The sequence below is a fragment of the Chelon labrosus genome, assembly GCF_963514085.1.
Source record: "Chelon labrosus genome assembly, chromosome: 23".
Taxonomy (NCBI): domain Eukaryota; kingdom Metazoa; phylum Chordata; class Actinopteri; order Mugiliformes; family Mugilidae; genus Chelon; species Chelon labrosus.
In genome coordinates, this window is record NC_140356.1 from 19088428 (window position 1) to 19214026 (window position 125599).

The following is a 125599-nucleotide window of genomic DNA, read 5'->3' on the forward strand; positions in this document are numbered from 1 at the left end:
GAGAAACTGAAGACCGAAAAAAGATACAAAAATTTTTTAAAGGTTGTTGCAGGAGCTCAGAAAGACGTGTCCTACTCCATTAGTCGCTACACCGGAAGCTCCGTGCTCTGCTGTTTGATCACAGTCTCCCTTCACTTGATGAATGAGACTCAGTTTAGTTTTTAAAGGTTTTAAGGAATCCTTAAGTTCTTTCATGCGTTCCTCAGCTGCTTCTTCAGTAGATTTGACTCTGTGGCTTCATCCTTAAAAAAGGCCCCGTATGGGCTCTGCTCAAAGGTAGTACTAGGTATTTCCATTGAGGATCTTCTCTTACAGATTGGACACTCATGCGTTTCTCTTTCTGTCCAGTGTTTCTTCAGACATTCTTTACAGAAGCTGTGACTGCACGAGAGGAGGTCTGGATCTTCAGAAATGTTTTCACAGAGAGTACAGCAGAGATCTTCCTCTTGTACGGTCGCCATGTTTACGTCCTCTCTAAACTCAGATACTTTCACTTTAGTTCTTTCTTCTTAAGCTCTTATTTCTATCATCAACAGCAGCTACAGTACTTTACCACCAGCAGCATTCCCACCAGTATTCCCTGCGGTAACGTTTGAGTCCTTCTTCAAAGGAAAGTCTGAGAATTTGGTCTGAAAGTTGAGACTGTCCTCTCCCACTTGAGTGTTTGCTTTCACTGAAACACGTTTGCTTCCTGACTCACTACGGTGGTGGAGCTTAGGCCCGGTGTTCTTATTGCGCACTTCATAAAAGACTTCCTGTCACCAGGCAGCTGTGTCTTACTCAGAGATTTCCTCCACAATTCAAAGTCTTATGTGGCCCTGTGGTAGTGTCGATGAAAAATTGTGGCCCCCTCCATTATTTAGGTTGCCCATCCCTGGTGTAGGCCAACCAGGTTCGCTCTCAAAATGGCAGGGAAAAAAAATGCAAACAGCGAAATGACAGTGGTCTTACTTCTGTGGAAGTCAGTGTTTGTCGTCATTATGTTGATGTGTGACATTTACAGTAAATCTGGCTCTTTGCAGCAACACAGTAAAAATTGTGGCTCTTAGCCTCTGACTGGTTGGCCACCCCTGAACTAAACTCTCGTATGATGTTTAACAGTGCATGACAGCTAAAACATAACTTTAATGTTATCACAGATTAGAAAGATGTCTTTCATCTTATTGTTTTAGTTTTACAGGCCACAACTTTCCTGTTTTATCTCAGTAATTTTATCATTTTTACAGCAGAACATTTAGCAGCTAACTCACATTCAACAGTAAACAGTACAAGCTAAAGCCTTTCACCTTAAAACATTAAATTTGTAAGCCTTATTTTGATTTGATTCACAATTATATAAAAAAAAATATTATTTGTGTTTGTGCTTTGAAGCTGATGATAAATTAAGTGGATATTTGTCTATAGTACACAGTATATATATATATATACATATAATTTTAGGTATGATGCAAATTGGACAACAGCCCCCCCCCCCCTTAACAAGAGGAGATTTACAGACCCCTGCACTAACTATTCTAACCATGGAGTCAGACCTTAAAAGAGGCCTTTTAATTTTTTTTTTTTTCAAAAAATGTAACAATACAAATATAACACAAATAGAACAATAACATAATAATAAAAATAAAAGTAAAAAATAAATAAATAAATGCCCTTGTGACGGATCACAGCTATCTGTGAGATGCAGCTCCAGACTACAGACGACGACCAGGTGGATTATGGGGTGTTTTATTACAGCTCTTTTCCTGCAACACAGCATACAGCACCACAGTGGTTAGGGAAATCACATCACAGTCTCGGGATAACACCACAGTGGAGTCCTCTTTTCTCTGTGCAGTATTTAACAGTAAAATAAAATACCGAAACCTACTCATATAAAATAAAAATAAAAATTACATCCTAGCGTGATCGTATAGTGTATATTGTTATTCCACAAATCATAAATGAAAAATCCCCACATATCCATTATATGACATGAAATGTCTTTCAAGAACACATTTAACATTTACCTTGAGGTAAGTATAAAAATCACAAGTAGCTCATTAACATTAAATTCAGAGATAGATAACAAATGCGAGCCATCTATCCGAACGATGAAAAAGGCTGCCCACAGACTTGTATACAAAAAAAACATCATGAAAAGTTACATAAAAAGTGCACAACGTATTACCTGCAACACAGCATACAGCACCACAGTGGTGAGGGAAATCACATCTCAGTCTCGGGATAACACCTAACACGAGGGAAACATTTAAGCTAGTTTAGCAACATTAACAAGTCTCTAACATCATTTTACGGTCTAGTAAGTCACAGTTATTACTCAAAAGTGTCAGCATAAGTCACAGTGAGTACTTGACATGGTAAAATGTGGAGTATAACTTCTGGAACATTAAAGGAAATAATTAATAATCCCGGACCATGCAAGAGGACGTCTTACCACAGTGGAGTCCTCTTTTCTCTATGCAGTACCCACACCAACCACTGCGCCAGTAGATGGCGGTGTTGCACCTTTTTCTGCCATAATTTAACAGGCATAGATCTACTCCATTACACTTATGCCTTCAGTTGCCCGATTATGAAACAGGATGACTCCATCTGCACAAGTAGAAAAAGACAAATGATTAGCGATCAAAACGGCAGTTAACACCGCCAGCTTTTTTAGAATGCGTCTGTATTGCCGGAAAAAAAACAACAAGAACAGTTATCCCAACAATGGCGGCCAGCCAAAGTCTCACACAGGAATAACTATCGCTCTGATAATGATAGCGACCGAACAACTGTTGCTTGCAGTGTTGTTCACGTTAAAGCAGGGGTGTAGATCCGATGTCAGGATTGGGGGGGGACACAAAAGTGATCTTTGTTTTTTGTCGGTATGCAACTCATACCATGGCACCATACCAATCATTTCTTTTTAGATGTGAATGTAAAATGTGAAGAATGTGAAGTCTGAAAATACATTTGTTCAATTTCAAATAATTTTTATTGGGGGGGACAATTCATGTTTTTCACAAATTGGGGGGGACATGTCCCCCCCATCCCCCCCGGGATCTGCACCCATGCGTTAAAGCGTATGTAAACGTTAGCATGGTGGTTGTGTTTAAAAGCTAACGAGCTGATGGGAAAAGATGCAATGCTAATTGTAGCAACAACTGTTTAGATTAATACGACAAAAATAAAACTGCAAACACTATAAATGAACATAAAGTTAACTAGGCAGTATGGGTTGACCGAACTTACCTGCAATTTAGTGAACGATAGCCTACGGTGCAGACTCGGCCGTTGCTTCCACATAAGAGGAACACCTGGGCCAATCGGAGTGGCTCTTATGGTCTATTTCGCCCGATGACTGTGGCACAGAACTCCCTTAAATAAACCGGTAGGAAAAATACAAAAATGTAAAATAACAAAATATCATGTACAATAAATAAATAATAAGTTTTTTTTAATTCTCAAATCAACAATCAACAATGAATATGAATATAAATTATTAATCATTCATATTGATTAATCATGTTGATAACAACAAGTTTGATATTTATCTTAAATTTAAAAAAAAAAAAATACATTTATCAATTTCCTGCACCTGTCTTAGACGTCCATATAACCTCCAGAAAAGTTATCTAGTCTGACGATCAAATGTTGAACGGCATATTGACGTCTATTAGCCTAGCCTAGCTCTTTCTTTCATAGGATAACATTAACTTCGTGGTCATCACCATGGCTCTCAAGTCTCACGCATTGGGCGTGAGACACACGCATTTCAACCCGTTCACACGTCACACCTTGTATTTCTCACGCAGAGAAATATTTTTTAAAACAGTGGAACAGGTCTGAATCAAGCGCGTTCCCGTAGAGTTCAGAGGCGCCTTTCACGCACCAGCCAATCAAATAAAAAGAACATAGCAACTGAACAGCCAATCAAAAAATAGCATTGCTGTATCCGGGCAAGATTTACATTTTCCCGGTTCAGACGCTCGCTGAGAAAACGACCGTCACGTCGAGTCACCTCACGCATTACAAAACTTCCGGGTCACGTAAACCCGACCAATTAAATATTAAAATCAGTCCTGTGTCCCGTTTTTCCATTTCTTATTTTTGACCTGAGCCTAAAATTGAAATATTCATTTTCGTTTTGTGTAAGATTAAAAAACAAATAACAAATTACCAGTCACTTTTTCATTTTTTGATTTTTGAATGCCCTTTGAAAATGGAAAGAACGACTGATACTGCCCCGTCCCCACCCCAACCAAATTCCTGCCGTTGCCGCCAAAATCTCACTTTGAACTCTTTGAAAACTTGAGATCCCTGTGAACAGTAACAGACATGAATACTTGTCGAGCAAAATTACTTTACAAACTACAATGACACAACTGTGTGGACAAATTTCCAACATCTTACCATCATATTACATTGATATAAATACATTCTGTTCATTGTTGGTTTTCATAACTGGCAAAAACAACTTGCACTAGCATGGGTAACTAACTAACTAACTAACGTTAGCATGGATTAACTACATGCGGTCGTCGACAAAGGACTAAACATGACACTGAAACAATATAATTTCGTAACCAGAAATATACCTTAATAAACATTCAATGTCATAAAACACATTCTCACCTGTGAAATGTTATCCCTTGCTGTTTGGTTTTTTCATTTCTTTCATTCGAACATCCATATGCAGCACAAAAGTCCGGCATCTTTAGAGTTGATCTGAATGCGGGAAAACTAATTTGGCGCTTCAGATCCCCGCTTCAAGATGGCGGCGGTGTTACCATATGCTTCGATGCCCAAGGCCCCCTTATGAGCTCTGCTCAAAGGTAGGCCTACTTATATCCAATGAGGATCTTCTCTTACAGAGTGGACACTCACGCGTTTCTCTTTCTGTCCAGCGCTTCTTCAGACATTCTTTACAGAAGCTGTGTTTGCACGACAGAATAACTGGATCTTTAAAAATGTCTTCACAGAGAATACAGTTGAGATCTTCCTCTTTTTCGGCCGCCATGTTTACTTCCTCTCTACACTCAGATACTTTGACTTCAGTTTTTTCTTCTTAATCTCTTATTTCTACCATCAACAGCAGGTACAGTACTTTACCACCAGCAGCATTCCCACCAGTATTCCCTGCGGTAACGTTTGAGTCCTTCTTCAAAGGAAAGTCAGAGAATTTGGTCTGAAAGTTGAGACTGTCCTCTCCCTCTTGAGTGTTCGCTTTCACTGAAACACGTTTGCTTCCTGACTCACTACGATGGTGGGGTGGAGCTTCTTATTGCACACTTCATAAAAGACTTCCTGTCACCAGGCAGCTGTGTCTCACTCAGAGATTTCCTCCACAATTCAAAGTATAAGGGACACACATCTTTTGTAAATTAAGATTAAAATAATTCAGATTTGCCTTCAGCTTTTTCTCTTGGTAGCAACGTGACGTTTACAGATATTAACTGAATCTTTTGCTGCAGAGACTTTGCAGAATAATAATGTTATCCTCTGATATTTTGCTCCATTTCTAATCTGTTAATTCCTCTTTATATCACGCATCATAGACAAATGTAGGAAACCTTTGTGAAATTACTGGGAAACACTTAATCTCTGAGATCATCTATTATAATCTCAGAGATTCAACAGAACATGAATCATGAAAAAAATATAATAATCCTTGATTCTTTAATCGCAATAGTTCACAAATATTTAAATACTTGGATCAATTACTATTTTAGTTCCTTCACTGTAATTTTTGTTCATATTATTTGATCCCCCATAAAACAGGTAAGTTAAATACAGTATAAGAAGTCTTAATACTTAAAGTGCTAAACATGTAAATACATGAAAACATGCATAAATCTCGGGTCTCTTTGGTCAAAACAGCTGTGCCTTTACATCCTACACCCGGACATGAGCTTTTGGACATCGGATTACGTTTCTCGGACACTTTTATCACCGATCTCCCATCTGTCCCTGAGATCGCCAGAACACCGGTGGCTTCGCACTCTACCCGGCTGGGAGGAAGTGCTCGCAGGCGGCGCAGAGATCGTAAACAAAGGCGAGGGAAACGCGGAGGGCTAAAAGCGAAGCTAAGACTAACACCACACCGACTCCCCTTGCCCAGCATCTTCCTCGCTAATGTTCGGTCTTTGGCTAACAAGATGGACGAGATACGACTACGCCTCGCCCACAGTAAGAGACTTTTGGACTGTAATGTCATGATTCTCACCGAAACATGGCTACACGGCGGTGTACCGGACAGTGCTATCGAGCTAGCCGGACGCTACACACACCGGGCGGATAGATCAGCTGATGACTCCGGCAAGACCAGAGGCGGAGGTTTGTGCATTTATGTCAACAAAGCTTGGTGTACGGACTCTGTTGCTCTTGGAAGCCACTGCTCAGCTAACCTGGAGTTTCTCATGGTTAAGTGTAGACCTTCCTATCTGCCACGGGAATTCACATCCACCATCATCACTGCTGCTTATATTCCACCGGATGCTAATGCTAAGCTCGCAATGAACGAACTTTATGCGGCCATTAGTAAACAACAGACTGATCACCCGGAGGCTGCTTTTATTGTTGCGGGTGATTTTAATCACTCAAACTTAAAGACTGTACTCCCCAAATTCCACCAGCATGTTTCCTGCCACACCAGAGGAAACAAGACTTTGGACCATGTTTACACAAACATGGCTGCCGCTTACACCGCGACCCCCCCTCCCCCACATCGGACAGTCAGATCACCTTTCTTTGTTCCTCACCCCCAAATATTCACCCCTCATCAACCGTGTCAGGCCATCAGTGAGGACCATCAAGGTGTGGCCAGCAGAGACAGACTCTGTACTCCAGGACAGGTTTCAACACACGGACTGGAGTACTTTTGCTTCTCAAGCCACCTGTGGCTCACACTTGGACATTGACAATTATGCCTCCTCTGTTATGGACTACATCACCACCATCATCGTTGACGTCACGACAGAGAAGCAGATCACCACGTACCCCAACCAGAAGCCATGGATGAACAAGGAGGTGCGGCTCCTGCTGAAGGCCTGTAACACTGCCTTCAGATCAGGGGATGCACAGGCCTACAGCACATCCAGGGCTAACCTGAGGAGGGGCATCAAGAAGGCCAAGCACTGCTACAAGCGGAAGATAGAGGGTCACTTTTCCAACTCTGACCCCCGACGCATGTGGCAAGGCATCCAGGCCATCACCGACTACAAGCCCAGCAACCCCACCCCCACAGCCACGGACGTCTCCTTCCTGAACGAGCTAAACTACTTCTACGCTCGCTTTGAGAGGGACAACGGAGACACCGCCACCAAGACAACACTCCCTGCAGACCACCAGCCCCTCTCACTCTCCCCCACTGATGTCCACACGGCACTGAGCAGAATCAACGCACGCAAGGCTGCTGGACCAGACGGCATCCCAGGACGTGTGCTCAGAGCATGTGCGGAGCAGCTCACCAGGATCTTCACGGACATTTTCAACCTGTCCCTCGCCCAAGCAGCTGTGCCAACATGTTTTAAAGCGACATCCATCGTGCCAGTGCCAAAACACTCCAAGCCGACGTGCCTCAACGACTACCGCCCTGTAGCACTCACACCCATCATTATGAAGTGCTTTGAGCGACTGGTCCTGGCGCACCTGAAGGACTCCCACCCTCCCACACTGGACCCACACCAGTTCGCCTACCGCAGCAACAGGAGCATAGATGATGCAGTCTCCACAGCTCTGCACTCTGTGCTCTCACACCTGGACAATAACCACACCTATGCACGATTGCTGTTTGTTGACTTCAGCTCAGCATTCAACACTGTCATCCCCTCCAAGTTAATCACCAAACTTGGAGCACTGGGCACCAACACCGCCCTCTGCAACTGGATCATGGACTTTCTTACCAACAGACCACAACACGTGAGGTCAGGCCACATCTCCTCCACCACTGTCACACTCAACACCGGTGTGCCACAAGGCTGTGTGCTGAGCCCCTTTCTGTACTCCCTCTTCACCCACGACTGCAGACCTGTGCATGGATCCAACTCCATCATCAAGTTCGCAGACGACACCACCGTGATTGGTCTCATCACCAACAACGACGAGACAGCCTACAGAGAAGAGGTACAGCACCTGGCCACATGGTGCGCCGACAATAACCTGTTCCTTAACACCAGCAAGACCAAGGAGCTCATTGTGGACTTCAGGAAGGAGAGAAGAACCACGCATGACCCCATTCACATGAACGGAATGGAGGTCGAACGTGTCTCCAGCTTCAAGTTCCTGGGGACCCACATCTCGGAGGACCTGTCCTGGACCACCAACACCTCCAGCCTGGTCAAGAAAGCTCACCAGCGCCTCTTCTTCCTGAGGACACTGAAGAAGAACCATCTGTCTTCAGCCATCCTGGTGAACTTCTACCACTGCGTGATTGAGAGCATCCTAACCAACTGTGTCACAGTCTGGTATGGAAGCTGCTCTGCTGCGGAGCGCAAACACCTGCAGCGCGTAGTGAAAACTGCCCAGCGCATCACAGGAACTCCACTCCCTGCCATTGAGGACGTCCAGAAGAGGCGCTGTCTGCGTCGTGCCCGCAGCATTCTGAAGGACTCCTCCCACCCGGCACATGGACTATTTTCCCTCCTGCCCTCAGGCAGGCGTTTCAGAAGCCTCCGGACAAGGACCAGCAGACTGAGGAATAGCTTTTTCCCCAGAGCTGTGATCTTACTGAACTCGAACCCCCGCTGACCCCTACACACCAATTCACACCCCTTAACTCATCATTCAATCACTGACCAAAGACTTTTACACCACCACCACTGCACTGTTGGACTGCTCTGCACATGCTCACTTTATACAATCTGTTTGCACAGTACTATGTAACGAATATTGCACTAGTCTAGTAACTTAGATAGCCACTGCTATTATTTATTTTTGCACTGCAAGTTGCTCACGTCATCTGTTTTTGTATCGCCTAATTTATCATCTGCCATCTCCTCTATTGTAAATTATGTTATGCTAGTTCCTGTTTATAGTCTACTCACAATTAATGAACAAATCCATCTGTATAATATGTTCATAGTACCTCACTCAATCGTTATGTACATCTTGCTCATTAACCTGTATATATGGTCTCATCTGTACATAGGTTCTAATCTGTAAATATTGTCCATATGCTGTACCATACTTATATACCATAATATTTATGCCACGTGCACTTACTGCCTATTGCACTTCTGGTTAGATGCTAAACTGCATTTCGTTGCTCTGTACATGTACATGTGTAATGACAATAAAGTTGAATCTAATCTAATCTAATAAAGTGAATGTGCAGTTATTACAACATATTTAAAAGTGTACAGTATTTACATTGTAGAACTTGTCACCAAATACATGTTCAATAGTGCAGCTTTAAAGTGGTCCAGTTTAAACATATATTGTTCGCTTATGTTACGTAAAACATTCAAAGTTAGTTTTAGAATAGTTTTAATTATTAAAAAAAAAAAAAAAAAAAAAATCCACCAGGACTTCATATGTGTTAAAGTGTTAATGCTCAAACAATACATGATTAATTCAACTCATTATTATAGTAATAATAATAAAAAAAATAGAGATTTTAAAAAGTTAAAGTAACATGAAAAAAAGTTATCACTTGATTAACTAAACTCCCATATGTTGTTTTACAGTGTATGACAGCTAAAACATAACTTTAATGTTATCACAGATTAGAAAGATGTCTTTCATCTTATTCTTTTAGTTTTACAGGCCACAACTTTCCTGTTTTATCTCAGTAATTTTATCATTTTTACAGCAGAACATTTAGCAGCTAACTCACATTCAACAGTAACAGTACAAGCTAAAGCCTTTCACCTTAAAACATTAAAGTGTTCAGAGTCTCCACTGAGCATCTCTTTATACATCAGCTCATCATCTAATGTGGCACTACTGTTACAGAGACCTGCAGAGGTACGATCTTTATCGGGTCGTCATCCCAGGTGCTGATGTATGGAAACAGTCTGTCGGTGAAGGTGTGTGTGAAGGTGTGTATGTGTTCGTCTGTGTCAGAATCAGAGAACGTCAGTCGTCCTCCGTCCTGTTCCAGCTTCACTCTGATCTTCTTTGGGTTCATCGCCACCATCACGTCAGATCCTGTGTCAAACGGTGAAAGGGATTTGTATTCACTGTTGCTGAACATCAGCCTCCACAGACCGGGCCATATGACTCCTTTCCTTGGGTCTTTTTCGAAGGAAAGTCCGAGAATTCGTTCTAAAAGTTGAGACTGTCGTCTTCATCTTGTTGAGTCTCTGCTCTCAATGGAAGAACAGGTTTGCATCTTTCCAGGGGTGGAGCTTGTCTCAGGCGTTCTTATTGCGCACTTCATAGAAGACTTCCTGTCACCAGGCAACTGTGTCTGACTCTGAGATTTCATCCACTATTCAAAGTATAAGCGACACACATGTTGTGTAAATTAAGATTAAAATAATTCAGATTTGTCTTTAGCTTTTTCTCTTGGGAGCAATTTGTATAACTTTTATACAAATATTTTATAGTAAACACTTGAGTAGTTTTATTTTGGAACACTGCATTCTTGTCAGTCTTTGTTACAGTACATACCATTTCTCATTTTCAATTAACAAATAAACTCATAAATACTCCAAGAATCTTTAAATAAGTAAAAACTGCAATACCACAATGTAAAAATGCTCCATGGAAGTAAAACCTTGAATATGAACATGTAAAAGTACTTAATATGCAGGAACAAAAATATTAATTCATATTATTAACTTCCAGAGTAGGGTTTATTTGAAAAACTGCATTTGATAATTTAATTCACCTACTGTAAATGAATCAAACACTCACCGGTGGCTTCTGTGACATGTAATTGTTTTTAATGACTTTTTTGATATCATATAAAGCGGAATGAAATGGAAATGATACAGTACTCGAGTAACTTGTTCAGTTTAACATATTTCATACAGATTAATATGCGACTAGTTTTTTCATACTGACCCGAGAAAAGTTCATTTTATTCCCAACACGTGCTTTTCACAGGGTTAATATGTATGCCGAATTAAACATAAGACGCTACCATACACATTAAATGACTATAATTATCACTGTTACCTGCTCCTGTCGTAAAAGTCTTTATTTTCTCTATAAATGTGCCTTTTCTACACGAGGCTTCGTGCGAATGTCAGTTACTGAGAAGGCGGACGTGTTTGAACTCTGCACCTTATTCCGTTGTTTTGTTGTTTCACTGTCAGCGGCTCCGCTTCGGTCTGAGAGTAAAAACGAGTCCCGGACAGAAGAGTTGTTCTCCTGCTGAGCTGAAATACACCTGTAACACCTCTGCAGAGGAAACTACGAGCCATGTTGTGGTTTGCTTATCCTCAGCGCTTCACCTTTCAACTGTCACTTCGTCTACGACACGTAGCGTAACGTAAGGTAAACATAAGAGACGTAAGAAAAATACAACAAAAAACCTTTAACTTGAAATATGAGAAAAATACGTTGTACCAAAGGTAATAAAAATAAGTAGAATAAAATTAAATCATTTATAAGGAATAGAAATTATTATTTTACACTATTATTATTATTATTATTATTATTATTATATTTCAAACAAGGAGTGGAGGTTAAAAATGGTCTTATTGTGAAATATGTGCAAAATACTTTATACTAATAAAATTAAGTTTAATAAAAAGTTTAATTAATAAAATTTGGGGGATTGAGTACCGACCTTATAAAGTGGTTTATTTCAAATATGTCTTCTGTGTAAAAATTTGTGAAATCACTGGGAAACTTTCAAACACAAGAAATATGATTTTTATTTTTCACCTGCTGCAAGAAAATATTTTTACACAAACCCAACTCTACTTTTTCCACTGTTACACGTAAAGCACATTACATTAGATAATTACATAAATCATGAAAAAACATTAATAATGAACAAATAACTGTTAATTAATTAATTACACTCACAGAATACTACTACAACTTACTTCCATTTCTAATTTTATAATCAATTTTATTTCCCTCACCATGATTTGGTTCAAATTATTTAATCTCTATAAAATAATTCACACCGTAATAACAACAGAAAGAAGAATTATATAAGTCTTAAAAATACTCTGACACTAAAAGCTGTTAATGTTGATAAATGACTTGATAAAAACCAGACTCTTAATCCGTAAAAAGCAAAACACATGAAAACATGTATGACGTTAATATACAGTTATTACACATTTTAAAAAAGTGAAACACCAGAATTTTTGAAGTAACAAAAAGACTTTAAAGTTAAAGTAACATGAAAAAAGAAAAGTTATCACTTTATTCAACTAAAGTCCCATATGATGTTTTACAGCGTATGACAGCTAAAACATAACTTTAATATTATCACAGATTATAAAGATGTCTCTCATCTTATTGTTTTAGTTTTACAGGCCACAACTTTCCTGTTTTATCTCAATAACTTTATAATTTTTACAGGAGAACATTTAGCAGCTAACTCACATTCAACAGTAACAGTACAAGCTAAAGCCTTTCACCTTAAAACATTAAAGTGTTCAGAGTCTCCACTGAGCATCTCTTTCTACATCAGCTCATCATCTGATGTGGCACTACTGTTACAGAGACCTTCAGAGGTACGACCTTTATCGGGACGTCACCCCAAGTGCTGATGAATGGAAACAGTCTGTCAGTGAAGGTGTGTGTGAAGGTGTGTATGTGTTCGTCTGTGTCAGAATCAGAGAACGTCAGTCGTCCTCTGTCCTGGTCCAGCTTCACTCTGATCTTCTTTGGGTTCTTCACCACCGTCACGTCAGATCCTTTATCAAACGGTGAAAGTGATTTGTATTCACCTTTTTCGAACCTCAACCTCCACAGACTGTCCGATATGACTCCTTTCCTTGGGTCTGACTCTGTTGCCACGCCCAGGCCGAAGGCCTTGTTGTCTCCAACCTCCACCTCCCAGCTGTGGCAGCCTGAGTCAAAACCCTCAGAGCCCACGACTCCAAAGAAGCGGTCCATCCTCTCTGGGTTGTCAGGAAGCTGCTGCTTCATCTCTACCTTCACCTTCCTCAGACTGGTCAGATCGTCAGACAGGACGACTTGTGGATTAGCAGTGTTTGGATCCAGAATCACAGGACTGTAAGACACCATCTCCTTCATCTTGGTCCAGATGTTGAAGCTCAGGTTGCCCAGATGTTTGGCCACGTCTATCAGAGCTCCTGAGGACAGCTCTGGATCTTCAGGCAGAGGTTGCTGCTGGACTCTTTCCTCTGCAGCCTTGTAGTTCTGCAGGAACGAGGCGTCTCCAGCTCTCAGCTCCTTCTCTGTGGCTTTGATTGTGCTGGAAAGAGCAGTAATCTCTCTGCTCAGAGCCTTAATCTTCTCCTTCATCACCTGACTCTTCTGCTCCTCCTCCTCCTTCAGTGCAGCCATCCTGGCCTCCTCTTCCTCATCTAGAAACTGATGAAGCTTCCTGAACTCCTCCTTGATCTTCGACATGGTGATTTCTGCCTGATCTTTAATGTGCTCTGCTGTTTGATCACAGTCTCCCTTCACTTGATGAATGAGCCTCAGTTTAGTTTTTAAAGGTTTTAAGGAATCCTCAAGTTCTTTCTTACGTTCCTCAGCTGCTGCTTCAGTAGCTTTGACTCTGTGGTTGCTGTGGGTTTCTGAATCTCTGCAGACGCTGCACACCAGCTGCTGGTCGTCCATACAGAAGAAGCTGAGTTTCTCAGAGTGCACACTGCAGACTGGAACAGACTCTGAGGCTTCCTCCTTAAAAAAGGCCTTGTATGGGCTCTTCTGCTCAAAGTGAGGAGGGCTATCCATTGAGGATCTTCTCTTACAGAGTGGACAATCACGTGTTTCTCTTTCTGTCCAGTGTTTCTTCAGACATTCTTTACAGAAGCTGTGGCTGCACGACAGAATGACTGGATCTTTAAAAATGTTTTCACAGAGAGTACAGCAGAGATCTTCCTCTAATCTGGTCGCCATGTTTACTTCCTCTCTAAACTCAGATACTTTCACTTTAGTTCTTTCTTTTTAATCTCTTATTTCTACCATCAACAGCAGCTACAGTACTTTACCACCAGCAGCATTCCCACCAGTATTCCCTGCGGTAACGTTTGAGTCCTTCTTCAAAGGAAAGTCCGAGAATTTGGTTTAAAAGTTGAGACTGTCATCTCCCACTTGCAGAGTGTTTGCTTTCACTGCAACACGCTTGTTTCCTGATTCATTACAGGGGTGGAGCTTAGGTCCAGTGCTGTTATTGCGCACTTCATAAAGACTTCCTGTCACCAGGCAGCTGTGTCTGACTCAGAGATTTCATCCACTATTCAAAGTATAAGCGACACACATCTTTTGTAAATTAAGATTAAAATAATTCAGATTTGTCTGCAGCTTTTTGTCTCAGGAGCAACGTGCCGTTTGCAGATATGAACTGAATCGTCTGCTGCAGAATAATAATGTTTTTTCCTCTGAGTTTTTGCTCCATTTCTAATCTGTTAATTCCTCTTCATATCATGCACCATAGAGAAATGCAGGCAACCTTTGTGAAATTACTGGGAAACTTTCAAACATCAGAAATATGATTTTTTATTTTTCCACCTGCAGAAACAAAATAGTTTTACACCAACCCAACTCTACCTTTTCCACTGTTACACATACAGCACATGATGACAGTGTTTAATCAGAACAACATTATCAATAAAATATCAGTGAATCAAAGATTTTAGAGTTGGCCACAACAGGTTTTCATTCCTTTAAATTACATCATTAGACAGAATGGAGGATGAGCAGCAGCTGTATTTATGATCTCAGAAATTCAACAAAACATGAGTCTTACAAAAAATATAATAATCCTTGATTCTTAAATTACAATATTTCACATGTTTAAATGCTTGGATTAATAACTATTTTAGTTCCTTCACTATTATTTTGTTCATATTATTTGATCCCCGTAAAAAGGTAAGTTAAACACAATATAAGAAGTCTTAATACTTAAAGTGCTAAACATATAAATACATGAATACATGCATAAAGTGAATGTGCAGTTATTACATTTTTAAAAGTGTACAGTATTTAAACTGTAGAACTTGTCGCCAAATACATGTTCAATAGTGTAGCTTTAAAGTGGTCCAGTTTAAACATATATTGCATTAAAACGTTCACTTATGTTAAGTAAAACATTCAAAGTTAGTTTTTGAATAGTTTTCATTATTAAAAACAATCCACCAGGACTTCATATGTGTTAAAGTGTTAATGCTCAAACAATACATGATTAATTCAACTCATTATTATAGTAATAATAATAAAAAAAATAGAGATTTTAAAGTTAAAGTAACATGAAAAAAAGAAAAGTTATGACTTGATTCAACTAAACTCCCATATGTTTTACAGTGTACGACAGCTAAAACATAACTTTAATGTTATCGCAGATTAGAAAGATGTCTTTCATCTTAGAACATTTAGCAGCTAACTCACATTCAACAGTAACACTACAAGCTAAAGCCTTTCAAGGTTCAAGGTTCTTTATTAGGCCATTTGTGCATAAACCAGTCCAGGCACATTGGAATTCTTGTGCAGGGCTCTCACAGAGTCAACAGTTTAGTTAAAAAGAGAAGTATAAATATAGAAATCACTATACGACAAAAAATATAAATACAAAATGTAGAAGCACTATGCAACTGTAATATTACAATAAAAAAGCATGAAGGTGAGAGGGCAATGTTGGTGACAGAGTAATAAATAATAGTAAATAGATAAACTGGTTAGACTGGTTCTAGGAATGTGAGGTGGGGGTGAGGGGGAGAGAGGGGGAGAGAGAAAGCATTGGGAATATTGCACTGATGGACTATTGCACATTTATCAGGGAACTACAGAACAGATTGCACACTGTACAGAGATAACATCAAGTCAACTATTGCACATATGTACAGTTGCAATCACAATTATTCAACCCCCACTGCAAATAAGGTTTATTGGCAAAATGTACAAATTAGCAAAGGTTTGCAATAAACAAATCAAGCAAGAGCAACTTAGATAGCTCAACACAACTAATATTACAAGTGGTTTCTCCAAATTCAACACAAAATGCCACTTTTAATGACCACTGCAGTGTCAGAATTATTCAACCCCCTGAATAGAATTCCTCATGAGAGTACATATTTGGAAATCAGGTGTGATTTGAAGCTCCCCTGATGCAACCAATCAAGGTCTTTATTATTTGCATCAGGTGTGCTTGAGCTAGAACACCTCAAATACCTAGACTGTTGATGGTGATGTTGTATTGCATGTTGGAAATATGGCTAAGTCAAGAGAATTGTCCAAAAAATTCAGAGAAGAGATTATTGACTTACATAAACAAGGAAAAGGTTATAAAAAGATAGCAAGGGCACTGAATGTCCCTAGAGATACAGTTGGAAGCATAGTTCGCAAGTTTAAAGTGAAAGGAACAGTGGCTACACTACCTGGACGTGGCAGAAAGAAGAAGTTATCAATGGCTGCTACCAGAGTCCTGAGGAGGCAGGTGGTTAAAAATCCTCGACTGACTGCGAAAGACCTGCAGCAAGACTTGGTGGCAGCAGGGACTGAGGTTTCAGTGTCCACAGTAAGGCGCACACTAAATGTTGAAGGGCTCCATGCCCGAATTCCAAGACGTACACCACTACTGACCCAAAGGCACAAGAAAAGTCGGCTCCAATTTGCTCAACACTATATTGAAAAGCCAAAAAGGTTTTGGGATTCTGTTCTGTGGAGCGATGAAACAAAACTGGAACTTTTCGGGCCTATGGATCAGCGGTATGTCTGGAGGAGGAAGAATGAAGCATATGCAGAAAAGAACACCCTGCCTACAGTGAAGCATGGTGGTGGCTCAGTGATGCTCTGGGGCTGTTTTGCTTACTCTGGCACTGGAAACCTGCAGCGTGTAGAGGGCAAGATGGATTCAATCAAGTATCAGGAAATCCTGGGAGAAAATGTCATGCTGTCTGTGAGGAAGCTGAAGCTTGGACGTCATTGGACCTTCCAACAGGACAATGATCCCAAGCATACCTCAAAGTCCACCAAGGCTTGGTTTCAGAAGAAGTCCTGGAAGATATTAGAGTGGCCATCACAGTCGCCTGACTTGAACCCCATTGAAAATCTGTGGTGGGATTTGAAAAAGGCGGTTGCAGCACGCAAACCCAAGAACATTAGTGAACTGGAGGCCTTTGCCCATGAGGAATGGGCTAAGATTCCCCAGGAACGCTGCCAGAAGCTGGTGTCTGGCTATGCATCACGTTTGCAGCAGGTCATAACAGCAAAAGGGTGCTCTACTAAGTATTAAAGTTGCTTATCATTAAGGGGTTGAATAATTTTGACAATGCAGTGGTCATTAAAAATGATATTTTTGTGTTGAATTTGGAGAAACCACTTGTAATATTAGTTGTGTTGAGCTATCTAAGTTGCTCTTGCTTGATTTGTTTATTGCAAACAGGTACTAATTTGTACATTTTGCCAATAAACCTTATTTGCAGTGGGGGTTGAATAATTTTGATTGCACATGTAATTAAAGTGAGGTAGTGTTTGGTTATTTTTTGCACAAGTTCGGTAGTTATTGTTTTTTTTTGTTTTTCCATCAGTCTGACTGTGGCACTGATGATACTGTCTGCTCTGCTGTGTCTCAGGTTGTACGTTCAGTGTTTGTGTCTGAGCAGAGAGTGAGCTGGGTGGAGTGAGTCTCTGATGATTCCCTCTGCTTGTTTCCTACAGCGCTGCACGTACATACAGTCCTTGGAAGGAAGTTCTGTCCCTAAAATCTTCTCCGCTGTCTTTAAGACTCTTTGCAGAGCCTTCCTCTCTGCCTGTGTGGTGTTGCCGTACCAGACAGTGATGCCTGCGGTGAGGATGCTCTCTATCAGCCCTCTGTAGGCCTGGGTGAGGGGGCGGTGGTTCAGACCAGCTTTCCTGAGCAGCCTGATGAAATAGAGCCTTTGCTGGGCTTTTTTCACTGTGGCTGTGGTGTTGAGAGTCCAGCTCAGGTCAGATGTGACCTGCAGGGGGAGGATTCCTCCTGAAGTCCAGAATTATTTCCTTGGTCTTGTCTGTGTTGAGGACGAGGTCGTTCTCCTCTCCGTAGACCAGGATGTTGTTGACCAGGGTCCTGTATCCTGACTCGTCTCCCCCCTTGATGAGCCCCAGGATGGTGGTGTCATCAGCATATTTGATGATAATGGTGCCGTCCTGGGTGGAGACGCAGTCGTGTGTGTACAGGGTGAAGAGTTTGGGGCTGATGCAGCAGCCCTGTGGTGATCCTGTGCTGACCCTGAGCTCAGCAGGCACCCGTCCTCCCATCTTCACCACCTGTGGTCTTTCGGTCAGGAAATCCAAGATCCAGTTGCAGGTTGGAGTGGGGACTCCGAGGTCTGTCAGCTTCATGATCAGTCTGCCTGGGCGGATGGTGTTGAATGCAGAACTGTAGTCCAGGAGGAGCATCCTGGACTACGTTCTGCTGCTCTCCAGGTGTTGCAGGGTGTGGTGAAGGGCTTGCTACAGCGTCGTCCACTGATCGATTGGGACGGTATGCAAACTGGAGGGGGTCGACCGTGTCCGGGACCGTCTCATTGATGTGGGTGAGGACTATTTTTTCGAGGCACTTCATGGCGACTGGTGTGAGTGCCACTGACCTGAAGTCGTTTAGGGTGGGTGTGTCTGGTCTTTTGGGGACTGGTATGATGGTGGAGGTTTTGAAGATGCGGGGGACTACAGCCTGGGATAATGACATGTTGAAGATGTCAGCATACACACCGGCTAGCTGATCCCCACAGGCCTTCAGGACTCTGGGCGGCACTCCATCGGGTCCCACCACCTTGTGGGGGTTCACCTTCTTCAGAGCCTTCAGGAACTGTGCGTGTGTAACCTGGGAGGCAGTGTCCGTGGGGTCACAGGGGGCTTTTCATAAAAGGCTTCCTGTCACCAGGCAGCTGTGTCTGACTCTGAGATTTCATCCACTATTCAAAGTATAAGCGACACACATGTTGTGTAAATTAAGACTAAAATAATTCAGATTTGTCTTTAGCTTTTTCTCTTGGGAGCAACGTGTAGAACTTTTATACAAGTATTTTATAGTAAACACTTGAGTAGTTTTATTTTGGAACACTGCATTCTTGTCAGTTTTTGTTACAGTACATAACATTTCTCATTTTCAATTAACAAATAAACTCATAAATAATCCAAGAATCTTTAAATAAGTAAAAACTGCAATACCACAATGTAAAGATGCTCCATTGAAGTAAAACCTTAATTCATTATCTTGAGTATGAACATGTAAAAGTACTTAATATGCAGGAACAAAAATATTAATTCATATTATTAACTTCCAGACTAGGGTTTATTTGAAAGATGTTATATCATATGAAGCGGAATGAAATGGAAATAATACAGTACTTGAGTAACTTGTTCAGTTTAACATATTTCATACAGATTTATTGTCATGCAGTTAATATGCGACTCCATACGGACCCGAGAAAAGTTCATTTTATTCCCAACACGTGCTTTTCACAGGGTTAATATGTATGCCGAATTAACCATTAGACGCTACCATATACATTAAATGACTATATTTATCACTGTTACCTGCTGCTGTCGTAAAAGTCTTTATTTTCTCTATAAATGTGCCTTTTCTACACGAGGCTTTGTACGAATGTCAGTTAGTGAGAAGGCGGACGTGTTTGAACTCTGCACCTTATTCTGTTGTTTTGTTGTTTCACTGTCAGCGGCTCCGCTTCGGTCTGAGAGTAAAAACGAGTCCCGGACAGAAGAGTTGTTCTCCTGCTGAGCTGAAATACACCTGTAACACCTCTGCAGAGGAAACGACGAGCCATGTTGTGGTTTGTTTATCCTCAGCGCTTCACCTTTCAACTGACACTTCCGGGTATGGTGACGTCTACGACATGTGGCGTAACGTAAGGTAAACGTAAGAGACGTAAGAAAAATACAACAAAAAACCTTTAACTTGAAATATGAGAAAAATACGTTGTAGCAAAGGTAATAAAAATAAGTAGAATAAAATTAAATCATTTAAAAGGAATAGAAATTATTCTTTTACACTATTATTATTATTATTATTATATTTCAAACAAGGAGTGGAGGTTAAAAATGGTCTTATTGAGAAATATGTGCAAAATACTTTATACTAATAAAATTAAGTTTAATAAAAAGTTTAATTAATAATATTTTGGGGATTGAGTACCGACCTTATAAAGTGGTTTAATTCAAATATGTCTTCTGTGGGAAAATTTGTGAAATTACTGAGAAACTTTCAAACACAAGAAATATGATTTTATTTTTCACCTGCAGCAACAAAATATTTTTACACAAACCCAACTCTACTTTTTCCACTGTTACACATAAAGCACATTATTAATCAAATCTCAGTGAACCAATATATGTAGGTCAGAGTCTAGTTTTCATTAGTTTACATTAAATAATTACATAAATCATGAAAAAACATTAATAATTAACAAATAACTGTTGTTTTAATTACACTCACAGAATACTACTACAACTTACTTCCATTTATAAATTTATAATCAATTTTATTTCCCTCATCATGATTTGGTTCAAATTATTTAATCTCTATAAAATAATTCACACCGTAATAACAACAGAAAGAAGAATTGTATGAGTCTTAAAACTACTCTGACACTAAAAGCTGTTAATGTTGATAAATGACTTGATAAAAACCAGACTCTTAATCCGTAAAAAGCAAAACACATGAAAACATGTATGACGTTAATACTGTTATTACACATTTTAAAAAAGTGAAACACCAGAATTTTTGAAGTAACAAAAAGACTTTAAAGTTAAAGTAACATGAAAAAAGAAAAGTTATCACTTTATTCAACTAAAGTCCCATATGATGTTTTACAGTGTATGACAGCTAAAACATAACTTTAATATTATCACAGATTATAAAGATGTCTTTCATCTTATTGTTTTAGTTTTACAGGCCACAACTTTCCTGTTTTATCTCAGTAACTTTATCATTTTTACAGCAGAACATTTAGCAGCTAACTCACATTCAACAGTAACAGTACAAGCTAAAGCCTTTCACCTTAAAACATTAAAGTGTTCAGAGTCTCCACTGAGCATCTCTTTATACATCAGCTCATCATCTAATGTGGCTCTACTATTACAGAGACCTTCAGAGGTACGACCTTTATCGGGACGTCACCCCAGGTGCTGATGTATGGAAACAGTCTGTCAGTGAAGGTGTGTGTGAAGGTGTGTATGTGTTCATCTGTGTCAGAATCAGAGAACGTCAGTAGTCCTCCGTCCTGGTCCAGCTTCACTCTGATCTTTGTCGGGTTCTTCACCACCGTCACGTCAGATCCTGTGTCAAATGGTGAAAGGGTTTTGTATTCACCGTTGCTGAACATCAGCCTCCACAGACCGGGCCATATGACTCCTTTCCTTGGATTCCACTCTGTAACCACGCCCAGGACGAAGGCCTTGCTGTCTCCAACCTCCACCTCCCAGCTGTGGCAGCCTGAGTCAAAACCCTCAGAGCCCACGACTGAGAAGAAGTGGTCCATCCTCTCTGGGTTGTCAGGAAGCTGCTGCTTCATCTCTACCTTCCTCAGACTGGTCAGATCGTCAGACAGGACGACTTGTGGATGAGCAGTGTTTGGATCCAGAATGACAGGACTGTAAGACACCATCTCCTTCATCTTGGTCCAGATGTTGAAGCTCAGGTTGCCCAGATGTTTGGCCACGTCTATCAGCGCTCCTGAGGGCAGCTCTGGATCTTCAGGCAGAGGTTGCTGCTGGACTCTTTCCTCTGCAGCCTTGTAGTTCAGCAGGAACCAGACGTCTCCAGCTCTCAGCTCCTTCTCTGTGGCTTTGATCGTGCTGGAAAGAGCAGTAATCTCTCTGCTCAGAGTCTTAATCTTCTCCTTCATCATCTGACTCTTCTGCTCCTCCTCCTCCTTCAGTGCAGCCATCCTGGCCTCCTCTTCCTCGTCTAGAAACTGATGAAGCTTCCTGAACTCCTCCCTGATCTTTGACATGGTGCTTTCTGCCTGATCTTTAATGTGCTCTGCTGTTTGATCACAGTCTCCCTTCACTTGATGAATGAGCCTCAGTTTAGTTTTTAAAGGTTTTAAGGAATCCTCAAGTTCTTTCTTACGTTCCTCAGCTGCTTCTTCAGTAGCTTTGACTCTGTGGTTGCTGTGGGTTTCTGAATCTCTGCAGACGCTGCACACCAGCTGCTGGTCGTCCAGACAGAAGAAGCTGAGTTTCTCAGAGTGCACACTGCAGACTGGAACAGACTCTGAGGCTTCATCCTTAAAAAAGGCCTCGTATGGGCTCTTCAGCTCAAAGTTAGGAGAAAGGAATTCCTTTGAGGATCTTCTCTTACAGGTTGGACACTCGCGCGTTTCTCTTTCTGTCCAGTGTTTCTTCAGACATTCGTTACAGAAGCTGTGGCTGCACGAGAGGAGGACTGGATCTTTAAAAATGTTTTTACATAGAGTACAGCAGAGATCTTTATCTTGTTCGGTAGCCATGTTTACGTTCTCTCTAAACTCAGATACTTTGACTTCAGTTTTTTCTTCTTAATCTCTTATTTCTACCATCAACAGCAGCTACAGTACTTTACCACCAGCAGCATTCCCACCAGTATTCCCTGCAGTAACGTTTGAGTCCTTCTTCAAAGGAAAGTCCGAGAATTTGTTCTGAAAGTTGAGACTGTCGTCTTCGTCTTGTCGAGTCTCTGCTCTCACTGGAAGAACAGGTTTGCATCTTTCCGGGGTGGAGCTTGTCTCAGGTGTTCTTACTGCACACTTCATGTAAGACTTCCTGTCACCAGCTGTGTCTGACTCAGAGATTTCATCCACTATTCAAAGTATAAGCGACACATTTTTTTTGTAAATTAAGACTAAAATAATTTGGATTTGTCTTCAGCTGTTTCTCTTGGGAGCAACGTGTATACAAATATTTTATACTAATTACTTGAGTATTTTTATGTTGGGACACTGTATTTGTGTCAGTTTTGTTACAGAACATACCATTTACCATTTTCAATTAAAAAATAAACTCATAAATAATCCAAGAATTCTTAAATAAGTAACAACTGCAATACCACAATGTAAAAATGTTCCACTGAAGTAAAACCTTAATTCATTATCTTGATTATGAACATGTAAAAGTACTTAATATACAGAAAAAAAATGTTAATGCATTTTAATAACACCCAGACTGGGGCTTATTTGAAAAACAGCATTTGATAATTTAATTCACGTACTGTAAATGCATCAAACACTCACTGGTGGCTTCTATGTAATTATTTTTAATAATAACTTTTTGATATCGCATGAAGCGAAATGAAATTAAAATAATAGTTCTTAAAAATTGTAGCTGAGTAGCTGTTCAACATATTTCTCACAGATTTATTGTCATGTAGTTAATATGCGACTAGTTTTACAGAACTACCTTAAAAAAGTTCATTTTATTCCCAACACGTGCTTTTCACAGGGTTAATATGTATGCCGAATTAACCATATGAGGCTACCATATACATTAAATGACTATATTTATCACTGTTACCTGCTCCTGTCGTAAAAGTCTTTATTATCTCTATAAATATGCCTTTTCTACACGAGGCTTCGTGCGAAAGTCAGTTACTGAGAAGGCGGACGTGTTTGAACTCTGCACCTTATTCCGTTGTTTTGTTGTTTCACTGTCAGCGGCTCCGCTTCGGTCTGAGAGTAAAAACGAGTCCCGGACAGAAGAGTTGTTCTCCTGCTGAGCTGAAATACACCTGGAACACCTCTGCAGAGGAAACTACGAGCCATGTTGTGGTTTGTTTATCCTCAACGCTTCACCTTTCAACTGTCACTTCCGGGTATGGTGACGTAAACGGCACGTAGCGTAACGTAAGGTAAACGTAAGAGACGTAAGAAAAATACAACAAAAAACCTTTAACTTGAAATATGAGCAAAATACGTTGTACTAAAGGTAATAAAAATAAGTAGAATAAAATTAAATCATTTATAAGGAATAGAAATTATTCTTTTACACTATTATTATTATTATTATTATTATTATATTTCAAACAAGGAGTGGAGGTTAAAAATGATCTTATTGTGAAATATGTGCAAAATACTTTATACTAATAAAATTAAGTTTAATAAAAAGTTTAATTAATAATATTTGGGGGATTGAGTACTGACCATAAAAAGTGGTTTATTTCAAATATGTTTTCTGTGGAAAATTTTGTGAAATTACTGAGAAACTTTCAAACACAAGAAATATGATTTTTATTTTTCACCTGCAGCAAGAAAATATTTTTACACAAACCCAACTCTACTTTTTCCACTGTTACACGTAAAGCACATTGCATTAGATAATTACATAAATCATGAAAAAACATTAATAATTAACAAATAACTGTTAATTAATTAATTACACTCACAGAATACTACTACAACTTACTTCCATTTCTAATTTCATAATCAATTTTATTTCCCTCACCATGATTTGGTTCAAATTATTTAATCTCTATAAAATAAGTAAATAAATTCATCTTAATTCACACAGTAATAACAACAGAAAGAAGAATTATATGAGTCTTAAAAATACTCTGACAATAAAAGCTGTTAATGTTGATAAATGACTTGATAAAAACCCGACTCTTAATCCGTAAAAAGCAAAACACATGAAAACATGTATGACGTTAATATACAGTTATTACACATTTTAAAAAAGTGAAACACCAGAATTTTTGAAGTAACAAAAAAGACTTTAAAGTTAAAGTAACATGAAAAAAGAAAAGTTATCACTTTATTCAACTAAAGTCCCATATGATGTTTTACAGTGTATGACAGCTAAAACATAACTTTAATGTTATGTTGGGCCTGGTACTAAGGCACTCAGTATTGGGGTTTGGCTATCATGAATAATTAATAATTATCAAAAATAATTATTTATTATTAAATAATTGGATCTGAATTACTAGATCACCTCGGGGCACCACCCTTCTAGGAAGGGAAAATATAGCCAATTAATCAAAACAGTCTCATAAATTATACTAAATTGTCAATTTGGAGTTCGGATTAATAATTAACTTAATAACTATAACCAAAATTACCACGTTAACAACTAGTTACAGTTGAAGGAATTTGGAGTTCATGGCAGTGTAGAGGTTGGCAATATTCACTCTTGTGCAACATTAAACAGACAGGTATGTTTAAAAGACATTTATTAACAAGAATAAAATTAAACATACAAGTTAACTACAGTGTACTCAATACAGGTGTGTGTGTGTGTGTGCGTGTGTGTGTGTGTGTGTGTGTGTGTGTGAGCCAAAATGGCCGCTGGTTGTGGGTGTGCCAAGATGGCCGCCGGTTGTGGGCGTGCCAAGATGGCCGCCGGTTGTGGGCGTGTCAAGATGGCCGCCGGGCCTTGAGGTCTTGAACACAAAGGAAACAATGGCTGCTGAGTGGGGACACTCAGACCATGTGCTGGCCAGTAGATATGTGGAATGTGATAAGGGTTTTATGAGGTGCCAGGTTAGAGGAAGAGTGGTTAGTTAAGCATGCAAGACCCTGAGTCTATGTGTAGCATAATTTAAACTAACATCAAACCACTATACTATAAACAACTCAATATAAACAAATATCACATCAAATCAACATTTCTAACTCTAGCTTAGCTTAGCTTGACTAGGCCCAGGTCATACTACCAGATTTGGTGGAAAGTCAATTTCTGGTGTGTTGCTCCTTTAGCTGGCAGTTCCTGATAGAAGGCCAAACCGGGAAAAGTTGTAGTCCTTGCTGTGTGTTCCTGATGGCAGACGTTGGAGGGAAACCGGCCGCTCCTTGAGTCCTTTGAAGTGGCTTGTTAGCAGCTCGGTGCTAACTAGCCGTGTGGCTCCTGTTGTTTGGGAGTTTAGCCTGCAAACCTTCTGTTTGTTGGCTAAAAGACCTGGTGTAGATTCCTCAGCAGGATCTCGCTTCGCTGCTGTAAGGAGAACAGGCCTGGCACCCAGCTGCAGCCGAGCAGGAGGAGTTCCTATTTAAACCTCAGATTTCCCACCAGTCCACCAGAACTGAAGAAGCTACTCGGATGAGTGGTGAAACGTCTTCTGAACAACTCTACAAGTCCAGTTGCCTTTTTTTAAACCTTTTTTGGATATACCATGACCTGGATGACTGAGAACCTTCACAGACAGCTGGGGGGGTCTCCACGTGGAGGTGTGGAGTTGTAGAGGGTAAGATGATAAGAGAATAAGAGAGAGAGAGAGAGAGAGAGAGAACACTTCTTCTTCTTCTTTGTTTATTGGCAGATTACATCTCTTTGGTGCATACCGCCACCAACTGTACAGGAGTGTGCAAAGGGACTTGGCATACTATCATGGTACTCTATGGTTGAAGAGGAAACGTTATATTTATAAAAAAAATAAAAATAAAAAAAAAAAACATAGAAAATAAAAAAAATTAATGAGAGAGAACACTGGCAAAACAGCGCATTTTATATGACCTGATGACCTCAGAGGTCACATGCCACTGTCAGCCAGTGAACTGCTTGGTCAGTTTTTCACACCTGGAGGATTGTGGGAATCTGGTGCTTCCCTTTGTTTCCAAGACATGTGGTCAACTTGGTTAGGCATGGTGAGCTTCCATAGCTCACCACCAGGTTCAGATCCCAACAGTTATCACAGATTAGAAAAATGTCTTTCATCTTATTGTTTTAGTTTTACAGGCCACAACTTTCCTGTTTTATCTCAGTAACTTTATAATTTTACAGCAGAACATTTAGCAGCTAACTCACATTCAACAGTAACAGTACAAGCTAAAGCCTTTCACCTTAAAACATTAAAGAGTTCAGAGTCTCCACTGAGCATCTCTTTATACATCAGCTCATCATCTAATGTGGCTCTACTGTTACAGAGACCTGCAGAGGTACGATCTTCATCGGGACGTCATCCCAGGTGCTGATGTATGGAAACAGTCTGTCAGTGAAGGTGTGTGTGAAGGTGTGTATGTGTTCATCTGTGTCAGAATCAGAGAACGTCAGTCGTCCTCCGTCCTGGTCCAGCTTCACTCTGATCTTCTTTGGGTTCTTCACCACCGTCACGTCAGATCCTGTGTCAGACCGTGAAAGGGATTTGTATTCACCATTGCTGAACATCAGCCGCCACATATCAGCCCATATGACTCCTTTCCTCTGGTCTGACTCTGTTATCACGGCCAGGACGAAGGCCTTGTTGTCTCCAACCTCCACCTCCCAGCTGTGGCAGCCTGAGTCAAAACCCTCAGAGCCCACGACTGAGAAGAAGTGGTCCACCCTCTCTGGGTTGTCAGGAAGCTGCTGCTTCATCTCTACCTTCCTCAGACTGGTCAGATCGTCAGACAGGACGACTTGTGGATGAGCAGTGTTTGGATCCAGAATGACAGGACTGTAAGACACCATCTCCTTCATCTTGGTCCAGATGTTGAAGCTCAGGTTGCCCAGGTGTTTGGCCACGTCTATCAGCGCTCCTGAGGGCAGCTCTGGATCTTCAGGCAGAGGTTGCTGCTGGACTCTTTCCTCTGCAGCCTTGTAGTTCTGCAGGAACGTGGCATCTCCAGCTCTCAGCTCCTCCTCTGTGGCTTTAATTGTGCTGGAAAGAGCAGTAATCTCTCTGCTCAGAGCCTCAATCTTCTCCTTCATCATCTGACTCTTCTGCTCCTCCTCCTCCTTCAGTGCAGCCATCCTGGCCTCCTCTTCCTCATCTAGAAACTGACGAAGCTTCCTGAACTCCTCCCTGATCTTCCACACGGTGCTTTCTGCCTGATCTTTAATGTTCTCTGCTGTTTGATCACAGGCTCCCTTCACTTGATGAATGAGCCTCAGTTTAGTTTTTAAAGGTTTTAAGGAATCCTTAAGTTCTTTCTTACGTTCCTCAGCTGCTTCTTCAGTAGCTTTGACTCTGTGGTTGCTGTGGGTTTCTGAATCTCTGCAGACGCTGCACACCAGCTGCTGGTCGTCCAGACAGAAGAAGCTGAGTTTCTCAGAGTGCACACTGCAGACTGGAACAGACTCTGAGGCTTCCTCCTTAAAAAAGGTCTTGCATGGGCTCTTAAGCTCAAAGTTAGGAAATAGTTCCTTTGAGGATCTTCTCTTACAGAGTGGACACTCACGCGTTTCTCTTTCTGTCCAGTGTTTCTTCAGACATTCCTTACAGAAGCTGTGGCTGCACGAGAGGAGGACTGGATCTTTAAAAATGTTTTCACAGAGAGTACAGCAGAGACCTTCCTCTAATCTGGTCGCCATGTTTACGTCCTCTCTAAACTCTGATACTTTCACTTTAGTTTTTTCTTCTTAATCTCTTATTTCTACCATCAACAGCAGCTACAGTACTTTACCACCAGCAGCATTCCCACCAGTATTCCCGGTAACGTTTGAGTCCTTCTTCAAAGGAATGTCAGATAATTTGGTCTGAAAGTTGAAACTTCGTCTTCGTGTTGTCGAGTGTTTGTTTTCACTGCAACATGTTTCCTTCCTGATTCATTCCAGGGGGTGGAGCTTAGGTCCAGTTATTGCGCACTTCATAAAAGACTTCCTGTCACCAGGCAGCTGCGTCTGACTCAGAGATTTCATCCACTATTCAAAGTATAAGCGACACACATCTTTTGTAAATTAAGACTAAAATAATTCAGATTTGTCTTCAGCTTTTTGTCTCAGGAGCAACGTGCTGTTTGCAGATATGAACTGAACCGTTTGCTGCAGAGAATTTGCAGAATAATAATGTTTTCCTCTGAGTTTTTGCTGCATTTCTAATCTGTTAATTCTTCTTCATATCATGTATCACAGACAAATGTAGGAACCCTCCACACCATGGGCGTAGCAGACGCGGGGTACACAGGGGACATGTCCCCCGCACTTTCTGTATCTGTGCCCTCCGTCCCCGCACTTTTTACAGCCATTACAACCACTTAATTCATTTTTAACATGTTGAAACGCGTTTTTCCGAGTCGCCTCTAAACGCATCATGAGTATCGCGTAGCTAAAGTGGCAAACAAACGCCGCTGACGTGTGTCAGCAGAGAGGGACGTTGTGCTTCAAACATGTTCAGCAAACCAGCCAAGAGGCAAAAAAGTTTTTTCCAAACAAACCGAGTAAGTTGAGTAATGCTTTTACATGTAGACAATGTTTAACTAAAACAGAGACATTCTATATTGTATATTATTGCCTTTGGCTAAAAGATGTTTGTTCGTGACTCTTTGCAGTGGGCTCATGAATTGGGAGTTCTGTTTGGCCAGTCAATGAAGATTTTTCAGGATACTGCAAAAGCAGAGAGCGGGCCAGCCCAGTCTATCAGGCTATTGTGTTCCACGAGGTGGACTGTACTGAACCAGTATCAGCCTGTATTGCTTGCTTTAGAGCAGCGGTTCCCAAACTTTTTTGGCCGCGCACCTATATGTCCGAACTGGGTTGACGCACCCCCAATCTAATCTAATAAAGTAATCACGATCACAAAAACGCACTCTCGCATTTGAAAAACTGAAAAACTGGAACATTTTCAATATAATGAAACAAAGTTACGCACAAGCTTCTACTTTTAAGAGCAAAGAGGATGGATGACAGGCTCAGGCTCAGAAGCAGAAAGCAGATAAGATGAGCGACATGTTTTAATATTTTCATCCGCGTTAAACAAAAATTGCTTTAAATGACCGTGGAGCTAACACGACCCCATCATCCTAACACAGCGGTTAAGGAAATAAAATTAGAACGCCAGTAATTTGAATTAAATTGCAATAAAGTTAGACACGACCCACAACAGCGATAACAAAGAGCATAGGCCCAGGAACAGATACAAAAAAGAGGATCCATCTGAGGATTTTAAAGAGCAGCGCAGGTGGCTCATCTAGGTGCGCACCAGTGACGTGCGGTGAGGTTCGTGGCACAGATTTACAATTATGAACACAATGAAATAGCTTAAATTCGCCATTCAATTGGCTGCTTTCACATTAACTGGTTACGTTTCATTTCTCAAATGAGTATTCTTTACACAGGTATAAGGTACATTTGGCCAAAGGACCAGTGTCAATCTATAGCGGTTCGAGAGATAATAAGAAAGAGAGCGCGTTTGCCGTCGCAGTTGCACAGTTCATTCATACTCATTCAACATGAGAGTAGCCAGTGAGAAAAAATAAACACAAATGGAAATATGGATTTGAATATAATACCAAATCGTCACCTTAATCAAATTATAATATTTAGTTGTTAAATCTTCTGATGATCTGATCCATTTTTAATACTGTAAAACAGAATATCACATGTAGGCCTACCACTTCCTGTTTTGACTGAAGGTTTAGATTTAGAATCTTCTATTTTTATCTTTCACACAGAGAAAAAATCCCAATAAACGGACCGCAACAGTACAGTTGACTCAGCGTAGAAGAACAGCATGAACCAGTAGCTCACTATCGCCCACTTCCATGAAGCAGAAGTAGGCTACTGGCTGCCCCATCTCGTTTTTCAGTGCGGTTTAATGTCAGATAAACAAGACTGAATATGTTACACTCATATATGAAATACAGGCTATGGAAGATTAGGACACATGATAAAAATGTGCACAACCAATATATTGATGCCATACAGAGAGTTGGCCACAGGCACGCGCCAAGGACACGAGCCTAGTTTGTGCGAGAGGTGAGGCTCGGCTCGCTGCTGCCTCAACTCGCGTCGCTCCATATATGGAAATACGTAAATTCAGTGATTCTGACAATAAAAATGATCGAAATGATGGGAATCATACAGAAATTGCATTTATATCACAGACCAATGGAAAAATAGTATATGTTATTTTACTGTCATTACTTTTCACGATGCTGGAAGATAACTTCTCCGCCATTACGTTTTTCATCTCGCGCACCCCCTAGAGGCAGCTTGCGCACCCCTGGGGGTGCGCGCACCACACTTTAGGAATCTCTGCTTTAGAGGAAATGGCATCTGGTAAGTCAGATTCAGCCAGCAGGGCAAATGGCTTGCTTGAAAGATTGCAAAAGGGCAATGTAGTTGTTGGTCTTCTGCTTGCCTTGGAGGTTACAGAGGAATTGGAGTGCCTCAATAAGTCTCTTCAGAGTCGTTCACAGACAGTTGATGGTATGCTTGCTGCTGTCACTTGCGTCAAAGAGAGCATAGCTGAAAAAAGAACACCTGAGAGATTTCAAAGTATCTACAACAAAGCATCACAAATGTGTGAAAACCCTCCCAAACGCCTGGCTGGTGAGGCTGTTGCCCATGTACCTCCTTCCTCAGCTGACTACTTCAGAACAGAATTTTTCAAGGTTCTGGACACTGTGAGGTTGCAATTCACAGAACGTTTTGAAAATGAAGGGCTGCTGATGATCAGGAAACTTGAAAAAGTACTCCTAACAGGAGTGACAGATGATGATGTTTTGCTGCAATACCCAGAAGTGTACACACCTTCTCTTTAAGTGCAATTAGCAATGTTTAAGTCCAAGTATGACTTTCAGTCAAGCAGTGAGGCTGCTGACATTCTGCGAGGAATGTTGCCAGAGGTCAGGGGTCTCTTTGAACAAGTAGAAATACTTGTGCGGTTGCTTCTTACTGTGCCTGCCTCCTCCGCTGAGGCTGAAAGAAGCTTCAGTGGTCTTCGGAGGTTAAAAACCTGGCTCCGAAGCACAATGACACAATCTCGGCTCATCAGTGTAGCTGTGTGTCATATCCACAAAGATAAATTGGACAAACTAAATAAGAGACAAATTGCTCAGCAATTCATTGCGGCTAATGAGAGGCGCAGAATCACGTTTGGCTGCTTCCCTTAGGTGAGAGGCACAGTTATGTAGGGCTGGGTATCGACTTCAATACTTTTTTTTGGCATCGACCGAATTGCCTCAATACCATCGAGTATCGAAAAATGTCTTGTCGTTCAGTGTTACATTTCAATACCTATGGGGTTAACCTCGCCAACGTCAGTGAGCCAATAAGCATGTAGAAGTGAGCCACATATACTGACTTGCAACTGTTAATTTTGCACTGAAAACTATTTGCACTGATTCATTGTGTTGGTTACATTTGTTCCTTTGTACTTTTTTTTATTCATTGGAGAGGCAGTGGCTGAGGAGATAGGGCAGTTCTGGTAATCTGATGGCAGCCAATTTGATTATTTTTTTTTTTCATCTGTTAGAAAATGTGTGGAAAAAGTGAAGGAACTGAAAAATAAAACCAGTTTTTCAAGGCTATGTGCAATCTCTAGAACTGATTTTTTTAAAATGGTATCTGGAAGAAAAAATCCCGCACACTGGCAAACTTGCAGAAAGATAGAGATAATTTATTGTGACGTTTCGGTGCAAGACCTTTATCAAGCAAATGTTTGTGTCAGAAGAGAAAGCCATCTGAAACAGGAGTGGCTATGTGACTCCAACCAATCGCTTTGTTGCATATCTAATACCAAACATCAATGTGCAATCAATCAATACCTTTTCAATCCCATTTAATTTTGGTGCTGATGATTTTAAACAGGAATGGTGTTTTACAGAACTTTTGGTGCTCAGTGTTTTCATTTGCCGCTTAATTATCTGGCTACTCACCCTGTACTGTAGATGCCCCAGGGTCATTCTATGTCAACTCAACCAGAGTTAGGCAGCTTTAGAGTTTAGATTTTGACTTTGATAGTATATCATTTTTAAAGAGCTATAGTCGGTTTCCTGGTGCTGTGCTGTTTGTGTTTGTGTGGTTCTTTAGCTGCTAAGGAGAGGTGCAATTGAATGCGAGAGGATGATAAATCACTCAATAGACCTCTGAACAATTTGTCCCCCTCACTTCTAAAATGATGGCTACGCCCCTGCTCCACACTAAACTGGAGTGGGATGATACTGTACTGTTAGGAAAATGTACCTACAGTTCATATTATATGGTTTGGGTACTTTGTTTATGTAAAGTGTGTTTTGCACATTCAAATCAATTAAGAAATAAAGCTAAAAAAAAAAAGAAAAAAAAGAAGGCAAAGCCTGGTTAACATAAAATATAACAAAATTAAATTATAAAATAAAATAAAATAAATAAATAAATAAATTGAAATAAAATAAAATACTAACTTTACTTCCTTTAGTATTATTCGAAATATTATATAATATAATTAATGAAAAAACAGTATTATATTACCTTTTTATTATATTACCCTATATTATTTAATGTATAATAATAATAATAATGAATTATATTATACATTTACAAAGGGGTTGATATGAAACTACCATAATTAGAATTATGTGCAAGAATATTTTATACTAATAGTCATGAAGAAATAGGTAGAATAAAATAAAATAAAATAGTATTTATGCATATTATAAATGATTAATACTTTGATATTAAGTACAGACAAATGCCCTTTTATTAAAATTTGTGAAATTATTGGGAAACTTTCATACACAAGAAATATGATTTTTATTTTTCACCTGCAGCAACAAAATATTTTTTTACATAACCCAACTCTACTTTTACACATAAAGCACATTATTAATTAAATCTCAGTGAATCAATATATGTAGGTCAGAGTCTAGGGTTTTCATTCCTTCACATTATATAATTACATAAATCATTAAAAAACATTAATAATGAACAAATAACTGTTTCTTTAATTACACTCACAGAATACTACTACAACTTACTTCCATATATAATTTTATAAGCAATTGTATATCTCTCATCATGATCTGGCTCATATTATTTAATCTCTATAAAATAAATTAATTAATTCAACTTTATTCACAGGGTGATGAAACAGTGGTTCAGTTTAAACATATTTTCCTTTAAAAAAAAAATGTATTCAACTTAATTCAACTCATCATTACTCGTCAAAATGAGAAAAAAATAGAGATTTTAATGTTAAAGTAACATGAAAAAAATGAAATGTTATCATAGCGTAACGTAAGGCAAACGTAAGAGGCACAAAAGAAATAACTAAATAACATAAAATAGCTCAGAATGTTAAAACAGAAATAACATTTTAAAAAACGTAAAATTACTTCTAATTGGTCCCTTATGTACGAACAGTATTAGATCAGAATCAGAATCAGAATTATCTTTAATATCACATAAGTTCACACATACAAGGGATTTGTTGTGGAGATTTATCCATCAAATATAAACATGTCAGGAAGATCCAGTCTGTAAATATACATCTCTCATCTTATCTTTTTTCGTTGAAATGATTAATGTCAGTGCATGCTGTCCTTAAACTGAATAAAATAAATAAATGAATGAATACAAAGTATAAATTTGAGGATGAAATGTACATATTGTTGATTAAGAAAGTTAATGTATGTTTTTATTTACAAGTTCAGTTCCAGATGGAAAGAAACTGTTCTTGTGACGTGTGGTTCAGGTCCTGATAGACCCCAGTTTCCTGCCAGAGGGGAGCGGCTCAAAAAGTTTGTGTCCAGGCTGAGAGGGGTCAGCTGCAATCTCTCCTGCCCGCCTTAGTGTCCCGGTGGCGTAGAGGTCCTGAAGACAGCGTAGATTACAGCCAATCGCCCTCTCAGCAGAGTGAAAAATACACAACTTCAGGTCCTAGGTTAGAGTGGCTCCAGAAAGAGGAAGGACTCCACAGTGTCAACCTGGGACTCACCCAGGATGTTATACTTTCATTATTACACATACAGTACATGATTACAGTGTTTAGGCAGAACAGCATTAATACAGACTTAGATGTAGGTTTTCATTTTAGTTACATGTTCAAATATCTCAGCAATTAAAATGATGCAACAATAAACAATCTTTTTTTACACATCATCTAATGTGGCTCTACTGTTACAGAGACCTGCAGAGGTACGCTCTTTATCGGGACGTCATCCCAGGTGCTGATGTATGGAAACAGTCTGTCAGTGAAGGTGTCTGTGAAGGTGTGTATGTGTTCATCTGTGTCAGAATCAGAGAACGTCAGTCGTCCTCCGTCCTGGTCCAGCTTCACTCTGATCTTTTTTGGGTTTGTTACCACCGCCATGTCAGATCCTTCGTCTGATGGTGAAAGGGTTTTGTATTCACCGTTGCTGAACATCAGCCTCCACAGACCGGGCCATATGACTCCTTTCCTTGGATTCCACTCTGCAACCACACCCAGGACGAAGGCCTTGTTGTCTCCAACCTCCACCTCCCAGCTGTGACAGCCTGAGTCAAAACCCTCAGAGCCCACGACTGAGAAGAAGTGGTCCACCCTCTCTGGGTTGTCAGGAAGCTGCTGCTTCATCTCTACCTTCCTCAGACTGGTCAGATCGTCAGACAGGACGACTTGTGGATTAGCAGTGTTTGGATCCAGAATGACAGGACTGTAAGACACCATCTCCTTCATCTTGGTCCAGATGTTGAAGCTCAGGTTGCCCAGATGTTTGGCCACGTCTATCAGCGCTCCTGAGGGCAGCTCTGGATCTTCAGGCAGAGGTTGCTGCTGGACTCTTTCCTCTGCAGCCTTGTAGTTCTGCAGGAACGAGGCGTCTCCAGCTCTCAGCTCCTTCTCTGTGGCTTTGATTGTGCTGGAAAGAGCAGTAATCTCTCTGCTCAGAGCCTCAATCTTCTCCTTCATCATCTGACTCTTCTGCTCCTCCTCCTCCTTCAGTGCAGCCATCCTGGCCTCCTCTTCCTCATCTAGAAACTGACGAAGCTTCCTGAACTCCTCCTTGATCTTGCACACGGTGAATTCTGCCTGATCTTTAATGTGCTCTGCTGTTTGATCACAGTCTCCCTTCACTTGATGAATGAGCCTCAGTTTAGTTTTTAAAGGTTTTAAGGAATCCTTAAGTTCTTTCTTAAGTTCCTCAGCTGCTTCTTCAGTAGCTTTGACTCTGTGGTTGCTGTGGGTTTCTGAATCTCTACAGACGCTGCACACCAGCTGCTGGTCGTCCAGACAGAAGAAGCTGAGTTTCTCAGAGTGCACACTGCAGACTGGAACAGAGGCTTCCTCCTTTAAAAAGGCATCGCATCGGATTTTCAGCTCAAAGTGAAAAGGAGGTATTTCCTTTGAGGATCTTCTGCTACAGAGTGGACACTCACGCGTTTCTCTTTCTGTCCAGTGTTTCTTCAGACATTCGTTACAGAAGTTGTGGTTGCACGACAGAATAACTGGATCTTTAAAAATGTTTTCACAGAGAGTACAGCAGAGATCTTCCTCTAATCTGGTCGCCATGTTTACTTCCTCTCTAAACTCTGATACTTTCACTTTAGTTTTTTCTTCTTAAGCCCTTTCATTTACCATCAACAGCAGCTACAGTACTTTACCACCAGCAGCATTCCCACCAATATTCCCGGTAATGTTTGAGTCCTTCTTCAAAGGAAAGTCTGAGAATTTGTTCTTAAAGTTGAGACTGTCGTCTCCCTCTTGCAGAGTGTTTGTTTCCACTGCAACACGTTTCCTTCCTGACTCATTACAGGGGTGGAGCTTAGGTCCAGTGCTGTTATTGCGCACTTCATAAAAGACTTGCTGTCACTAGGCAGCTGTGTCTGAATCAGACATTTCATCCACTATTCAAAGTACAAGTGGCACAGATCTTTTGTAAATTAAGACTAAAATAATTCAGATTTGTCTTCAGCTTTTTCTCTCTGGAGCAACGTGCCGTTTGCAGATATTAACTGAACCGTTTGCTGCAGAAACTTTGCAGAATAATAATGTTTTCCTCTGAGTTTTTGCTGCATTTCTAATCTGTTAATTCCTCTTCATATCATGCATCATAGACAATTGTAGGAAACCTTTGTGAAATTACTTGGAAACTTTCAAACATCAGAAACATGATTTTTATTTTTCCACCTGCAGAAACAAAATAGTTTTACACCAACCCAACTCTACCTTTTCCACTGTTACACATACAGCACATGATGACAGAGTTTAATCAGAACAACATTATCAATAAAATCTCAGTGAATCAAAGATTTTAGAGTTGGCCACAACAGGTTTTCATTCCTTTAAATTACATCATTACACACGATAGAGGATGTGCAGCAGCTGTATTTATGATCTCAGAAATTCAACAAAATATAAATCATGAAAAAAATATAATAATCCTTGATACTTTAATGACAGTAGTTCAAATATTACATACAATACTTAGATGAATAACCAACTATTTTAGTTCCTTCACTGTTATTTTGTTCATATTATTTGATCCCCCATAAAACAGGTAAGTTAAATACAATATAAGAAGTCTTAATACTTAAAGTGCTAAACATATAAATACATGAAAACATGCATAAAGTGAACATGCAGTTATTACAACATTTTTAAAAGTGTACAGTATTTACACTGTAGAACTTGTCACCAAATACATGTTCAATAGTGCCGCTTTAAAATGGTCCAGTTTAAACATATATTGTTCGCTTATGTTAAAACATTCAAAGTTAGTTTTTGAATAGTTTTCATTATTAAAAACAATCCACCAGGACTTCATATATGTTAAAGTGTTAATGCTCAAACAATACATGATTAATTCAACTCATTATTATAGTAACAATAATAAAAAAATAGAGATTTTAAAGTTAAAGTAACATGAAAAAAAAGAAAAGTTATCACTTGATTCAACTAAACTCCCATATGATGTTTTACAGTGTATAACAGCTAAAACATAACTTTAATATTATCACAGATTAGAAAGATGTCTTTCATCTTATTGTTTTAGTTTTACAGGCCACAACTTTCCTGTTTTATCGCAGTAACTCTATAATTTTTACAGGAGAACATTTAGCAGCTAACTCACATTCAACAGTAACAGTACAAGCTAAAGCCTTTCACCTTAAAACATTAAAGTGTTCAGAGTCTCCACTGAGCATCTCTTTGTACATCAGCTCATCATCTAATGTGGCTCTACTGTTACAGAGACCTGCAGAGGTACGATCTTTATTGGGACGTCACCCCAAGTGCTGATGTACGGAAACAGTCTGTCGGTGAAGGTGTGTGTGAAGGTGTGTATGTGTTCGTCTGTGTCAGAATCAGAGAACATCAGTCGTCCTACGTCCTGGTCCAGTTTCACTCTGATCTTCTTTGGGTTCTTCACCACCGTCACGTCAGATCCTGTATCAGACGGTGAAAGAGTTTTGTATTCACCATTACTTAACATCAGCCTCCACAGACCGGGCCATATGACTCCTTTCCTTGGATTCCACTCTGTAACCACGCCCAGGACGAAGGCCTTGTTGTCTCCAACCTCCACCTCCCAGCTGTGGCAGCCTGAGTCAAAACCCTCAGAGCCCACGACTGAGAAGAAGTGGTCGATCCTCTCTGGGTTGTCAGGAAGCTGCTGCTTCATCTCTACCTTGATCAGACTGGTCAGATCGTCAGACAGGACGACTTGTGGATTAGCAGTGTTTGGATCCAGAATCACAGGACTGTAAGACACCATCTCCTTCATCTTGGTCCAGATGTTGAAGATCAGGTTGCCCAGATGTTTGGCCACGTCTATCAGAGCTCCTGAGGGCAGCTCTGGATCTTCAGGCAGAGGTTGCTGCTGGACTCTTTCCTCTGCAGACTTGTAGTTCTGCAGGAACCAGACGTCTCCAGCTCTCAGCTCCTTCTCTGTGGCTTTGATTGTGCTGGAAAGAGCAGTAATCTCTCTGCTCAGAGCCTCAATCTTCTCCTTCATTATCTGACTCTTCTCCTCCTCCTCCTTCTTCAGTGCAGCCATCCTTGCCTCCTCTTCCTCATCTAGAAACTGATGAAGCTTCCTGAACTCCTCCCTGATCTTATACACCGTACTTTCTGCCTGAACTTTAATGTGCTCTGCTGTTTCATCACAGTCTCCCTTCACTTGATGAATGAGCCTCAGTTTAGTTTTTAAAGGTTTTAAGGAATCCTTAAGTTCTTTCTTAAGTTCCTCAGCTGCTTCTTCAGTAGCTTTGACTCTGTGGTTGCTGTGGGTTTCTGAATCTCTACAGACGCTGCACACCAGCTGCTGGTCGTCCAGACAGAAGAAGCTGAGTTTCTCAGAGTGCACACTGCAGAGTGGAACAGAGGCTTCCTCCTTAAAAAAGACCCTGTGTGGGCTCTTCTGCTCAAAGGTCGGAGAAAAGATTTCCATTGAGGATCTTCTCTTACAGATTGGACACTCACGCGTTTCTCTTTCTGTCCAGTGTTTCTTCAGACATTCTTTACAGAAGCTGTGGCTGCACGACAGAATGACTGGATCTTTAAAAATGTCTTCACAGAGAGTACAGCAGAGATCTTTATCTACTTCAGTAGCCATGTTTACGTCCTCTCTAAACTCAGATACTTTCACTTTAGTTTTTTCTTCTTAATCTCTTATTTCTACCATCAACAGCAGCTACAGTACTTTACCACCAGCAGCATTCCCACCAGTATTCTCTGCGGTTCACGTTTGAGTCCTTCTTCAAAGGAAAGTCCGAGAATTTGGTCTAAAATTTGAGACCGTCGTCTTTGTCTTGCCGAGTCTCTGCTCTCAATGGAAGAACAGGTTTGCATCCTGATTCATTACAGGGGTGGAGCTTGTCTCAGGTGTTCTTATTGCTTACTTCATAAAAGGCTTCCTGTCACCAGGCAGCTGTGTCTGACTCAGACATTTCATCTACTATTCAAAGTATAAGCGACACACATATTTAGACAAAAATAATTCAGATTTGTCTTTAGCTTTTTCTCTGTGGTGCAACGTGGCATTTGCAGATATTAACTGAACCGTTTACTGTAGAGAATTGGCAGAATAATAATGTTTTCCTCTGAGTTTTTGCCGCATTTTCAATCTTTGAATTCCTCTTCATATCATGCATCATAAACAAATGTAGGAAACCTCCACGATAAACTGGAGTGGGATAATATTGTTATGAAAATGTACCTTGAGTATATATTATATGGTTTGGGTATTTATTTTGGTTGTGTAAAGTGGGTTTTGCACGTTCAAATAATTTAATAAATAAAGCTAAAAAATCAGGCAAAGGCTGGATAAAATAAAATAAAATAAAATAAAATACGTAAAATGAAATAGTAACTTTTAACATTAGTTCCTTAAGTATATATAGTATTATTCAGTATATTATACTATATTATATAATTAATGTAAAAACAGTATTATATTATCTTTCTATTCTACTCTATTCTATTGTAAATTTACAAAGGGTTCAATATAAAAGGACCGTAATTTTATTTATGTGCAATAACAATTTAATCAAATAGTATTTATGTATAATATAAATTATCAATACTTTGGTATTAAGTACAGACAAATGTCCTTTTATCAAAGTTTTTGAAATTACTTGGAAACTTTCAAACATGAGTAATATGATTTTTATTATTCCACCTGCAGAAACAAAATAGTTTTACACCAACCCAACTCTACCTTTTCCACTGTTACACATACAGCACATGATGACAGTGTTTAATCAGAACATGAGCAATAAAATCTCAGTGAATCAAAGATTTTAGAGTTGGCCACAACAGGTTTTCATTCCTTTAAATGACATCATTACACATGATAGAGGATGTGCAGCAGCTGTATTTATAATCTCAGAAATTCAACAAAATATGAATCATGTAAAAAAATATAATAATCCTTGATACTTTAATTACAGTAGTTCAAATATTACATACAATACTTAGATGAATAACCAACTATTTTAGTTCCTTCACTGTTACTTTCTTCATATTATTTGATCCCCCATAAAACAGGCAAGTTAAATACAATATAAGAAGTATTAATACTTAAAGTGCTAAACATGCAAATACATGAAAACATGCATAAAGTGAATGTACAGTTAATACAACATTTTTAAAAGTGTACTTTAAACTGTAGAACTTGTCACCAAATACATGTTCAATAGTGCAGCTTTAAAGTGGTCCAGTTTAAACATATATTGTTCGCTTATGTTATGTAAAACATTCAAAGTTAGTTTTTGAATAGTTTTCAGTGTTAAAAACAATTCACCAGGACTTCATATGTGTTAAAGTGTTAATGCTCAAACAATACATGATTAATTCAACTCATTATTATAGTGATAATAATAAAAAACTTGAGATTTTAAAGTTAAACTAACATGAAAAAAAGAAAAGTTATCACTTGATTCAACTAAACTCCCATATGATGTTTTACAGTGTATGACAGCTAAATCATAACTTGATGTACAGTACAGTAACAGTACAAGCTAAAGCCTTTCACCTTAAAACATTAAAGTGTTCAGAGTCTCCACTGAGCATCTCTTTATACATCAGCTCATCATCTAATGTGGCTCTACTGTTACAGAGACTTGCAGAGGTACGATCTTTATCGGGACGTCATCCCAGGTGCTGATGTATGGAAACAGTCTGTCAGTGAAGGTGTGTGTGAAGGTGTGTATGTGTTCATCTGTGTCACAATCAGAGAACGTCAGTCGTCCTCCGTCCTGGTCCAGCTTCACTCTGATCTTCTTCGGGTTCTTCGGCACCGTCACGTGAGATCCTGTGTCAAATGGTGAAAGGGTTTTGTATTCACCGTTGCTGAACATCAGCCTCCACAGACCGGGCCATATGACTCCCTTCCTTGGATTCCACTCTGTAACCACGCCCAGGACGAAGGCCTTGTTGTCTCCAACTTCCACCTCCCAGCTATGACAGCCTGAGTCAAAACCCTCAGAGCCCACGACTGAGAAGAAGTGGTCCACCCTCTCTGGGTTGTCAGGAAGCTGCTGCTTCATCTCTACCTTCCTCAGACTGGTCAGATCGTCAGACAGGACGACTTGTGGATGAGCAGTGTTTGGATCCAGAATCACAGGACTGTAAGACACCATCTCCTTCATCTTGGTCCAGATGTTGAAGCTCAGGTTGCCCAGATGTTTGGCCACGTCTATCAGTGCTCCTGAGGGCAGCTCTGGATCTTTAGGCAGAGGTTGCTGCTGGACTCTTTCCTCTGCAGCCTTGTAGTTCTGCAGGAACGAGGCGTCTCCAGCTCTCAGCTCCTTCTCTGTGACTTTGATTGTGCTGGAAAGAGTAGTAATCTCTCTGCTCAGAGCCTCAATCTTCTCCTTCATCATCTGACTCTTATGCTCCTCCTCCTCCTTCAGTGCAGCCATCCTGGCTTCCTCTTCCTCGTCTAGAAACTGACGAAGCTTCCTGAACTCCTCCTTGATCTTCCACACGGTGCTTTCTGCTTGATCTTTAATGTGCTCTGCTGTTTGATCACAGTCTCCCTTCACTTGATGAATGAGCCTCAGTTTAGTTTTTAAAGGTTTTAAGGAATCCTTAAGTTCTTTCTTGCGTTTTTCAGCTGCTTCTTCAGTAGCTTTGACTCTGTGGTTGCTGTGGGTTTCTGAATCTCTGCAGATGGTGCACACCAGCTGTTGGTCGTCCAGACAGAAGAAGCTGAGTTTCTCAGAGTGCACACTGCAGACTGGAACAGAGGCTTCCTCCTTTAAAAAGGCTTTGCATCGGCTCTTCAGCTCAAAGTTAGGAGGAAGTAGTTCTATTGAGGATCTTCTTTTACAGAGTGGACACTCATGTGTTTCTCTTTCTGTCCAGTGTTTCTTCAGACATTCGTTACAGAAGCTGTGGCTGCACGAGAGGAGGACTGGATCTTTAAAAGTGTTTTTACATAGAGTACAGCAGAGATCTTTATCTTGTTCGGTAGCCATGTTTACTTCCTCTCTAAACTCAGATACTTTGACTTCAGTTTTTTCTTCCTAATCTCTTATTTCTACCATCAACAGCAGCTACAGTACTTTACCACCAGCAGCATTCCCACCAGTATTCCCGGTAACGTTTGAGTCCTTCTTCAAAGGAAAGTCCGAGAATTTGGTCTGAAAGTTGAGACTGTCATCTCCCACTTGCCGAGTGTCTGTCGTCTCACGAGACTAATAACTTTGCTTCCTGATTCATTCCAAGGGCAAAGCTTAGTCAGGCTTTTTATGTGGAAGAAGGGGAAGTGAAAAAAAAAAAATGCAATCACTTTTTAAACTCAGTGCTAAACAGCAGACTCTGTTTAACCTTCACCAGACGAATATTCGTTTCACATTTGACACAATAAACTTCTTTAACCCGTTCTGGATCGATCATGTTCCACTTCTTTGTGTCTTTTCAATCCAATGTTTATCTGATGCTTCTTTAGTTATTAATAGAAAGAAAGGTACTAAAGGTGATAAAAATAAGTAGAATAACATGAAATGAAATCATTTTATAAATAATATAAATAAAAAAATTAGGATAAAATAAAATAAATGTACATCTAAAATCACATAATTTTGTACATACAGTATTATTCATTATATTTTGTTATTACCTTATTTTGAAATATGTGCAAAATACTTTATACTGATGAAATGACTAATTAAACTGAATAAAAATTATTTTTATATATAATATAAAGTAATAATATTTTGGGGATTAAGTATGGACCATATTCATTAATACACAGGATTCGATGTTAGAATCCCTTGTGCCAAAATCCCAGACAAAACACATTTAGAGGCCCTGTCCAAGTGAGAAACTCTAATAAACCTACAGTCATGTGATATGAAGCTTAACCTACAATCTAAATAAACTAAGTAAATGCTGCTGGCTTGTATGGCCCGCTCAGCAGCAGACGCCAACTCAAACCTTGTGAAATATGAGCTAATCTAACGCTGCTGGCTTGAATGGCCCGCTCAGCAGCTAACCATAGCTACCAAGCAGCATGAAGACATCAGGAACCTGGCCTAAACAACAGCAGTATGCAGCATGTCATTGGGGTTTTCAAGTGGGCACCTCCCTTCACCGATGTTTCGTTAAGTTAGGCCCACGACACCTCGAGAAGGCTTAACAGTGAATTCCAGCGTCCTGGAGTCACCCTCCTCAACACTGCCACTGCACAACCCTGTTTTCCTCACCATTCATATTAGACAACTGACAACAGTGGACCAAACCGCAGACTGAACCACGCAACCAACAAACAATCGCGTTTCGCCCCGTTAATGCGGGCTGGAACACGAACCAAACAAACAACTCAACCATGGTTCGCCCCGATAATGCGGACTGAACCACGACCCAATCGACATCTATAATGATTTGTAAACATCTATAATAATTTGTAAACACACTAAAGTCACGCAGCCACCCTTACCTTTAGCTAGCTCCCCAGCTAGCATGCTTCCTACGTGTCCAGAGCCACTCACTCGCTCTCTCTGCTGCCCGAGACATGCTCGATACCGTAGTCCTCTGGCTTTTTCCCCGTATGCCAAGCTCGCTCAGAAGAGCAATCGCCGATTTTGCCACAAATCCACGGCAGCCGACTTCTACCGGGCGGAGAAAAGCCCTCCAGCCGTTTTGCTCCGCGTCTGCTGCTAACTCTGCATACTTAGCTCTCTTACGTTCATTAGCCTCCTAATGGTTTAATCCAAATATGTCTTCTGTGAAATCACTGGGAAACTTTTAAACACAATAAGTATGATTTTTATTTTTCAACTGCAGCAACAAAATATTTATACACAAACCCAACTCTACATTTTCACTGTTACACATAAAGCACATTATTGATTAAATCTCAGTGAATCAATATATGTAGGTCAGAGTCTAGTTTTCATTAGTTTACATTATATAATTACATACATCATGAAAAAACATTAATAATGAACAAATAACTGTTTCTTTAATTACACTCACAGAATACTACTGCAACTTACTTCCATTTCTAATTTTATAATCAATTTTATTTCCCTCACCATGATTTGGTTCAAATTATTTAATCTCTATAAAATAAGTTAATAAATTCATCTTAATTCACACCGTAATAACAACAGGGAGAAGAATTATATAAGTCTTAAAAATACTCTGACACTTAAAGCTTTTAACGTTGATAACCTGATAAAAACCCTACGTAGAGTCTTAATCCTATTAAACACATAAAAAACATGTATAAAGTTATTTGCTGTTATTTCACATTTTAAAAGTGTACCAATATTTGCACAGCAGAAGTTCTGCATGGTTAATTCAACTTTTGGTGTTCAACACCAGAATATCTGAAGTAATAAAAAATAGAGATTTTAAAGTTGAAGAAGCATATTATTAACGTCCAGACTGGGGCTTATTTGAAAAACTGCATTTGATAATTTAATTCACCTACTGTATTTTTTTTTCATATCATATAAAGCGGTATGAAATGAAATGAAATGTAATTAAAATAATAAAGTTCTTAAAAACTGTAGCTGAGTGCAGTACTTAAGTAACTTGTTCAGTTTAACATATTTCTCATACAGATTTATTGCCATGCAGTTAATATGCGACTAGTTTTCCATACTGACCCGAGAAAAGTTCATTTTATTCCCAACACGTGCTTTTCACAGGGTTAATATTTATGCCGAATTAACCATAAGACGCTAGCATATACATTAAATGACTATATTTATCACTGTTACCTGCTGCTGTCGTAAAAGTCTTTATTTTCTCTATAAATATGTCTTTTCTATACGAGGCTTCGTCCGAATGTCAGTTACTGAGAAGGAGGACGTGTTTGAACTCTGCACCTTATTCCGTTGTTTTGTTGTTTCACTGTCAGCGGCTCCGCTTCGGTCTGAGAGTAAAAACGAGTCCCGGACAGAAGAGTTGTTCTCCTGCTGAGCTGAAATACACCTGGAACACCTCTGCAGAGGAAACGACGAGCCATGTTTTGGTTTGTTTATCCTAGGCGCTTCACCTTCCGGACAGTCACTTCCGGGTATGGTGACGTAAACGACACGTTGCGTAACGTAAGATAAACGTAGGAGACGTAAGAAAACTACAACAGAAAACCTTTGACTTAAAATATGAGCAAAATACGTTATACTAAAGGTAATAAAAATTAGTAGAATGAAATAAAATAAAATAATTTTATAAATAATATAAATTCAACATTCATTTTGTAAATATAGTATTATTCATTATATTTCATTATTATTATTACCTTCTTTTGAAATACGTGCAAAATACTTTCTTCTGATAAAATGACTAATTAAATTTAATAAAATTATTTGTATATGTAATATAAATTAATAATATTTGGGGGATTGAGTACCGACCATATAGAGTGGTTTAATCCAAATATGTCTTCTGTGGAGAAATTTGTGAAATTACTGGGGAAACTTTCAAACACGAGAAATATAATTTTTATTTTTCACCTCCAGCAAAAAAAAATAAATAAATAAAAATATTTTTACACAAACCCAACTCTACTTTTTTCCACTGTTACACATAAAGCACATTATTAACTAAATCTCAGTGAATCAATATATGTAGGTCAGACTCTAAGGTTTTCATTCCTTCATATTATATAATTACATAAAAAATTAGAAAAACATTAAAAATGAACAAATCTCAGTTTCTTTAATTACATTCACAGCATACGACTATAACTTACTTCCATTTATAATTTTATAATCAATTATATTTCCCTCACCATGATTTGGTTCATTTTATTTAATCTCTATAAAATAAGTAAATGAATTCATTTTAATTCACACCATAATAAGAACAGAAAGAAGAACTATATAAGTCTTAAAAATACTCTAATACTAAAAGCTGTTAATGTTGATAAATGACCTGATAAAAACCCTACATAGAGTCTTAATCCTTAAAAAGCTAAACACATAAAAACATGTATGGCGTTAATATAGTTATTACACATTTTAAAGAAGTAAAACACCAGAATTTTTGAAGTAACAAAAAGATTTTAAAGTTAAAGTAACATGAAAAAAGAAAAGTTATCACTTTATTCAACTAAAGTCCCATATGATGTTTTACAGTGTATCACAGCTAAAACATAACTTTAAAGTTATCACAGATTAGAAAGATGTCTTTCATCTTATTGTTTTAGTTTTACAGGCCACAACTTTCCTGTTTTATCTCAGTAATTTTATCATTTTTACAGCAGAACATTTAGCAGCTAACTCACATTCAACAGTAACAGTACAAGCTAAAGCCTTTCACCTTAAAACATTAAAATGTCCAGAGTCTCCACTGAGCATCTCTTTATACATCAGCTCATCATCTAATGTGGCTCTACTGTTACAGAGACCTGCAGAGGTACGATCTTTATCGGGTCGTCACCCCAGGTGCCGATGTATGGAAACAGTCTGTCGGTGAAGGTGTGTGTGAAGGTGTGTATGTGTTCGCCTGTGTCAGAATCAGAGAACGTCAGTCGTCCTCCGTCCTGGTCCAGCTTCACTCTGATCTTCTTTAGGTTTGTCGCCACCTTCACGTCAGATCCTGTGTCAGACGGTGAAAGGGATTTACATATATCTTTTTCGAACATCAGCCTCCACGGACTGTCAGATATAACTCCTTTCCTCGACTTTGACTCAGTTATCACGCCAACATCAAAGGCCTTCTTGTCTCCAACCTCCACCTCCCAGCTGTGGCAGCCTGAGTCAAAACCCTCAGAGCCCACGACTCCAAAGAAGCGGTCCATCCTCTCTGGGTTGTCAGGAAGCTGCTGCTTCATCTCTACCTTCACCTTCCTCAGACTGGTCAGATCGTCAGACAGCAAGATTTGTGGATTAGCAGTGTTTGGATCCAGAATCACAGGACTGTAAGACACCATCTCCTTCATCTTGGTCCAGATGTTGAAGCTCAGGTTGCCCAGATGTTGGGCCACGTCTATCAGAGCTCCTGAGGGCAGCTCTGGATCTTCAGGCAGAGGTTGCTGCTGGACTCTTTCCTCTGCAGCCTTGTAGTTCTGCAGGAACGTGGCGTCTCCAGCTCTCAGCTCCTTCTCTGTGGCTTTGATTGTGCTGGAAAGAGCAGTAATCTCTCTGCTCAGAGCCTTAATCTTCTCCTTCATCATCTGACTCTTCTGCTCCTCCTCCTCCTTCAGTGCAGCCATCCTGGCCTCCTCTTCCTCATCTAGAAACTGACGAATCTTCCTGAACTCCTCCTTGATTTTATACTCTGTGATTTCTGCCTGATCTTTAATGTTCTCTGCTGTTTGATCACAGTCTCCCTTCACTTGATGAATGAGCCTCAGTTTAGTTTTTAAAGGTTTTAAGGAATCCTTAAGTTCTTTCTTACGTTCCTCAGCTGCTTCTTCAGTAGCTTTGACTCTGTGGTTGCTGTGAGTTTCTGAATCTCTGCAGACGCTGCACACCAGCTGCTGGTCGTCCAGACAGAAGAAGCTGAGTTTCTCAGAGTGCACACTGCAGACTGGAACAGAGGCTTCCTCCTTTAAAAAGGCCTCGCATCTGCTTTTAAGTGCAAAGTCACGACGAGGTATTTCCTTTGAGGATCTTCTCTTACAGAGTGGACACTCACGCGTTTCTCTTTCCGTCCAGTGTTTCTTCAGACATTCGTTACAGAAGCTGTGGCTGCACGAGAGGAGGACTGGATCTTTAAAAATGTTTTCACAGAGAATACAGCAGAGATCTTTATCTAGTTTGGTAGCCATGTTTACGTCCTCTCTAAACTCAGATACTTTCACTTTAGTTTTTTCTTCTTAGTCTCTTATTTCTACCATCAACAGCAGCTACAGTACTTTACCACCATCAGCATTCCCACCAGTATTCCCGGTAACGTTTGAGTCCTTCTTCAAAGGAAAGTCCGAGAATTTGGTCTGAAAGTTGAGACTGTCGTCTTTGTCCCGTCAAGTCTCTGCTCTCACTGGAAGAACAGGTTTGTATCCTGTTTCATTCCAGGGGGTGGAGCTTGTCTCAGGTGCTGTTATTGCGCACTTCATAAAAGACTTCCTGTCACCAGGCAGCTGTGTCTGACTCAGAGATTTCATCCACTATTCAAAGTATAAGCGACACACATCTTTTATAAATTAAGACTAAAATAATTCAGATTTGTCTTCAGCTTTTTCTCTCAGGAGGAACATTTGGAGATATTAACTGAACCGTTGCTGCAGAGAATTTGCAGAATAATGCTTTCCTCAGACTTTTTGCTCCATTTCTAATCTGTTAATTCCTCTTTATATCATGTATCACACACAAATGTAGGACCTCCACACTAAACTGGAGTAGGATGATACTGTTAAGAAAATGTACCTACAGTTTATATTATATGGTTTGGGTACTTTGTTTATGTAAAGTGTGTTTTGCACAGTCAACTCAATTAAGAAATAAAGCTAAAAAAAAGAAAAAATAAAGAAGGCCAAGCCTGGTTAACATAAAATAAAACAAAATTAAATTATAAAATAAATAAATTGAAATAAAACAAAATACTAACTTTACTTCCTTTAGTATTATTCAAAATATTATATTATATAATTAATGAAAAAACAGTATTATATTACCTTTTTATTATATTACCATACATTGTTTAATGTATAATAATAATAAAAATAATAATAATAATAATAAATTATATTATACATTTACAAAGGGGTCGATATGAAATGACCATAATTAGAATTATGTGCAAGAACATTTTTTACTAATAGTCATGAAGAAATAGCTTGAATACAATTAAATAAAATAGTATTTATGCATATAGTATAAATTATGAATACTTTGGTATTAAGTACAGACAAATGCCCTTTTATTAAAATTTGTGAAATTACTGGGAAACTTTCAAACACAAGAAGTATGATTTTTATTTTTCACCTGCAGCAACAAAATATTTTTACATAACCCAACTCTACTTTTCCACTTTTACACATAAAGCACATTATTAATTAAATCTCAGTGAATCAATATATGTAGGTCAGAGTCTAGGGTTTTCATTCCTTCACATTATATAATTACATAAATCATAAAAAAACATTTATAACGAACAAATAACTGCTTCTTTAATTACACTCACAGAATAATACCACAACTTACTTCCACTTCTAATTTTATAAGCAATTTTATTTCCCTCACCATTCTTTGGTTCATATTTCATGCAGATGACTGTTAACATTCTGCATTGACAAGACTTGAAGCTCAAAGTGTCCTGAAGCTGAGGTGACCTGGATGCTATAATCTCTACAAAATAAATGAATAAATTCATGTTAATTCACACCATAATAAGAACAGGAAGAAGAATTATATAAGTCTTACAAATACTCTGACACTAAAAGCTGTTAATGCTGATAAAAACCCTACATAGAGTCTTGATCCTTAAAAAGCAAAACACATAAAAACATGTATAAGTTATTTGCAGTTATTACACGTTTTAAAAGTGTACAATATTTGCAATGTATAATTTGTACTTGCTTGACTCAACCTTTGGTGTTCAACACCAGAATATTTGAAGTAATAAAAAAATAGTGTTAAAGATATATGAAAAAAAAAGAAGAGTTATCAGTTGATTCAACTAAACTCCCATATAATGTTTTAGAGTGTATGACAGCTAAAATATAACTTTAATGTAATCACAGATTAGAAAGATGTCTTTCATCTTATTGTTTTAGTTTTACAGGCCACAACTTTCCTGTTTTATCTCAGTAACTTTATCATTTTTACAGCAGAACATTTAGCAGCTAACTCACATTCAACAGTAACAGTACAAGCTAAAGCCTTTCACCTTAAAACATTAAAGTGTTCAGAGTCTCCACTGAGCATCTCTTTATACATCAGCTCATCATCTAATGTGGCTCTACTGTTACAGAGACCTGCAGAGGTACGATCTTTATCGGGACGTCATCCCAGGTGTCGATGTATGGAAACAGTCTGTCGGTGAAGGTGTGTGTGAAGGTGCGTATGTGTTCGTCTGTGTCAGAATCAGAGAACGTCAGTCGTCCTCCGTCCTGGTCCAGCTTCACTCTGATCTTCTTTGGGTTCGTCGCCACCGTCACGTCAGATCCTTTATCAGACGGAGAAAAGGATTTGTATTCACTGTTGCTGAACATCAGCCTCCACAGATTGTCCAATATGGCTCCTTTCCTCGGATGTGACTCTGTCATCACGCCAACGTCAAACCCCTTGTTGTCTCCAACCTCCACCTCCCAGCTGTGGCAGCCTGAGTCAAAACCCTCAGAGCCCATGACTGAGAAGAAGTGGTCCACCCTCTCTGGGTTGTCAGGAAGCTGCTGCTTCATCTCTACCTTCCTCAGACTGGTCAGATCGTCAGACAGGACGAGTACTGCATGAGCAGTGTTTGGATCCAGAATCACAGGACTGTAAGACACCATCTCCTTCATCTTGTTCCAGATGTTGAAGCTCAGGTTGCCCAGATGTTGGGCCACGTCTATCAGCGCTCCTGAGGGCCGCTCTGGATCTTCAGGCAGAGGTTGCTGCTGGACTCTTTCCTCTGCAGCCTTGTAGTTCTGCAGGAACCAGACGTCTCCAGCTCTCAGCTCCTTCTCTGTGGCTTTGATTGTGCTGGAAAGAGCAGTAATCTCTCTGCTCAGAGCCTTAATCTTCTCCTTCATCATCTGACTCTTCTGCTCCTCCTCCTCCTTCAGTGCAGCCATCCTGGCCTCCTCTTCCTCATCTAGAAACTGACGAAGCTTCCTGAACTCCTCCTTGATTTTATACTCTGTGATTTCTGCCTGATCTTTAATGTTCTCTGCTGTTTGATCACAGTCTCCCTTCACTTGATGAATGAGCCTCCGTTTAGTTTTTAAAGGTTTTAAGGAATCCTTAAGTTCTTTCTTACGTTCCTCAGCTGCTTCTTCAGTAGCTTTGACTCTGTGGTTGCTGTGGGTTTCTGAATCTCTGCAGACGCTGCACACCAGCTGCTGGTCGTCCAGACAGAAGAAGCTGAGTTTCTCAGAGTGCACACTGCAGACTGGAACAGACTCTGAGGCTTCCTCCTTAAAAAAGGCCTCGTATGGGCTCTTCAGCTCAAAGTCAGGAGGAGGCCATTCCTTTGAGGATCTTCTCTTACAGGTTGGACACTCATGCGTTTCTCTTTCTGTCCAGTGTTTCTTCAGACATTCTTTACAGAAGCTGTGGCTGCACGAGAGAAGGACTGGATCTTTAAAAATGTTTTCACAGAGAGTACAGCAGAGATTTTCCTCTTGTTTGGTAGCCATGTTTACATCCTCTCTAAACTCAAATATTTTCACTTTAGTTTTTTCTTCTTAAGCTCTTATTTCTACCATCAACAGCAGCTACAGTACTTTACCACCAGCAGCATTCCCACCAGTATTCCCTGCGGTAACGTTTGAGTCCTTCTTCAAAGGAAAGTCCAAGAATTTGGTCTAAAAGTTGAGACTGTCCTCTCCCACTTGCCGAGTGTCTGTTCTCACTGGAACACTTTCTCTTCCTGAGTCACTACGGGGGTGGAGCTGAGGTCCAGTGCTCTTATTGCACACTTCATAAAAGGCTTCATAGCACCAGGCAGCTGTGCCTGACCATCATCAATGATTTAAAACGTAGGTTGCACACATCTTTTGTAAATTAAGATTTGTCTTCAGCCTTTTTTTTCTCTCAGGCGCAGATTTGCAGATGTTAACTGAACCGTTTGCTGCAGAGACTTTGCAGAATAATAATGTTTTCCTCTAATTTCTAATCTGTTAATTCCTCTTCGTATCATACATGAATTTGTTATATAAAAATGTACCCGTATATTATTTGGCTAAACAAATGTCGATATACAGGAAGGACATTAAAACATCCACCATCTCCATCCCTGCTGCTCGCTCCTTTGAACACCTCACATTCAAACTCTCTGGTCCCACTCCTCTGGTCACTGCCATCATCTACCGCCCTCCCAAACCAAACCCCTCCTTCCTCTCTGACTTTTCTGACTTCCTCACCCAGTTATCGGCCATCTCACCTTCCGTTCTTCTTCTGGGGGACTTCAACATCCACATTGACACTGACTGCAAATCTGCCACTGAATTCCTGGAACTGCTACACTGCTTCGACTTCACTCAACACGTCAACTTTGCCACCCACAGCCGTGGTCACATCCTGGACCTGGTCTGCTCCACTGGTCTCACCTTACATCACCTCTCCAGCGTCAACCTCAACATCTCTGACCACTTGGCAATTATCATGGACATCAACATCCCCATTCCCACCGCTAAGGACAAACGGACAATATCTTTCAGAAACCTCAAATCCATCTCCCCTTCAGCCCTTTCTGCCTCTCTTGCTAGTAAAATATCTGCTTCCCCCCCTCCGTTAACTGACAATCCCTCTGACCTCACCAAATTCTACAACGTAACACTCTCCTCCTGTCTCAACCAGCTAGCCCCCATCAAAACTAAAACTGTCTCCTTCACCCACTCTGCCCCCTGGTACACTCCTGAACTACACAAAATGAAATCACAAAAACGACAGCTTGAAAGACTTCACAAGAAAACCGGTTTAACTGTCCATCTACAAGCCTATACAGATTACCTTCAGCAGTACAAGGATGCTCTCAGTACTGCCCGATCCACCTACTACTCTCACCTCATTCACTCTGGCTCCACCAACCCCAAGGCTCTGTTTTCTACAGTAAATAAACTCCTCAAGCCCAGCGACAATACCTCCAACTCATTCACCACTGACAAATGCAACTCCTTTCTCTCATTCTTCCAAACAAAAATCGACACCATTTACAACAACTTGTCCTCCTCTCCTGCCCCCACGGCCTGCACTCCCACTCCCTCACCTGCTCCTCCCCTCCTCACCTCTCAGCCTCTGTCTCAGTTCTCCCCCGTGTCACCAGGGGAGCTGCCCAAAATTATGATAGGCATGAAAACCTCTACATGTGTTCTGGATCCCATCCCATCTCACCTCATTAAGGACTCTTTACCAGCCATCTCCACACTCATCACAGAAATCATCAACTCCTCCCTCAGGTCTGGCTCAGTCCCCCGTTCACTCAAACTGGCTGCTATCACCCCCATCCTCAAAAAACCTGGACTCAACCCTGACATCTTGTCGAACTTCCGGCCCATCTCCAATCTCCCCTTTCTGTCCAAAATACTGGAGCGTATTGTCGCCACACAACTCAAAGCCCACCTCTGCTCAAATGACCTGTTCGAACCATTTCAATCCGGTTTCCGTTCCCAACACAGCACCGAAACAGCCCTCCTGAAAGTCACCAATGACATCCTCCTCTCCGCAGACTCCGGCCAGCTCACCATCCTCATCCTCCTGGACCTCACTGCAGCTTTCGACACCATAAATCACACCATTCTCCTCTCCCGCCTTGAGTCCTCCCTCGGCATCACTGGCACTGCACTCTCCTGGCTCAAATCATACCTCTCAGACCGACAACAATTCATCCACATCAACAACTGCACCTCCTCCACTGTTCCTCTGTCCCAAGGTGTCCCCCAGGGATCGGTGCTTGGTCCTCTCCTCTTCATACTTTACCTGCTCCCCCTTGGCAACATCATTCGCCACCACGGTCTCCATTTCCACTGTTATGCTGATGACGTCCAGCTTTATATCTCCACCAACTCCATCACTCCCGCCACTCTTTCCACTCTCTCCAATTGCCTCGCTGACATCAAATCCTGGATGCAGATCAACTTCCTCAAACTAAATTGTGACAAATCAGACCTAATCATTATCAGCCCCAAATCCCTCAACAACACCACAGACAGTTTCCGCCTCACCATCGACAACTCCACCTTGTCTCCATCCCCCAACAGCCGCAACCTCGGAGTCATCTTTGACAGTAACCTCTCCTTTGATCATCACATCAATCAAATCACCAGAACTGCCTTCTTCCACCTCAAGAACATTGCCCGACTCCGTCCATCACTCTCCTTCTCTGCTGCTGAAACCCTCATTCACGCCTTCATCACTTCCAGAATTGACTACTGCAACAGCATCCTCTATGGCACACCATCCAAAACTTTAAATAAACTTCAGTACATCCAAAATTCTGCTGCACGTCTGCTCACCCACACCCGCTCCCGTGATCACATCACTCCTGTCCTCCAGAAACTCCACTGGCTCCCAGTTCCACAGCGTATTCAGTTCAAAATCCTCCTCCTCACACACAAAGCCCTCCATAACCAGGCCCCTTCCTATCTCACTGACCTGCTCCATCGCCACAATCCATCCCGCAGCCTCCGTTCATGTGACGCAAACCTCCTTACTCCACCACTCAAGACCAAGCATCGAACCTGGGGCGACAGAGCCTTCTCTGCAGCTGCCCCCTCCCTCTGGAACTCTCTCCCCAAACACATCCGCGACTGTACCGACCTTCCTACCTTCAAATCTCTGACAAAAACACACCTTTTTAAAATTGCTTTTAATGTTTAGCTCAGTTTATTGTGTTTTTGATGTTATATTTCACATTGTTTTGCTAATTTGATGTCCTTTTTATGTAAAGTGTCTTTGAGTATCTTGAAAAGCGCTTTTAAATAAAATGTATTATTATTATTATTATTATTATTATTATTATTATATATTTACATTTCTAGACTCCAGATCAGATTAATATTTCTCACGTAACGTCTGAACAAGACATAAAAGAAACAACTTCACAAACACAGAGATTAAATGTTTGTTATTGTGCTCTCAGCTGGTACTGATGAACACCTATGCTGCAAAGAAGATTAAATATTTTAAATGGTGCAATCTCTGGTAAGCTCACAGTTTAAAGATTGTACTGATGCAAACCGGTTTAGTGTGAAAGTATTACGTTTTACCTCTGCTTTGTCTCCGTTCTCATGTGTTTGGGCTAAAAGCAATCCCCCATGTGGCCTTGACAACTTTTAAAGGTTCCGGGAGAAACCAAGTGTCAGATTGAAGAGGGGGGGATAGCAGCACATGTTCAGACACTGAACAGGAAGTGATAGGATGGATTTAAAACTTATTTCTTGGAGCAGATCGGACACTGACACTGATTTTTTTTATAACAGGTGGATGCTTTTATTCTGAAACGACGCAAAAGTGAAAATATACACATTACAGTACAGTACAGAGGTCGTCACTAGTTCTCAGTATTAGCAGTTAAACTGTGACTTTAAATCAACAAGAAAATATCACGGACGCTGTACATCTCTCCTAAAAACAGTAAAAAGGTGTTGGAAATGAAACCTGGGAGTGAGTGAATCAAATAATTTATTCTAATCATGTTGGGGAACAAGAACGTATTTGGGTTTTTTTTTGAGGTGTGAAGGAAGATGTTGATGTTGAAGGAGGGAACACAAGATTAGATCTGAAACATTTATTCTGATCATATTTTAGTATTTTATAGATTTCTTTTCCTTCAGTCCATTGTCTGCAGTGATTGCTCGTTTTGATTTTTTTCAAATAACCTCTTGTGAAAAACGAACATCGCAGTTTCTCTAAGTTTACACTTTATGATTAAACTGACATAAAAATATTAAGTTTACAACAGAAGAAGAAGAAAATGTTTGAAATTTCTGCAAAAAATTACTTGTTTAGTTGATTGTTTTCACTCCTTCAGTAAGTGCTGCAGCTTCTCATTAATCAAATGAAGTGTTTCAGTAAATAAAGTGCTAAAGAATGTTTGGCAACATAAATGATCAGTCTCTTGGCTTTTATTTGAGTAAACCTGATGGCTTTTTGTGTGTTTATCCCGGAGCCAGCTGTGTTTTTATTTTTTACACTTTGTTGGTCAGTGCAGAGAAATTGATCCGTTAGCTGCAGCAGATCGGCGAAGACCCGTAAACGCGAGTCTCGAGAAGCCGGGGAACAGAAGAAGAAGAAGAAGACGAATGAGTCCAGGCAGGGAAAGAGAAACACCCACGCTCCTCCTCCCCACCAGGAGGAGCAGGGCGGCCAGCGGCAGGCAGGCCTCATGTCAGGTGACGGCGTTCAGGTTCTGGCCTCCCTCGCCCGGGGTGAAGAACTGGACTTTGGGCGACACGAGCCCCGAGTTGTTCCTGCGCAGGCTGCCGCTGCTCCCTGCGCCCTTGCGCATGGAGTTGTTGCGGCGCATGGAGTTCCGCTTCCTCAGCGAGTTCTGGTGCGACAGCTCGCTCTTCTGAAGCGTCTGGATCAGGATGGACGGCTTCTCGTCCAGCTCTCTGGCGCTGCAGAGCGGCGTCGCCACCTTCAAGAACAACAACAAGATCGATGGGTCACTTGGTTCAGCGTCCGGCTTTCTGCTCTGGCTTTCCAAATGTCTTATAATTATATTCTGCATTTTAGACAATGTCTGCTAGCAAAGAAAAGGGCAAAACAAGACTTTTCTATTGGGGCAACTTCAAGAGTTTAGCTAGATTTATCATTATTGCCTGCAACTTGCAGGTTTCTGTCACCCATGCTAGACTGTTCAAAGTGTCCAACTGAGAAGCATGTTCCAAGCATGGGAACAAATTCCACCAAAAGCAAATAAAAACTAAAGAAAAAACAACTAATAATAAAAATTAAATTTGAAAAATAAAGATATAATTTAAATAATTAAAAGTATAAAACTTAAAAAATAGGAACTGAAATGGGGAAATGACGCTTAATATTTTGAAAACTATTTAACATGCTGGTTGTTATCAGTGTAGATGATGAAACTAAAAACTGGACGGTTCCTCACACTGTTTTTCTGTTAATTGTCAGTGTTGTCGTGGTGAATAAAAAGGAAGGACAGTGTTGTGCAAGTCCACACTAAACAAGAACTAGTTCAAAGTTCTGGTCACACAGATAAAAGTCAAGTAGTTCAAGTTCATAGTTCACATCTTTTCATTTTGAACTAAGGTAATTATGTGTTCAATTCACAGTTCACAAAAACATTCACTGAATGGTGTTCGTGCACAATATTGAGGAAGGATAATTACTTTTACCTTGACTGTATTTCCAAATTTGGAGTAGTCCACAGAGTACACGCCCTCCTCCTCAGTCACTATGGGAACGAAGCGGTGACCCCACTGGATCTCTTCCGACACGTACGAGGTCCGTGCCTGCGTGGTGATCCCCGTCGTCTCCACGACTCCCTCCAAGATGACGATGACCTCCAGGTCGCTGCACTGCAGCTCCATGGCCGACAGGTCGTACAGCGGGCTGAGGAAACAAAACACCAGAGTCGGTATTTTCCCCACAATGCAACAGGAAACACAGACTAAAAGGACTCACATCCACTGCACAAATGTTTTTTTCTTTTGTCCTGAAAGTCTGCGTTTTTCCAGCAGATGGAGCTAACGTGCTATGGCCTTGCAATTCAAATTTCATAGGACTTGTCCCCACAATGTCTCCCCTTAAAGAAAAGCAGCTGAAATATAGGTGATGACTATAAGTTTATGTCAATTTTAAGGCATAAATAGACAAACAGTCTCTCTCATAGATGAAAGATTTCCTGCTTCTACTCCTTGTTTTCTCACATCATCAGTTTAAAAACAAATAAAAGAAGAAATTTAAGCCAGCTGTGAATGAGTGTGACAAGTTCTGATGATCATTTTATAGACTAAAAGGTTCATTTATTAACTGGAGGTGCAGATTAAGCGTTTGTGATAATCTGTGTAATTTATTAAAAGCTTTTTGATGGTGTGGCTCTGTTTGCTTCATCAGACCGTGATCTTCAGTGGCCAGGTTGAGAATCACAACCTCCAAGTCTAAGGCCATGGTGCTTGGTGAGTTCCTGCCCCAAGTGAAAGAGTTCGACAGTAATGTGGGTGCTGTACTGGACCAACATGGTGAAGAGGGACTTTAGCTAATGATCTGACGGTCCAACCCTCACCTATGGTCACAAACTTTGGGTAGTGACCGAAAGAACGGCACAAACGACTAAATTTAGTTTCCTAGATAGAGGTAGGGTAAGGGCTTGGACATCCCAGGGGAGAAAGGGGTCCTGTTGTGGTGCTTCGAGCGTCTGGTGAGGATGCCTCCCTTTGGGGAACCCTGTTTGGGTGGCCAGTTGGGAGGAGAACCCGGGGTAGACCCAGAATTCACTGGAGGGATATTATATAGCTCGCCTGGTCTGGGAATGCCTTGGGATCCTTCAGGAAGAACTGGAATGTGTTGCTAGGGAGAGGAACGTCTGGAATCCCCTTCTTAGCCCGTTGCCACCGTAACCTTGGCTAATATGGAAATGGACGGTAGGGAATCAACGTTTTGTTGTCCCCAGATCTGATCCGAAGCCTGATCCCATCCTTAAATTACCAAAATGTCCTCCACTGGAGATTCCTAAAGGTTTTTCTATTCCTTGCATTCTCCTAGAAGTATCTCCTGGATCTGACCTGCCGGTTGGGAATCACCGACTCGTCCCGCTAATGGTCACAACAACCCTAATCAGACCCACATCACATTAGGTGCCTTGTGTTTTTGAACCTGTTTTTGTCGATGATGTGGCAGATGATGAGCGGCGCGAGGAGGAAGAGGCTGTTGCTGGCCACGGCGCTCTCCGTCTGCACGTCGATCTGATGGATGGGAATCACCTCCCCCTCCGGAGTGGTGGTCTTCCTCACCACCTGCAGGTCACGTAGACTCCTAATTAATTAACAGCTCTTCTAAATCAGAATCAGAATCGAGAAGTGACTGAGTGATCTGAACACCTGTAGCCTGACGGTCGCTCCTATGATCATGCTCTTCCTGAGGTCGCCGATGCGAATCATGAAGCACAGCCGGTTGTTCCTGACGGCGATCACTGCGTGGCGGCTGAAGATCAGCGTCTCTGCTCGACGGTTCGACTGAGCCGTCTTCATAAAGATGCAGCCTGAGGAGAGGAAGACACACAAACAGCAGATTAACAGGATTAAGAAAAATAAACAATGAAAAACTGTCACGAAAGAAATAATGGAAACCAGTGGTCAACTAGCATATCCTTTCTGAGCCTGTGTAGGAAAAAACTCTTCATACAAGCAGGTGGCAGTAGTCTGGAAACAGGAAGAGCTACTAATAGCTAGGAGGCTAAGAAGCTTCGAATAGCTACTGTTAGCTGTGAGTCTAGGAAGCAAGGAAGAGCAACTATTAGCTAAGGGGCTAGGAAACTAAGATGAGCAACTACTAGCTAAAATGCTAGGAAGCTAGGAAGTTGGGAAGAGCAACTATTAGCTAAGAGGCTAGGATGCTAAGAAGAGTGATTATAAGGTAGGAGGCTAGGGAACTATGAAGATCTACATTTAGTTAAAATGCAAGGAGGTTTGGAAGAGCTACTATTAGCTGGAAGGCTAGGAAGATATGAAGAGCAACTATTAGCTAAGAGGCTAGGAAACTAGGAAGAGCTGCTACTAGCTAAGATGCTAGGAAACTAGGAAGAGCTGCTATTAGTTGGGGGGCTATGAAGCTTCGAAGAGCAACTATTAGCGAAGAGGCTAGGAGGTTTGGAGGAGCTACTATTAGCTAGGAGCCTAGAAAGCTTCGAAGAGCTACTGTTAGCTGTGAGGCTAGGAAGAGCTACTGTACGTTAGGAGGCTAGGAAGGTAGGAAGGGTTACTATGAGCTGGGAGGCTAAGAAGCTTTGAGGAGCGACTATTAGCTAGGAGGCTACAAAGCTAGGAAGGGTAACTATTAGCTAAGAGGCTAGGAAACTAGGAAGAGCTGCTATTAGTTGGGAGGCTATGAAGCTTCGAAGAGCAACTATTAGCTAGGAGGCTACAAAGCTAGGAAGAGCTACTATTAGCGAAGAGGCTAGGAGGTTTGGAGGAGCTACTATTAGCTAGGAGCCTAGAAAGCGTCGAAGAGCTACTGTTAGCTGTGAGGTTAGGAAGCGCTACTGTACGCTAGGAAGCTAGGAAGGTAGGAAGAGCTATTAGTTGGGAGGCTAGAAAGCTTCGAAGAGCGACATTAGCTAGGAGGCTACAAAGCTAGGAAGGGCTACTATTAGCAAAGAGGCTAGGAAGCTAGGAAGATCAGTTGGTCTACAGTTTATTCATTCTAGACGATCACGTTGTTGTGAAAATTATTTGTGGATTTGAATGTTCAGATGAAGATGAAGATAAATAAATGAAAAGATCCCTCTGTGTTCTGTTTTTGAAAAGACGCTTCCTGAAGCCCTGTCCGTGTACAAAGTAATGTTGTCGCCGTCCACGTCTTTCTATTTGGTGAATTCAGCAAGTTTCCATTTTTCTTGGGCCGACCCTTCGTGACCTTTGGTCTGTCGCGGCCCCTTAAACTGAGCTTGGTGACCTTTTGGAGGTTCCCGACCCAAAGTTTGGATAGTCTGGCTTCAAACTACTTCACCTAAAACTCTTTGAGCTAACTTTAAGTTTAAAAGTTGACTCTCGAATGCACCTAAAACCTGGAAGCAGTGTCTTACCCAGCATGACGGCGTTGATGATGAGCCCCACTATGTTCTGCATGATGAGGACGGTGATGGCGGTCGGACACTGCTCTGTAATCATACGTCCCCCAAAGCCGATGGTCACCTGGACCTCGATGGAGAAGAGGAAGGCCGAGGTGAACGACCTGGGGGTAGGAAAAGGTGTCAAGACCTGCAGAAACTTTAGGCGCATGATCTTCATGCAGCTTTAGATCTTTAGTCATTCATCTTAAAACTCATTTTCACCCATTTAAGGTCTTTTACTTGTTCACGTATGAACTACTAAGAAACATTCATGGAGAAACTGAACGGAAACAAGAAAATGAATCAGTAGACAGTAACTGAGTAGATGTTCTTAGTTACTTTCCACTGCTGGAAAGGAGTGGAAGAAGAGGGAAGGAAGCCTGATGGAGAGGGAGGAGGAGGAGGAGGAAGGGAGAGAAGAGGGGGAGAGGGTGGGTGAGTTCAGAGGGAGGTGCCAAAAACCCTCCCCCTCCAGTCTTTTTGGTTTTATTTATTTCTCCTAAGAACATGGAGAGCAGACTTTTCATAACTTTGTGGCATAATTAATGTCCCTCTCTGCCTCGATTTAAAAAATGGAGGGCAAGGAAGAAGAAAGGAAGAGGAGGGTGGGAGGTTTGAGTCAAGTGAGGATGGACAGAAAAGAGGAGAGGAGGAAATATTAAAACAGTGACACCAAACACACTTTAACAGCTCAACATGAAACCTTTTTGACTCTGATCATACGGTTTTCTCACTTGACGTCTGTGACGCAGTGGGTCCGGTTCTGCCGGTCCGGGTCCAGGTCTCCGTGCGCGAACGCCACCAGCCACCAGCTCATGGCGAACAGCAGCCAGCTGCTGACGAACGTCGTGGTGAAGATGACCAGCGTGAAGCGCCATTTCAGGTCGACCAGCGTGGTGAAGACGTCCTGCAGGAATCGGCCCTGCTCGCGGATGTTCTTGTGCGCCAAGTTGCACGAGCCGTTTTTGGCGATGAAGCGCGCCTTGTTCACGCGGTCCCTGAACACCGGCTTGCGGGGCATCCGGGAGGCGAGCCCCGGCAGACCGAACTCCTCCGGGATGATGCTTTTTCTCGCCAACATCTTCTTTCTTTTCTTCTTCTTCTTCTGTTTCTCAATAAAGAGGAAAAAGAAGCGCCGAAGCCGAGTCTTCAGTGCGCCTTTACGCACGGGCACGACATATCCACCTGCGGGAAAACGCGCAAAGACGCACGAGTCCTTTCGTCTCCGTCGACTCTCGGGATCGTTTCGGAGTGAACGCAGCGCGCCGCCTCCGCTCAGCTCCTCTGAGGGCAGGGACGGTCTCCTCTCTCCTGTTGACGTAGTCCAACTTCCAGAGAGTCCAGACCCGCTCAGACCAGGGCTCTGCTGCCTTCAAGGACTCGTCAAGGACAGTGGGAAAAGACAAAGTCAAACCGAGACTCGGCTTACCTTAAAAGTTTATAGAAGCAGTTCTGAACTCCTTTTTAAACAAATATCAGTTCACAAATTGTCAAATTATTTGGCGTTTTATAGAGGGATGTGCTATTTAACTTGATTTATATGTCAGGTTCATCATACCCCTGTCTTCATTTAAATCTATTTCTACGGACATAAAATAATTAATGGTACCACAGTTGAGAAAACTTACATTTAAACATCAATTTTATGCATTTCCGTCCTCTTATCTGCAACTAGACTGACTTTAAACGTGACATCAAGACAATATTTCTTCTTTTTTCAGTGTCTTGGACGATTCAGAACACATTTTCAAAGTTAAAACACTTCAAATATTTTCAAAATTCGCCTCCAGGCAAAATAAATACCAGACTACATCACTGAGGATCATTTAAAAATAATAAAAAGTCAATTTTACATTCTTATAAACAGAAAATTAGTTATTAGTTGAAGATAAATTTGACAAAATATTGTAAAATATGTCCTAAAATCAGCTTGATTTAAAAACCTTGTTGCTCTATATATATTTGAATATTTAAGATATGATTTTTGTTCAAAACTAAGACAAAAACAAAACAAATAAATTAAATTAAATTAAATATGATGTTAAAGTTTTAATTCTTTATTTCTTCTATTAAGTAATCCGAGTCTCGGCCACCAGGGGGCGCCATTTAGCAACATATTCCACATTAGTGTCCTGCAGGTTTAAAAACCAGAAAAGCTTCACAAATCACTCAAAACAATTTTATTATCATTTCAAGAGTTAAAAAAAAAAAAAAAAAAAAAAAATAGGCACACATAATAAAACTTTGATATATATGTTTGAAAATCCTTCGATAAACTACAAATACAATGTACATTTTCTTTTTAAAAAAATCATCTAAAAATCAAATTGTGGCTGCGAAACGACGTCAGCATTTAAGCTGCACTCTTGAACAGCCACCGGAGCAAATGAAACCGTGTGCATAGCTCGGACAATCCCATATTTTTTGCAGCTTTACATTTGTTTTGTTCCCCGAAAGTTAAGAAGGAAGGAAAATACGCAAGATGTGATACAGAAATTACTTTAAAAGTGAATGATATGCACGGTTTGGATGGTCAAACAAATCATTTTTCTTTTACAAGGTGTGCAGAACAAGAAGCTGCATGAAAAAAAAAACACATTTTTGACGTTTGCAGCTCGTGCAGCAGACTAAACACGAAAGATTTAGAAGGCGTCAAAAGGAGGGAATCAGGAAGAGCTCTCGGGATATGGAGGAGAGAGGACAAAGAAAGAGCAAAGTAAACCTCAAAATGCTCCTTGCGTGTGATGTGTAACAAAAACACCTGGACGCGGTGACTTCTTGAGATGATAAGTACATAAAAAGTTGAACCAATCTATTTGGCATTCAGTCTGTACAATACAAAGTCATTTTAAAAAGTCTCTCCAAAAACACAATAATAATAATAAAAAAAAAAGGGGGGAGACTATAGCACCTCTCCCAGAGACACAGGACATGCGAGTCTCAAAACTTTAATGCACATGCATAAAATTATTTGAAGTTTTGAGCCACTTCTTGAGTCAAAGGGAGCAACGTGGGCGTCTATCCTCCCCCCAACACCAGAGGATAATAGAGTTCAGCAAAGCATGACCCCAGACAGACAGCAGGTTCACTGGCTGCAGGCCGAGCAGTGACACCTTACAGTGTTTGTACTAACGTAGCCGTAGACGTGACGCCGATAGATCAGAGTCAAGGAGGAGGAGGAGGAGGAGGAGGAAGTGGACCAGAAATATTCAAAGCTTTTACTTTGGAGCTGGTGTTTGCTCAGAATAAACACACGTAGGAACTGAGAAGCATTAGGCCTGATTTCAGATTTATTTCTGGTAAACTTCCACCCTCTTTACATTGAAGTTTGCCGCCGACACATCAGTCCAAATACGTTGCTCCAAGCGTCAGATCCTGTCTGAGACCTCAAAGATCCTCATGTTGGATTTGAGGATTAAAACTTCAGACTGCAGCAATCGGCGCCACCTCTACGGCCGAATTTAGGATTAAAAAGTTGTGTAAAATATTAAAGAGATTAAAATCCTCACCGGAGAGAGCGACGCTGCAAAAACACATTCATTCATTTTAATAAAAAAAATGTTTTTAAATAAATGTTTTATCCCTTTCTTCTTCTTCTTCTTCTTCTTATTGCATAATGTAAGTGCTAAATAGTATAAACTGATACAGGTTGTGTGTAATATAAAAAAGGTAACAAATATTTAGAAGATAGTTGAAAGATAATTAAAAATTCTATCAATATAAAATGACCTAAAAGTTCAAACACACCATCTAATATCTAAATTCTTGTTTGAATAACATGGGTAAGGCTATGCTTTTATCACTGTCCACAAAATGTCCCCAAGAAAAGACCAAAACTGCACCAAAAACAGGAAGTGAATTTACTTGCGACGGATTGATCCACATTTGGCGCTCTGGTGAGTACTCCTGTTGTATTCAGGATCAAATCATTGTTGATTTGGTTCTTCCTGGGATTCATCGACAGTAAGAAAAACTACAGATTATTGCTTCTTTAATTAATTAAAATCACAGGAATATTTGGCCGCCATCTTGGACCATTAATAAATTAAAGGGAGAATTCTGTCTGTGGTATTCAGATCTGGTATTAACTGATGTGATCACAAGTAGCATTTAAGTGGTCCGGTCTCAGTCCAATGCATCCCAAATTGTGTCAGTGGTTGCACGAAACCGGGAGATTGAGATCAGATCTCAAGTTCTGGCTGGGGACGCATATGGAGACGCTATGTTAACGGCAGATGTGAACACAGGTACTCGAAGCTGGACACTTGCGATCAGATTGCCCAAGACAGACCTCAATGCAACGTCCTCAGGCTGTTACATACTCTGGGAGAAGCAAGAAGTTAGTTCTTGCTCCTAAGGCTGTGAGAACTAAACAATGTCATTCTGCACATGCTGAATGAATGGCGTGATCCAACGGACACGGTCGTCAAAACCACTTGACATCTGAAAATAATAAGAAAAGTGTCTCTTGTGTCCCCTACATCTCCCACAATGCTTAGTGACCTGGCCAAAATGAACTTTGCTCTTGTTCTTGCTCACCTCGAGAACAAGAACAAATTTCTCCCTTCTTGCAGAGTATGCAACGAGCTTTAATGGGGCCTCAAATGCATTTTTCTATATGCCTCTGAATTTAAGCAAATCTTTTAACATTCTAAGCACTAGAATTTCTTTTTAATTGTTTTAAAAAGAAAGTAGAAAGTTAGCCGAAAATCCTTTAAATTTCCTGATTTTCCTTCAGACAAATGAAAAATCTGTTACTTGGATTAGTTGTTATCGTCATAAGACATGGTCTAGTCTTTAGAAATATTTTTATCTGTCGTGTTTTATTTGTAACGTACAGTGTCAGTGTGAAAAATGGTGAATAATAAATGGCGTGTAGACACATATCTCAAAAAGGCGTTATTCATCTGACTGTTGATGGTGATTCCTGACTTTTTCCTCCAAAAGAGAAGCTTCTCATTAAACAAACAAGCTTCCAGGGTGTGTTGTCGTCTCACTGATGTCTCATCAAGGAGATAATTCAGTAAAAAAAAGAACCAAACAGTCTGTCTGTCGGTCGTTGTGTGCGTCTACATGTCGGCTTTGACGAACGAAGCAAACATCCCGTCCTCCTGCTCCAAAAGAGTCTCGGGTTTGTCGTACTCCAGGATGTTGCCTCGCTTCATCACAATGACGAGATCAGCTGTGAGGATGGTGTGGACGCGGTGCTGGAGACACGAAAACAAGACACAATTAGTTTCCAGATGTAATGAGTTCGATAAGAATCTCGTGCAGTTTGCAGAACGTGAAAAGATAAATAATTACTGGATTCAGTGTTTTTTGGGAAGTAGCAGTGGATTGGTGGTCTACGTTTCATTTCTGGCTGTTAACGTATTTATAAACTATCTTTCTAGCACTTATTGAAGCTAAATCTTAAACATAAAGTCATTTGAAGTTCCCAGACTAAAGATGTTTGTGTGGAATCTCTGCCATTTTGCAGATGATGTTATCCTTTACGCTACAGATTTTATTTATACTTTTTATTGCCTTTACCTCAGTTGCATCTACAAAAATGTAACTTGTATAGTTGTGGCTATGACACAGGAAGTCGTGTACACAAAATAAGATCAAGTATAAACATGAGCCAAGAAAAAACGCCCCTACTGTTGGTGTCAAGAAACTTCAGAGGCGAACAATTTAGCAAGCTAACAAATGGTCGTGACTTAAAGGGGAACTCCGGCGCAAAATGAACCTGGGGTTAATAACACATGTGTACCGCGTTCGACCGTTCTCTGGTATTTGTTTTCATGCATTTGTTTTGTTAGTCAAATGTGATCAGTTTTCTTGCAAACCGCTATGTAGCGTATAACGCTAGCCTTCGGGGCACACCTACACATAAAAAGAAATCGCTATTTCTATACCACTAACAAGGCTCACAATATCACCACACTTACACGGTAGCAGAACTGTCTGTTGCCGTAAGAAAGCACTGAGAGCATAGAGAAGCACTGAACGAAGAGAGTTCAGTTTCCCCAAGATGGCGCCCGCCTGGATATGCGAGCCAGACGCGAACGGTACTGTATTCCTTTTTTAATAAACTGCCTGTATACTTGCAAAGTTCTCAATGCTTCAGTTTACATGTAGAGACCCTAGTTATGCTACCGTGTAAGTGTGGTGATATTGTGAGCCTTGTTAGTGGTATAAAAATAGCGATTTCTTTTTATGTGTAGGTGTGCCCCGAAGGCTAGCGTTATACGCTAAATAGCGGTTTGCAAGAAAACTGGTCACATTTGACTAACAAAACAAATGCACGAAAACAAATACCAGAGAACGGTCGAACTCGGTACACATGTGTTATTAACCCCAGGTTCATTTTGCGCCGGAGTTCCCCTTTAATGTAGGAAATGCAAAGTCGCAATGAAAGGACAAGGACCACCTCCACTATTTCTAAAAACAGTTACAGCTTGTGAACTCTCCAAAATTAACAATAATAATAATATTGAATTTGGCCAATGCAAGGAAGTGGCGACACTTTGTTCATATTTATATCCAATGTATGGTGTTAACACCGAGCACTAAGGCCCCGATCAGACCTCACATTAATATCTGTCCCATTCAAGTCGCTCGATTCAAGGACTCATTTAAGTGATCCGGTCTCCACATGTGGAGGTGGTCTGGGACACATTTAACTTCATTCCTTTGGTAGTGTGAACACATAATGAGTCCTGGGTCACATTAAAGACCACCTACTCAACAGGGCTGATCTGAGGAAGAGGATATTAACTTATTCATTCAACCATATTTTATATGTTTTAAAATATTCTGTCCTTGGTTCCAGTGGTTATTTGTGTACAGAGCATGAAACTGGGAGATTTAGATCAGATCTTAAGTGCTGGCTGGGGACGTACATGGAGATGCTATGGTAACGGCAGGTGTGAACACAGGTACTCGAAACTTGTACTGGTGCTCAAATCAAATTCAAGGTCTTGACCCCGATTTATTGTATTAAAGGACTGGGGTCAGAAACTTGACCAGGATTAGGTTAAGGCCTAAACCTAGACAAGTGGTTTGATGACACAAGCTAAAATGTAAATTAGAGTATAAGCAACAACTCTGCAGACTGAAGCCAAATGACATGCACGTGAAACGTCTGGTCAAAGAGCATGCAGTCGTTTATTTCGTTTGGTACCAACCAGGCTTTCAGTGGTGGCAATGCTTCGGCAGACCCAGACTCAGACTGCAGCTCTGACTCAACCAGGAAAACAAGAAAAAAACTGAAAGAGGAAAGTGGAAGGAAAAGAAGGAAAGAGAAAGAGACAGAGAGAGGGAGTCTGTTCTCGTCCAGGTCTACTTGTGAGTCCGCACTAGAACACCGAAGAGGCTCTCCTCCTGAGCTAGCAGGTTGGACGCCGAGTCGCTTTCCACCAAGATCCCTGAGGAGAAGACCAACACCTGCTCGGCGTCCAAGATAGAGGACACGCGGTGCTGCCGACAGGACGAGGGGGGACGGGAGTGAAGAATAGGAAAGAATCGAAGTCAGTAGGGAAAAGTGAGATGAGGAAAGGCGGAAGTTTAGTAATGAAAGTAAAGGAAACGAACACAGAATCACAAAGGTCAGAAAAGGGAAACCAAATAAGTGAAAGAAGAGAAATCCATAAGGAGCTATCCCACTATGTTACAATTAAAAGGTAAAAGATGCAGGAAAGGAATGAATACAGAATCCTTACGGGAAGTAATGAATGATAGATGTACATAGAGCTCATACCTGCGTCTATGAGCACTGAACAGACCTGAGCTAACGTCAGGACTGGATTTGGATCATTTGCGTCTCTGTTTGCTTTATTTACAACAACGAGCAGGAGAACAGGCTGAAGGACTTACCGCGATTGTTACGACCGTTCTGTCCGCAAACGCCGTCATCACGACCTTCTGTAAGATGTTCTCCTGCAGGGAAAAGGAAGACAAGGAAGCATTTAAACCGTTGTCTGTGAAGGTTCTTGATCATCCAGGTCATTTGGCTGAAACTGGGCAACTTGTTGGTTTTCTTGAAGACGTTTCATCCAAGCCTTTAGTCCTAAAAGACCGGTGGGGGTTCGGGGATTGAATAGGAACATCTGTGGGTGTTGTTCACCTTGAACTCACATGACTAGAATCTGTTAATGACCAGATACTCGCGTCTATATTGGGGAAACAGTTTGATCCTGTTGTCTTTTCAACAGTTCATCAATGCCCGGAAACTCAAGTCTCAAGGCGAAAACGATGGTGGAACTTTTCCAAGTGCAAGATCCAAGATCCCAAAGTGCATCTCTATTGTGCCCCGTTGGAGCAAACCAAAGCCTCCCCAAGTGCATCAAGAAACTCTACATGTCCAGTTGCCCCTCTTTCTGCGTTTCTGGGTATGCCATGACCTGGATGCACTTTGGGACAAGCATCCCTTGGCTAGTGCAAGGGTACAACTCCTCCATCATTCATTTAGATCTGAAGACTTGAACAAAACGTCTTCAAGAACAGTCTACAAATCCAGTTGCTCTTGTTTAAGCTTTGGATATTTAAACCTTTTAAATCTGACTTCACACACCGTGGCCATGTCTATAGACGCCGTGGCTTCGTCCATGATGAGGATGCTGCTCTTTCTGACAAACGCTCTGGCCAAACAGAAGAGCTGCCTCTGCCCGACGCTGAAGTTCTCTCCGCCTTCTGTCACGACCGCATCTGCAACGAACAAATGCGTTAAAAGAGGTGGATTCTACAATCAGTGCAAATAGAACTTGTTTTGTCTTTAGCGCTTGTGCACCTAGTCCTCCAGGCAACGCTTTCACCATGTTCTTCAGCTGAGCGATCTCCAGTGCCTCCCAGAGTCGGTCATCAGTGCACATCCTCTCCGGGTCCAGATTAAACCTGGAAGACAAGAAGACGTCCTTACTCCGAGGACTCAACACACAGCAGGTGCAGTCTCGAGCATATTCACAGAGGTAGAATGACTTTATGTTGGACAATCCTGAGGACTAGCTGAAACCTACAAAGACTGGAAAAACTTTGAATCTCTGTCAATGACGAAAAGACGAACTTTTTGAACTTAGGCCGGTCAGTAAAGGCAGAAAGATGTGACAGAACTTTGTAAAATTAAAGTTTTCTTCAGGTAAAGATGTGTGTTTACACAGTGAAATTACACATATAATCTGCAGCACATGTTTGCAGAATTTGTTTAATGGTATTAAATTTCTACTTTTAAAGCTCCTCTACTTCAACATCTTGCATGAATATATAAAAAAAAAACTGTTGCATGCATATGCTGCCAACCTTTTAGTGTACATGCATGTTTAGTCTTGAACCAGAAATGATCCTAAACGGAGCAGAATTTTAGCTCCATTTGTACATTTTAAGACGTGACACAGGAGACGACGACCAGCAGCTGGATTTTGTACAAACTGCAGATGACGAAGAAAGTCTTGGCTCTACGTGAGTACACGAGATGTCATAATGTAAACAGGATGAAACTAAAATACTAATGACCTTTTCATAAATCAATAAAGTTGCTGACAATGCCAATATTATGAACAGTTATGAGTAATGAAATGGACGTTAGCATTCAGCTAATAATCAGAGTAAAATACCTCAAGTATTAATCAGAACAGACTGACCATGAGGCACTTTTAGTGTCTTTGCCGTGAAAGAATTGTGGAATATTGCACTGTAAAAAAATAAACTGCTCAGGTCATAACATTATGTCCACCTTCGTAATATTGTGCAGGTCTCCCTTGTGGTGACTCATCAGAGAATGGACATGGGCCTTCTGAGGGTGTCCTGTGGTGTCTGGCTACACAATTTTGTTAGTGGGGGGGTGGGGGGCCTTTGAGGGGAGGGGCCTCTGTGGATCATCCCACAGATACTTGATCACTTTGGGATCTAGTGAATTTGGAGGCCAAGTCAACACCTTGTGCTGTTCTTCACGTTTTTTATTTAGTTGTTCCTAAAGCGTTTTTGTGTGCGTCCTGCTGGGGATGGCTGCTGCCATTAAGGAGTGTCATTGCTATGGGGTGGGGGTGCCTGGTCTGGTCTAGGTGGGTGCTACATGTCTAAGTAACATCCACACCAATGAATGCCAGGTCCAGAAGTTTCCCAGCAGAACACTGAATTGTTACAAGATGGTTTAAACGTTATGTGCTTCTCCTGTCAGTGGTCATAATGTTGTGGCTGATCGGTGTACGTGCTATTAGATAATAACTTTTGAAATTTAAGGGGGAAAACCTGCATAAATAAAGTGTATATGTGCGACTGCGCCTGAACAGCGTGAAGCAGTTACTGTCGACCATTCACCTCAGGCTGACGTTCACACGTTCATCGCCTCCCTCCCTTTCTCACACACAATTATCCAGAGCGGCATGTCTGTCCAAACAAACAGCCAGTGCTCTTTGTCTTTTATAACAAACACAGAGTCTCAGTGTAATCTGGCCGTGAGCGTTCGTGGCAGAGAAAGACGAGGGAGACGGAGCGACCTCCTCGCTACGTGACGTCTGCGACAGAAGAGTCAGCTCAGGTTCCAGCCAGAGTTCCCACTGTGTTTTCAACCGCTAACCCCGCAGCTGGGACTCGGTGTCGTCATGTGACAAGCATCTTCAGGACAAAAACACTGAGAGAGGATTCTTCTCTTGCGCCGAGTGTCGCCGCATTTTTTTTTTCCTCCGATCAGATATGGTGATGATGATGATGATGTTTTCCATTGTGCAGAATTAAATGTGAGACTTTATCTGACTTCCAGAGAAGAGTAAATCAAACCGTGACACACCCAGGGCAGCTTTCAAATAGCAAAGTTCTCACCTCTCAAGCAGAGAAAAAAATGCAGTTCCTGAACCGACCACTAGAGACTTTGTTTCAAAAGTGAGTCAATTTCGTGCAAAAGGTGACCCCTTTGTCTACTCTTACCCTTCTGTCTATCAAGCCCCACCCCAAACGATCCGATTGGCCCAGCAGATCTTTGCGAGCATCTTCAGTTCCCAATGGGGAGACTCCAGACCAACTTTCCTCCACAAAAAAAAATTGTGGGGATATTTTTTGCTATTTCCAAAATATGCAACTATACAACAGAAATAAGCATGTTTACAGCCTGATACAAGAACAATTTTGGTTTCTAGAGCTAATTTCTCCACTTATGACGACTGTGTGGGTGAGAATCTTCATAAAATTTACCTGTTTAAATTAAATCAAGGCTTAAAGTTTCGCATGACTGAGGGCACCGCTGCGCTAGACGTCCTCACAGGGCTGCTAGCCGTCTTAAGCCTTCACCTCTTTGGCCTTCACCGCGCTGAACTTCAAAACTGCTCAGAGCTTAGTACTTTTCGGCTTTGCACTTTTCGTTTTCTGCACTAGAATCTCAAACATAATTTTGTTGTTACCTCTCTTTAACCTTTGAAGAATAATTTTTCTGATTTGTCTATGAAGTTATATGTTTTAAGGCGGCATTACGATTGCTAACGCAACGAATAAAGAAAAACAAAACATGACTTTTGGAGCATGTGCTGGTGACCACATTAAAAGGGCTCGAGATCCTGATGGTTTACAAATGAGCAAGACTGAGCTTGTTTAAAATAATCTACTGCAGCTTTGTTTAATTGTGTGTGTGTGTGTGTGTTTGTTTTTATACCTTATCGAACCACTGAACAACACAGGATCCTGGAGGATGATGGAGAGCCGCGACCGGAGAGTCGGCAGAGGGAGCTTACAGATGTCGATCCCATCGATGATGATCTTCCCTGCAGAGACGCAAACACACGTCTTAATAATCAAAAGTGTGGTTATCAGTTTCTAATTCCAACGATTAAAGGACCTGGAAGCTTGAGATCTATTTCAGTTTATTTATTTTTTTCGCGTCAATAACAGTACAGTTTGCGTCACAGAAACCCAAAGCCCTTTAAACAGAAAGAAACCTTGAGATTAAATGCAAAAGATCTCAGAAGATCTCAGAAATGTGTGTCAAGTGTCCACTGACTGGTTCTAGGTTCATGAGCAAAGGTTTCCATCTTCTGATTGTGTAGTCTACAAGACAACCCTTGAGTTTATTGAACTATTTGTTCAAACCTGACATGTGGTCAATTCTAAAGGTGGTACAGTTGCATTTAAGTCAATGAAAAGACACAGTTAGAAGCAAGTTTGGCGGAAATTACGTGTCCAAATCTGTATTAATTGGGAATTTGGTGCTACAGTTTTGTCAGGTTTACTCATACATCTTTAACATTTCAAAGCTGGAATTGCCTCCTTAAAGGTTTCTGTTCTAAATGAAACTATTTTAAGTAAATATTTTAGTTCTGTTGAATACGCTGTTATATTTTTAATGGGTAATGAAACCAAGAATGTTCTGTACAGTTCAGTCAGAGGGGCTACCACCAGGACGCGGCTCTGCTTTTATTTCACGGCTTTATAAGGAAATGCTGTTGACACAATGGTTTTAATTTACTGTTAAATGAAATGTCTGCCCAGCTGTGTGTGTGTGTGCATGGAAAAAGTGACTGTGTAATCTCATCTTTGTCCGAATAATCTGTCTGGGAGCAGCCGTTGTGGTGCGGAGTAAAAACAGAACGATACGATTACGGCTCGCTTTCAAAGTGCAATAAATAAAAAAGAGAGAGACAGCTTGAAGAGTTTACGGCTGCAGCCTTTGAAGAACTACGAACTGGAGTCTGCAAGCGTCTGAAGGAAAACAGGTCAAGTCCTTTGTTACGTCCTTCTTGTGACTCGTTGATATAAGAGTCTACTTCAGGACCTCTAAAGAAGTAAAACAACACATACAAGAACAAAAGGGAGCATCACACTAAGAAGGACCTGCTCCAGGGTTTAAAAAAAAATAAAAAAAAAGAGCTGAAATGTAAGAAGGCACGATAAATAAATACTTTCTCCAACATAAACAAACACTACTGTAATACAGAGTGGACTGAAGATGAAGGAGGACGGAGAAAAAACAGATGATGAACTTAGTCATGGTTTAGTTTGAACAAACCCTGCACCATATCTATAAAATAAATGCTCTGTCATTAAAGCCTGGACTTGCCTGGCTACATTTATTATTGTGTAGGTCTCCCTTGTGGTGACTCATCAGAGAATGGACATGGGCCTTCTGAGGGTGTCCTGTGGTGTCTGGCAACAGAATGTTGTTAGTGGGGGTCTTTGAGGGGAGGGGCCTCTGTGGATCATCCCACAGATACTTGATCAGTTTGGGATCTAGTGAATTTGAAGGCCAGGTCAACACCTTGTGCTGTTCTTCATGTTTTTTTTTAGTTGTTCCTAAACCATTCTTGTGTGCATCCTGCTGGGGATGGCTGCTGCCATCAAGGAGTGTCATTGCTTGGGTGGGGGTGCCTGGTCTGGTCTAGGTCAGTGCTAGATGTCTAAGTAACATCCACACCAATGAATGCCAGGTCCAAAAGTTTCCCAGCAGAACACTGAATTGTCACAAGATGGTCAATGTTATTCACTTCTCACTGTCAGTGGTCAAAATATTGTGGATGATTGGTGTACATGGACAATATTCAGTATCAGATCTGCTGGAAATATAATAGAAGAAGTTCCCTAACTTGATTGCCAACCGTGAATGTCTAGAGTAGAAGAAGGTGACCAAGATGTCTCCACGTCTCCAGTGTCGTTGTCTACATTGATTCCAGCTTCGTTCATCTTTTCAAACACTTATTGTTTGAAGAACTGGTTGTTTTTCTACCTCCATGTTTCTGTCCCTCCTGGACATCTAAATGCAGCAAGAGATTATCCTTTCACAAATGGTTTTCTTTGACGTTTTTGGACTCACTGTGACATTAAAATGCCCCTAACCTTCTAACCCTACAGTTAGGACCAACTGCTTCTACTAGATTTTATTGTTCACATATTTTTGCATCATCTACTGTTTCTGGATCTGCTTCTAACCCCTAACCTCTTGAGTCAGAGTTTGCAGTTATCATTATTCATGTCAATGGTACTAGTAGCTTTTGGACCAGGTTGTGAGTGTGAATCATTTAGGAGGCCGACTAATAAAGTCTTTGGGGAAAACATGACGTGAACAAAAACCATTTGGAGTCAGTTGGAGCAGCTTCATAAATCACATCTGGTGAATAAACACTTCACTTTAAAGCATAGGTAAGAAACTAAATATTTTCTGTGTCTAACGTATGAATGGGCCACACACACAATTTGCAGACTTATACAGCCTTGTCTGCAAGCTGTAAGCTTTCCACTTTAGATGTTAGAAGGTACTGTAAACTCAACAGGCGGTTATGTTCAGAGTTGAAAGTGCTGTACGTAGCAGAAATAAACATTACAAGCATTGTTAGGTTCATCACGATACCTGAGAGCAATTACCATAAATAATTTTGTCTTGTTTAAACGGCGTGGTTATGACTGATGCTTTAATATTTATTGGATTTTCCGGAAACGTTGCTGAACTCCTTCTCTGAACGTCTTCTGTTCACTGAAATTAATTTGGTGGTTCAACACAACTCCATCATGCATTGCTAGAGCCTTTACATCGTCACACAGATCTTGCAAAAGTTCCTTTGGAGTTGACAAAAGTCATTTGAGGTATTCCAGAATGTCACAAACGTTACCTAAATCTCACGTGAAACGCTTTTCCCAGATCTGGTTGTTTAATGTGGGAGATTGGTAAAATTCTTGCAGAACAACAAAACTGTAAAGAATGAACAGTGCTTAATTCTGGCAAAAGTTCTTGTGATCTTGCAAAAGTTCCACAATGTTTCGCAAAAGTGTCTCAAGATGTTGCAAAAAACTTTTCAAGATACTGGAAACTTTCTTAATATCTCGCCAAACTTTCTTGCAAAATTTTATGGTCCGGGAAAAGTTTCTTGAGACATGACAAAAGTTTTTTTAAGATCTTCCCAAAGTTTTTCAGAATCTCACAAACGTTATCTATATCTATTTCGCACAAAACTTTTACCCAAATCTAGTAGTTTAGGGTGAGAGATTGGCAATAGTCTTACAAAACAATGAACAGTGATTAATTCTCTCAAAATTTCTTGTGATCTCTCAAAAGTTCTCTTAAGAGTGTCAAACATTTTCTCAATGTTTTGCAAAGGTTTTTAGAAGTATTCCAAACATTTCTACACTTTCTCAAAATGCTGGCAACAGTTTTGTGTGATTTCTCAAAAGTTACTCAAGTTCTTGCAAAAGAACTGCAAACATTTCCGATTATCTCGACAAACTTTCTTGCAATCTGGCGAAAGTATAAAGTCCTGGAAAAGTTTGTTTAGATCTTCCCAAAGTTTCTCAGAATCTTAATAACGTTATCTCTATCTATATTGCGCAAACCATTTATCCAGATCTAGTCGTTTAGAGCAAAATTCTTACAAAACAAGCAAAGCTAAGCAAAAGTTTCTTGTGGTCTCGCAAATGTGCCTCAAGGGCTCTCAAACGCGATCTGCTCGATAAAGCATGTTTTTAAGACATTGCTGAATGTCTTGAACATGTATTGAAGACACATCAATGCCAATTAACTTACTGTTACAAACTGCCAAAAGTCTAGTGAGACGACTCACTGCACTGCAGATTTGCCAATTAAGAACTAACTCAGGAGTGAAACTCTACTCTAAAACTCGGAAAAAGCCCTAAAATAAAAACAAAGAAATCCAAAGGTGTCCTGTGGAGTCTAACTGTATACGATTTCTTTGCTAGCAGCCTTCTTCTTTCCTGCAAGAAAAGCTTTGCAGAAGTTTGTTTGAGCTTTGCATCAGCAGAGTCACAAAAACCAGCAGCAGTGCAATTTATGAATGTGCATCCTTTGCCACCATACAAACAAAGCAGTGACTCACACTTATCAAAGGGAACTGAAAGCTGAAACGAGGGGCAGTGTAAGAGTTGTGCAGTTTTTTGTATAAAGAAGTACACTGAGGTATGAACCACTCAAGGCAACAACGCTGAGGCAATCCTTCTGCCGTGCTTCCAAACAGACAAGAGATTATATTAAGAACCCCTACCCCTAATGAGACATAAACACAGCGAGCCAGTGAAAGACTGAGAGACAATGCAGGGATAGAAACCAAAAGACGAAACAGAGATGAAAGAAGTGGAAAGAACAAAGTGCTCCCTCTCCCTCCTCTCTCTGTTAACAGCGTGACAGAAGACAGACCCACCTTCGAAAATATCCACCATGTTGAAAAAGGCCAATGACAGCGAGGACTTCCCACTGCCCGTGCGACCGCAGATTCCCACCTAACGGAGGAAGAAGAAGAAGAAGAAAGAGTCATTCCGCTGGCGCTTCACTTGACACTGCTGCGAGACAAAAGGCACCTGTGTGATAACGGACTGGCAAGTACATGAAGAGTGTGGATGAACTTTGGTCACCAGGTGTCATGTTTGCAGTTTAATGGAGGCATGCGGCTGTGAATCCACGGAGAAGGTTCACATTTAAACAATATCCACAGCTTTCTTTTGAGCCTCTGGCATTCCAGATTGCACTTTAAACAGTATTATAAGTACATTCACTCTAAAAAGCCTGTAAGATAGTGTTGACTTTTAGGCCCCTACAAGGACTTAGACAAACTCTCTAATCATTGATTAATGCTCTTTACTTGTCCTTACTTCAGCTTCAAAATATTATAGATAGATGGATATCAAGACTTTTATGGGGTCCCAAAAACACTTTTGTGATATCAGAGTCACTCATTTTGCTCAGTCTATTTACAGGTTGGTTAGACACCAAGAAAATATCAACGTTACAAAGCACACTACTGTGGGGAAGGTTCACAGAGTTTTATTTTGAGATTGGCCTCAAATGCAAAGAAATTAAACATTGCAAGTCCTCCTCCATGATTCTTCTTTGTCAACGCTTTATGAAATCTCACAAAACTTTCTTGGGATCACACAAAAGTTTCTTAAGATCTCCCAAAGGTTCCTCAAGATTTTGTAAAAGTTCCTCGAGATCTTGTGAAAGTTTTTCGAGATATTCCAAAAGTTTTTTGAGATCTTGCAAAGGCATTCTCAGGATCTTGCAATCTTCCGAAAGTACCTTAGAATCATGCAAGAAACTTTCACCAAGATCAACCGGTTTACTGTCAGAGACTGGTACAATTCCTAGATAACAATGGAATTGTAATTAATTAACAGTGCTTGATCTTGGTGAGCTTGCAAAAGTTCCTCAAGATCTTGCAAAAGTTTCTTAAGATCCTCCAAAATGTTCTTAAGATCTTGTGAAAGTTTTTCAGAACGTAGCAAAAGTTTAAGAACTTGTCAAAGTTCCTCAAGATCTTACAAATGTTTTTCAGGATGTTTCAAAAGTGTCTCAGGCTCTTCTAAAACTTTTACAAGAAAGCAAATGTTTTTCAAGATCTTGCAAAAGTTTCTCAGAATCTTGCAAATGTCTAAGATCTCGTCAAAGGTCCTTGAGATCTTGCAGTTTTTTTGAGATAGTCCATAAGTATCGCAAAATCTTTCTTCTTCGTGTCCACACAACAGTTCTTACAGCCCTTCCCCACGGCCTTCACAGCATCCTGTTAATTACCTTCTGGCCTGGTTTGATGTACGCATTGACGTGTTTGAGCACCGGTTTGAGCATGGGATCGTAGCGCACACACAGGTCCTGGATCTTTATCTCACCGTCGTGGGGCCAGTTCTCGGGCACCTGAGAGGTGTCTGAAGGGAGAAGAGAAACACAGTCACTTACCCTGTAACACACTCATCCAGGAAACACAGTGTGCAGTGTAAGAACACTCCAACAAAAACAGACCTCTAACGGTTGTCTATGTTACGGTCCTTGATGGTATAAACAGGAACATGTACACCATATGGAAAAAGTCATAACACTGCAGATATACACGCATGGAGTTTTTTGATATTTAAACATGATGGCCTCACATGTTTGAGCAAAGTTATGCGGACAAAAGATACAAGAGTCCATCCGAAACATTCAACCAGACTAATCTAGACCACATATAGTACTGCGTGCACAAAGTGTTTGCCTAAATTTAAACCTGTTTGAAACCCAAAGCTTACATTTTGACCTCAAAAAAGACCCACATTTCCTTAATGTGACATACCACCATACCATTGTTCCATAGACAATAACAGCTTTTATGCATAAATCAAGCTCAACTACACAAAGTCTAGTGTCAGTCATGTCAGGCTGAAATACAGTTAAATGCTTCTGCACACCAAGATTCTCGCAATGGTAATGCTAACATGCTAGTGGGTTAGCCGATTAGCATGCTTTCATTTGGCTGATTAATGAACAAAGTTATACTTCAACACAGACAAAATGCTAACTTCTGCACACAAATATCCTCACAATGACAACGCTAACATGCTAAAGGTTAGCAGGTATAATGTTCACAAAGTTGAGTACAGCTCATTAGCATGCTAACATTTGCTAATTAGACTGCCACCTGTGTGCCCTGTCACTCGTATTTCAACAAAGACGAAATGCTAATTCCTGCACACAAATATTGTCACAATGGCAATGCTAACAGGCTAATGGCTAGCAGGTATAAAGTTCACAAAGGTAAGGATTTTAGCTTACCTCATTAGCGTGCTAGCATTTGCTAATCAGACTGCTAGTGGGACACCGTGAATGCAATGTTAAAGTTGAGCCTGTGTGACACATTACTCATATTTCAACACAGATGAAATGCTAACTTCTGCACACCAGTATTCTCACAATGGCAATGCTGAAATGCTAACGGATAGCAGGTATACTATTCTGAAAGTTTAGGATTTTATTAATGTTCACTGTAGTTCAACATGCAAATGGTTAGCAGGTATAATATTCCAAAATTTCGGAATTTCAGCGTAGCTGATCGGCATGCGAATATTTGTTAAACAGACAGACTGCTAATGCTGCCAGTTGGACGTGACAGTTAAAGCTGATAAGAATTTCTTCAGAACTCTGGTAGTTTATGCCTCACAAGGAGGAGGATTCTCAACTTTTCTTCAATTTGCGGGAAGCTTCCATGATGTCAGAGAGGGTTTTCTGTCATTCACGTGATCTTTAAATTTATACTTTTTTCATGGAATCATGGGTTATTTACTGTAAGACGAGATTAAGAGGAAATTAATGATATGAGACTCTTCTTTTCATTCTCCGTTTCTTCTACGCATTCGTCAAGCTCTGGAATTGTTTTTGTAGTGTTTCCCAAAATACCGTAGCTGCCTTGACGAAATGTTCTTTGGCAGGTCACTCTTTTTTTTTTTTTTTTTGAAAGAAATGAAATCTGTTTGGTTTGCTTGAGTTTGGTTAGGTATCTGTAATCTCAACGTGCTGATTAAATAATGGCTAAACGCCGGATAGAAAAATGATTCCGGCAGAATTTGTATTTGTACCATAGCAACAGCACATCCCCAATAAACCTAAGACACGGCAGCTTCTGGACTCATAAGCAAAGCATAAAACTATTACACACGCATGAAGACATTCACACCATCAACACGCTTTCCGTACAGTTACATCCTGTTTGACTCCTCTGGCAAACAAAACCATATAGAGATCTGGTGTGTGTATAGTTTGTGACATTTATTATCTAAATATGTGTAATACTGCAAACGTTAATACAACTTTACGAGGTGTAAGCTTTCTTGTATTAAAGAGACACCTTTCATTGGTTTCTTTGCCTTCTGAGGCTTTACAAGGTCATCATAAAAATGCAAAAACACTATAAGAGGCATAATTTCTCAAGTTTAGCGTTGCAGGATTAGACGTGTCATCAGGATTTAAGGTTAACACTGATGTACGGTGTGTCACGTACCCATAGATCCCTCGTAGTTCTCCGACTCTGTGCCGAGGAAGCTGTTAACCTTCTTCACAGCTGCCATCTGAACCTCCAGGTCCGCCAGGTTCCTCACGACCCAGTTCAGGTAGTTAGTGACCTGAATAGAGATGTAGAAGAAGGCTGGACTGTTTTATCCATTACTGAAATAATGCTGATATCTACAACGTAAGCTGCAGTTGAAATAAACCATCTAGGCAAACTAAATAAACAGCTTAAAGTGGTGCACACGCCAACAAAGTATCTAGAACAAGGCTAAGGCAAAGGCAGCAGGACTTTTTTTTTTTTTAGTCTTCTTGAAAGCATGTCATGGCTTCTTCTATATTTTAATGACCCAATACTCAGTTGAATTAGAGGATGTTGTTTAGGTTTCACTGAGATCTCAACAAAATTTGAAAGAGGACATGTCGGCTGCTGTTGAGACCAAATATCATAAATGTTTGTATAAAGGATTGTCTCTCTGATCACCAGGCTGCACTTTATGCATTACATAATAAGAAGGGCTGTGAAAGTTTACACGTTAACGCAAATTCCTTTCAGCAGAGTTCTTTTTTTTTTAAACACGTGTATGTTCTGTTATTGTTAAAATCAGGAAATGTTCCACAGTAATGCTGTGGAAAGAAAGCAGAATGTCAATGTGCAATAAGTTATGAACTGAGCAGGGAGCTTTCTTAGCAGCTGAGATGTTGATAAGAGAAAAATATCTCTTCCATTTACCTAGAAAACATATATATTAAAAATTGCATGAATTATGCAATTAATACGCAATGCATTTCAAAGTAAGTTTGCTTCGTTTGTTCTGCAGAGGTCAAAATGTAAAATGCTGCGCTAGGTAGTTCAGGGTAGAGTAGAAAGCCCATCCATCCAGTCTAAGCAGGGAACTCCTGACGTCCTTCTCCCTAGCCACACATTCCAGTTCTTCCTGGGGGATCCTGAATGGGTTCCCAGAACAGAAGAGATATATAATCCTTCCAGTGAAGTCTGGGTCTACCCCGGGGTCACATCCCAGCTGGTTGTGCTGGGTGAACCTCCAAAGGGAGACAGATGCCCGAACCATCTCAACTGACCCCTTACGACTGGAAGTTTGTGCCATACTTTCGGTCACTACCCAAAGGTCATGACCATAGGTGAGGGTTGGACCAATAAATTAAAAGTTTTGCCTTACAGCATGTGAACAACACCCTGAGATACTTGAACTCCTTCGTTTGGGGCAGTAACTAACCTTGGCTGCACAATCCAAAGCTTTCCGGCAGAGCACCATGGCCTCTGACTTTGCGGGGCAACTCCAAGTGTTGAAAATATATCGTATATATAAGCACAGACTAAAATGGGCCACTTTAGAGTCTTAGCAGATGGACTGGTTGATAAGATGTTGATGGAAACTCACAGTGAGGGCGTAGGTGAGGCCGAGGCCCACCAGACCTGAGGAGTTCAGACCATAACCTAAATCCCACATCGAGGCGCCTGCAGCCGTCAGAACTATCACTGCTCCAAGGTAGTCCTGCACAGAGAATGGAGAGCATAATCATTCAAAATGCCTTTACATCTCTTTATGTCCAGTCAAACATAGAATATATAGGGATTATCTCACCGTTCGAACCTCCAGCCAGCGGTTGGCAGCGGACAGAAACAGGTAGGCGGTGTTATTGGTGTCCGTCAGCTCCAACATGCGCTGTTTAAAACGAGCCTCGTGTCTGAAATGCATAGACTTTATCATTAGATCCCTAGCAGACACATCATCTACCCAACCTCAAAATTTAATTTATGAAATGCAGTACACACAATAAATACATTGCAAACGGGAAACAAAAAATCAATAAACAGCTTTATTAAATAAAATAAAAAGAAATAGTTGTACTGTTATTCATTCTGCCCAAGCTCCAGGTTTTTATCTGTGTTTGTATTCAGTAGTAAATCACTGCCATCTAAACCAGTCGAGGTTTGGACAGAGACCAGTGGATAATGATAATGGGAACCATCCGATGATTGCCAAGAATCTGTCTCAACACCAGATTCACTGTTTCTGCATGTGAGTCTGTCTGTGTTTGTATATTTGTGTGTGTGTGAGAGGAAGAGGAAGTCCTCAGGGAAGAGAGGAGGAAAAAGCGTGAGAGCTGTTTAATGTTGGATTATGCCGACGATGGGAAAGAGGGTGAAGACAGAAATACAAGAAGATGCTTCATCGGATTCCAGCGGTGAAGCTACTTTCACTGAGGCCTAATAAACATTATTAGATGTTGGAGTGGGTTATCAGAAGAATCTATGAAAGATGCTGGGATGAAAGTCATCAGCAACATTTTGAAATGTGGAAACAAGAAGCTATGAATTGACCTCGACAAACGGGAAAAACCTCCAGGGCTGAAAATGAAGCGTCAACGACTGCAGTTCCTATAATGTCCACTAGATGCTTTCTCCAAAAGTGAGTAAATCCCGAGTGGGAGGTATAAAGGCTGAGAAAGACGTCTGTGAAGGTTTTCAGTCATCCAGGTCGCTGTATGTCCAAAAGAACGCCGAAAGCAAGGACAACTTGATATTTGAGCAAGAAGGCACAATCTGGTCTATGGGGACCATTTTGGGCGTCATCCAAACTGCCTGAGTTTTATTAGCTGAGCTTTCCCCTCATGTGGCGTCATATTTTTGTTTTTAGTTGGTGCTTTAGACTTGAGTTTGCATTTTGAATCATGGTGCAGATTTAGATTATGGTCTTTGTTGTTATTTATGCATAATTTGTATAATGCATAATTTACCCCTTAAAGGGGAACTCCGGCGCAAAATGAACCTGGGGTTAATAACACATGTGTACCGAGTTCGACCGTTCTCTGGTATTTGTTTTCATGCATTTGTTTTGTTAGTCAAATGTGACCAGTTTTCTTGCAAACCGCTATTTAGCGTATAACGCTAGCCTTCGGGGCACACCTACACATAAAAAGAAATCGCTATTTCTATACCACTAACAAGGCTCACAATATCACCACACTTACACGGTAGCATAACAAGGGTCTCTACATGTAAACCGAAGCATTGAGAACTTTGCAAGTATACAGGCAGTTTATTAAAAAAGGGATACAGTACCGTTCGCGTCTGGCTCGCATATCCAGGCGGGCGCCATCTTGGGGAAACTGAACTCTCTTCGTTCAGTGCTCTCAGTGCTTTCTTCCGGCAACAGACAGTTAAGTTTCCCCAAGATGGCGCCCGCCTGGATAGGCGAGCCAGACGCGAACGGTACTGTATCCCTTTTTTAATAAACTGCCTGTATACTTGCAAAGTTCTCAATGCTTCGGTTTACATGTAGAGACCCTTGTTATGCTACCGTGTAAGTGTGGTGATATTGTGAGCCTTGTTAGTGGTATAGAAATAGCGGTTTCTTTTTATGTGTAGGTGTGCCCCGAAGGCTAGCGTTATACGCTAAATAGCGGTTTGCAAGAAAACTGGTCACATTTGACTAACAAAACAAATGCATGAAAACAAATACCAGAGAACGGTCGAACTCGGTACACATGTGTTATTAACCCCAGGTTCATTTTGCGCCGGAGTTCCCCTTTAAGTTACCCGGCTTCCCATGTCATAACCACAAGTTTAAGGCACGTTATTTCAAATTTTGGAGTAAAGTGGTACAATTTGAATCGGTTTCTCTGGGAGCAACCACAGATTTCAATGTCACATTCTGGGGGCACACTTTTTCGTAATAGTAAAGTAAAAATTAAGCTAAGACTGAATGTGGAATAAGGGTTGGGTGAGGAATGACACAAAGGATAAAAATGTGCATGCAAAAGTTAAGAAGAAGCCATTAGACAGCTGAAAACATGAGTGAAAATAAATCCTTGGCAGAGGGTATACAAGTATATTAATGCATATTTAGCATGTGTTTTGTACCTGAACGCTCTTATAGTGGTGAGACCTTCAGCCGTCTCAGAGAAGTGGCAGAGCAGAGGAAGCTGTGTGGAGTCATCAAGGTCCTGGAGGTCTCTGAGAGTTTTCACAATAAAAAAATCAACTTTTTACGCACACTGAATGCAAGTATAGACAGGTTTTTCACATTTAATAACAACTGTCTGATATTGACTGTGAATCAACGAGAACATTCCCATCTTCCTCGCCTACAAATGTTTTGTGGCAGAAGGCTGGTCTGGGGTCTCTCTGGACGAACACTTAACAGAGATTAGGGCATTTGTTAACTATTCCTTCATTGCTTAAAGTCACATACTTGTGACCTGATTGGTTGTTGGTGCAGATGTTTTTTCTCTGTATCAACTGAAATATGCCCCGTAAGAGATTTAGTATCAATGTGAACTGAGTTATGAACTGAGCAGGGAGCTTTCTGAGCAGCTGAGATGTTGACAAGAGAAAAATATTTCTTTCAGATGCATATAAAACAGATATATACATATATATAAAAAAAACGTGCTATTAAATTGCATTTGCAAATCATGCGATTAATCGCGTTTTATCAATCGCAATTAAAAGTATAATCTTTTGGCAGTCTAATACTAAGTAATGCATTTCAAAGTAAGCTTGCTTTATTTGTTCTGCAAAGGTCAAAATGTAAAAACCTGCACTAAGTCGTTCAGATTTGGCCAAAATGACGTGAGTGAGTTATAACGCGTTCTAGCGTAGAAAATCCATCCATCCAGGCTAAGCAGAGACCTCCACGCATCCCTCTCCCTAGCAAAACATTCCAGCTTTTCCCGGGGGATCCCGAGTCGTTCCCAGACCAGACGAGATCAATAATCCCTTCGGTGAATTCTGGTTCTACCCCAGGGTCACCTCCCAGTTGGCAGTGCCCGGTAAACCTCCAAATGGAGGCTTAGTCTCCCTAACTTGTTTAATAACTCACATTATGATAAGTACATAACTAACTATAACTAATAACTACAATGTGGACTTACTTGGAGGCGACCCGGAAGTACTTCTGAATGAAGTAGAAGGCCACACCCAGGGGAAGCAAGGCGATCAGAAAAGTTGGAGTGATGGAGGCTATGACCCCGATGGCGGACAAACAGAGCAGCGTTGACCTCGTTAAAGACTCCAGCGTCGGAGGAATATGCTAAAAGACAAGTCGTTTACTTACAACACTATCATAACACAACTATTCTCTAAGTAGTGAAGATTTTCATGGAATGTAGAAAGTGTTTTTGTCGCTCATCACGAAACAGGGAGGTTGAGAATGTTGTCTTTACACAATTTCAGCCTATTAGACATTTGTATCATTGCCAACAAATATATGAGTTCAAAAGGGACTTCAATCATCAAGTTCATCCTCTTTTCGAATTTAACATTTCGGCCAAATTTGGAGAAATTCCCTCGAGACGTCCCCAAGATTTCATGTTCACGTGGATGTTATGCGGACAACGCTGTGATCCACCGTTCGTCTGTTTACCTGGTCAATGATGTTGGTGTCAGCTGAGAATCTGTTGAGAATCTGACCCAAAGGAGTGATGTCAAAGAACCTGAGGAGAGATGGGCCGAACATTGTGTTAAATAAAACCTAAATAACATAATTTGTTTTTGTTTTTTTTCTCGGCTTTGACATTTAAAGAGTGGTTGTGTAACATCTGACCTTTCCAGCCTCCCAAAAACATGAAGTAGGTGGAAGCAGACAGAGTGATAACTGAGACAGTAATGCTGCTTTTCTTGTACTTTGTTCACCGTTTCCTTGGAGATGGGGCTTTTGTCAGAGGTAAAAATGTACCACGGCAATTAAAGATCCTCCTATCCCTATAGTACAGATACAGCACCTAATGCACTATTAAAACTGAGCCAATCGGAGAATCTCAATAAGTAAATAGGTACAAAAACTAACATTTACATTAACCCCCGCAGGCAGATTTGTTATATGTGCTGTAAAGGCATCTTCTGACCATTTTCAAACATAAAAAAAAACATAAATTGATGTAACAGGACATCCAGATGGATGCAACATCATCCACGCGTTGGCTTAACTTTTCATCTCTAGAGATTGATTCTTACCATGATTCTCTTAAAAAGATAAAGCAGTTAATAACCAGTTTCAACTAAAGTATGCTTTACAATCCCTAGACCTTCTTCTCCAGGAGCTCTTTCCAGTTTTTTCTTTTCCTTTTTAACTCAAATAATACAGCACATAAACCCCCAACGCTGCTGGTTGGGATCCATGTTTGTTTTGGCGTAACTGCGTTCTTGCTGGACTTGCAAGTGGACATTTGAGGAACTGCGTCTTTCAGCCCAGGAGGCATCTCCGCCTCATCTATCTACAGCTGTTACAGTTGTGTGTTTGAGAGTACCTGATAGGCGCATGGATGATCTTGTTCAGCAGGTTGTGGTGAAGGTTGGTGGCTGCCGAAAGACCCAGGAACTCCACGGTGAGGGAGGTGATGAGGCACAAAGTGATTCCAGCCGCACACAGGATAATAAACACTGGCAGATAGTAGGAGTCATTCTGCGAGTTATAAGGTAGAAACAAGAGCATTATTTCTGAAATACACAGCTATGGAATATTATTAGCAGTTATGCATTATTGGTGATGCATTCCGCAAGGGTATTCCCAAGAATGGGAGTTGGTGGTAAATAGATTTCAGCGGATGAATCCATTTAAATCCCACAATATTCTACCTCGGCCTCCAGGGTACCAGGGGTAGGCAGCGTGGCGTTGCTGCCGTCGGTCACACCAGTTCCGTTGGACTGTTCCGATCCTATGTCCATGCTCTGATTGGTCTTGGAGGAAGTCCAGAGTGCCAGCCAGTAGTCAATGGCAACGATGACCGAGTGTTTGAGGAGTTTGGAGGAAACCATGAGGAAGACCATGAAGAAACCGCCAGAGGACAGGTAACACCAGCACATCTGAGGACACGAGGGAGGAGTCATTATTTTAGTTGTTGGTTAGACAAAACAACATTAATTTGTCTGCCGTGGGAAATATTTCCTTAACCGATTACCTTCCATGGGATCTTTGATCGTCTGTTGGTGGTCGTGGACAAGTTGTCATCATCTTCCTCCTCCTCTTCTTCCTCTGTTGGAGTAAAATCATTCTTTGTCAAGATAGAAACTTCCATCTGCAACTGCATTTCAGAGAGAAACTTTGAAAGGGCTAGCGTTTGTAGCGTAGAAGTCAAGGAGTTTGGCTAGAAATTATCCAGAAGCACACAGAAAGACGACACAGAAAGAGAACCCATTACCTTCGTCCTCATCGTCTACTTGGTTCTTGGCCTCTCTGGAATAGAAAGCCCTCCTCAGAGTCTTCCTCTCGAGTGTTGTTTGACTGTCCTGCTGTATGTCCTACAGGCAGACACCAGTAAAGCCTTAGTAAAGTGTTTGGAGCTGTTTGGGTAACTGTTCAGACTCGTGGTGTCAGATGCCATGTTACCTTCTCCAGCTCGTGGTCGTGTCTGTTCATCAGCGTTTTCCAGTGATCATAGAGTTCAACGTCATGGGTCTGAATGTCCTTCAGAGTTCCCTCTCTCAGCACGGAGCCGTCCTTCATTGCTATAATCTGCAAAAAAAAAAAGTGACAGGCGTTCAGGTAATCTTTAGTCCGACTGGTGCAGATACTCCAGGTTTCAGACTCTGAAGGTCTTACCCAGTCTGCATGTATGAGATACTGCAGTTTGTGGGTGACGAGGACCACGGTCCGTTTGTCGTCCTGCAGAAACTTGAGGATTCCTTCTTGCATCAGGTGATCGCTGAGGTGGATGTCCAGCGCCGAGAACGGATCGTCCTGGGATATGTGCAAGAGATGGACGTCAAGGAGGCGAGAAAAAACAAGACTCTTTGCTTCTTTTGGTTTGAAATATATCTTGTGTAAGTTGGTAAGTTTCGATTCAAAGCTAATAAATATTTTGGACAACCTTTGACAATTTGTCACCTTATCATCGCAGCTAAATGTTGACATGTTCATGAACCCTTAGCAACCAGTAGGTTCCTCTGAATAACAGCGTCTGCCAAATGTCTGTCCAGCTCAGTGTGTGTTCTATAGAGCACTAATGGAGACCATTATCATTATTCGACGCCTTTTCTATGACGTTGTGTCTTTAATTCCGGAGATCAGATATGAAAAGCACAAGCAGCTGCTCTCTCGCAGTTGAAATAAAGTTAATTAAAGGAAAACATTCCCTCCTCGTCATGCGGTGATTTTCACACTTCCAGACATTACAACGTGTCATGGGTGTATAAAAGAATGCCAGTAAGAGCTCTCAACGAATTAAAGTTCCACGGCGGCAACAGGAAATTACGCAACCGCTCGGAGAGATAAACGCATGACGCCATAGAAGAGGGGGTGAGGAAGACACAGGCAACTCCTCATCCCAATGGCCAACATGTGCAATGAGAGAGCTGAGTGATACGATCAATCTTGTAGAAAAGTAGGGTCAGGATGTGCAAAACGTGTTCAGAAACATGAATAAGGTTCAGCTCACCAAGAAGACAATGTTGGTGTTTTGGTAGAGAGCCCTGGCCACACAGATTCTCTGTCTCTGGCCTCCGCTCAGATTGATGCCCTGATGAAGAAACAAGATATCATCAAAAATGTTTTGCAGGACATTCAAAGACACAATCTTCTGAATGCATTCACTCGAACCATTCGATAATCATAAATAGTCAAGCCTGCAAGCCAGATGAACGTACTCCTTTTTGAGTCTGGAGTGCACAAGTTATTGCAGAAACACGCTGCATAATGAAATATTAATTGATTCTGGCTACGCTAAGCTATAAATCGCTGTTAACATGTATTTAGCAGTAAGTTAAACACATGCATACCCTCTCTCCAATCTCTGTTTGGTCTCCAAAAGGCAATAGGTCGATGTCTGGCTGCAGAGAGCAGGCGTCAATCACTGCTTTGTACCTGAAAAACACAACGAGCAAAGAAGTTATTCAAAAGCGTTCCAGGGACCTGCTGTAATCGTGCGCTGTGGGCTTTTTATTTTTGATTTCTCCAACCTCTGTTTGTTGAAAGGGCTGCCAAACGTGATGTTTTCCTCCACCGTAGCGTTGAGCAGCCAGGACTTCTGGGCGGCGTAGGCCACAGAGTATCTGTTCTTGCTGGGCAGGTGCATCGCGGGAAACAGAGGTAAAACAGATATACCAGGTGAGAACTGCAGGTCCGGTATTCATAAAGCTTCAGAGAGCAGGAGTGCTGATCTACCACCACCGGTCAGCTTCATGATCACTACAGATGGTTCCTTCCACTGATATTTGCTTAACCAGTTTTATTTCTGGTTAAAGAAGTGTTCACTTTATTGGCTCCGTTTGCATGGACATCTGAAATTCTGATCAGAGAGTCCACCTTAACTGTTCACATGGAACCTAAACAAAACCATCTGTTCTGATATATTTGTCTACATGCTTTAAAACACCCACAAGAAGATTATATAAAATTATTTACAATCTACTAAAGAACTCCACTGACAAAGCGTTTCTGCTGCTGTGGAGCATCAAGTTCTTGTCTAACTTTATCTGCACTCCTGAAAGTCTAGAGTAGAAGAAGACCAAGATGTCTCCATGTCGCCAACGTTGAATTCCAGCTTGGTTCGTCTTTGCAAACAGGAGGAAGAGGAAGAAGAAAAAACAAGAAGAGAAGGAGGAAGAAGAAGGAGGTAGAGGCGGAAGGAGAAGAAAAAGACATAATATGACGAGAAGGAGTAAGAAGAATGAGGAGGAAGAGGTGGAGGAGGAAAGAGAAGAACCAGAAGGCAGAAAAAGAATGAGGAGGAGGAAGAAGAAGAAGAAGGTCAAAGAAGAAGAACGAGGAGGAAAGAGAAGAAGGAGGAAGAGGAGTAGAAGGAGGAGGAAAGAGAACAAGAAGATGGGAGAAGAACGGGGAGGGAAGAGGGAAAGGAGGAGGAGTTGAAGGAGGTAGAAGAATGAGGAGGAGGAGAAGATGATAAAATATTAGAAGTATCTCCTCCTCCATGTTCTCCTCCATGTCCTCCTCCAGTCCTGAATGTGTAGGGTTAGGGAGTCTTAGAAGGCGACCAACATGTCTCCACGTCTCCAACGTCTCTGTCCACATGGATTCCATCTTGGTTCATCTTGTTGTTCTACCTCCATGTTTCTGTCCCTCCTGGAAACTCCTCACCCCTCTGAATCTGATTATGAGGCATTTTTATTCTGATTATAAGAGGAATACTAGCGTCCATGTAAACAAAGCCATCAACCCTTTTTGCATCTTATAAGCACAATTACCAGATAAATGATTAAGTATATAAGAATGAAATATCTGGCTATTGAAAAGATTAGGAAGATGATTTTACAGTATGTCATTAACTGGTAGTATTTCTTACAGTTAGAGCTGATATCAGATCAATACTCCTGCTCTAATCATCTTTATGAATGCAACACCAAAAACATAAAACATATAAAAAAGAAGAAGAGATGTACGAGATGGAGGATTATGTCTAGAGAGCTATCAAATTCCACCGCAACGTCCACAACACATCATTTTTATCAGATATGAGGGATAAACATGGATCATGGATCAGGGTTAAGGATGATCTGCAAATAATCAACGACACCAACTACGGCACCACAAACGAATAAATAAAAAGACCAGACGACAACCACTGTAGCGCTCTGCTGGGAGTCAAGTATTAACCTGGTGCTATTTGTCACTTAGATATAATTTAAAACTTGTTGAATGATTAGTGTGATGAGACTGAGAATGATTTTTTTTTGGAGTTAGTGACTCCCAGCATTAAAAGCACAAACCACTCCAGGATCAGATCAGCACAAATGCAAATGACATCCTCGGGGAACGAAGAGCGACACGATGGGTAGAAGATAGTACACCGTACTGAAGGCTGATGCTCCTGAACACACACATTAGCATAAGGTAGCTTCAAAATATGATTTTTAAACCGAATTTCATGACAGACATAGATAAATAAGTACTGTTTTATCGTGCTTATTATTTTACTTCCCATTTCTTTTAAAACAAACGTTAATATTTTTGAGTTTTGTGCTGCATTTTGGCCTTGAGAGATGATATGTAAAGAAGTATTAAGAATTGTGGAATATCACACTGTAAAAACAATAAATAAAGCTGCAAATCTAATGTATAGCCACGACATTACGACCACCTGAAAGCAGCTGTGACAAAACATCCCACAGATACTTGATCAGTTTGGGATCTAGTGAATTTGGAGGCCAGGTCAACACCTTGTGCTGTTCTTCATGTTTTTTTTTTTAGTTGTTCCTAAAGTGTTTTTGTGTGTGTGGCTGTGTCAGGCTGCATCCTGCTGGGGATGGCTGTTGCCATCAAGGAGTGTCATTGCTATGGGGTGGGGGTGCCTGGTCTGGTCTAGGTGGGTGCTACATGTCTAAGTAACATCCACACCAATGAATGCCAGGTCCAAAAGTTTCCCAGTAGAACATTAAATTGTCACAAAATAGTTAAAATGTTTTTTACTTCTCCTGTCAGTGGTCATAATGTTGTGGCTGGTCGGTATATGTATGTGTTCATGAACATCGCAGCCTGACAAAGTGCAAGAAGTCCTCTTTGGATGCAAAACTGTACTTTCTTCTGAGTGAGGCAACAGAAACAATGGAGAAATGGAGTTAGGACAGATGAGGGGAAAAGGCGGAGAGGTGAAGGTCACTTGAGATCTGCAACAGGAAGCGAGGGACCAGAAGAAGAACGTGTACCTCCTGATGTCTTCTTCAGACTCCTCTGTCCCTGACCAACTGTCAAAGTCAGTGTGATAGAATCAGCCTACGCAAATCAGCTGTACATTTGTGTTTGTGAGTGAAAATGAAAGAAGACAAAAGGCAGAAATGCAGAGAAAGTGGAATGATCTTTCTTTTTCTTTCAAACCGCAGACAGTGAAGACATGATCTTAGCCTGCCAACTGTTAATCAGATTAACCTTCCCACCCAGAAAACAAGGGCCATGTAAGTGATGGAGTCATTGTCTTGTCTGCGATAATTAAGTTTTGTGGCTTCTTCGACAATGATGTCTCATATTTTATGTTACAGAGGGTGTGTGTGTGAGAATAAACTCAGAAAGCCTAGAGAACTTATACAAATACAGAAACTGCAAGATTAAACACCTGATATTCTTCTTTCGGGGAACAGAAAAATGTCTTCTCTCAGCTCAACTGCTGTTACATTTGACGTCAGAAGAAATGTGTCAGAAAAGATTTCAAAAGTCTGAAGCTGAAACTGGACCAAAGCTGGTTCACAAGTAGGGCTGAAACAAACACATACTTTTTTGTCTCAGAAACTTGATAAATCTTTTGGTTAACCTATCACTTAATGATAAAAATAACTTTTAAATAGGGCCGTCAATAGATTAATAATTAATCGCGATTAATCGCACCATTTCGATAGTTTAATTTCTATGTGCGATTAATTAATCGCACATTTAAATGTACCTTAAAGGGATATTTTTCAACAAATATACTACTGTCTGCAAATATATTACTGCCACCATGCAAAACAGTGACAAATACCGTCCAGAATATTGTTGTCCAGGTGTCTCCATTGCAATTTATCCACCTTCTTAATCCTGTAGTAACTCAGTTTACGTTGACAGCTAATGCAGATAACATTGTTCTTGTCGAGAGAAGCATCTGGCAGGACTTTGAAAATGAAGCTAATCTTTTCCTGTTTGCATTCTTCTTCTTCTTTTTTTTGTGGCAGTTTTGATGCTAAAAGTATTTACTATGACTGCACTTTAGACTCTGCTTGCTTTCCACGGTGTTACTGCTGCTTTGATCACTTCCTGAGTACAGTCAGGCACAGGTCATAATAACAAAACGTGTGTGAGTTGACAGTCCTACCATTAACCATTGATCTTTCAACATTTTATTCGAACATTTTCTCATAAAAACCTATTTTAAAGTATGACTGAAGAAACCCTTTCAAACTTCGAACTTTTACCAAATTATACTATGCAACAAAAGTTAGGACAAAACGTCTTTAACAATATTCTGCCATTAATTAGCATACATACTTAGCATACATTAGTGACCACCTACAGGACGAGAACTTTAGCCATTGCTAAAACATGATTGCTATTACCAGACTGACATCAATATAGACCTACAAATGCCTGTGTTGTCATCACTTACTGGCTACATTGACCAACAGGTCAATGTATAAGAACTTGTTTAAACTTCTGGGGGTATTCCTGTCTTACCTTGTTATCCTAAACATCAGCAGCAAAATCTTGGAAAATATCTTGGAAATCAAGCTTCAAGAGTTGGTGGCCATGCTGAAATCACTTTCTAATGCTTTCTCATTTGCCCAGGGCATTCATGCATTTATGCATGAGGTTAACCTCGTCTAAATGACTACTATTACTACTACTATTAAGTAAATGCCTGTTTTAGTAAGACCAGAGAGAAAGTACCTTATGCTCCCCTCGTTGATCATCTCACAATCAGGCTGCCTGATTTGGCAAGAAGGCAGGAGGGGAAAGTGATAGAAAAAAACACACACACATACACAAACACGCATACATCCAAAGATGCATACAAAAGGTTAGTGTGCAGAAACAGATGTGCATCTCTAACCTGCAGTCTAAGAACTATGTGTGCAGAAAATGTTGAACAAAGGTAGCAGATTGAAGACAGGAAACACTTCAGAGGTTTCTAAAGGCCAGCAACAGAATATTTATATATATTACCACAACTCAAAATAGTGTTTAGCTCAGGTTTCGGGTATAAATAAATGTACGAAACTGAAGTTAAGAGTTCTTCCTAAAATTGCAAAGATGCACTCTTGGCATTATCATGCACGACTTTAATAATGACAAATTCCACTCCCATTTGCCTAAAACCAACTTTTTCCTCTAGTAGACCTTTGAAATGCTCTAAAACTGTGCAACTAGCATCACAACCTTTTTCTAGCACTGCAGTCATCTTAATACACTGACAGTTTCCATCCCACAGTGAGATATCTCACCTATGGTACTCATAGAGCCGGGGTTACACAAGTAACTCACTGGTTTTAATGGTTTATTGATCCAGTAAAAGCATGAAAGTGTCAGGGTATTGAGGATATGAACTCCATTACTACTCTAGCAACTGATTAAATATGAAGCTAAAGCAATAGAAATGTTGTTCTTATCTTAATGCTACATGATGCAAAGGGATAGTAGCAGTTTTAGACTGTTATCCATTACAATGAAATGATGCTCAGGGTAAATCAATGTGAGCATATGTTTTTCTGATTGCTAAATCAATATTTTCAACTATATTGATTCAATAACTAAGGGTCCTTTGGTTGTAATTTATAAGCATGTAAGTTTTTTGACAGTACATTTGTTTGTTGCCATGGACACAGACACTGTGATGGTGTCTCTGCTCTCGAGCAGCAATTACATTCAACTGAGCAAGAATATATTCATTTGAAATGTTAGAAAATATGAATGTGACCGTTTTACACCTTTGATTTCATGAATAAAAGTCTTGTATAGTGTAGGTTACAAGCTACAGATCCCTTTGTAGTAAGATGTGGGGTGAACTAAAATATGTCCGGGTCCTGAATGGCTCCATGTGACATGACATCCTTTGTATATAAAGTGTTGTTTTGGCGTCTTACTTGCTCCAGTAGACTCTTCCATCAACGGCCTGCATCTCACCAAGCATGGCCAACAGCAGGGAGGACTTCCCGCAACCCACCTGGCCGACAATCATCGTCAGCTGACCTGAGCCGGCAACAAGTGGAAAAGGTGGAGAAGTTTATCGTTGGCTTGTGTGTCAAAACGTTTATCAGCATAAAATATGAGGTGAAGAAAGTGAATTCTTTTGTCCATTTCAAACACGCAACCCAAGCTCCTTAAAAACAAACACAGACCCATGAAACCCTACCCCTGCAGTGACTTCATTCATTCCTTATCCTCTAAATTTAACCAGCCACACCGCATGCTGAAACTCAATGCTAACTCCACATTTACTAAAACATCCTCCCAATTAAAAAAAAAAATAAAAGATTGAAGCACGGACAACGTACACACTCCAGATAACATGACACCAGCACTTGGCAGAACAACAAATCCTGTTTGTCTTAGTAGTAGCATGACTGGGATTGCGAGCAAGTCACTTCCCAGGAGAAGAGTTTGAGAGACATAGTACACGGTCCATCTGTTGACACCCCCCTCAACATGACCTGGTCTCCTGACTCTTGGTATTTTAGTGACGGGGGGGGGAGGGGGTGTACCGTTCCTGTAATTTTTTGCGTAGGAGCAGGCCTGAGTGCTTCATTCAGATGCTAACAATCACAGTGACCGCCAGTCAACTAATCGGCTTAACTAGTTTTCAAAAATTAATTGTAAAAACAAGTTTAGTCCTAAAGTTTTGGGCTACACCAGAAGAAAATGATATTCTGAAAAGGTCGTTGTACTTTTTTGGTATTTAGAGTTTTGTTTTAGACTGTAAAATAAAAACTAAATCAATTATTTGATCTGAAGATCTGATTTGAAGGAAAACGTGTTGTTTTTCAGTTCTTGACTTTTTGCACATTTATTTTTTAAATCACATTAGTAGAAAGAAAATTAAGTCTTATATTAACTTTCTCTTTTTTGGGATTAATAAATAAATAAAAATAAAATAGCAGTTATTTTTCCTGTTTTAGTTTCTAGTTTTAAAAGCAAACTTGAAATAACAAAAAAATGTGTGGACCTGAAAACAACAGTACCTTTATCATGTTCTGTGCATTATTTTCTTTTTTTATATATAGTTTTTTTTTCTGTCTTATCCAATTGTACAAATTTTATTAAACCATAAGAACTCTTGGAGAAAAGATTCGGATAGAATTAGCAATAGAAACACTAACTAATGTCATGTTATCTGGACCTCCTGGTAAGTTAATTTTTGGATTACTTTTTCCCACATTGATATGTCTCAATTTACTGTATTTGTGTAAATCTTAGTCCTACCAGTGGGGATGCGGATGTTGATGTCTGCCAGCGTCACCAGATTGTTTCCCCATGTGAAGGATCCATTGCTCACCTAAAGAAAAAAACAGAAAGATCATAAAAGCAGCTTTGAGTAACGCTGTGAATTCATTTTTTTTTTTTTTTTTGCAGTGTGACTTTTGACTGTAAATTTCCGTTATGCAACATGAGTACGTGCTGTTTTCTTGTTATGTGCAAACCGACCAGAGCAAATACCATGACCTGTATTATGTCTTGACCCAGAGTTTAAGAAATCTTAACAGGGAGTTCACTGCAGCAACCGCTGCTGAGATTACACAAACCGGAACACATGCTGTGTTTCGTGGTAAGGGGGATCCCAAACCGAATGACAATCTGTGACACATTTCTCAGTTTCTGGAGAGTTCGTTTTGGTCAATTCTGAGAAAAAATTCACAACAAGGATACATGCTGCAGCTTTGTTTTGTGTGAAGACCAACCAGTGTCCTGACTGTATTCTTAAAAAGTTGAACTGTAGAACAGGCTGAGAATTTAAACAAATATATGCAATCATCTGACTATAGAGCGCCGATCTGGATAACACAATTTCCTACAAAATGCACAATGACCTTTTATTTCAGATTCACTATAGTCTGGTTTAATGTCCCCACATTCCTTTAAACGCGATCATGTAGTTGGGGCTTTAGAACGGTAATTCGAAATTTGTTAAGGTTCAAAACTGAATCTAGACATTCAGAATGTAATTTTTTTTGCAGATGACGCCAGCATTTATATTTCCTTCCGTTAGACTGAGGCTATGAGACTTTCAAAAACACAAGTTTACCCAACAACATTGGGTAAACAATATTAAGATTTTGTTGCTCATGCAGGCTCACTAGTGTGGAATTCATTATATATCATATAAATATAATACCGCCTTTAGGCGTGCATGGAACAAAAATACCTTGCTAAAAAATACCTGTTTATTTATCTGTTATAGCTACTCTTTTTGCTCTTGTTATTTTTTTATTCTGCATTTTCTGTAAGCTGTTGTGAACTGCAATTTCCCAATTCCGGGGCTAATAAAGGTTTTTCTTATTCTTATTCTTATTCTTAAAGATTCTGCAAACAGGGGATTATCAATGTTAATAGTTGCTTCAAATACGCACTGTGGGAAACATCCGATTTTAATGATCTGAGTTTTATATATTTTATATATATTTTAGATATCAAGTGATAATATAAAAACTAACTGGATTGAAAACTAGTCATAAACCAATGTCTGATTTCTACAACAGTGAATTCAAACTGCTGTGACTTCTTTCTGCTTCGTTGTCTGCAAGGGGGGTCTAAAACCATTCAGATTAAAATTAAGTAAATATTTAGTCTCAAACATGGAGAGAATTGTACTTGAGCTTTATATAATCCCCCAGATGAGTGTAGTCTGGGAGCTGCTTTTTTTATCCTCCCCTCTCCTCTTGTTTTTCTTCCCCTTTTCCTCCCCCCACTATTGCAATTTCCCCATTGTGGGACTAATATAGGTTTTCTCAATATAAACAGATAAATGATTGTTGCAATACAAGTTGTTGCGTGCAGTTTTTGGCGAGTTTCTTTGATGAAGGCGGTTGCATCCAATCTGTAGTTTACAATGGCACTGGTGTCAGCGATGCCAGATTTTCACTGCAATGAATGTCCAGAAAATAAAAGAACCGACCAACAGCGGAGAAACATGTGACAGACCTTTGTGTCTAACCCCTGTCCTACATGCGTCCTTCCTGCTAGGACTCTATTTAACCCCAGCTCCCCCAGTGTAATTATCATCCAGCCATCAAACAGTATAAACAAATATGTCATGGTTACTAAGAAAACACTGAAGATTGTTATAAGCAGGATGAGGTACAAAAATGGAAACCAAGATTAGATATTGCCACGGAGAAGAGACGGAGGAGATATTTACAATTAGGAGTGAAACATAAAAACAAGATAATGTGGAGTTTCACTGGGGGTCAGTGCTGAATAATCAAAAGTGATTTATTTGAAAGAAAATGCAGCAGCTGCAGAAAATTATTCTGAATGGTTGTAAATAACAGAGAGGGTGAAAATATATTTCATATAACCACCAGTCTAATCCAGGTGTATTTCTCTGGAGAAACATGGAGGTAGTAAAACAACCAGCTGTTCAAACTGAAAAAATGAACCAAGCTGAAGTCACTGTAGATAGCAACGTTGAAAATGTGGCCCCATCTTGGTCAACATCTTCTATTAACACTGAATTCAGTGTTGGAGATAAAGTTGGGTAAAAATGTCTTCTCGTTTTGTTTCCAGCAGAGTCACTTTGTTAATAATGTTCGATTGTGAAAAATGTCATTCTACCAGTGAATCCTGAAAGAAAATGTCAGGACATCTGTCCATGAGCTGAATGTGAAGAGAAACTGGGTCATGCAGCAAGACAACGAGCCCAAGAACACAAGTGGTTCTACAAAAGAACGGTTAAAGAAGAACAAGATGAATGTTTAGGAACGGCCAAGTCAAAGTCCTGACCTTAATCCAATAGAAATGTTGTGGAAGGACCTGAAGCAAGCAGTTCACGTGAGGAAACCCACCAACATCTCAGAAGTGAAGTGGTTCTATTCCAGACTGTGTAGACGACAGATCAGCAGTTACTGGAAAGTTTTAGTTACTGGTATTGCTGCACAAAGTTTGTCACACAGCAATTACCAAATTATCTTTCTGCACTTTTGCAGGCTAATGTTTCAGGTGATGTGTTTTTAATCTCCACCACTGATTTAAATGATTTTTTGTCACAAAAGTTAACCTTCTCCTTTCTGCTGTGAGCAACGCGAGTCAAATTCCAGATCCAGATCATGGCATATGCAACAGAAAAAAAGCTTAAACAACAGCAGTGGGGCTTGTAGAGTTGACTGAAGCTGTTTCGTCCAAGTCTTCAGTTCTAAAAGACTGGTGTGGAATTGGGATTTAAATAGGTACATCTGCTGGTGTTGCCCAGCTGAAACTCGCTTGACAAGGGTGCGTTGCCAGCCAGATATTTACCGGAGGAAACTGTTTTATTCTTGTTTTCCTTCCCCAGTGAATGGTACCCTAAAGGCCCATTATTGGCCAGAGACTCCATTCCCAAAGTGTGAACAACCTTGAGACCACGAGATTCCCCGCCAGTCTTTTAGAACTGAAGACTTGGATGAAACATCTTCAAGAAACCCTACAAGTCCAGCTGTCCTTGTTTCAGCCTGCTTTCTGGATATACCATGACCTGGACAGCTGAGAACCTTCACAGACATGCTGATTTCAATCACAAATATCGTCCATGCAAACATAGCCAATCGCTAGCTGATAAAACCCTACACTGACAAGTCAACAAGGACAATGTTTACTAGGGAAAAGTCACGACATACTCAACTCCTCCAGCTCCCTAATTAGTGGAGGACCGTCTGGACAATAGGGTCTCCCCACAGGGATGAGACAGGAAGAGGAGCTTTCACAGAGGGGCTGAGAAAATGTCGGACACATTCACAACGACCTTTAAGGGGCAACAAATTCTCGTGTGAATTCTACACTTCCTGAGCGGACAGAGTACACACACACAAACACAAATACAAACACATGTGAAATGTATAATCCTACGCACAAGCAAAGGCCCATGGACGGACAAACAGTCGAGATATGAAGCAGCTGCTCTTGTGGTTAAAAGAAAGATAACAGCACGCAGCTTTTCTGGGGTACGTATGCAAGTGATGATGACGTCCTACACGATGTTAGTACTAATTTCATTCATTATATGCAACAAACATGATTTGGTTTGTGTTTAAATAAAAAATACCATTTGCCGTGCCACAGTTACAGTGCCGTTTAAAGGTCACCCTTCCGAATTTTCAAATCTCTGCATAAAAATGACTCAAAACATTGGCGGAGAACCCAGTCAAATAAATGAAACAGAAATGTTTATGTGTTTATGTTTAATTATTCAAGAAAATTAATCATTTGTACATATCTATGAGGTGCGAAAGTATGGGAAACCTTGCTTTCAGTGTCTACTGTAATTTCCGGTAACTGCTGAACAGTCGTCTACAGCAGCTTGGAGGAATTTTAGCTTCATTGCTTCAGTTCTGAGATGTTGGTGGGTTTTCTCACATTTGTAATTAATAAACAGATACCAAAGTATAATATTTGTCTGATTGGGTTCTCTTTGGGTACTTTCAGGACCTGTGTGAAAATCCGCTGATGTTCTGATTAATTTTTATACAGAAATGTAGAAAAACTTCACTGCTGTAGTAGAGAGTGGTACATTAAGACGGCTAATTTTTGTTTTCTCCACATTTTATCTTTTGTTTTGGATCACTTCATGGTTTTCTGACAAGTACAGAATACATTGACTTCAGTTTAGTTTCACATCTCTCTCACTGGTCCGTCAACACTGTAATCCATTCCTAAACTGGAATGGAACTAGATGACGTTCCTATCCCAACTTTATTGACAACGTTGAATTCCTTCAAATAAAGAAGACGACCAAGACGTCTCCAAGTCTCCACGTTGGTGTCCACATGGATTACAGCTTGGTTCATCTTTTCAAACAGAAAAGAACGGATTTATTTCAACCAGAGAGAAAAGATCAGATGAAATTTGGTTCCAAGGAGCTGATATTTTTCTTTTGAACGGATTATCAGAGGTTTACACCAGCCTTCTGGAGCTGAGTGAAAACTCCTTCTGATCAAATCAACCTCTTCTGATTTGAGTTTTTATATTGGTGGAATACTATTGTCCATGTAAACGCTAAAACTGCCCCACACAGAAAACCCTCCTGGAAGCCACCAATCACCTGATTTTAACAAACTACACCAAAGTTTCTCCAATGCTTGAGTCATTTTCTCCAAAACAAGTCAAAAGATCATAGATTGAATCCTTAAGTAATTAAAAACTTCCTTTATTATTATCGTATGTGGACATCTTTATCATCTTCTCCTTCAGTCATTCCCCAGCATGTGAACTTTAACTCTGACCTTCACAGCCACATCCTCTGTCTCCGTGGGTCTCATCTGACGCCTGGTCGGCTGCTCGTAGTTGTCCATCTGGTAGCGCATCGGCTGCTTCCTGTTGATGGCTTTGGTCTGGAGAGGAATTTTGGGAGAGATGGGAGTGGGGGAGACCAACACAGATTTTAAGTTAGTGTTTGTACTAATAAATACAAGGACACACTGCATCCGGTTCAGTTCCTCGGGGAGAACAGGATGTTGCCTCAGTGGTATCAGTCCCACTGCTGTCATATTATCTTATTGTCCAGACCCACTATACATACAAATATAAAGTACATCATCCTGTTGTCACTGCATGTAACATATCAGCTCTATTGTGGGTGTGATTATATATTAGGATCCATCCTTTTCTGATTTTGAATTTATATCCAGAATTTCACGAAAATGTGTCAAGGGAGCTAAGAGAAAGTTTAACAGGTCAACATTGGGATTAACTCTCTGAAGACAGTTTCATGCCAATGGGGCCAACGGTTGCTAAGACTCCACCAAAGTGTTAGATGGGCCTACTACTGATCAACACTGGCTTTAGAAAGATTTGTCTTGAGCAAATATCTGAAACTTCTCACATGAAGTCTCTGACGTTTGCAGCTCATAATGAAAAGTCTTCCTGTATGCCTTCAAATACAAAATAATACATTTGGTGGATGGAACAAGGATTGATAAACGTTCAGGGGACATTTAGAGCCAGGACGTCCTGACAGCGAGGGTCTGTGGCCCTGGAAATACTGTATACAAATTGATCAGCGTGATTCAGGACGGTTTGTAGGTCTTGCTAGAATCCCAGCTAATAGTAGCCCCTGTTATAGCTTACTAGCCTCTCATCTAATAGTAGCTCTCCCTAGCTTCCTAGACCCCCAGCTAATGATAGCCTTCCTAGCTTCCTAGCCTCCCAGCTAATAGTAGCTCTTCTTAGCTTTCTAGCCTTCCAGCTAACAGTAGCTCTTCCCAGCTTCTTAGCCACTCAGCTAATAGTGGCTCCTTCTAGCTTCCTAGCCTACGAGCTAATGGAAGATCTTCCCATGTTCCTACCCTCCCTGCTCTTACTAGAACTCCCTAGCTTCCTAGCCTCCCAGTTAATAGTAGTTTTTCCTAGCTTCCTAGCCTCCCAGCTAATCGTTGTTCTTCCTGTTTCACCTTCTAAATGATAAATACCGCTTACTGCCACCTGTTGGTATTCACACAGGTATTGTTCCATTGGTGGTGTGTTCAAGCAATGTGAAGGCAACACCCCAGTCAGCATTTGTCGCCGGTAGTTCTTGGTGTGCCCAAACCTTTATATATTAAGGAATATAAAAGCAATATCATGGAAAATGATGGTCCAAAAACACCAGGAAGTTGCCATTTTGTCTACAGTTATTCAGTATTTTAACAAATAAGATACTTGCAATCACGATCCTGTCACGATTTGATGAAGAAGACGTGATGCATTTGTACAAGAAATTAATTAGAAATAGCAAAATCAAAAACATCACAACCAAAAATGACGAAAAATAATATAGCTGCTATTTAATTGCAATTTTCCATCATAAAACTGAAATGTGTTTTGCTCCTTTTCCCTTAAATCCTTTTTAAAAGCCCTAAATAGCCCTCGCTTTGTCATCTGTCCATTTTAGACTCAACCACAGATAATCCCTTCGCAATATAACTGCCACCATGTGACTCCTGAAACCTCAGACAGCCGCACGACTTAAGTTCACTGGGAGGTGACGTTCTGTACGACTCCACACTGCCTCTAAAAACATCATTAGAGCAGAGGAAATGACATGACACGTGCCGGGTAGTAATAAAGAAACACTTAGAGATGTCAGAATGGGTTTTTAACCACACAAGTCGGCAGCTGCTGGGCTCGAGTTAACATAGATGGAAGAAATGTTTTACTAATGGATGAATTCTGACATGCATTTCTCAGCCAGATTTACCAGCTTGGTGTTTGCAGCAAAGATTCAATCCCAGTTCACACAGTCAAATTGAATTTTAGTTCGCAGAGTCACACTTTGCAGAAAGACACAGGAGGTTCTCTGAACTTCCAGTTAACCACAGTAGAATTAGTCAATGTACTTGAATGTAGATAAACTACTCTCGAGAAAGTTTCAGTAATGAGTCGGAGTAACCTGGAGTGGCTTGATCATTGATCCAAAACCCTTCCTGCTAAACTTAGCTCATTAAAGTGTACTACTGTTCACACCATCTGTTTTAAATAAAGGTCAAGTCATTTAACAAAGCAAGTTCGATAATTATTAAGTTAACTTAATTATTAAGGTTGCAGCTTTCTGAAAGAAACTTTGACCTTTATCTGCAGGGATAGTAGACCATCTTGTGACAATTCAGTGTTCTGCTGGGAAACTTTTGGACCTGGTATTCATTGGTGTGGATGTTACTTAGACATGTAGCACCCACCTAGACCAGACCAGGCACCCCCACCCCATAGCAATGACACTCCTTGATGGCAGCAGCCATCACCAGCAGGATGCAGCCACAAACACGCTTTAGGAACAACTAAAAAAACATGAAGAATAGCACAAGGTGTTGAACTGGCCTCCAAATTCACTAGATCCCAAACTCCCCCCCACTAACAACATTCTGTTGATCAGCCACCACAGGACACCCTCAGAAGGCCCATGTCCATTCTCTGATGAGTCACCACAAGGGAAACCTGCACAATATTAGGAAGGTGGTCATAATGTTATGTATGTAATGTAATGTAATAAAACAGGACGGTTTCACCTTCATTTTTTATGTACCAGAAATCAAAACCACAGAAAAAGAGTGACTACATATTACTGTTACGTCTCCACCAATCATCTGACTTTTAGTTGCATCTGCAGATATCAACTTTTTGAATTTCACAACAATAAGAACGTGTGTTTCCATCAGAAGTTGGCGATGAAGGTTAAAAAGTAAAGTTAGACACTTGAAAGCAATGCAATCTGAAAATAAAACAAAATGTCAAAGAAGAACCAAACCCGGTCACCTTGGCCATTTACTAGACTAAAAACACAGAAAGGGCTTCTGCAGAAGAAGACAAAAAAATGCAATAATGATAAAAAAAAAAAAAAAAAACATTATTTAAGACAAAAAAGCACCTGAGGACGTTTTATGCAAAAGTTTTTGTTTTTAATTTAGCAGTTTCTATCAGCTAGTTGAATGCATAAAATAAGTTTTTCTTGATTGTTCTGGCATCATTAACACTCACCATCCCCAGGTGTTTCTTCCCCGGTTCCAAGGACACCGATATGTCACCGTTTCTCCAGCTGTCGTCTCCAATTTCGTCGCTCTGAAGAAACTCACCGAGCTTCTGGACACTGTGGAGGACACACATGAAAAGTAAGTGTCACTGTGACAATTTCAATACCTGCAATCTCTCAGGAGTTTAAAGTTTCCCCTCACTGCTGTTAAGTTTCTTACGTGTTCCTTTACTTAGATTTAACTGGAACTGCTACCTACCCCCCCCCCCCCCCCCCCCCCCCCCCACCAACGACCCCTGCACTCACCTGACCAGAGCCTTGACTGCAAATCTGACCACCGTGGAAAGCAGGAAGAGAGGCGTGACCAGGATGTGAAACAGCGCCAGAGCAGCGAAGGCCTCGGAAGGAGTCGGACCGGTTTTATCGAGGAAGTGATGCACCACAAACGTCTAGAAGACACGATTTTAAATTCTGACCCATTGCTCGTGTTCAGCGAGAATCAATGAAACTGTTACGGTTGAAGAAAGCAGCGGATATGTTTAAAATCGTCTTACCGCAAGAACGGCGGCAATGGGAATAGCAGCGTTCATGAAAACTGAACAGAGAGAGAAGACGGGTGCAAGATTTAGAATATACTCGAGGAGATACTATGTCATACAACTGCATCAAGTGGAAAGAAAATAAACAGCATCTGATATCAATACAATTATACAATAAGTAAAGAGTGAGGATTTGCAGGAGAAAAACAAACGTCCTCATTGGGTTCTACGATTTGCATCATGTCCTCATGGTGCATATAAAACAAACAGCTGTAGATCCATTGTATTGCGACAGCTGCACAATACCATGGTATGGATCTCATAGTTCTGGCTTGAGACGCTTGTAGAGATTCATTTAAAGCTGTGTCATGCTATTGAGGTTTAAACCGTTCCTCTTGGATCGTCACTCGATTGACTTTGGTCCCTTTGTTGTTCCTTAAGCTCACGTCCCGTTTTATTCTGAAAAGATCTTGGTTTCTGTTTCATTCTGGTGATTTTTCCTCCTTTTGTGATTCTCTGGTTCCTCCCTCATCATCCTCACCTCAACTCTTCTTCCATGCCCGTTCTTTGTTTGCTCCTCCCTAATTAGCCAGTCTTTATAAGATTAAGTAAGATTAAGTGTCTATCGGCCAAGTATACTTGTGTATACAAGGAATTTGGTCTCTGCATTTATCCCATCCGTGAATTAGTGAACACACAAAGCACACAGTGAGGTGAAGCACACACTAACCCGGAGCAGTGAGCTGCCATGCTACAGCGGCGCTCGGGGAGCAGTGAGGGGTTAGGTGCCTTGCTCAAGGGCACTTCAGCCGCTTTCTACCGGTCGGGGGTTCGAACCGGCAACCCTCCGGTCACAAGCCCAAAGCGCTAACCAGTAGGCCACGGCTGCCCCTAAAACACTTTTCCTACCCTGTGACTATAGTCCTGCATTTCCCATTGTCAACTGCTTTCCTGCTCTTTCCCGAGTTTCTTAGCTTCTCGTGGAAACTCATTTGGACACCCTTTGGTTTTTGGACTGCTTAGTTTCTTCTGTTGGGTTATCTTTTGTGGATTGCCAATCTTTTGATAAAGTACATTTTCATTCAATCACTTTTGTTTCCTCCAGCTGTGTCCTGCACTTACCAACCTTTAGTTAAACCTCAACGTGCTAATATCAGGTCTGAACATGGCCTAGGAGATGGAATAACGTATGTGCGGAAATGCAAGAAGAGATCGGTTGTACAGAAATTCAACTCTAAATTAAAACCCGTGGTTTTCATCTCACTCGACATGGACGTGTAGAAAGCAAAGGTCTTCAGGCTGGTGAGCTCTTTTCCTCTCGTCTCCTCCACGCTGTCACAAAAGATGTTTTCCCACGCGTACAGCTTCAGCAGCTTGATGCCCTTTAAGATCTCTGAGGTCTTCTTCAGGCGATCTGTAGAGTGTTCCTGGAAGATAGAGCAGGAACCACTGTGTGTGTTCGTTTAAGACTAAATAGATGCAGTTAAAGAAATTAGTTAAATTATGCAGATTTTCTTCTTACTAATGTGTTTTTCTGTGTGTCCGCCAGCTTTGTAGCTATGAGGTACTGGACGGGAGCCAGCAGAACTATAACAGATGCTCCAAACAAGGCACTCCAGCCCAAAAGATAGTAGAGCAAAATCACTCCCATCACAATCTGCACGAGAAAGGAGACGCTTCAAGTAAAACTAGATCTCAAGAAAGTGCATTTATAGTTTAGAAATACACTTTGTCCTACCTGCACAGGCATGGCCCACAGGTTAGGACAGAGGAAGAGGAACCACATCAGCTGGTTGGTCTCTATGGCGACGAGGTTGTTGATCTGCCCCAGAGTCATCTCGCCCATAGACATGTTGGAGGTGGACAGACGCAGGATTTTGTTGTAAATCATCGCCTAGTTGATGAGAAGAAACGGGAAAAATTACACTTAGATGATCAACAGCTGATGTCCAGGCTTGTTTTGTTGAGAGATTAGGGCCCCACCATGTTTCCCTGTGTGTATAGTTCTAGCAAACTGGGTGTAAACTTTTCAAAAGTTCATTCATTCATTCATCTTCCATAACCGCTTGTCCAGTGAAGGGTCGTGGGTCGCTGGAGAATATCCCAACTGTCATTTGGCGAGAGGTGGGGTACACCACCTCCAGACAACCATTCATGCTCACACCTACGACCAATTTAGAATCACCAATGAACCTAACCAGCATGTCTTTGGACAGTGGGAGGAAGCCAGAGTACCAGGAGAGAACCCACAAAGACAAAGGGACTGCCCAACGACCCAACATGAAATCTATGAACAAGGAACCCAACGTTTATCAAATTATACTTTTCAACATATGCCATCATTGTCTTAGGCCTTGTAGTAAGCCAAGACATAATCTAAAATATAGGAACATCCAGTCATCTACATAAAGATTTGACCTGAACTGACTTCCGTGCAACAGATTACACTCTCAGGTTTTCATGAATATATTCATGAGGTTTAATGGAAGGTTTAAGCCCTGTGATATAAAATGCCAGAGGCTTTATGCTGCTGAGTGACTCATATAAATAAACACTGAATCATGTATTGGTGCTTACTAAAGATCCCTTGCATGGCTTTTAGATTTCAATGCTATACAGTCTCAGTGCGACTATAAACTAGCTGCTCCCTGGGTGTTTACACCGACAACAGTGAGCCGATACAACAATCGCTCACGAGGAACTTTTCAAAGCAGTGTGGAAACAAGATGTCTGAATTACATGTTTCCACGATGCTTCACTCACCAGCAGAGCCCCCCGTAGATTGATGCCCGTTTCTATGGTGACGTAGTAGGAGGCCTGCAGGAAGGTTCTCTGCAGGACCAAAGCCAGGAAGAGGAGAACGGCTAGGACGGAACTGTTCTGCAGGAGCTCGGTGGAAGACATGAAATAGACGCCGAAATAGGGGTGCTAGGAGGATAAGCACAAAATTTATGGTTAAGGTTAGGGAGTTTAAAAATAAGATGGTCAAACTGATGTTCTCATTTCAAGACAAATTGTTTTATCTGTGTTAAATCACTGAATGAGAACAGACATTATTTCCTGGGATATTCTGTACACGTGTTACAGCCTTGGTCCATGATAAACCATGTGTTGCAAAGTGGTGTGTTATGCTCAAGGGTTGCTGCCCGTGACCTTTTATCAATATCAAGTGCACAAACTTTAGACAGGCGTACTTGGTGGTTCAGAATTGACAAGTCTGACTCTGAAGTACAGACTCCGGATGAAGGGTACACGCAGTACAGTCACTCACACAGAAAACGCAATCTGCCATACCTGGTTGTCCACACATCCTGGACAGGATGAAGCGGGGCAAGTACACAACTTTGCATTCAGACCATACTTGGGCAAATACTCCTGATCAAAGCAGCAGCAATATCTGCACCAGGTTTAAACAGGACTCTAATTTGTTATACAGGGTGGCTGTTGTATCTTAATGTACTCTATAAGCTACTAGCTACTAGCTACATGTAGCTTTCTTATTTCTGTAGCTACTCATGAGGGGTTACTTGTAGCTTTAGGCTTTGTTTGTTGTATTCAGACACTGGTGGAAGTATCAGGAGACTCGGCTGGGGTTTAGTTTTTCTGCATTCACTAGATAGCAGTTTTGAGATCCACTAGAAGTATGGGTGTCAGTGTGGTTTCTCCCGTCGATGCCGACTCCTGCCTTGTTTCTCTTTGCAGCTTTTGTCTCATTTTGTCCTCTGTTAATTTGCAAAGCGACGAAAGATTTTACGTTGCCTCCTTTTTATCCTAGCAGTACTGGGATGTAAAAATTAGAAAATATTCATAGATTTCTTTTAATGTTTTTCCATCTACCATCACAAATTCATGAAAAAAAGAAGAAAATTAAGACATCATGTCTATTCCCTGATATAATTTTCCATTTCCTGTATTTTTCAGATTTTTTTTTATTAGTTTATTTACATATATCTAATATTTGTATGAGAAAATCTCCAAAGCATTGAATAAAACCAACTTATAGAGCAATTTAGTACCATATTTCAGGTATAAATATATGAGCACATAACAGATGCAGATTTGTCAACGATTATAAGGTGGTGCAACAAAAGCTGAAGTTTTAACTTTGATAGGATTGGCTGCTGATGGGTAAAACAATAGAGGTACGTCAATCAGAACAATATGAGTTAATTAGACTTGCTAAAATGTGAATGTTTGTTTAGCAGATATTAGTGATTCCTCTTTGAAGGGATTAAAGATGTCAGCTGTGTTCAAGCTCTTTGTGCGAGTCTCTAAACTGGAGAAAATGGTTTGTTGGAGTGGGTGGCGGGTGGGCGACCCGATGGTACATTTGTGAATAAAGCAGGTGGTATCAAAAAGCTCTCTCCGACGCTCTGCAGACCTTCTCTCGGCGTTAAACTCAGACACAGAGTGAGAGGTGAGCGGAGAATTTTCCATGTCACTCAGAAATGCAGCAGTGTTCTGCTTTCTGTCTTCGCTGCCCATTACACCCACTTTAACAGGCAGACTTGGCCCTGACATCATCTCACATTCAACATCAGCTCCAACAACATCCCGCTAAAATGGACTGGATGCAAATACGCTGTCATTGCAAAAGCATCTGTTCTGCCTCTCCTACTAGCTCTGACTGCCTTACGACCTTTGGAGGAGGCTGGCATGGATTTAAGAGGAGATGATGTTAGTGATCAGCGCTGCCAAAGTATCTTCCTTCGCCAAATGCACTGTCTGTAAAAGAGTCTGCATTCGCTCTCTCTCTGCTGCAACACCTTTATTGTGCTGCCATAGATGCTATTGTTTAGTCTTGTAGCGGAAAAGGTGCAGGATTTTTTATTAAGGTTGATTGTTATTGGTGCAGATGCTGAAATATTAGGAATTGAACTGAACAGTGGGTGCAGTCAACCCCAAACTTTGGAAAACCTTGTGGAAAACATGATCTAAATGTATTTCATGATCTGGTATTTGCAGTATTTGCTTTGCGTGAAGATTGCTGTCAAAGTTTTTCAAATATCATAGGCTTCATTCACGTGGACAGTGTTTCTTCAAGCTGATCAGGGATTACGATGTAGCTCTTAAAATGGATGCCAGATAAAATGATCTAATCAAAACAGAAATCTTTTGACATGAGTAAAGGGTTCTGTGAAGTGGTTGAGTGTCAAATCTGCCAAGTTTTATTGTCTAGGCTGATTTCACTCAATAGAAGATGACGAACGAGATGTTTCCATGTTTGCTAAATTGCAGTGCACATCGAATCCAATGTCAAAAAATAGAAAGAGAATTGAACTTGTAGTGTTTTGTCTTTCTGTTGGTTTCGGTTTGTTTTTAGATTTAAGCTTCAGGTTTAAAGTCTGACTAAAGGCATGCAGTTGTCCTGGTTGAATGCATCCACATTCAGCAGCTACTATAATGACATTTCAGTTCAACCGACGTCTTGGAGTGAGTCATTCACTGGTTGATTGGATCACACACTGTCACGGTTAACCCACTCAAACAAGACTTTGGTCTCATTCAGTAACGTCAGCCCAAATTTCCTTTCCTAGGATCTTTCTTTTACAAGAAACAAAGACACCCACCTTCAACTTGTCCGCTGTTGCCACATCATCTTTAGCATTCAGGTACTTAACAATGCCTGAGATGCAGAGGGGCCCAGCGAAGCCGAGCAGGTCTGCCATGTAGCGGAAGGTGCTGCTGAGCAGGATGGGACGGCCAAACGCTCGATACATGGAGCGCCAGATTGACGGCGGTCGGTCCGGGTCCTCGGGTGTCTGTGTGGAGAGACACGAACAAATGTGTGAGAAGTGTGCGTTTCATTTAACGTAGAAATCTTGGCCTCCATGTGCTCACTCTCTGATCCTCGTAGGCGTCTTTGAGCCGAAGGTAGTTGGTGAGGGCTCTCATGGCAATGGGCAGCTTGCCAATCTTCTTCAGCTCTATAGGCCTCTTATGGGCTCCGATGATGAGAGGATTCATCCACCAATATGTCGCCTAAAAACGTGCCAAGAATTTGCGCAACTTTCTGTACAATGCTGCCAAACAGTGGTCTGGTAATATTTGATTAAGTATGTATAAACGTACAGACTTGTAATTGAATCTGTTGGTATGAGTTTTGAGTTTGAGTTTATTCACCATACCACTTGAGACATTACAATAATCCAACAGGAGTAAAAGACAGATGGGTAGAGTGAATGGGTCCCCCAAGAAAGCTAGAAAAGCTTATGGGTTAGGGTATTTTAAAATGCTTTTGAAAATCTACCTTGGACAGCAGGTTGACAAATGGCTGCAGAAAGCGAACCCCTAAATCCTGCAAATCTTCTGGTGGCTTCACTTTCTGGGGGTTGGCAAAGAAGACGTATTTCTACAAGAAGACGCAAAAACTTAAAATGAACACGTCAGCATATGCGTTATTTGCTTTAACAGACACAGAGAACCATGAGATGAAACGTGACTCCTCACCCTGACTCTGATGACATTGACCTCCACGCCCATCAGGAGTCCGTACAAAACCACCAACACCGCAGTGATGCAGAACCTCAGGTGCTGCGGCCCAACTTCGTGCGCTGCAAACTTCCAAAGCTTGATGGACTTTGTGATGAACGCCAACACCCAGTATATGAAAAGGACTGTGAGACAGGAAAGAAGAGTCAGGAAAGAGAGCTTCATCTACTCACAAAGCGATTTGTCTGTTCCACCCATAGAAACTAAATATTTAGATGCATATATGTGGGAAAAATCCACAAATACAAATTTTAAACATCAAAGTAAGGGAATCCTCTTGTGGAATGAAATGAACGGAGTTGGATTTTTCAAGATAGATAAAGGTTAACATGCCTAAACCAAGTGACAATTTCTGGGTGAAAATAAATAAAGCTAACATGGTAGTGCCAGAAACTGCAATTCCTCAAATGTCCACTAGAGGCTGGCTCTAAAAGTGAGTCAATTCCCACAGACCTCCATGTTAAAATGTCCAGCTTAAAGGAATAAAATTAGAAATAAATTATCTCAAGGCCTAAAGTCATGCATAATTGATGGAGTGTCCACTTTAAGTGAAACTTTGACGTGTTAGTCAAGAGATGAGAGTTAATCGAAGTCAGGCCCTGCCAAGATGGCGTAGACGGGAGAAACCACACTGAGCTTCAAAACTCCTCTTTAGGAAACATAGTCGTTAGAGTCTTAAGATGTTGTCACCGTTGTCTTACCTAGCAGCAGTTTGGGAAAGTTGGACGTCTCTATGTTGTGGTAGTAGACCACTGATGTTGTAGCCGCAACGAAACCCATGAACGCTGGCATGAAGAGATGCAGGTGGTTGGTCGACATCACCCTACAGCAAGAGTCAATCACAAAATATATAATTAACCTGGAAACGTGTCTGGCACTTAAGTAAAGGTTATAAAAACTAAAACGACAAAATGCCTCACTTGTTGGAGACGATGCCTTCTGCAAACTCGCACACATGGACGAACAGCAGGAGGAAGGTGAGGATCCACCTCATGTTGTGGCCGGGGAAATGAAGCCATGTGTTGTGATGGATCTGCACCTTAGAGCTCTGACTGCCCCAGCCTGGCAAAAAAACACACAAACGGGAAGACAGAGGTGATCGATGTGAACGTGATATGTTTGCAAAACTGTTCAGAAAAGAGCCTTGAACGTCAACAGAAGTGAGCAACTTTCTTACCTAAAGTCTAAACTACTTAGTCCGTCCTTTCCAAAAAACTGCACTTAGTGTGTTTGATCATAAAGTGAACGTAAAACCCTTAAACTACAAAATAAATCTTCTAAATGCATCAGAAACCTTCACTGTAATCTTTTAGAGAAAAAGAGAATCCTAGATCTGGAATCTGCAAGAAACGATGGCAGACCAATGCACACAATTTGTAATTAATCAACAAAGAATACTACTTCAAAACTCACAAACTCAAAGTTATGTCTTTGTTCGGGTGCAAATTCCTCAGTGATTCACATATTTTTTCACATACCTCTGATTAAATCAACAACATCCTCTAATTACAACAACAATCAAGGCCGCAAGCAGCGACAAACAGGCCATCCCACCCATGCGACTTCCTGGCTGAGCGTCAATTGGACCCATTTACATGTTGAACTGTGCCTCACCCTAAGCCTTGCGCTCCGTCAGGGCTTCCAGTGTTATAAGATGCTAAATAAATGCTCGACTTTTTACAAGGATGATGTTGCACACTGGAATTACACAATGTGGCTCTAGAGAACGGCTACGAATACTGTTTATCTTGTGCAGAATATGTTGATTTTGACGTATATTTGATGATGTTCATTCCAACAGGCAGACTTCCTGTTGCCCAACCGGTGGCACTTTACAGGTATATTAATCATAATAACACACAGATATATTCATGCTGGAACTCTTATCGAACATATGACGTTTGACAATGTAACAAATTCTAGTTCATGGCAAAACACCAAAACTTGTGGCATTCAACCAAAGCTTAAACTTTTGATTAATTTTATTAGTTTGGATGTGTCAGGGCTTAACAGGGAACTGATTATGTTTGACATTAATGGAGTCAGTTATTTAGGAAGAGTGCTAATGTCTGTGGTGGCAATTTTCCATATTCGCAACAAAACACCAAACTTTGAATGTCGTATAAGTACAAGTCGTATAACCTTTGCAGAAGCCTTTGATGCCTTTTAATCGCTCAAGTCTTATGAGTGGACCCACCAAATTTGAAGCAGCTCAAATAAGTTTTGTAAGAGTAGTTGGTTAAAGTACAACTCCTGAAAATGGAAACTTTTGATCTTAAAGGTCCGAAGAGTAGACTGAGCAGAAGAGAAGCATTATATAAATCCAGATATAAAAAAACAAGTATTCATCAATTATTAAATTTTATGATTAAAGCTGCAACTAAAGATTATGTTCACATCTTATTCTATGTTTATTTCTGCTCATATCTAAATGGACTGGAGCTACTTTGTAGGCTCAGGGCAAAAGAGAACATACAAATCTAGAACCAGGAAGCATCAATTAGTCAGTCCTTGGGGAGCAAGCTGAGGGCTTATGGTCAGAAGCATTCCCATAAACCTCTGAGTAAACAAACACACACAGAGATACCCAAGCAGTCAAGTAAAACAGCAATAACAGAAGTTACACTAGAGAAAATCATGTGTAACCTGAGAAATAATTCCTAATATTTTTGTTTTACGGTTTGTTTCACTCTTTCCTGTAGTTACCACTAGAGTCATTTTCAACCACTGGTCTAATCCCATTTTAGCTACACTTCAAAGCTGCTTAACGTTCACACTCTCCAAAGAGGGGGAAAGTTAATATCTGCAAGACATCTGGTCTGCCTGCCAGATCACAAAGAGGAGTGATGCACACTAAACAGTTTGACATTAGCTTCCATCCAGTTGAGAAAATTCATGACAAATATCCCTAATTGGCATTTTACAGAATCTGAACCACTTTAAAACCATTTAACACAGACAGCCAAGCAAAACCAGAACTTCCTAACATCCAGCTGTGAATGCTTTCTCAACGGTAAGCCATGTGAGTACCTTCAAGTGGTAAATAATAAATGTTAAAGGAATAATATAATGAATGTGAAGCCCGGAAATTGAAGCCTGCAGATCTCAAAACGCAATCAAAACAGTTTTCTATCTGCCTGTAATTGGATAGAAAATGTAAATGGCTGAAGGAACTGGTGCAAAACATTCAAATAAAGGGGGGAGTCTGTCATAGGCATAAACATCCAGGGCTACAGTTTGGCTGCAGTTCCTCTAATGGCCACTAGAGAGCTGGCACCAAAAGTGAGTCAATCCCCATAGACTTCAAAGTTAAAATGTCCAATTTTACAGCAGAAACAAATATTTACAGCCTGGTACAAGAAACTGTTTTGATCTCTAGAGATAATTTTTCCATTTTTGACAACTGTACGGGCGGAGCCAAGATGGCGATGCCAGTAAACACAACGCTGAGCTTCAAAAATGCTTTTCGGGAAACATGAGTGACATCATGAATGGTTCGTTCTGGGTCAGAAGTCAGATTTGGAGCAAAAAGGTGAATACAACATTTTTCCCCACATCCATTCATCTATCCATCTTCTGGGACAAGCAGATTACAGCAACCACTTTCTACGTAAGATGCAGGCAACACAAGATAATTCCCACCACACTTGCTCCACAGTGAAGAGCCACAGAGCGGAAGAAATCCTCCAGGAAGCCCAAACCCAGCTGCTCAATGAGAATCTAAACAGATGCTCAACAAACTGCCTTCACAGATACCTGAGGACATTCTGGAGAAGGTTTCCAAAGATGTGGAAAAGGCACAGATCTTGCACCACTTCAGAAGGTAAGGTGCAAGGAGATGCAAATGTCTTTCTTTGCAAACACGGTATAACAATTCCCACAAAACAGAAGAACTGGAGGGAAAAGGACGACAGCACCATAACGCAGGACGTCCAGGAGAAGTGGGTGAAGAACCTCTCAAATAGAGAGCTCAGATGTCTTAGCTGGAGGACGTACCTGTACGGTAATGCCAGAACCTCATAAAAATGAATAAAAATAATCATGAATGCCACCTCATCAACTTAAATTGCTTAAAACACTATGTGTAATTCAAGGCATGGTCGACCCATGCTGCTCCACTCGACTTCTTTGACCGGCACTGCCAAGATGGCAACGCCCCCTGTGTCACCGCACTGAGCTTCAAAACCGGATATCAGGAATCCTATGGGTTCATCCATCTTTATATACAGTCACTGATCTATTACACGGGTCAGAAAAAAACATATTCAGTCCTCCAAGTAACCCATAACCACATCTATAAATCACAATACTGTAAAATAATCACAAAAATGATTGAGCTGACTGATCCAGTAATCTTCACTGGATTAGTTCAGTCCTGGCAGCTGCAGCGAGACTCTCTGAGACTTTCCAGTAGAAAAGGTGAAGCTTTAAGAGGCTTAAGCAGGAAACACTTCTGTCACACATCTGTCAGGACATGCCTAACACAGACGGCTACGCTGTGACTTTTCCTGCAGAAGCACAGAAACTCCTTGGGCTACTTAAACAAGATAACAATGCACTGAAATGCATCCAGCAATCCATCAATAGATTCCAAGTATAAGACTAGTATTTTTACCCCACTGGTCATAAATACAGAGGTTCCTACCAATGAAGAGGATGGGGAAGGTGATGAAGAGCAGGAAGACATGTGGAACCAGGTTGAGAGCATCCACAAAGCAGCCATTGTTCAGCACGCCTTTCTCCACGCTGTAGGCATTGATATCCTTGTTGTTGCCACAAAACGACAAGGCCATGCCACCAACCCAGCTGCTCCACACAAGCCCTCAGTCAATCTGTGTCAACAAGACGAAGGAAGTAAGAAATAAAAACAGAGTTAACGCAGCACAAATCAGATCCAGATACTTCTTTGTGCCGCTCTGGTCAGCTTTGAATAAAAGGTCAGATGTTTTTTTTGTGGCATGTCACATATTCAAGTGCACACTCTCACACAGGCTAGCCTCGGGCATGAGAGCTATTTCAGGGCCAGTGTCCAGCTACATGATCCCTGGCTTAAAGGTGGCTTCATGTTAAATAACTATTAAGAGTTGGAAAGGAAACATGTTGTGACCTCAACACTTAAAAGACTAGACGTTAGGATTTAGAGGGATCTATAGTAGATCAGAACAGACAAACAAAACACTGGTTCTAGAGAGGGGATTTTATGGCTTTATGGCAATTGAAAGCCACCGTAGATTCTCCTTGATGCATAAAAAAAGAAAACAAGAAAGGGATTTTAAATGGTTGCACTTTTCAGCCTCACCACTAGATGGCTATCGATCCTGCACAGTGGTCCTTTAAGTTTTACAACCCAGACATCCTGATTCACAACTTTTAAGGTAGGATTAAGCAATTAGCAGGGGCGTTTCTAGACTTTAAGGACAACCTGGGCTTAGCCCGGCTGGACCGTATGTAAATTTAAAGATTATCTGAGGGGGGGGGGGGGGGGGGTTCATTCATAATATATATATATATATATATATATATATATATATATATAGTCATATTAGTCATATTAATTGTCATATTAATTGGTGCTACAGTGTTAAAAGCTCTATCCATCTTTGTTTTTATTTTTATCAAGAAAAGTTGGTGCACTGCACCTTTAGAAAAATAGCGCTGTCTCTTTAAGAAAGACGGTAGTCTTGAGGTGCGTGGCTGTGGATGTGTGCCGCTGAACTGTGGGCATGTTGCAAATATAAAGTAAAAATAAAGATGAACATTTGTCTTGCTGTTTGTTTTGGAGTTGCAACAGATAAATGTTTTAGACTAACATCTAAAAAAAAAATAATTCGGCGGCACGCGATCTACCCGCACTACCTTCGCGATCTACCGGTCGATCGCGATCGACATAATGAGCACCCCTGCCATAGATCATCTCGTCGTTTCTCTTCTCAAAAAATTCTCAAATTCTCTTCAAACGCCGTCCTGCTGTCCTCAGATGTATGACTGGATAGCGCCAGGTGCAGCCATCATCATCATCATCATCATCATCATCATTATTTATTTTTTTTATTTTTTTTATGATTTTTTTTTTATGGTCAAATGAGCGGGCCGCCACAGTCTCGTTAATTAATGGGAAACACTGGTAGACAACAGAATACATTAGACTGCCCAAATTATTTATTATTGAATTACTAGGTCCATACACGTTTAAGTGTGAGGTTGCATGTAATGTATCATTAAGCAAATGTTCTGCCATGTCTCGTCGGCTTTCTCAACGTAGCCTACTGCAACCTATGACGATGAACTACCAAGTGACTAGTTGACAACAGTAACGTTACTTGAGAGCACAGAGCCACTGATCTCAGACCAGACCGCGAAGCGCCTCTGCCCTCTCCACCCACCCCCAGCCCAGCCCCGCCCCGCCCCGCCCGGCCCGTTCTGCTTCTCCTTGTCAGTTTAGTGTTCGGGATTCCTTGTTCTAACAGGCTACGAGGGATAGAACGCACAACGAAAAAAAAAAGTTAAATAACAATTTTGGCTACCCGGGCTGAGCTCAATTTTCCCCGGGCTGAAGCCCCGGTAAAATCGGCTGGTGACGCCCCTGGCAATTAGGTTGAACTGCAACTTTTTTCCTGCATGGTTTATTGGAAGCCCAACACAAGTATTTTCACGTTTTAAGAATGTAGTAGGTTTATAAAACGTGCTGGTTGCAATATGACGCCTTACCAATAGATGGTGTTTGATCCTACACGATGGTCCTTTAAGTCCTTTCACAGTCGGGTTCAAGGATTAGCTTGAATTGCTTTCCACTGCAATTGCCAAATTAGTGTCACTTTAATATTACATAATACGTTTCACAGCCCTGACATCCTGATTCACAGCTTTTAAGGTTGAATTACTCGTCTGTTCTATTTTGCATTGTTTAATGGCGACCCAACTTTCTTCTTCTTCAAGTCTTTTAAAATTTTAAGAACAAAGCAATTTTATAAAACTTGTTGTTTCATTGTTGATTTAGAGGGTAAATACCTTGCTTGTCTCCTACACGCTTGGACAAGAAGGACGAGGAAGGGATTATAAATTGGTTGCAATCCACAGCCTCACCACTAGATGGCTCTCGATCCTACACACTGGTCCTTTAAGTCTCACAGTCGGGTTCAAGGATTAGGTTGAATTGCTTTCCACTGTAATTGTCACATTAGTGTCATTTTAACATTGTATTATCCCTTTAACTAAGGTGGTAAGAAGCATAATGAATTAAAGCGTCAATTTAATTTTGTTAAATTAGTTTCATTTGGTTGGTGTAATTCTAAACAAACAACACCTGCTTTAGGCTACAGCCATGCCGAACAAACTACATCATCCGTAAATACCACATATAGCTCCTCCATGAGTCACTTTACACAGCAGTAAGCTTGGGAGAGTCGTTAAAGTGAAGCCAGCTTCACGGGAAAGAGAATTTAAAGGTCTCTTACCTCAGAGTAAAGAAATAATCCTCACTGACAGCCTTTCATTCCGGGAGTCTGGATTAAAAAAAAAAAAAAAGAAAGAAAGAAAACAGACAGAGGAGAGACGAGAAATAAAATACAGTCAGAGCTGTAGAGCAAAAGTTGATTATTTTTAGCCCCGCAAGAGCATCAGCTGCTCCACTTACTGCAGCCTGACTCTGCCGACGGTGTCAGGAGACAACGAGTACGACACATAACTTCCGGTGGCTTCCTTCAAAATAAAAGACCGGTAAAATGACTACAGCTAAGATAGTTGTAAAAATAAAGACAAATAAAGGAAAATTACTCTGAATATTAACTAAATAGTGCTGATACACATGCATTGAAATCCTTAATAATAAAAAATTATGATCATAAGCGTGTGTTTGAGCCCAACTCTCAGTTTTTTACAAGTTATCTCAATAAAAACGACTTGCGTATTAGGGAATTTCTAATAAAATAGAAAGAGGTTGGTGTAAACCTTTGATAATCCATTCAAGCAAGCAATGAGCAAAGCCAGAATCCATGTGAGCAACAACTTTGAAACCATGGAAACACCTTAGTCATCTTCTGTTGAATTAATCCAGCGTTGTCAATAAAGTTGGAGATAAAACTTCTTCTTCTTCTCCTGTTCTATTTTTTCTGCAGATTTAATGCTTTACAACCTACAGAACCACTTTTATCAATAAAGTTTGATACTGATTTATGTTTTGGAGAATGTAATATTACTGCAACTTTTTCCTGCATGGTCCAATGGAGGCCCAACACAAGTATTTTCCCGTTTTAAGAATGCAGCAGATTTATAAAACGTGCTGGCTGCAATATGCCGCCTCACCACTAGATGGTGTTTGATCCTACACAATGGTCCTTTAAGCCCTGAATCCCACGACATCACAATTCACACCATTAACAAATAATGTCAAACTACTGGTCATCATATTATTTTATATAGCGTCCATGGAAACGGTTATGGTGGAATCTCTGATCAGGATGTTTTCAATCATGGTGAAAGACATGTCGACCACGTAGACTTGAAAAGAAACTAAATGCTGTTTGTGATCACTTGCGTGCATTAATTTGCACCACAAACAAACTTGACCCTGTTTGTGACATACTGCCTTATATTTGACGCCATTAGGTGAATCTTGTCCATATTTCAAGATTCGTTTGATTTACTTTTACCTTCATCATCACAAATCCTCAATTCCACCTTACAGTTAAAAAAAAAGTCTTATTGGATTTACCATTTTGCTTCAAGATCAATGTTCCTGTTTGTTTTTTATTCTGAAGGTCCAAATTTGGCAACTTCCGGTACAGGCGTACGCAACTACGTCAAACTTGACACAGCGTCACCTCCTATCAGATTTCCAAACTTGTACCAGTCCGGTGGTGAGAAGAGGGTTTATTATAGACATATGTCGAGGGTAGACACGGTTTACAAAGTTAAAAAATATATATTTTACCTCAAAAAGATCAAATCTGTTCCTGTTTTAGCATGAAACGTTTTAAAAGTCAAATTACAACCTCAAATATCCAAGTAAAATATTTTTTTCTACAGTGTATATAGAGATAATAAAAATCTGACGAACAGTGTTTTGGTCTTGTATGAAAAATAACAATATTTTTGCACGGGCATATTTAAGGTGCACTCTTAAATCTGTAATCTGATTCGGTGTGCGTCTCTAAAGCCTCGCTGAATCCAGGGAATATTGCAGGATTTCCACTTTGCTTTGCTTGGCACCGGAATGCGCAGGATGGAAGACCTTGGACGCGGTCAGCGGGGCGCACTGGAGAGACCACAGCGGCAAGATGTCAGTCCTCCTGCGTGTGTCATCTCAAACGCACAAGAAAAAGGCACGGAGCAATGACAACCCGAGCGTCCTGCAGTGTTTTAAACCACCCACATATTTCTCAACCAAACCCCATTCAAAAAATAAATTATTTAAGATTTTTACGCCTTAAGACAAGTATAAATATGTCTAAACTACGACTTTGCGTCTGATTTCAACCCAGTGATATTCCGTTTTATATTCGGCGTATTAAAAACCGACACAAGATGATACAACTTTCTTAATTATTTATTTTTTTGTTCTGTTCCGAATGCGATCCCCTTCAGGCTCCTTCAAGACCGAGCAGCACTGTGAAGACGCAAATCCAGCTCTTATTTTAACAGAAAGACAAGTAGTTGTTGGCTAATATCAAAGGCGAATACAAGACTTTCTTCTACTGGTTCGGATTTTATGTGGAATTTATTTTTAAAGCGCACATTTTAAATGATAATCCGCATCTAGCTAAAATCGCAGGATTTTTAAATGAGGTCTGGCGACTTAACTGAAGACGTCGTGTCAGCTGAAGATGCTGACAGAGTGATAACACAGGGAACCCCTTGTGCCCCAGCACTTACCCGATGCTGGCGCAGGGTGGTCTGGGCTCCTTGGTGCGTCCTCTCCGGAGCCTTGACTCTGGCTGCGGGCTGCTCTGGAGCCGCTGAGGCAGGAAATGCTTTCAGATTCCGCTTGTTCGCCGAGAAACGCCGCTATGGCGCTGAAGCGGCGCAGCGGAGGCAGACGCACTGCCAGGGACGCTTGGCTGGCTGTTTGCAGTGAAATTATTCTTAGTGCATGAAAAAAAATGAGGTCAAATTAAAGCCGCGTGTTGTGTAGGACGTTGTTGTTGTTGTATGTTTGGAGGAAGAGAAGTGAGCAGAGAAAGACACCTGCACAGGCCACGATGATAATACACCTCTATGTGAGGATAGTGATGGTTAAGGCTTTAAGGGCCTTAACCATGACAACCCTGACATTAATAAAGGCTGGGTTAGTGTTCACCTGAGCTGCGTTTTATTTTGAAACGTGTCATATTCCAAGACAACAGGAAGAGGGCGCTGCAACACTGGAACATGATTTAATTACAAAAAGAAGAAAATGGATCGTTATTTTAGCAAAGTTTGAGATCCAAAATGAGAAGTCATGATGATGACAGTGATCCAGTTAATATAGGTGCTTATAGCTATGGTGCTTATGATAGCATGTTTTTAGTTACCTGGGCTCCTGGAGTCCTGCTTAAATCGTCCATAAACAGGCTTTCATTGGGTTTTTTATGTGCTTTAGCAAAATATAAGATGAAGTGACTTAAAATTTAATTAAAGAGAGAGAGAAGGAGAAAGGAATTCAAGAAAGAAAGAAAGAAAAACAGTATACAGTATATTTCATCTGGCTTGGGAATGCCTCAAGATCCCTCAGGGACCTCTGAGGCCTGCTGCCAAGGCAACCTTAACTCTGAATCAGTGGCAAACAGTTGGACGGACGGACGGATGGATAGATGGATGTGGGGGGAATAAACCCCTCCGTGGCTCTGAATCTGGCTTCTTAACCACAGATGTGTTTATATAGGAGCTTCTAACACTGAAGCTTCCTGGAGAGGAGTTTTGAAGCTCAGCGCGGCGTCTCCGGCCGCCGCCATCTTGGCTGCGCTTGTCTCCACCCATCTGCTCAGCTAATTTAAAAATACTCAAAGAGGGTGGAGCGTGAGAGAAGCTACGGTGGACAGGAAAGAAAAAAGACATAAAGAAAGACACGAGTTAAGAAAATAACACATCTGGCTTGGGAATGCCTCAAGATCCCTCAGAGGCCTGCTGCCAATGGCAACCTGAACATTGATGGATGGATGGATGGATGGATGGATGGATGGATGTGGGGGGAATAAACCCCTCTGTGGCTCCAAATCTGGCTTCTTAACCACAGACTGTTTGTAAAAGACCTGGAGAGGAGTTTTGAAGCTCAGTGCGGTGTCTCCGGCCGCCGCCATCTTGGCTCCACCTATCCTTTTAGCTAATTTACTCAAAGAGGTGGAGCGTAAGAGGAGCAATGCTAGACAGCTATAGCAACCAGTATGTACACATGTTTATTTCTAACTGTCTCGCTTGATGCTAAATAATCCAGGCTAAATCAGCCACTGTTACCATAAGACTTGTGCGGGGGCCACATTGCATTGTGGGTATTGTAGGAGTCCTATCATAAATTGGTGGTGGAGTATCAAAACTTTCTGTGTTTGCTTGATTATCTGAACACAGTCTGGACTCTAGTTCCATGAGATAAACACAAACATTTGTACCTGAGAAAAAAAACATTCTCATGATCTTTGTTATCTCACATATCCCCCAAATTTACTTGTGAACCACATGCGAGGAAGTGCCGACCTCCAGAAAGGGGACGAGGGGGAGGTTGAATGAATGAATGAGGCATGTTGAGCCTGGGACTCCGTTTGCTGCCGTCTCCCAGCTGAGAAACCAGAGCCTGGGGGCAACAGCTGAACCGGAGAGAGGGCAAAGGCGAACATCGGAGCGTGTAGGAGGATTTGTCGACGGGAACACCGAGGGACACAGCTCGGGACGAGGGCACTGGGAATCGCCAAGTACCACACACAGTCATCTTTTTCAACGACATTGCACCGAGTCATGTTAATTTCCTGGACACTCAAAGATCATCAGATCATCCCATGATGTGACGTTCGCATCCCGCCGAAGACGACAAATAATCTCCCCCGGGAATTTCACAACACTCCCACTCGCCCTCTCTTCCTCTGCTCGTGCACACGCTCACATACAGTAGGAAAAAAAAAATTAGAAACCAGATGTTCAGCTTTCACCTTTGACCCTTGCACAACTGGGAAGTAGCACTATGAGAAGATGGAGATTTAAATAACATAAAGTCTGATGCAAATGGTTGCCTCTGATTGCTGTGACTCATTTACATTATTATTACACGTATGTATTTATTTATTTTTCTAACTGTGTTCATGAGTCCTTATCCTACAGCGTGAGAAAGCGCCGCCCTGAGGGAGGTGTTTGACCAACATGTACCCGAACAGGAAGTGGGGACACACACATGCTTACTTATGTCTTTGTGAGAACCCTTGTGGTGTTTGTGGCCCCATCCAGCTCTGGAATAATCACATATTGACCCGACAGATATCAAAGAGGTTACACTGTCAAGAATTAGCTCAAGATAAGGAATGAAATAAGCAAAAACGTCCTTTCCAAAAGTATTCTCATCTGAGTTGCTTTTTAAAAATATCATGACTTACCAATAAACAGTCCTCCCTTCTCATAACTCTTCTTTTATTTCCAAAAATTATGTTAAACACTGAGATATCTTCTAGAGTACGAGCTTCCTCTTGGATAATAATAACTTTCAGCTGACAACAAGTTATTTAACCCCAATTGATGCAATGAGTAGCTTCTCATTTCTTCAACAACCATGTCTAAAGACACATCTTGTGGTTGTGGGAAAGATGTTAGTCTGTTTGAGAAGGGTCAAATCATTGGAATGCATCAATCAGAGAAAACATCTAAGGAGATTGTAGAAACTATTAAAACTGGGTTAAGAACTGTCCAACGCATTATTAAAAACTGGAAGGATAGTGGAGAACCATCGTCTTCCAGGAAGATATGATCAGCGATCACTTAAACGTTTGGTGAAATCAAATGGAAGAAAAACAACAGTAGAACTCAGGGCTATGTTTAATAGTGAAAGTAAGAGCATTTCCACACGAACAATGTGAAGGGAACTCAAGGGATTGGGACTGAACAGCTGTGTAGCCTTAAGAAAACCACTAATCAGTGAGGCTAACTGGAAAAAAAGGCTTCAGTTTGGACTCTGGAACAATGGAAGAAGGTCATGTGGTCTGATGAGTCCAGATTTACCCTGTTCCAGAGTGATGGGGGCATCAGGGTAAGAAGAGAGGCAGATGAAGTGATGCACCCATCATGCCTAGTGTCTACTGTACAAGCCTGTGGGGGCAGTGCTATGATCTGGGGTTGCTGCAGTTGCTCAGGTCTAGGTTCAGCAACATTATGTGTCCAAAGAATGAGGTCAGCTGACTACCTGAATATACTGAATGACCAGGTTATTCCATCAATGGATCATATTCCAAGATGACAATGCCAGGATTCATGGGGCTCAGATTGTGAAAGAGTGGTTCAGGGAGCACGAGACATCATTTTCACACATGGATTGGCCACCACAGAGTCCAGACCTTAACCCCATTGAGAATCTTTGGGATGTGCTGGAGAAGGCTTTGTGCAGTGGTCAGACTCTCCCATCATCAATACAAGATCTTGGTGAAAAATTAATGAAACACTGGATGGAAATAAATCTGGTGACATTGGAGAAGCTTATCGAAATAATGACACAGGGAATGTGTGCTGTAATCAAAGCTAAAGGTGGTCCAATGAAATATTAGACCTTTTTTTTTGGTCAGGCAGTGTATTAACCAGATGAGTCTGTCCAAACTTAAATTTTCTGGTGAGATGTTTCATCGGAAAAATGTGATTAATGTGAAACTGTTGGTTGCCATAAAAGAAAAACAAGACATTTCTTGG

The 125599-nt window shown here is 40.8% G+C and overlaps 9 protein-coding genes and 1 long non-coding RNA gene across 10 annotated transcripts; all 10 read right to left on the bottom strand.

Moving 5' to 3' along the window:
* Positions 1-2163: 2163 nt before the first annotated feature.
* LOC311508973 lies at positions 2164-5224 on the bottom strand. The gene is made up of 4 exons (XR_014699773.1): positions 4618-5224; positions 3235-3360; positions 2435-2592; positions 2164-2230 (listed from the first exon to the last, which is right to left on the bottom strand). It is a non-coding gene; the product is annotated as an uncharacterized lncRNA (long non-coding RNA).
* Positions 5225-11792: 6568 nt separating this feature from the next.
* LOC311508894 (uncharacterized protein) lies at positions 11793-23591 on the bottom strand. The gene is made up of 4 exons (XM_084573881.1): positions 21153-23591; positions 18657-18889; positions 18024-18445; positions 11793-14030 (listed from the first exon to the last, which is right to left on the bottom strand). The coding sequence occupies exons 1-4, from the start codon at positions 22536-22538 to the stop codon at positions 12580-12582; spliced, it is 3492 nt and encodes a 1163-aa protein (XP_084430007.1). The 5' UTR covers positions 22539-23591; the 3' UTR covers positions 11793-12579.
* A 711-nt stretch (positions 23592-24302) lies between these two features.
* Positions 24303-28518, bottom strand: LOC311508639 (nuclear factor 7, ovary-like). The gene has a single exon (XM_084573504.1). It carries the CDS (start codon positions 28285-28287, stop codon positions 26899-26901), a length of 1389 nt encoding a protein of 462 aa, XP_084429630.1. The 5' UTR covers positions 28288-28518; the 3' UTR covers positions 24303-26898.
* Positions 28519-33258: 4740 nt separating this feature from the next.
* On the bottom strand, positions 33259-37735 carry LOC311508795 (zinc-binding protein A33-like). Its single transcript, XM_084573768.1, has one exon. The coding sequence runs from the start codon at positions 36161-36163 to the stop codon at positions 34778-34780; it is 1386 nt and encodes a 461-aa protein (XP_084429894.1). The 5' UTR covers positions 36164-37735; the 3' UTR covers positions 33259-34777.
* Positions 36754-39213, bottom strand: LOC311508798 (zinc-binding protein A33-like). Its single transcript, XM_084573771.1, has one exon. The coding sequence runs from the start codon at positions 39204-39206 to the stop codon at positions 37821-37823; it is 1386 nt and encodes a 461-aa protein (XP_084429897.1). The 5' UTR covers positions 39207-39213; the 3' UTR covers positions 36754-37820.
* Positions 39214-41180: 1967 nt separating this feature from the next.
* On the bottom strand, positions 41181-45600 carry LOC311508797 (nuclear factor 7, ovary-like). Its single transcript, XM_084573770.1, has one exon. The coding sequence runs from the start codon at positions 42571-42573 to the stop codon at positions 41188-41190; it is 1386 nt and encodes a 461-aa protein (XP_084429896.1). The 5' UTR covers positions 42574-45600; the 3' UTR covers positions 41181-41187.
* Positions 45601-46055: 455 nt separating this feature from the next.
* On the bottom strand, positions 46056-48877 carry LOC311508793 (zinc-binding protein A33-like). Its single transcript, XM_084573766.1, has one exon. The coding sequence runs from the start codon at positions 48324-48326 to the stop codon at positions 46935-46937; it is 1392 nt and encodes a 463-aa protein (XP_084429892.1). The 5' UTR covers positions 48327-48877; the 3' UTR covers positions 46056-46934.
* A 498-nt stretch (positions 48878-49375) lies between these two features.
* On the bottom strand, positions 49376-51913 carry LOC311508794 (zinc-binding protein A33-like). The gene has a single exon (XM_084573767.1). It carries the CDS (start codon positions 51837-51839, stop codon positions 50448-50450), a length of 1392 nt encoding a protein of 463 aa, XP_084429893.1. The 5' UTR covers positions 51840-51913; the 3' UTR covers positions 49376-50447.
* A 4517-nt stretch (positions 51914-56430) lies between these two features.
* On the bottom strand, positions 56431-62251 carry kcnj8 (potassium inwardly rectifying channel subfamily J member 8). Its single transcript, XM_084573772.1, has 6 exons — positions 61675-62251; positions 60914-61062; positions 59211-59371; positions 58987-59126; positions 57507-57723; positions 56431-56782 (listed from the first exon to the last, which is right to left on the bottom strand). Exons 1-6 carry the CDS (start codon positions 62019-62021, stop codon positions 56531-56533), a joined length of 1266 nt encoding a protein of 421 aa, XP_084429898.1. The 5' UTR covers positions 62022-62251; the 3' UTR covers positions 56431-56530.
* Positions 62252-64598: 2347 nt separating this feature from the next.
* Positions 64599-117072, bottom strand: abcc9 (ATP-binding cassette, sub-family C (CFTR/MRP), member 9). Its single transcript, XM_084573246.1, has 38 exons — positions 116397-117072; positions 112672-112813; positions 112453-112574; positions 111710-111876; positions 111510-111611; positions 111101-111241; positions 110830-111021; positions 108023-108187; positions 106998-107153; positions 106782-106916; positions 106524-106686; positions 105275-105315; positions 105027-105169; positions 104729-104837; positions 101503-101610; positions 96515-96587; positions 95179-95284; positions 89575-89676; positions 89395-89479; positions 89055-89135; positions 88007-88357; positions 87819-87918; positions 87579-87652; positions 87256-87483; positions 86928-87082; positions 86045-86114; positions 85554-85711; positions 84541-84633; positions 82259-82361; positions 82055-82168; positions 80647-80767; positions 78411-78541; positions 77044-77122; positions 72561-72669; positions 69714-69817; positions 69498-69631; positions 68801-68863; positions 64599-66147 (listed from the first exon to the last, which is right to left on the bottom strand). Exons 1-38 carry the CDS (start codon positions 116542-116544, stop codon positions 66010-66012), a joined length of 4806 nt encoding a protein of 1601 aa, XP_084429372.1. The 5' UTR covers positions 116545-117072; the 3' UTR covers positions 64599-66009.
* Positions 117073-125599: the final 8527 nt, after the last annotated feature.

What these genes read in the sequence shown, in the direction of transcription:
- LOC311508894 (XM_084573881.1), bottom strand. Translation starts at nt 22,538, where the DNA reads ATGGCTACCGAACAAGATAAAGATCTCTGCTGTACTCTATGTAAAAAC. An exon ending in TCTCTGTAATAGTAGAGCCA is followed by an intron (nt 18,890 to 21,152) that starts CATTAGATGATG and finishes ACTGCCTCCCAG; the next exon opens with GTTACACACGCACAGTTCCT. An exon ending in CCCACCCTAAACGACTTCAG is followed by an intron (nt 18,446 to 18,656) that starts GTCAGTGGCACT and finishes CCTGGACTACAG; the next exon opens with TTCTGCATTCAACACCATCC.
- LOC311508639 (XM_084573504.1), bottom strand. Translation starts at nt 28,287, where the DNA reads ATGGCGACCAGATTAGAGGAAGGTCTCTGCTGTACTCTCTGTGAAAAC.
- LOC311508795 (XM_084573768.1), bottom strand. Translation starts at nt 36,163, where the DNA reads ATGGCGACCAGATTAGAGGAAGATCTCTGCTGTACTCTCTGTGAAAAC.
- LOC311508798 (XM_084573771.1), bottom strand. Translation starts at nt 39,206, where the DNA reads ATGGCTACTGAAGTAGATAAAGATCTCTGCTGTACTCTCTGTGAAGAC.
- LOC311508797 (XM_084573770.1), bottom strand. Translation starts at nt 42,573, where the DNA reads ATGGCTACCGAACAAGATAAAGATCTCTGCTGTACTCTATGTAAAAAC.
- LOC311508793 (XM_084573766.1), bottom strand. Translation starts at nt 48,326, where the DNA reads ATGGCTACCAAACTAGATAAAGATCTCTGCTGTATTCTCTGTGAAAAC.
- LOC311508794 (XM_084573767.1), bottom strand. Translation starts at nt 51,839, where the DNA reads ATGGCTACCAAACAAGAGGAAAATCTCTGCTGTACTCTCTGTGAAAAC.
- kcnj8 (XM_084573772.1), bottom strand. Translation starts at nt 62,021, where the DNA reads ATGTTGGCGAGAAAAAGCATCATCCCGGAGGAGTTCGGTCTGCCGGGG. An exon ending in CACTGCGTCACAGACGTCAA is followed by an intron (nt 61,063 to 61,674) that starts GTGAGAAAACCG and finishes TCCTACCCCCAG; the next exon opens with GTCGTTCACCTCGGCCTTCC. An exon ending in GAGCGACCGTCAGGCTACAG is followed by an intron (nt 59,127 to 59,210) that starts GTGTTCAGATCA and finishes CGTGACCTGCAG; the next exon opens with GTGGTGAGGAAGACCACCAC.
- abcc9 (XM_084573246.1), bottom strand. Translation starts at nt 116,544, where the DNA reads ATGGCCTTGTCGTTTTGTGGCAACAACAAGGATATCAATGCCTACAGC. An exon ending in ATCATCCATGCGCCTATCAG is followed by an intron (nt 86,115 to 86,927) that starts GTACTCTCAAAC and finishes ATCTCTCCTCAG; the next exon opens with GTTCTTTGACATCACTCCTT. An exon ending in CATGGTGGATATTTTCGAAG is followed by an intron (nt 72,670 to 77,043) that starts GTGGGTCTGTCT and finishes GCGTCTCTGCAG; the next exon opens with GGAAGATCATCATCGATGGG.